Source organism: Melospiza melodia, chromosome 1 (genome assembly GCF_035770615.1).
Source record: "Melospiza melodia melodia isolate bMelMel2 chromosome 1, bMelMel2.pri, whole genome shotgun sequence".
Lineage (NCBI taxonomy): Eukaryota > Metazoa > Chordata > Aves > Passeriformes > Passerellidae > Melospiza > Melospiza melodia.
In genome coordinates this window covers 128,271,861-128,416,039 of record NC_086194.1, presented here as the reverse complement: position 1 = coordinate 128,416,039, position 144,179 = coordinate 128,271,861, and the positions used below count along the sequence as shown (strand labels likewise).

The window sequence follows — 144,179 nt, the reverse complement described above, 5'->3', positions numbered from 1 at the left end:
ACTGCTGTTAGGTAACTGCCCCACTGAACTTTTTCCTGATATTTTGAGATAGAGTGTAGAGCCAGTATGGGACAAGGTCCCCTTATATACCAATGTGCCATAATGGCACTACTGTATCTTTTTGTGTCATATAAAAATTTGGCATACAGAACTAGGTGGAGTTGCCTGCTCTTGTGGGAGGACTGGAAAACAACCAAAGCAAAGTATAATGAACTAATTTTATTAAATTCATTTGCAAATTCAGTTGTGATTTAATGTATACAGATGGGGTTTTTTGTTTGGTTGTTTTTTGGTTTCTGAATTTATGAAATAGCTCTGTCTTTCCTTTTTTCACAAAACATGAATGTCAATAGGATTATTACAAATTAAAAATATTTGGGAGATTTATTTTTTTATGAAGCAGGTAAGAAATTAATTTCTAACATATGCTTTTCTTGACAGTGTCACTTTAATTTTCTCTTAATCAGTTAGTGGAATGGCTGTTTCCATGACAGCACAGCAAATATACAGTCAGGGCACTGATAAACAGTGATGAATAACAGATCATTAGACTTCAGGGAGAATTCTTCACAAATCTGTTGCTGCTTTTTACATTTGTCAGATAGAGACAACACATTTCACCACAGTCCATGACACCAAGATAAAAGTTGTGCAACTTCCAAAGGTCCTGTGTGCTAAAAGACAACAGTTACTGCCTTTGAAGGTAGGTCAAATGCTGGCTTTAAACTATGTTAAAGTACCTCTTCTAAGGGTTAACTTGCTAACTACAATGATGTACAATACTGAATGTCTGATCTAGCCTTGTCAAACTAGTCACAAGCCCCTACCAAGCAACAGAGCTTTAAAGACAGAAGCAGCTTCTCCTGACCCACTGTCTCAGTCATGCTCTCCAACAAAAGCAAACTCTTACAGAAAGCAAATTTACCCTCTGGTTCACTGCTCTGGGGTTCACTGTGCAGCGTGTGTGAAAAGGTGTTGGGATAAGTCGTTCTGCTGAAGGCATCAAAGGGGCTGCTCTCAGGGGGAGATGAAAGCGGAGGTGAGGGCTGTCGCACACAAGGTAACCCCACCGCCACAAACGGTGTTTAACCAAGCCTCACTCTACTTCAGCCTTGAAACATACACACAGATGTCAGAGGCAAATCTGTAATTGCCTTTGTATGGAGAAATAGCAGCTGAGACATTGCTGTTTGAAGGAGGCTTGGCAGCTCTAGATGCATCCTAGCACAAAATTAAAATAAACTTATGTTTTGCAAGCATGTAGATAAGCACTGGGGGAAAAAACCACATCTCCTTCCTCTTTAAATCAATGATAATTTTGAGAAGAACTTCAGGGGAATCAGAGTTTTATCCTTGTTCTCTTACTTTTTATGATAATTCCCTGTTCTGATGAAACCAGAAAAGGCACTATTGAATTAAACATTAGAACAATAACAATTATCTGCTTGTTTAGAAAATCTGAAATGCAGAATGAAACAGGAAGGTCATCTGCATGCTCACAAATTTTGTGAAAAGTTTTTCTGAAGTTCCTCATATTCTAACTATATATGATGTATTTAAATTTGCTAAGGAATCAGCTCTCACTGTCAAGACAAATTAGTACCCAACCTGAGGCAGCTGAAGCTTTGCTGTTCTCATAACAGAACAACTGGTCTTAAATGGGTCCTCTGGTTTACCTAGATTGCTATCTATCAGATTTTAAGGGTATAATTTGCCAAACATTTATTTTGGTAACAGTCCAGCATTCACAGCTTTGCACCAGTGACCAACCCCCACTCCTCCTTCTTCTACCTATTCCCCAAAGCACAGATTCTGCTAATTCATAAGACTACACAGTTAACCAAATCAGAGATTTAAACAGAGTGACTTTTGGCCTCACTTCCATTTAAATACACATAAGTTCTCATCTCATTAATTGCTAGCATGCGCAAATTACGGATATTTTAGAAAATGTCCAGCTAATTTTTTTAATTCTTGCATCCTTCAAAGATAACCAAAGTCGGGCTAAAGGTTACAGAAAGCACTCAAATACTATTCCCTTTTTAGGCTTAGACTACTGCCCAACCCATCAGCTTTAGAGCTCATTGCCAATTCCCCCCCCCCCCCCAGAAAGAAATATTTTATTAGCAGTAATGATCCATAGGAACTTCTGTTTTGTTTCATATCACTTCAGGGCAATGTGTGACTCTCAGAGAACAAAGATTGTTTCTGTTGTTCTAAGACACTCAGCAGTTGTTATAAATCACAAGGCTTTTCCTCTGCACTTGAAACATAAGTGATAACTTTCATGCTTTGGCATTAGAACTTCTGCATTGGAACACTGTGCAGGCACCCAGAATAATACAGTGTAATAGAAATGTGTGGCATTTTTCAACCATTCCCATTATACCAGACAGAGTGAAGAACCAGCATGGTGAGCCATCTGTGCTAATGCCAATGATGTTATTAAATCATTCATTAAATTTCACCATTTCATATTGGATAATTTAAATTCTTATTTTGGCATAGTGCATAGAATTCTTTCTCTAGAAATATTAAATCAGTATGCAAATGTGTTTTCTCTGCTTTCTAATAAATTTATGTCTGCACTGAACATCCTTACAAGTGCTGTGGCTCATGTAATTATGCCTTCAGATCTTGATAGTAGAAATAGAGTCTTCCTTTATGCCAGATAAATTGATCAGTTTTTAGCACAAGTACATTTGTGTTAAATGATGCATCCATTTCTGCCAACTTCTTCTGCCTACAAAGCACATTGTCATCCAGAGGTCTACACTAGCCCAATTCCTGCCTCTCTTTGCCAGCAAGGAAAGGTGTTTTCCTCTCACATTTTATATCATTTAAGAGCAGGAACATTTCCCTAGGATCATATTACAGCAGCAAAGCAACACTGTGGTTTCACTGGTCACCACCCTGGTATGCACCTATCATACTGGTTGACCTATTTCTTCTAAGTGAGAGCTGAAGATACTGGAAAGTGGACATCCCTCTGGGCACTGTGCACACACACAGCCTGCCCTAGAGACCTCACAGCTCAGGTGAGATGGCAGCTCAACAGACAGGGCTGTTAAACAGGTAAGGAAAATCACAAACTCAGAAAATTATTTCACTGAAAATTTTCATTGACTACCTGTTTACACACCTGAGAATTGCCATGGAGACACCAGTGACCTCTGTGTAGCTGTGTTATGGTTTTCATTTGAAGAAGAACAAAAAATCCTTTTCCATGTAATTTAGTGATAGTACAGTAAATCACAATTTTAGTGATAGTACAGGATAATCACAATTTTCTTGTTTAGTTTTGAAGATGGAATAACCCTGCAGATGAGACAGAAAAGCATGCATGTTTCTGTAACTCCCTTATGAATGTATAAAATATTCAACATGAGGTTGTCATGAGCAAGCCAATGCAGAAAATTACCTCACTTCACTGTCACAGGCAATTCACCAGAAGAAATCCTAACTGGAGGTGCTTTACACAACTGCACATTTCATGAAAAAACTGTATATGACCTGCAACTGCACAAGCCCTTATTCTGTTTTGGTGTTGTGCAGTCCCCTTCAGCCTTCTGACTGAAATAAATAACAAACACAGCCATGAAGTAGGAGAGAATCATCACAGGGTAGATTTTGTACTTGCTTTCCAAAACATGCATATGTTTAAGGACAACAGCCTGTAAGACGTCTTAAGTCCTTGGTAATGTTTCACAAATGTTTGCCCATGGTCCAGGCTCAGGGAAACAATTGCCTTCCCCAGCAGAGTAGCTTTAAGTCACTTTTTGTGCATCTCTAACGGCACAAAGGAGTTTCTGCAGGGTCCAAGGTCTGTCTATGGCTCCAGCCTAAGTTTGTGAAGTATATATAGTACTGTACTAGAAGAACAGCTCACAAGCACTGTGTTTTTTGAACTTGAAAAGGCAGCAGGATGCAGTGAAATCCTAAGAGAATAATGTTTTCTTCCTCAGTAGGCTGCACTTCAAAACCCGAGTGTACAGCGTCTTCTCCCTCTGCAGAGGCTCCCTGACATGGCAGGGGCTGGTTTGTGAATGAAGCCTTTCAGAACCGGCTGAGAACATCATGCAGCACAAAAGGCACAATGGGTCATGGTTTAAAGTTGCTGCAGTTATTCCAGAAACTCAAGGTAAGCATGAAAATAAAGCAGAGGATAAAAACATAGTCTTCTTTAAGGTGAGTCTCTGGTAGGTTTCTGATGAATAATAGGTGACAGCCACATTGGAGCAAATATTCAGACATTCTTATATCCAGCCAGAGGACATTTTTTTCCAACCAGTCCATCTTTACACTTTTTATTCTTATTTTATAAATTATCACCTTACGTGTCAGAACCGCAGCCATCTCACAGAGGGTCCAGTTTCAGGCTGAGTGCTTTCTGCTGGGGAAAAGGGAAGGAAAGACAGAATGAATGCAAGAAAGGCAGAACAAGACCATCACTGAGATTTGACACAGTGAATTTGTGTGTGATTGTTCTCCAAGCCACGAACCAAACAATGCCGGCTCATGGGGTTTGCTCTCGCTCCTCAGTGAGAGCAGTAGCACAGCTCTGGCTGACTCCACTTGCTGAGATAAATTCAGCTCTTACATGGTAGCATTTTCTTTGCTAGGAAATCCTCATGAATCTTCTGGGGTCCCCTTTGATTTTAAACACATCCATTCTTAGAGGATCCTGCTGTACATGCTTGGAGATACAGAAAAGATAGAGAACCATCTGTGAGCATCAGTACAGCTAAGAAAGCAATGCTGTATGAAAAGCCTTGTTCTTTTGACCCATTTTCATCCCTATTTTACCAAGCGCAGAAAATTCTTCATTCTTACTTTGTCCACTATCATTAACAATGCTTCATGATGTTAATTAATACTGCAAGTTGCCAAACCTCAGGCTGTCTCACGTGTGGGTATTAGTTCTGTGGATTTGCAGAGCAACATCTGCCTGTGAATAGATTTTTTAAAATAATAATTAAATTAAACAAAAGAGAATCTCTAAGCTGAATTTGTGGCTAAATGATTAATATAAATCCACGTTTAAAATTTTTTTCCAGCCTATTTTGTTTAATGATTTTTAAGTATGAATATTACATGTCATTCTGCAGTTAATTATTTATGCTGGTGAAACATGGTATTCTCTGTACCCTTTTTGGATTCTAAATGGAAAGGAACATATTTTCTAGACAGTTCCTTCTGAATAGTGATGGCTCACAAAGGCTTCTTTCATCAGAGACTGAATCATCCTCAAGTCAGTTTAAGAAGGATTGGAATTCACTGGAGAAACTCTGGTGAGAATAGATTATTCACTGCTGGCCACCAGTGGTGCATGTCAGGCTGCTAGCTCTGGGTGGGCTTCAAAGAGCCTGACCTCAGAAATCCTTTCCTTCCTGGTGGAAAAACCTTTCACATGAAAGATTAATTAATCATCAAGGTCTATATTTCAGAACTTTTGGGGCTTTAGGAACAGTCTTCATCTGCTCAGATGGATTTTGAACTGAGCTTGCAATTCAACGAAGTAGAACTTTGACATTTTGAGCTTTTATTTTAAATCTTCACGAAAGCAGTCATCAAATATTGAAATGCTCCAGGAGTTGGTATTAACTTTTTCCACCGAGGTCCAATGATTGCTGTTTACAGATCACTTTGCAGCCAGATATCCCTCATTCTGTGAGTTCTTCTAGGCAAGAGTTTTGGCTGAAAAAAATCTGCAGATATTATCTCTTTTATTGTTTAATTTCAGTCACATAAAGGTATGGCTCTCCTGCACCATAAATCCCAGTTAATCACCAGATCCCTGGAGTCAGGTCTTGAGAATTAGACTTCATAGTAAAATTATGGCACTTGAAGAGCCTGCACCATAAGAAATTGAACGAGACACAGGTCCCAGAAAAAAATAAAATTGTTTTATCTGGTACGACTACAGGGTCTTGTGGCAACCAGTCCTACTCATAAACTCAATGTACCTCTGCATTCAAGGGAGCAGAGCTAAGTGTTACAAGCTGCTAACTACACATGTATTGCTATTGAGTTAAGGAGGCTTCTTCTCTGGGGACAACAAAGCACTAATACCAGGAATTAGAGAGCATATCTTTTACTGAAATAAGCAGTGGGATATAAAAACAACAGTTGGTGAGACTTCTCTAATTTAGTATGGCAGGTACATCACCTGAGATTAGTCCTTTCTGGAGATGAATTTGGAGATACTCTTGAGCAGCCACAGACACCAGGTGATGTAAAAACTGTGCTGCTGCTGCTGCTGCTGTTAGGCAAAGACAAAGACAGAAGCAGACTTGGAAGCAGGCTTGGAAGCAGACCTGGATTAGCACCTGGATCTCAAATACTCCCCAGCGCCCCAGATGCAGAGACCCTGGAAAAGGTTCAGTCATAGCAGGGCTCTATCCCAATGGTGCCCCAAGGCTCTTCCACTGATGTCCTGACAAGGACCTCACTGTCATGTCTGTCTCTCTGTCTCCTTGCTTTACTCATCTCACCCACCTCTCATCAAGAGAATCATGACATTGGGCTGATATTTTTTCTGGGAAGTATAGCCTCTCAGTGCTTATGCCCATTGCTGCAAGGTAGAGAATACTCTAGGGGAGGGTGAAGGTATTCCCAGCTCTGTTTATGTGGCAACTGGGTTTTCAGGTGCTTGTTCCCCAAACCACTAATTCAGCTCTAAATGGTGTAAGCACAGCCTGTTGGCAAGAGGATCTCAGGTTTCCACATGGGCTGGGCAGAGAACAGCAAGAGACAGGGCCTGGCACTCTACCTGTAGTTCCTTGCATGTATTCATCTTGGACTCCCTGGAAGTCAGCCCAAATTATGCCTTTAAAAGAAACTCCAAAACCTGAGCTGCATGTATGAGCTATTCATAGGGAAGTTTGCTGGTGTTTCCAATGATATCCTGAGGAGTTTTTTATTCCATACAAAAATTTTCATTATTAAATAATTGAAAAGATCGAAACAATAAAAAGTCATATAATGGTGTATCCTTTCATCCTCAGATGAAACTTTCAAAGAAAAAAGAGAGAGACATTTGAAAGAGTATTTTTGGATACTTTTTAACTCCCCATGTTTTAACAGGACTGCTTAGCCAATTTGAAAGTCAGTGCTAACACAAACTGTATCAATGCCTGTACACCAAGCTAGGCCATCCTCAGCTAACTCCAGCAGCTGCTGGTGCCATGTAAACATATTGTCAGCTGTTTTCTCAATTTCCCCGAAGTCCCTTTTGCCTTGAAACCTTCCTCGTCTCAGGATCATCTATGTTTAAACGAAAATATGTTTTCTGACTCCTAACAATGACATCTTAAATAAAATAATTTCCTGTTATTCTGATAGCAGCTACCACCCTTATTTCCATAGCTTTCATCATTCACCTTTAATCCTCTTTCTTTCTTGCTTGTCATTATTTGTCTTTGCCTTTATTCTTTCTGATCACTATTGTTATCCAATTTCCTTTCTTCTTTCATCTTTCCCTAGCTCCCACTGCATTTATGTCCTGTCATTCTATGATTTTGTTTTTACTCCCCACGTAGCTTTCTATGAGATATAGAACTTTGTAACTGACTTTACCTTCATCTTCCTACCTTTTCCCCCTTTTTAAGTCATGCTCTGAGGATTGGACAAAGACCAGCAGTGCAGGCAGTTGCAGACTTTTCTCTCACAAAATCCACAGGGCACAACTGCTCAGTTTCTTTTCCTGATGAATGGAAGAACAGCCTTTGGCTTCGTTTGTTATTCATATTAGGCTGCTATCCCTGGGAGATAACAAATCTCTCTTACACTGGAGCAGGCTCCCCAGGGAAGTGGCCACAGCACCAAGCCTGCCAGAGTTGAAGAAGCTTTTGGGTAATGCTCTTGGGCACACGGTGTGATTCTTGGGGTGTCCTGTGCAGGGCCAGGAGCTGGACTTTGGTGATCCTTGTGGATCCCTTCTAACTGAGATTACTCTATGATTCTATGATTATCTGCAGTGTGCAGTGCCTGGGATGTGGGAGCTCTGATTGTAAATGGAGTAGATGCCATTGTAGTAATAATATCCAGAATTGGGTTCTGGCCTCATTGTCAGGCTTTGGCTCACTTGAGTGATGTGGGAAGAGCTCGGAGGAGGCATCTGTCCTACATGGGCTTCTCAAGCATTTATTTATTCTTTAATTAGACTATTAAAGGCTAGGTGGAACGAGGTAAGAAAATATCCATAACTCTTAAAAATCTTTGCCATGCATTTGAATAGCAGCAAAGTAATGATCAGAAGAGAAAACTTCCACCACCAGTCTAATAAAAACAGAACAAAGGAAACCCAAAATCTCTTAAGAGATTACTCCATTCCAAGAATCATTTAGATCTCTAACATGATGTCCATCACATGACGTTATGATATGTAAGAAAGAGGTCAGAAGTGAATAAGGTTTTTTTCAGTTTCTCCCACAAAATTTCCGTATGTGGGATGTATCTGTCTTACTTCATTGAATTTGGTATTTTAGACCACTTGGCAGTATATGACATACAGCTATTTCTGAAGGGAAGGATTGCTCCCATGCCAGCAATTACACAAAACAGAATAAATCTTCTTCTGAATAAATGAGGGAATTCCCCTTTCTCCTTTTTCTTTCCCTAAGGGGAATGGCCTTCCAAATTCAGAGGTACACTCTGAAACAGATCTGAAATGAATATTTAATACACTTTATTTGGGATTCAAGCTAATGGAAAATGGGTCATCAACTTTTACTGAAATTCTAAAAATTTCTGTGATACAAAGTTACTTAGCTGAAGTTCTGGGATACAGCTGCTTTTCTCTTAGCTGTCAAACATGGCCATACTGAATGATGTCGTATGCAGTTCCAAGAAAAAGAGATTGTGTCCTTCTCTTGAGAGAAACTTGTCCTGACAGAGGTGTCAGGGACAATCTAGTTCACTCAATTCAGGATTCAGCTCTTTGTCCCTGAAGCCATTTGCTCAGTGGAGACAGACAACTCCAAGATGTTTCTCGAGAAAATTGAGCTCACAGACTGTGAGACTGGCAACAGACCTGTCCTAAAATACTCACATTTGGCATGAAATCCCACTCGCCTGTACATTAATCATTCCTTGGGCTTAAATAGCTAATGTCAGCAAGGCTCAGACCTAGAAGGTATTGCCCAAACAAAGGGGATGTGCTGGATTGCACCCACTGAGTAAGTTCACTATCCAAACACACAGGACCACAGGCTCCCCAGAACTTGCAATCCTCAGTCTCTCTTCTCTGCCATTTTTGTTCTTGTTCTTGCTGCAACTCTCCTCTGTGCCACTGTCTCAAGCAAGGAGTGTTTGATTACAGACAGGTTGGGTTTCAGGGGCTCAGGTTGCAGAATTGTTCACAGACTGAAGAAATTCCCTCTTTGTGCTAGTAAGCACCGACTCTGTAACCCTCGCTGATGTATTTTCAGGAGCTGTAGAAGAACAGAATGACTGTATGGATCTGCACGTATGGTTGTTTGGGTGTAGAAATCCACCACTCAAATACAGGAACTTATGTACCTCCTGGCTGAGCAGGCAGGCCCTGAAAACTTATGGTTTGATTCTGACCCAATAGCTGTCCTAAAACATTTGTAAGAATTTTAGGGTGCCAACTTCAAGTACATGAATTAATCAACTGAGTTAGCCAGGTGGTCTCCCTCTGCAGCCAATGAAAATGAGAAGGTATCCCCCTGAGAAACCATCCCAGACCTAAAAGCGCTGTCTGCAATAGCCCTGTTGGGGAGAGCTGTGTTTAGAAAGCACTCATGGAGATCAGCTCTGTGGGCTGGTGTTGAAGTAGCACAGTGATTAACCAACCCCTGCAGTGGGGAGAGGCAGCCAGTGCAACACACCCAAGGGCTAAGCACAAGCACACCATGGTCCCCAGAGTCTGTGGGTCAGAGCTGGTGAGCTCTTGCCCTGGAAGAGGGCAGGCTGCAGGTATGGCTAGGATGGGGAGGATGCGAAGTTAAACAGGTGCTCGCCTGTCTTTTGACCTGGAGAGCACAGTTCACTTTAGAGTGCTCATTAGGAGGAACAACAATTTCCTCCTTCAGCTTGGTAAATCTGCTTTCACTCAGACTGCACACTCAATAAAGTTATTTCTCCTGTAATGAGTACCAATTTAAACTTCTCATGCAAAATTTTGTACTGTAAAGTCGTCCTACTGCATGGGGTGTAAGCATGGAAAGCATCTCTTTGCATTTGTGTTTGTGCAGCACCAAGTGCCAGTGTTTTCAGGCTGGAAGTAGAGTTCTTGGCCCTGCAATAATGAAAACAAAATTGACATTATTTGTTTTGTGGTACTGCCTCTAGGCCTCAATCAAAAATGACACAAGACAACAGATGGAGGCAAGTACACGGGGGAAACACAAGACAAAACATTTATTCATTTAGTAAGCATCGGCCACAGTGCACCAGCTGCTTAGGTATTAAATATTTTGTAGGCATCATTGTAAAGATATAAAAATCATAATAATTGCTGTTATAACCCAGCCTATATGAGAGACAGAAAGGGCTTTTTTAGAGTATTGTATCATGGGAATGGAAAATGTGGCCATTAAAAGCAAACATTTCTGTGAGTGTACACATTCAGTCATTCTTCAGCTGTAAACATTACATTATCCTAGATTGTGTTGAAGCTGATAGTCGTGTTCTCATTTAAAAGCTGATAAATGTCATATTAGAATTTTCTGACAAGTTTGTCTGCAGTACACAACTGGTTATACTGTCAATGTTGGCCAATTTTACATCTGTTCAGATATTTAAACTGTTTTGAAAAGAAAACTTACCCCTTCCAAAAACATCCCAAAGTGTATTAAAGTGTCACTGGTATATGAAACACATAAGAAGGAAAAGTGGATAACAAATTTCATTGCAGACACTAGAACAATATTTTAAAAATGAACTTATGAAAATGTAGAGCATGTGATTTTAGATTTTATGATTTCAATCAATATTTTATTGACTGTTTTTGAAGCCTGGCTCAAACAGAAAAATATTAGGTCCCAAACCTATTGCTCATCAACCCCTTGAATGGTTTGGCTGTTTTGCTGAGTCCATGGAACCACAGGGAAATTTCCAATGAATTTTCTTTTTCACTTGGAAAAATCAAAAGTACCATTTTCCAGGGCAGTGTTCCAAGATTGATTAAATTCTGTACAGGGTTATTTTCTCATGCATTTAATTTTATTTCTGCTGCAATCACAGGAGAAGAGTTAGAGGTGTCTGATTTCCACGTTTCTTTTCATGTCAGAGGTCCATGCTCATGCTGTGGGTGGCCCATCAGGTATGACTATCGTGTACTATTCCCATTTCCAAAAGTTAAGCTGAAAGATGCTTCCCTAATATGAGAAGACAAGGATATTTGGTTTAGGCCCAATTCATTTATGTCTATAGCAAATATATTTTCCCAGGTGATTTTGCTGCCCACTTACGTTGTTTGAAGCTTAAAAGCTCCATTTACTTGCTCTCAGATTTTATAACTAACAGTTTCCATCTAAGGTAGTTTTTGTCACCTTCTTTTTCTTTTTTAAGGGACAGAAAACATTAATGGAAATTATTCCCTCTTACTTTTCACGGACAACCTAAGGCAATTTTACAGGAAGCACATGAAGCAAGTGAAAACATACGGAGTGAGGAGTTTATGTATATAGTACATGGTATGCTTCACCAACATACATAACATTTATTCATTGTTCCAGCTATTTCTTAATTTTTTTTCTTTTCTTTTTTTTTTTTTTTCCTTAAGAAGGGGAAGAATGACAGCAATACTGAATTCATTGAATTGGTTCCATGTGTGTCAAATAGTCTGGAACATATTTCCAACTAATATAACAAACCACCAACTCCAGAGAAGGCACGTCACATAAGGTAGCAGACTTTTAATCTTTGCAAACACTAGGGAAACATGACATGAAATTTAGAACTGCTTATAGTTACTTTCTCTCATCAGTAAACAGTAACAATCTTTCAAATACTAATTGTGTGTTTTGACAGCCGACAAAATCTGTAAAGTACAATTCCTAGGTATATGGATCATGTGAGATTCAGATGTACTTTTTCTGTATAAAAATCAAAACTGCAAAATTTGCTACTCCCTCCTTAATATTTTCCTTAGTTATGTTTTTCCTCTGAAAGTGATCCTCTTTTTAGGACAATTGGAAGTAGCAAGAAACTTGGCTTGTTCCCAAGTGACAGAATGTTTGCATATTGAGTATGCAAGTATAAAGCATTTACATCTACTTGAAAGTGAACATACATTACAGTAATTTTAATATTTTTTTCCAAATAGATATTTTTTTAAATTTTTATCTTTCATTGAATTTAATATGTACTTTGGAAAGGCTTAAAGTTGGAATATCTCTAACCACCCCTCTTACAGCTTGTCCTGTCTCTTATTCTGGCTGGCATCTAGACTAAATTACCCAACAGAGGGGCAATTCCCATCTTTGAATAAATTCTCATCTAAGTGCTGAATTTAGGCTTTGGAAAGACATTTATGTAGACAATGGCATTCCCCAGTAGTGCAAAATAAAAGTTGCATACATTTGCCTCTACTTACATGCTTGGATTTTGGTGGATGGAGTTAATTACCTAAATTTCAGTCTCAGGTTTACATGGTCAGTACCTGTTCTTTGGAATTGCAGCCTTGTTACACATACCAAGCAGTCCAAAATCTTCCCCCCATGGACTAAGAAAAATGTTTGAATTTTGGCCATCTTCTGGGTTCTTGACAACCTAAGAGTTTGTTGCTCTTAAGAGGCCATTGACATGGTCAGAGTCAGCTCCTAAGACTCTTCCTGCCCATGGTAAACGCTTCCATCCGTGAGGAAGCCAAAGTCTCCTTCAGCAGGATACGATAAGCAGTTTAGGTTGCCACAAGGGGTCAGTAGAAATCAGTGAGAAATATTCCCTCCTTCTCCACCCCAGAAACTATGAAACGCTCACAGGCACTATGTCATTCCCTGTTAATTTCAGGAATCCAGTGAGGGAAAACCAGACGTGATTGTTTTTTCCTTTATAACCAGACAGCCTTTCCCACTAAAATATATGAGTGGTTTTCTACCATTATATAGAAGTTTGCTTTTGATCAAAGCTAGCTGGGGTTCAAAAGCTGGGCTTCAATAATTTTTCCAGGACAATTTTTCTCTGTATTTGTTCATTACATTTGTTAAAATGAGTGCTTCAAACATAGCACAGATTCGTGATCAGGGAGCAAAATTTTTGTTTCTTCCAAACTAGGTTTTGAAGAATTATTCTTTCTTTCTGAGTTAATAAGATTGAATTTAAAATAAATTTTAAATTTAATTAAATCATATGTTCTAAGCAAGTAGTTGAGACCAGTTGCATACATTTTCTCTCCAGATGTTTATGTAACTCTTTTCTATTTTATTCATGACTGCCCCATGAAAAGTATTCATCAGACTTGCACTCTTCTCTCTGTATCACATTCCTTTCATTCCAAAGGATGCTGGGGAAAAGTGGGGGGAAAAAAGCTCACCAATTTGAAGTTTGATTCTCTGTCACTTCTGTGACAAAGCTGCATGCCTAGGGAGCATTACAGTCATAAATGACAGCAAATTAAAGACCTGCCTACGCCACAGTGGGAACCTGCATCTCATAAACTTTACCAAAGACCATCAGACCATTTTCCTTCAGGCAAGTAGCAGGTCAAGCTGATGTCAGTTAATCTTATACTGCAGTGGTACACTAGGCAGTGTTCATGGAGCCCTTGAAATTCCTCTCACCTTTTCTTGCTGTAGCCATTCATCCTGAACAAACCAGACATAATGCAGGAAAATAGATTTGGAAATATTCTGATTTTAATTTATTGCAGACATGTACAAAAAGGCTCAAAATACTGTTAAAAAATAAGTCCAGTGGTTGAAGCTGTCAGGGAATTATGGGATTGTAGAGTCATTTGCAGGAAGTATTATTATATTTCAGTTCATTTATATGATACAGACAGAAAAAGTAATAGAAAATTAAACTAGATGGGGAATTTTGCCTCCAACAAATCAGAGTTTGGCCAGTCCTGTTGATGCTTCAGAAAAAAAATTTCCATTGGTATCACTGTGCTTTGTGCAGAGCTGGTGGATAATGAATGTTCGTTCAGTGTGTTGTGCAGAAAGTGTATGCAGAGTGAAAAAGGCTGATTTTTTATGCATATTGCAAAACCAAAGCAACATTACTCTTTTAACCCAGACAGTGGCATTCCCTAAGCCTCTTGTTGCTAATATGTGCAGCAAGCAGAGGCTCTGAAACACCATTTTTCTTTTGCACCACTTGCAATTCATTATGTCTGTAAAATGCATGCTCATCAAAAACAGTTTAAAAAACCTAATTGGAAGACATAAGAAGCAGTAGATTTCGAGTTGCATTCTGTTTTGTGCATTGAATGTTGTGGGAAATCCTGCTGAAAATGTAGCAGAAACTGGTCCCAATCTATGTTGGAGGGCAAAAAGTGCAAATTCTGCCACTTGCACTGTGAGAGGCTCATTAGTCCATGGCAGATGGAAGTGGGATTGTGCCATTGGGATGCTGGTTGCACACACTGTGTTCAGCAGAAACCTGTAAGAAATTGCTTCCTTCCCTGCACCCAAGAGAACCTGGAGAGTCACCTCTATGGATGGTAGTAAGGGAAAAGTGAAAATAAAATCAGGAGGTCCAGAGCTATTGGTGGGGAAGAAGTGCTGTGTCTGCTCCTTGTCGTCAAGAGGGGTGTACAGACAAAGGAAGTTATGTCTTGGATTCAGAAATAATAAAAAGTTGTTTTGTTTTGTTTTGTGGGGGTTTTTTTGGGTTTTTTTTTTTTTTTTGTTTTTGTTTTTTTTTTTTTTTTTTTTTTGCATGATAGCCTGGAAAACTCAAAACTAGATTTTTTTGGGCACCAGAACTAACTCATTTCCTCCACTGTGCAGAATGTCATTCTTACTTGTGAAGATCTGTTCAAAGTCATAGGGTTTAAAAAACTTTTTGAGGAACAGTTGTGTCTGGAGGCCCAGAATGAGACTGGACCCTTGATGTGCTGCCTGATGTAAGTAAATATTGCAAGTGATAGCTCATCCACTGCAGACTGAGTAACCAAGGTGGAGGTAAACTACAACCATCACCATGCAGACTTGGAATGCCAAGATACAGGTAATGCATACATGACTTGCCTCAAGTCACATCAGAGCTCGAAACTGAACTTCAGCATCCTGAATCTCTTTTCTGCCTCTTAAACATCCTGTCTTTATCTACTGACTCCTGCAGTCATGATCCCGAGTGACACATGTGGCCTGACAGATGCACCTGTCTGAGGACAGACATTGTGCCGGTGTCCTCGGGAGGGAATGTGGAAGGGACCTCTGGATTGGAGCTCCAGTGTGCCAGGTGCTCAGAAAAGAGCTCAGGTTGAAAGCTTCAGAGGAGCTGTGAGGTGAGGGAAAAAAAGGAAAAGTTTGTACTCAGTAGGGGGGAAAAAGGGAACTCGCTTGATAAATACAAACTCAAGACATATTTAGAAGCTGGGTATGCAAGCTGAACTTTCCCTGGGGCTAATTGCTGTAATGGCATGTTAAATAAATCCTTTCTAAACTTGGCTCTACCACATGAACTGTTGAAGCTGTTTAAATAATGAAGTGCTTATGGACAAATTATCAAAAATATTAAGCAGAAACAGGCTTTAATTTAACTGGAATTGAAATACATGGTGGCTTTTGTCCATCTAGTTATTGTGACCATCACAAATCAGTTTGGGTTTTTGTTTGTTTTTTTTTTTTTTCTATTAAACTTGAGGCTTCCTCTCCTTTTGCTGTCCTGGTTAACCACAAATACAACACATGCTTTTCTTCTTTGCTGTTTTGTACTGTTCCATGGCAGACACAGGAATGTTCTTTCTCCTTAATGAGCAGTTGGTAACTCATGGGCCTTTCCTTTTCCATTGTGCACACTCAAGACAAGGCCAAGCTGCTGGGAAATGGAAGATATTTATGAAATGGTACCATGGCCAAGCTTCTTGAAGAAGGATACTTCAGCTGATGAGTTAGAACAGCCAATGCCCCAATTAAATCTGAATGATGGTGTTCCATTCTGAGGAAAATATAAAAGAAAAAACTAGAGTAGAGGATATTCCTGCAATCTAAAATTCTTAAATCTGGAAAGTTTCTCTCATTCTGGGTATATGGAAATAACTAGATTTCTAGATACAAATTTATATGTATAAATTTATAAATAAGCATTAACTCATAATTTTAGATATAATATATATGCAATACATAATTTTATATGATTTTATCTATCACATATGCATGCATATTTATGCATTTTATAGAAATATAGAAATAACTAGATTATCAGTCACAGATTTCCTGTCATGTTTATTGTAGTGTACAAATGACTAAAAACCAGCGCGGAGGCTCAAATGGCTGATTGCTCCTGAGGACTAACAGACTGCTAATGGAATTCTATATTAATTTTAAAGGTTTCCCTAGTCAATGAAATTATAGGAATGACCACCCTAGCTGGAGAGCCCTAAGTGTCACTTGCAAAACCACCTAGTAAAAGGAGGTGCTTTGTACTGGTTCACCCCTATTTCTTACCTGTTTGGTGGTCAGTTGTGTTGCTGTAAAACAGTGGAATCACCATTTAAAACATGCACAGAAGGGGTCCTTGCAAGTGATAAGAAGGAGAATCTCTTCTGCTATTCACCCTTATGATCAGACATCAAGTAATCACAGAATATCTCAAGTTGGAAGGGACCCATAAGGATCAAGTCCAAATCCCTACTCCTCACAGGACTACCTCACACTAAACCATGAGACTGTGTCCTGCAGACAGCCTTAGTGCTACTTCACACAGAAGAAATCTTGCAGATTCATGTTTTTAGTGTTCAGGGATGCCTTTTATTTAAGGTAAAATTAGGAATGTATACATACACAATGTGAAAATGTAAGTTATATGTTTGGTGGCTTTTTTATCTGGGAACATACACAACATTTCATTTAATTCTTTTGATAAAATATTTTTTCAAGTGTTTTCAGAAGACAGGCGAAATAAAAGTATATGATTCCTCTAAGCCTTAGAATAATGTGTTTACATATCAAGGAACCTCTTTCACAGAAATCAATATCTTTTCATTTCATCTGGGGAAAAATAATATTAGACACTTGTTGGTTCTTGGCATTCCTAACACTCATTTGCAAAGGGAAACAAAAAATTTTACAGTAGCTTCCAAGAAAGCATATTATTAGATCTTAATACTTAACAGCATTTCCTCATAAACATTGATTTACTGTTGTTATTGTTGTGACTGCATCCAGGTGGTCATATAGTTTGAAGGAAATATGCAATTAAATTGATATCACTAAATTGTACTTGGTACATTTGCGCCTGGCTAGGTCTCAGAGTGAAAAGCAAATCATTTGATTTTTCTTCAGAAATGGGAAACTCAATTCCCTCTTATGAACTTCTTGGCAGTTAACAACCATCAGGAGTGATAGAGAGGGAGACTGCTTCTAACTAATTGGCTTCTGGGAGCTACCGTGGGGCCAGCAGAGTGGTAGACATCCTCATTTAGATTCCCAGGCACATTCCAGAAAACTGTCATTATCCCAGGCATGGTTTGGGCTGGGCTGGGGGCAAGAAGGCAGTGTGAGGCAGAGGAGCTGGGGCAAGGCAGTGTACAACTCTGAATGTGCCCCTCAAAGTGCTTTCCACTTCCCACTTCCACCAGGATCCTGGGAACTCTGAACCAGAGGGCCAGGGCCCTGGACAAAATGAGCTATAGAAACAACTTTCTGTTCCTTCTCCCCAGAGGCAGCTGCAGTCAGTGGATAATTGGTTGAACATGTACTTTCACCAGAAATTCTTTCCACGCAGAAACTGTATATAAGGTATTGATGAAAGCTTTCCTTCACAAACCATTTTTTTTCTGCCTGAAAAATTGCTTCCTCTAAACATGCCCAGCCAACTCCATTGTGTATTTGATAAGATGTGAATGCATATGCATTTTTGTTTTATTATTATTAGACTTTTCTCTCTGTTGACCTTTATTCTGTGTCTGTTCTAATATCAGACTTGCAAAGACCATGTGATGTGAATATTTAAGTACCCTACCTAGAATGCATTAAAAGAGCCTGAATTTCAGAAATCTGGGGCTATGGTTTCCCAACATGAGAGAAGTTTGGCAGTCCATTTGAGCTTTCAGGCAACGAGTTGCTCCATCCATTTTTACAGAGGTTGCAACGAGGACATGAATTTTAATTTTCTCTAAAAATCCCCGTGGATTTTAATTGCAGAGTAATAGGATGTGATATTCTTTCTACTGAAAGGTTTGTTCTTGCACATCAACACCGATCACAGTCATCAGAAGTCCTGTCCAAGAAACAATCATTTAAGCCAGGCCTTAGCTCTGTGGTATCTGGATGAAAACCTGCTCAGGTGCGCGGTTATGGCACCTTGTCTTTCATCCGCTGCTGCAGGGAATCTCTGCCCACACCAAAGGGCAGTGGGAGAGGATCAGCTTTGGCAGAAGAAAGCTCATTGAAAATTCATGTATTTGTTCTTCCTGGGACCATGACCTGCCGATAGAACACGCTCTGCGGTGCCGAGGGCAGGGGTGGGTTACATGGCACAGCTGCCCTGGTGCTACCCTCAGCCATCCACCCTGGCTGCAGCTGCACTTTGCCACCTGGGCCATGCACAAACATTCCCTCCTAGGGCAGGGGCAGGTGGCATGGGATGAGGGGTCACTGGGCAGAAGGGTCAGTCCCTCCTGCCCATGGGTCTGGGCACACAGAGCCCACGTGTGCAGCGAGCTGGAGCACGTCGCGCTTCCCGGCGGGGCTGCAGCTCACAGAGTTAACTTTGCTCAAGAGAAAACTATGCCAGATGCTGGCCTTTGAAGATTTTGGTAAGCTCCTTTTTCAGGGAAAATGGGTTGCCAAGTGGGATTTTTCGTGAGTTGACTGCTTTTCAAAGATCTTTGTGAAGGGGCTTGGTTAAGGGCATTGCTGGGGGAAACCAATTATAATTTTTAAATATGTTAGACTTAAATAAACATTTAATTAAAATAAGACCAGCTTTTTCAGCCATTGCCTGTCTTCTCCTGTTTATAGAGTTGGGGATTTCTGGGGAATTCCTGATACTACACATTTTTTGAGAGTGTCAGCAAACTTCTCAAACTAACCTTCAATACTTCCCTCCTTTTCTCTTCCCTCCCTCCCAACCCTTTTCCTTAGACACTTCAAGCTACTTTTTAGTCTCTCATTTTTCTGTTTTCCCATATTTCTTGCAATAACAAATTTTCTTCTAACCTTTTCCTCCTTGACCATTTCTCCCTTGTCCCTTTTCCATGCATTTTCTCCTCCGGTTCAACCGAACCTCACCACAACTCAAATTCTCTCCATAATAGCCCCTTCCTAATGATGGAGGAAAATACCCTGGAACATCAGCTTTCAGCAGCTGGGAGCCATGAGGGGATATGTGACATGATTTTTCATTTCCACCTCAACCCATATAATACTTCTTCAAAAGTCTGCCTACATGTGGTGGCACCAAGAGCTGTAGCTGGGCTAGCAAGGGGAAGAATGAAAAAAGAAGATGATTTCATCGCTTGAGCACCTCCAAACCACTGTATTTATTTATGGCATTATCAGCATTGTTACCACAACAGAGAATGCTGCATTAAATGCTGAATGTGAGTCTTTGCACTTATTAAAACCTATAAATATCTTTCATAAAAGCAAAGAGAAAATATTTGCCACACGAGGATTTTCTTTCCAAATCATTCAACTGATATTACTTTGACCCAGGCTGAAAGTTCCCTCACCTGCCAAAATGATTTAATTCCAAATTGTCCTGCCCTTTTTTTTCCTTTTTTTCCCCCCACTCTTCTTCAGTGACTTCCAGTGCTTGTGTGCCTGCTTGGTAGGACACGATTAAGGAGCACCATACTGCATTGAAATAGACTCTAAACAGTATTTTCATCCCTGTTTTGCTGAGAGACAAACATGGTTTTGTGCAGCAGCTTTACACTGGCCGTTACTGGACTGTCCTGGTTTTGTCTAAAATAGAGTTAACTTTCCTCCTAGCAATGTGTTTTGGATTCGGTATGAGAATAACATTGACCAAACACTGATGGTTTAGTTGTTGCTGAGCAGTGCTTGCCCTAAGCCAAGGACTTTTCAGTTCCCCAAACTCTGCCAGTAAGCAGGTGTGCAAGAAGATGGGAGGAGCGTGGGCAGAACAGGTGACCTGAACTGGCTAAGGGGACATTTCACACGACAGGACATTTTGCTCAGTACCTAAACGGGAGTAGGGGGTGGCAGAGGGGCTGATTGCTGCTGGGGACAGGCTGGGCATCGGTCAGTGGGTGGGGAGCAATGTAATGTGTGTCACTTGTTTCTCTCTCCTCACTACAATTGCTGGTTTTGTTCTATTTTACTTTATTTCAGTTATTAAACTGTTCTTATCTAAGCCTGTGGGTTTTACCTTTTTCTGAATCTCCTCACCTCACCAGGGTAGGAGTGAATGATTTGCTGCATGATGTTTCACAGTAAAGGGAATTAAACCACAACAAAGACAGACATTAACACAATAAACCATTCTAATTTTTTACAAGGCTTCGAAAACACAGTTTAGCAAACATGGGAAGCAAATACATATGATTACCAACTGCAAACAAATAATCAAAGCATAGCTTTAGCCTTTCCCACAATTTATAGTTACGACATTATTTGCAAAATAAAAATTAATGTCTAAAACAGCCCAATGAAAAGCTCCAATTCTGTTGAAAAGAATGAGACTGAATTCTTATACACAACTGCCATGCACATTTCTACTCAAATTTGCCTTTCTTTGCTCCACACTAAGCATAAAACAAGATTTTTTCCCCCTATTTTGAAGTATGCAAAGCATACCAAAAAATCCTGCGTACTTTGCCTGTTGACCTTAACTTCTAGACTTTCCTAACTTTTAAATGTTTGCTCTTATAAATGTAAATTACCACCAATCTCAGCATTCTTATCCTTGTTCTGTAATTAAGGTTTTGGAGACATTTTGTTTTACATCTGTGGGTATTCTGTGAACTATCACTTTTTAACTTGTCAATTCATTTTTAAAAGCAGAAGTTCTTTTTAAATTTTCATAATGTACAAAAGTTACTCCAGGGAGATTCAGCAGACTGAGGATTCAGTGGCAGTCTAAATTAATCTGGATCAGGTGAGAAAGTGTCACACCATGAATGCCAGCCTGCTTACAAATTCTGTTTCAGCTGTGAGCAGACTGCTCAGACTAGAGGCATTTCAAAAGCGAAGAAAGCATTTAGGTCCTACTAAAGATAAACAATTTCTAGGCATCAAGAAAAAATGTAAAATCACATTCAAAGTGACAGGTTCCTCTGCCAGTTAAAATTCTTGAATAGAGCTAGCAAGATAAGCCTGGGTGGAGATCACATACAATGTTGTTTGTGAAATGGATTTGATAATGGTGCTCTGAATTTTGGAAAGCTTATAGATCCTAGATTGGAGATTTGGCTGCAGGCATTGTTTTCTTCATTTTCACACAAACAGAAAAAATCTGTAAAAAACCCAATTGGATGATAATTTTTTAGGAGACCTATATTTAGCTGTAATAAAAAGTCCAAAATATTATACTTAGCAATAATCTTCTCCACACCACAAGACAAACATTAACAGTTTCTACATAACTCCTGTCCCTCCGGTAAGTATTAAATTATATCATCTGTTAAAATACAAAATGTAGCATAATTTAAAAACTCATATAGAAAAAGACATGAAGCATAACTCCTGTTTTCCAGTTTCAAAGGTAAATTGATCTGTAATCAATGTGGGAATTTTTAGTCCCATTCAGTCTTTCAATCACTTCAATTTTCTCTGCTTTTCAGACACCATTAAAATACAGATTCATTGTTCTATAAATGGAATGAAATTATTCATTACACCTATTAATACACATATGCATTACCTTGAATTGCACACATTGGTTATTACATAGTTCAGACAAATCACTAAATACTTAGTATATATTGTATTACTTTTTTTCACCTATGGAAAATAATCCGATGCATGGCATTTACCAAACTACAGAAATTTGATACACTAAGCATGTCTGAAAGAGTCTGCCCTGTCTGATCAAATCATCAAACTAATGATGCAGCCATGTAAAATGTCTCCTTTTAGTTAAAATTTTCATCATATCTTAATAGGCATTTTATATGTCATGTCCATCATTTAGAGGAGATAATTTCCATACAGGCTATAAAAAAAAAAGAAACCCCAAACCATTTCTCTTGTACTTAGTTATACAGGTCTTCATCTCCTATCTACTTCTTGCTACTAAGAATTCATGCACGTGAATAAAGAATAGCATCCTTACACTATTTTTAAGACTCTAAACATTTTCCCCAATGTAAGGAATTAATAGCCAGTGGGATTTGATATATCTTGAAATATTAATAACGACACAGAGCTTTATCTGAGAAATTAGACCTTGTATGCCATATGTTTTTCAGATTTTTACATCTTTTCATTTTGTTATAAAAGTTTAGAGAATATTATACCCATCTCTGAGGACGTGTTTTATTTAGCTCTTAAGTGTCTGCATTCATATTTCACTTACAACACTTCCCAAAAATACTGCCTTCAGCAACCTGAGAGCCAAAGCAGAGGGGTGGCTTCAAAAATGGGAGCTATGGGAGTTTTTTTTACTACCAAATAACTGCATTTCAGCTCTCATCAGTCAGGGGATACCCCTCTACCCCACCCCCAATACTTTTGATGTGTCTTGCAAAGTTGTAAGTGACTGTTTGCGAAACCAGGCTTTTAGATGGTGAACTCGCTGTTGTGAACCACAGAACTGCCCTTATCTATTAAAAGGTCAAATGGATTGTCAAACCACTAAATTTCTGCTAAATTCTGACTGCTGGCAGAAAGGCACTTCAGACAATGCTCACATGACTCTAAGATTTTGTCCTTAAAAGAAAAGGTGATGTTGGCTAAGTTTTGTCTTAGGCATATGCAGTAGTGGCAGATGTTCTTGGCAATTTTTAAATGAGCGCCAGATGGTAGCTTAGAAGCTTGACCTTAAACATTTTCTCTCCTTCAACCATAATTTTTAAATGAAGAGATGTGTAGAGCTTGTTAAGTTTTCTCCAGGATTCAGACTGAAGATAAAATGATGAGGCTCATCAAGAAGATGGATGATGATATTATCTTGTCTTGAATGCATCGCAAGTGAAGTTTGACAGAATCATCTGTTCACCATTATCTATAAAAAGATTTTAAGGGAAAAGAAATAGCCTGGTAATTTTGTTCTTTTTACACCTCTTAGAAACAAAAGAAAATATATTTTCTGTTTGAATCTTTTATTCATTGTTTGATAAATTTTTATCTATTTATGCAGATTATTTTCTGCTAGGCTGCTCAGGGTAAACCTTAACATGATGTGTTTATCCTAACAGAGAACAAACAGCTCTGCTCTGGGATTTAAAGAACTCATGTAAAACTTCCTTTCTACTTCAAAAGATGATATACATATTTTTAGATCATTTACTACTCTTATCACAGTAATCACCAGATAGTTTGTCAGAGATTGTAAGAAAATTCATCTCCACAGGAAGCTTTATCATTTAGAAAATAACATCTTAAATCATCAAACTCTCCTGCCTGCTGGACTTATTTTCTACATGCAAGGTTAAAGGAGGATAACTCATTGTTCATTTCCTCATTAGAAAAGAAAACAGCATGTCATTGCAGTAAAACTTCTGTTTGCTACTTCTAGAATGGGTACATGTAGTGAAGTGGGTGATATCTGAATGCACAATGGATGTGTGCTGTAAAATCATCATCTGATTTAATTTTCTCCATTAATTTCTTTTTGCTCTAATGCACCCACAATTCTACCGTTTACACTGAAAATTGTACTCCAGAGTCACATTTCTTCCAGCAGAGAGCAGGCTCAACTCCATCTCAGAAGGGCAGCAGGCTCAGGGCAGGAGTTGAATCCTTTTGGGGCACAGGGACAAGATCAGAACTGTGGGGACACAACTTGGCTGGGCTCTGCATATCCCACTTCCCTCCCATGGGTATGATAGTGGTGCGAGCAGACAGGGCCATATCCATGTCTTATCCCAAAGTGAGCTTGAAAACACAGTGGAAATGCATTAATAGTGCATCTAGTAGTTTATATATAAACATAAAAGCATCAGATATAGTCTGAACTTGCAGACTATGGCTAACTTTGTCCCCTTGTAGGACAGTGTGACCCACTTAGTGGACAAGAGAAACACCGCAGATGTTGGCTAGCTACAACTTTGGTGAAGCCTTGACACTATTCTCCACAGTATTCTTCTGGAAAAAATGGTTGTTCATGGCTTGGATGAGGAATGCTTCAGTGAGTAAAAAAGGCACCTGGATGGCCAGGCCAGAGTGGTGATGAGTGGAGTTAAATCCAGTTGGTGACCAGTCACAAGAGATGCTCCTCAGTGCTGTTTAATAACCACCAGTGAGTTCACAGAAAGCACCAACTTGGGTGGGAGTGCTGGTGGGCTGGAGGGCAGGAAGGCTCTACAGAGGGATCTGAACAGGCTGGATTGATGGGCTGAGGCCAATTGTATGAGGCTGAAAGGGCAAAATGTTGGGTGCTGCGCTTGGGTCACAACAACTCCATGCAGAGCTGCAGGCTGGGGGAAGAGTGGCTGGAAAATTATCTGAAGTAAAAAGCCTCAGGGGTGCTGATCAACACCCATCTGAACATGAGCCAGTGTTGTTTTGGCCAAGAAATGCACTGGCTTGTATCAGAAATAATGTGTCCAGGACCAGGGCAGTGATTGTCCCCCTGTAATTAGCACATGTGAGGCCACATGTTGAATTTTGTTCAATCCTCCTTACAAGACATAGAGAGGCTGGAGGATATCCAGAGGAGGGTAAGGGAACTGGTCAAGGCTCTGGAGCCCCAGCCTTGCAAGGAGTGGCTGAGGGAGCTGGGTTGTGTAGCCTGGAGAAAAAGAGGATGGGGAAGATCTTACTGCTCTCTGCAACTACCAGAAAGAAGGCTGTAGTTATGTGGGGGTAGGCTCTTCTCCCAAGTAACAAGAAATAGGACAAGAGGCAATGGCCTCCAGTCACATCAAGAAAGTTTTAGATTGGATATTAGGAAAATTTTTTCAATGCAAGATTTACCAAGGACTGGAACAGATTGTTAAGGGACTGATATCTCTGAAGGTATTTATAAGTCTTATAAATAAGATGCTTAGGATAGGGTTTAATGGTGGACTTGGCAGTGCTGGGTTAACTATTTGACTTGATGATTTTAAAGGTTTTTTCCAATTTAAATTATTCCATTATTCTATATCTTACTGCTTCAACCATTTTTGGCACCACAACTTCAGGATCCAAATTAACAAACTTTAGAGGAAAGAAAGTGAGGGCTAAATAAAGCCGGCGAGTAGAATCTGAACCTTCAGTTGTAAAACACTTCTAGGCCCTTCTGAATGAATAAATCTCTGGAAATATTGACTTGGAAATATTTAAAGGCTGCCATTGATCATATATTTGATCTATAGATAATTCAAGATCTAATAACACATCCTATTAAAGCTGATTAATGTAATCAGTAGCTTTCAACCTGACTGAATATTGAATATTCCTTTATATAGCAATAACTCAAAAGAGGGGGGAGTCATTGCCCAAGGTAAGTGGAAATAAAACCATGAGGCCAAAAAGGATTCCTTAAACATAATTACAAAAGTCAGGCTGTAGTATCCATTTATGCAAATGCCCATTCCTGTATGTGCATTAGCCAGGCAGGGGTACATTTCACTGAGAGAGGGGCCCTGGGAGCAGGGAGAGAAGTCTGGGACAATCCCAGATGGCTGAAATGGGCACTTTGGTGCCCATCATCCATGCCTCATGATTCCAGGGAGTAAAGGTGGGCCCATAACACCCAAGCAGCACCTGGATGTAACATGCAGGTAGAAGATTTTCTGGTCTTTGATGAAATATATGAAAAGTACAGTTAATCACCATCCACTACAGACATAACCATCATTGGGTTCAGACAAACAAAATTAACTCTGCTCTTCTGCCTTTTCTCCCCAGAGTTGTCATGAGGTACAGGCTAAGGCCAGCTGACTGCTACAGTACAAGTGAGTATGACACAAGTTTGGCCTGTGCAGAAGGGAGAGAAAGCAGTTTGTTTCTTTTTCAAGTTGCTGGAGAAAGGAAGTTTGTATATCAATAGTCATGACGAATTCATCTTGTGTAATTTGAAACCAACCTGGCCCAAAATTGTCCAGAAGACTGTTAAAATCAATGTAACCATGGAGTGAATAATTAGAATTCAATCAACAGGGAAAGGTGCTGATTCTTAAGATAGAGAAATCAATATATAGTATGGCAGAAATCATAAATTGTAATGGCTATACTCAGAAGGCAACCTGCTCTGTACTTTAAAGATTACCAAATAAATACAACATTTGCTCCCTCTGTGGGTACACAGTACACACAAAGCTCTCTCTAGCTGTACTTAATCTTTTTTTCTTTAATACAGAAATTTGGCCCATGATAACCAATTTTAATGTTCTGGTCAATTTAGAGAAAATGTTAATTTAAAACAAAAAAGCAAATGGACACAAAGACAGCTTTCTTCATGCAAATGAAAAATTCACTCATGCAGATCACTGTAATAATTATATTAGCCATTAAGGTAAATACCAAGATTTAGTCTGAAGGCGTCATATCAGAAAAGTTGTTCTGTTGGTATTTCAGGGATTTAGGGCCCTGCCTAGATATTCTAACAGATTTATATCTAATGGGCCTAGAGGTGTGGAGATGGTTAACTAAATGGTAACTAAATGGTAGCTAAAATGGTCACCATCTCATGGTAGCAACTTGGGTGTTCTAAGTTATTAGAATTTAAGTACAAAGTGTGCAATATCTGAAACTGTTAAAATACCCTTAGATATTTCAGGAAAAAGAAGAAGCAGGAGAAGCAGATGTTGGCATCAAAGCTTCACAGTAAAGCTTTGACACAAGCTTCTATGGTATATTTTTGGGTTTTGATACAAATTCCACTTACAATAAAAGCACAGGAAAACCATGTGAAATTATAAGCAAATATATTGTGCTGTCTGTCTTAAGCTGTCTCATTAAAGATGAGCAATAGTAAATTTGGGAGGCTTTCTGAGCAAGGCCCACCAACTCCAATTGCTAAAATTAAGTTCTGGAGTGCAGCAGAAAAGCAAGCAGACAAGTTACTGGAATAAAATAAGCAGAAAAGAGATGAGAGAACAGAGTGACATGTTGACCTAAAAATTTGCTACATAATAGATTTTATTTCTGTGATCTGTAGGTGATCCTTAGCTCATCTGCACATGGTTTTGCTCATAAAAGAAAAAATCCATTTCTCAATCCTGCAAGCTAAGCTTAGCAGCTCCTCCATCTGCTGAGCTACAGTAGCAGGCGAGGCTGTGCTCAGTCTCTGGGTGTTATTTCTATCCAGGATACAGCGTAAGGTTGCAATTGCAAGCAGTGACCTCCTTTTTAGCTCTCTGCATGGGAATTTGTACCAGGAACCTCCACACAGAGGCAACATTTTGTAGGTGGGCCCTGCCATAATTCCTTTTTCCCCCTGGGGACAGGGAAAAAAAGATCAGTGGGTTGCAAGTGGGTGCTGAATTTCTGTCCTGGGCTGGTCAAGCGATGCTTTCCTTTAGTCCAGGGTGCAAAACCTTGCTTCTCTGCAACTCATCAGACTCCAATTCAGGTCAGCTGCATGACTATAGGCTGCTCTGAGCAATCATGGGAAGTTATTGCCGATCCCAGGATACCCTGGTTTGGCATTAAGAGTAACCATTTTAGTAATCTAATATAAATCTCAGTTTTGTGCTTGTCTCCAGCTCTGTCCTGCAGAGAAGCATTTAAACTCTTTATGAGTCTCTGCCATTTAATATTATACTATATATGATCAGCTTGCAAAAAGGAAAGTACATTGGCAAGAAGTTTCTTTTTTATCACTGCTAAATATCGCACTGGCAAGACAGATAATCTTCCCTGATTACTTCCTTCATGTTTTATTAGAACATGCTCCCGCATTCATTCAGATATTTAATTTCACTATTGATGGCTGCTTCCTAAAACATAAACAATTCTGTCTTTGTTTGAAAAAAGGTTTATATGATATCCAATAATTGCCTAAAGTGGCAGCAACCACTAGCTCAATGCATTCTCCAAGGTTACTGGACTCAAGAGCATTTTCAACTACTAATTGTTTTTCTTCATGCTTCTTCATTTTCCCTTTAGTCTGGTAATTAATTTCATCATTCCTTCCTCAGGTTTTCATGTTCACACACTAATTTTCTTCCTCAAGCTCCTGAAATCTTTTTGTATACCTTAACCTTTAGATAAAGACACTGTCCTCCTGAGCATGCTCCCCATTTCTTATGCGGGGCTCTGCTAAATGAGGTAATTCTAGGGCTGTCCTGTCAGACTCAGAAGGGATCCTGCAGATTTACACAGGGATGATTAAATGTGGGGTTAGTTATTCACAGTTAAAATACTTTTTCCCTTGCAGTTCCATTAAGCACTTAGCATTTGATAGTTAGGTGTAATAGTAAACTCTAAACTTTTTACACCGGCTTCCCGGCTGGCTGCTACCTCATGGGAGAGAGCCTGAGGATCTCTTCCTTCACTGCTTGAGAAAGGGATTGACAACAGCTAAAGGGAAATTCTGAATAGTCACAGCATCAGCTGGGCTTACACTCCCTCTGAGAAACAGATAAAGATCTAGGTGCTCCCAAAGAGGATGTAGCAAGGAATTGCAGTGGCTGCTGTGGAAATAGTGACTTGGTCTCTGTGAATGTGGAGGAGGATGCTGGGCTGGGTGATGGCAGTGAGACACAGCCATCTCTGGCCTCAGGACTCTTCTCCCAAAGGTTTTGGCAGCATTAACCTGACAGCTACTCATGCTCATGCAGGAGAGCGCAGACATGTCAGAACAAAATGCCTTACCTGTAACCATTAGAAGCTCTTAGCTGGCAACAGGTTCTCATTCTCCCAGCACCATAAACTGCTACTTTTGCCATGACATGTGCTCCCCATAGCTTTTGCAATAGCTGTGTGCAAACACTTAAGAATACTTGTGCTGATTTACAAGATCACTGTACACAGTAAAAAATCAGAAATGTGAAATCGTTGACATGCTCTGATCAGGGCTTAATAAAACCTCAAATGCAAAACTGTGTATTTTTGGAATACAAGATATTTCATTATCACATTTAGAGGGAAAATGTTTGTTATAAAGCATCAGTCTTTGTGTTGCTGGTGACTAGAAGTGAGCCATTTGGTCTGAATGTTGAACCTACCCATACACTGTATTCTACCATACATGAGACAGATAGAGAATACACTTTATCTGTTCATTTCAGGATACTAAATTGTGTGTACTTGATACAGCAGCTTTTGCTGTCAAATTATCCCATCTTGTGGTGGTGGTGGTGGTGACAAAGGTAATGGTGGCAGGTCTGCCTTTCTAACACTGAGCTAGGGGAAGAAAAGACAGTGAAGCAAAAAGTGTGAACATAACAATGCAGAAATGAAAAAGGATGTTCAGGGGCAAGTGTAATACCTGAAAGGTGTTGTAATTCAGCTATTGAAAATGACCAGGTTTCGTGCTCTCATCATCTTCTTAAAGGATTGAATTCAGTCTTCTTTGACGGCTTAGAAGCCTCTTTTTCTATACAATGTAATCTTTACAGGCAGCTGCTACAGAATGCACCATAATGAAGGCAGGTGCTGAATACAAGAAACACTTATGTTACAAGGTGAGTTTCCTACATTTTATTTGAAGTTGATCGAGCAATTGCAAACCATGATCTGATGTAGATAAATGAGATGCCCCATTTTGCCAGTAGGGTGGAAGAATGGAAATTGTAACTTCAGACTGCAGACCCAGAATAGTATTACAGCACTATGCATACACTTACTGGGGATGAGGAGGCCTGAGCAAACTCTGTCAACTCATTTATTCTGACTGCCTATAGAGGATAAATTACCCCTATATTAAAAATATACTCTAAAAGCATGTGTGCAGATACTTAGAAAGAAAATATTATCTGAAGAAAAAAACTATCTCATTTGCCAAATATAATTTATTTCCTCTATTAAAACCTCTCTTCTCCACTCCATCCCAATGTAGCAGTTGGAGAAAGTAAGGTTGGTAGTTCAGTGGGAGCCTGAATTTTTCCATCTTCTTAGTTCCTTTTGATGGCTTGGGAGCTGCCCACTCTATAAAACTGGTTATTTCACAGCTGGCTACCAGTAGCTGGCAAGTTAGTCCATCTGGAAGAAGGGATGTGGCAGTAATTTTGTTTAGGTTCTGGACCAGGAGAAGAGGAATCACAGGTGAAAAATATGGCTGCAGACACAACAGAAGTTTCATGTTGTGGAGCTCTGAACTTCTAGGTTAATAAATCCAAGCTTTAGTGAGAGAATGCATTTGCTTCTGTGCCATGTATGGACTTCTGACAGCAGGGAGTCTGTGGGATTTGCTAATAATGGCTTCCCTGTAAGCTACCTAACATACGGATTTTTTTTAACTGCAGATGATCCTGAAAATCCTGACTACTTCAATCTATTTGCTTTTGAAAACATAACTTGGCAGTCAGTGTTGTTACACTGACACAAGCAGCAACTGTGCACCTCACACCAATTTGAGATTAAAGAAAACAAACAAAAACTCCTGCTATTTTAATTCACTGCTGGAAGTTTCAATTGTTTTTATAAGCTAAGCTCTTTGTAGATGACTTGCAAATCTTGGCAATGGAACACACAGATGCAGAAAGACTTGGATATAAATGCATCATGTATACATACAGACTTGCACATGTGTTGACTTTAACATATACAATCAAAAAATAGTTTGATGACAACCAACTAATGTTTGGTCAAGGATGCTCCCATGTGTGTACAGGGCCCACCTTTCTTGCTCCTGTTGAATATTAAAATAAAAAGACTTCCAGCTCTACTGACCAAAACTTCACAGTTTATAAACAATAAAATAAATAGTGGTATCTGTGTTTTAGTTCTACAAGTACTGTCAAATATTTGTCATGATGACTGTAAAGTTTTCCTAAGCAACATATTTTGTACTTAAGCATTTAGGTTTAAAGGAATAATTACAAAGCAGAGCATTTATTTGTAAAGCAAACAAGAGAATAACAGGCTGCTTTGTTTATTCTTTAGCTGTTTTCCTATAGTAATTAGATAATCCCAAAAATTACAAAACAGAAACATTAATGCTTTTCCATTTCCAAAATCAGATTAAATTCCCAAGCACACATTTAAAAAAAAAATACTTACGACAAGTATAAACAACCCCTCCATTTGTGCAGCCCAGATCAGGTGTGTGCTGGGAAAGCCACCTGAGAATATGTCCCTCAGGGTCACAAGTCCTGCCAGCAAACCTGCTCCAGTGTGGGCTTCTCTCCATGTTTCCACAGGTGCTGCCAGGAGGCTGCTCCAGCACAGGCTTCCCATGGGGTCACCGTCTCCTCCAGGCATCCACCTGCTCTGGTGTGGGGTTCTGCACGGGCTGCAGGTGGATTTCTGCTCCACCATGGATCTCCATGGGAGCAGGGACACAGCTGCCTCACCATGATCTGCACCACGGGCTGCTGGGGAATCTCAGCTCTGGTGCCTGGAGCAGCTCCCCCTTCTTCTGCACTGACCTGGAAGTCTGAAGAGTTGTTCCTCTCACATATTCTCCCTTCTCTGTTTTCCAGCTACAACCTACTCCTGTGAAGTAACTTTTTTCCCCTTCTTAACTCTGTTACCCCAGAAGTGCTGTCACTGTCACTGATGGTCTCAGCCTTGGGCAGTGGTGGGTCTGTCCTGGAGCCGGCTGACACCAGCCCTGTCACACATGGGGGAAGCTTCTAGCAGCTTCTCACAGAAGCCATCCCTGTAACCTGCCTCCCCCTGCCCCCAGATATTGTCATGCAAGCCCCTCACATTCCCCTCTCCAGATGTGGAGTAGCAGTCTCTAGCAATGAAAGCACTGCATGAATGTATTTGTGGAAGTTCATGATCTGCCCCAAGTTACTTATTAAGTGCTCTTACATTTCATTCCGAAGATGGGAGGGTAGGAAATTATGATGCCATCTGGAAAAGATGACTTTAGTAAAGCTTAAAAAAAGTCCTGGAGAATGGGTAATTTAAAGCATCTTTGAGAAAGTCACCTTTTTTCAGCAAGTTACAATGAGACAGAGACAGAAAGAAGGTGGCTGGCACTGGATTAATGAGTGAGATAAATTCATTGCAGAATTCAAACATAGGATGAAGGATGATTGCTTCCTATTAAAGGAAAAATGTGCTGTGAGCAATGGTTTCCTTGGTAGGCATTTACCATGTAACATTCTCACAAAAAAGGTAGTGAACTATCCTGTGTCCTTTGGGAAAAGAGCAAGAAGAAAAGCACATGAAATAAACTATATTGGTTATGAGGAAAAGTTTCCCAAAAATAAAGAAAAACCTTCCTGTGAAACCTCATTACTGAGAGAAAGTAAGCCAAATCCTGGAGAGCATGGTTGATATACAGTTGAGTTGAGCCGAGCCAAGGGAAATTAGCAGGAATCCTGTGAGATGTGTTAGGATTTTATGATCCTGAGGCTCCATCATGGCATTCACTTGCTTTTTCTTTTTTTTTTTTTTTTTTGCAGCAGTGGGGCCTGAGGGCAGGAGAAATGTCTGTGGGTATGTGACAGGAGGGAAATGCCGCTGGCTAGAGAATTTTCTGCCATTACTCACGTTTCCAGAATTGCTCCAAGCCTAGTTCCCAGCCTGAACTGACACAGCTTTTCCAGATCTCTTTCTCTTTGAACAGTCCAACATTAGAGGCATGTTAGTTTTCCCAGGCTACTCTTCCATTTAGTGTGTGAAGTTATACCCTTTAGTGTTTGGAAAGCTTGATCATGCTGTAATGAAGATGCAGAGTTTTATTGCCCATGCATGCTGCTGATTCCCAAATCCATCTCATATCCCATTCTTAATGAAGAGTTTTAAATTCATGAGGATATTCTCAGAATGAGGAGCACAATTCTAAACAATGACATGGCTAGCAAAAGGCTTAAGAGAACGAGATGTGCAGCCTTATCTACCCTGCTAGATCTTATGTTAAAGAGCACCACTTAATGGTCAACTCCACCAAATACTGCCAGCAGATTTACCCACATTAACACAGTTTTAGTTAGACTAAAATTTTGTATCTGAAAGAAGATGACCCACCAGAGCAATCACTACTTTCTCAGTGAAAAATCTTCATCTAAAAACCCAGCTGTGAGAATATTTTTTTGTATAAAATAGGCAATAATAGGTTAAGCATTTCAGTTGTGCCCCCAAAAACTGTCTTTTGTTTTATATGTACCTCAGCTTCTAGCTAAAGGGAGGTCTCTGATAAGCAGTAAAATTTCTTGCAAATCTTAGGCTGGCCAGCATGTGTCCTATATCCAGTATAGAATATTTGACCTCATTTTCCTTGGACTGACACTGTAATAAAACCTTGTGGAGGTGCAAAAGCATGGGACACTACTTGGCCATATGTGAACAATTAAACAACAACCAAACACTTGGAACTAATGTTCACATGAGATTTTAGATAATGTTTTAATCTCTAGTTCTTTTGCTGTCTCTTAAATACTACGTTTGTGTCAGTCTGCCTAGTATTTATTCTACTTTCCACCTTCATTGGTCCCAGAATTTCTCAGGAACTTTTTTATTCCTGGCATATATGAGTACCATAATGTCATAATTTGCTCAGTGTTTGATTCCAAGCTGTCAGAATGGGTTCAGGATATGTCCATTGGTCTTAATAAGCAATGCAAACATTCAACACAATGCTGATACTGGTGAAGGAAAAAAACATCCTGTTTTATTTCATTCAGTCCTCCTTTAGCTTCAGGACAACTGCCAGACTGTCATGTCACTGTATTTCTGCTTTTTATTCCTGGTATTTTAGGGTGCAAGAGGAACCAGAGCATTGGAATTACATATTTACTGGTATGGTGTCTTGATTCAACAGATTGTGAATTACTTTGCAGGTACCCCCAGTTTCATTAATCAGTTTGTTTCTCTGTCGATTTATATAGACAGCTTGTCAACAGATGTTGAATTAGTGCAGAACTCTGTACTGTCAAGCATGGTGTTGGGAATAAGGGAATTTTGTTTGTCTCACATTCAGGGGATGTGTAGAGACCAAAGGACAACATATAGAATTTACTTCTCTGACATTTAGTAGTCATGTGAAAGATAGTAAAATTGGTCTAAAAGAGGTTTTTGTAAGGTTTTTTTTTCAGTGTTTGTAATATCTAAGAGCAGTCAGTTGTAGCTGAGAAATCCAGACACCACAGTGAGGATGGAGATGATCAGCAGTACCCCTTAGTGAAAATTGGAAGACAAGAACATCACCTTCAAGATCTTTATGGATGCTTTTAAAGCATTTAAATCACACAGTTAAGGGTTTTTTTTCAACTCATTTTGTGTGGCCACTTTGATACCAAAAACTGAAAGACCAAAGAAACTGTCTCCCAGCTTAGTGCTCTGGTACAATAGGCTATTCTCTTCCAGGAGGCACCATAATCAAGTATTATTTGGTAGAACAAAGATGAATCTTTCCTCTTCTCTAGAATGAGACAAACTAGAAATTACAATGTTACACAGCTTTTACAAACATATTGCAAAAGCCTGGAAGAACAGGCTTTTTTTTTTTTTTTCAGAGGAACTTCCTCCTTTACAAACCACATTTCAACAGAATTAAGGACCTCGTTAATGCATTTGTGCTCTGTAATTCTGTAAAAGGCATTCAAAACTTGTTTCTGTAGTGAGATGAGACCACTTTGGGCAAAGTGTGACCTCCTGATTTTAGATGGGTTATCCAGGAAGGCAGCACAGGACAACTCCCACAGGAGGTGATCACAGGAAACCTGCAGTCCCACCTGCCGCACATGAGTGGGTCAGCCGTGGGGTCAGGCCAGGATGCTCAGGGGTCTGTCCAGTCTTGTCTTGGAAAGGCTCTATGCATGGAGCCTGTAAAACTGGACATACCTCCTCTAAGATACAAATGCATCATATAACAGCGTGAATACTCACATAAACCTGTTCATCCAGAGCTAGGGCAGAGGGAGTAAGAGAAGGAGAGCTAATCTCCACCTTTCCATTCACACCTGTTAGTGGAATTCCTCACCAGTCACTCAAACACAGAATTAGTTCACCTTTTTTTTCAGAAATAAATTTTTCAGGATATCCTAAGGCATTTTGTAGCCCTGCAGCACTTCACAGACTAGTATCTGCTATTTGAAGAACATTTTGGAATTGGAGTAAGATAATGTACCAACCTTTAGAAAAAAAAACAATTGCTGCTACTGTTTACTTTTGGCTGTCTTCTGAGAACAGGAGCCCATTAGGATAAAATAGCTTCACAGTCAACTCATTGAAGTGTTTAAGTCAAGTTTTTGGAGACTGCTTAAAAACAAAACTTTGTAATAGCTGTAGAACCACAGACATTTTGAATTGCCTAATATTTTTGAACGAGCACACAGCTTGGTTAGAAAAGCTGTGATAATTACCCCGGCATACCAGTTACTGAGCAAGTGAATTTTATACCTAGTTGCTAGTAGTTTTTTTAAAGAACAAAGCAAATGCCCTATAGCAATGCTTGGTAGAGGCAAATTTTAGCCTCCTGACTGAGGAAAGGGGAATATTTTAGGTGGTGTATTTCTAGCTAATTAGCTGAAAACGAAAAAAGCTCAAGGAAATAAAATGAAACTTCTTGCTGAATAGTTTGTACCCTGGAGCAAAAGACACCTTCATAATGATAAAACGTTTTTAATCACCAAAGCCTTGTTTAATAGGCTCTATATTTATATATAACACACTGAAACTGTGCCAGTGTGGCCCGTCCTAGAAGTCAGTGCAGCAAATGATAACAGCACTTGGAATGAATTTGGCTAATCTAAAAATTCCTCTGAAGGTCTATTCCTTCCCCTTTGGAAAAAGATCAAGCCAAACAGGCCCTGCTACATGAGCCAGGGCCTTTATATTAAATTATTTTTCAAACATAAGAATCTCAAATTCTGACTCCTTGAAATGTGTGTATCTGTGTAGATGGCTGTGCTAGCTTTGCAGAAATTTTTGAAAAATGAAAAGTGGAAACCTAGGCTGGGTGGAAATTTCAGCAAGTGAGGGAGGTTTCTTAACACATTACAGCAATGATATATATGGTTTCTGCCCCATGGTTTGAGCACCCACAAATTTAGGGGCCATACACAGTGCACAGTCCATGGAGAAGCAGCTCTGAGTGTGGGTTACTGCGACCTAACTAACCTACCTACCTACCTACCATCCACACCATACTTTCCTCAATGGCTGTCCCTGAAAATCTGCACAGGAAGTGTGTAAAGAGCATAAATTGGTCTTATTGCAGAGTAAAGGTAGTTTTATTTCAGCAAATTGACATCTAATTTTTGGCAGGTTGCAGTCTTGATTCACAGCCGGTTACCTTTCTCCTCTAAGTGCACCGACCGCTCCTGTTCCTGTGAGAAGGCATCACCACCTGGCTGCTGTCTCACTGCTTTCAGAGGATGCTGCTGCTTCTTTAACTCTTGAGCTACTTGTCTACCAGAATTCATGGGAAACATGCAGAAACCTGCCAAGAACAGAGTTTCTGATGTAGGTGCTGGCTTCACATCAGCCCTGCTGCCACAGACAGACTGCCGCCACCCTTTTGTAATTTGCTTCTTTTTTGCTACATGTCAGCCTTCAGAAGGTGCTGATTACAATTACATAGTTGATGAGCTTCCTAATCCAGTGTTTAATTTCACCTGCATGTTGAATTTTTAATCTTTAATCCGGTAAAGATTCTTATATCAATAGCTGGACTATACCCTCTGCACCAGGACAATCTGTGTGGAGCAAGTATTATCAAAACTAAGTGCACTAGTCTGGAGTTCTTTGTGGTTTGGGGGTTTTCTTGTTTGGTTGTTTTTTTTTAACTAAGACTTGGCTTTATCCCAAAGCAATTAATTTATTCCATTAACTGAGGAAAAATAAAAATAAAGACATCTGATCTATTCAATGTTATATATAAGTTTATTTAGTTGATGGATACAGCCTGAGTAGATCAATCTGAAGAAATATGCTTGATGCATGTACTTACTGAGTGAAATTAAATCTACAACACCCAGAAAGTTAATCTGTATATCCTTACTAGAAGCTTCAGTGACCTTCATTACAATCTTCTGAGTGTACTACATCAGGAAACTAAAATTCAGTTGGCATGCTGTTTTTCTCTAAAATCTCACTGGCCATCAAGGACTAATAGATCCATAATTTAAATATGACGTTGCATTTTTTGTTGTTAAGGCATATGGTTAACCTGGGATCACATCCCTACCAGGTTGTCTAAAAGGAGAAATATGCTCAACTCTCCTGAAATAGCAAAAAAATGCCATATTTTACTTCACACTCTCCTTCTTCCCCTTTAACTTCTACTAGGCAGCCAGACAAGCTACGGGTGTGAGGGATGGTCATTACTCACTAGAACTTTAAAATGGATCCATGATTGGGTTTAAGGGAAAAATCTTCTCTCCCTAGGCTTTCTCTGAGCTGCTAGCTCCTATACTGAACTGTGACTAGGGAGACCCTGAAGTGAGATAAACCAGAGAAAATGTACAGCACCACGGTGAGGTTATATGTAGTCACTCAACCCAAACTAAGCAGGGGCAGGACAGTTTAGCGGCTGGATTGAAAACCCAAGGGAATACTCCTGCACACTTCAGGTCTTGGCTGCCTACGGCTGTTGCAGATCCTGGAGCACTTTTCAACGAACATCTAAGCTTTGGACAGGGTAATTACACTCTCTGCCTAGTTAACCCCCCTTGGAAATCTGAGCAGCACCCAGCTCTCCACCCTCTGCTCTGAAACACTGGATTTCGGCTGGTGGGCGTTGCTCAGCTTCCTGCCGAAGGCAGTGCTGCTCTGCTTGGGAAGAGATCCCTGCGTGTGTCTCAACAGCGCGTGAGATGATTTGAAACCTGATGGAGTAAAAGATGTTGCAAAAACATGAATGGTTACAATACTGTTACTCCAGGAGAGGCCTCGATGCCGTAAGTGAAGAATGGGGCAGTGAATTAGGAAGCATTTTAGAAGTATCTGTCTGCTGGGGTAGTTCTAGGAACACAACCCTGCCGAGAAATGCCCAAAGGAGACAAATACAGAAGTTGTTTGAGCGTGGCTTTGGAAAGTCAGAACTCCTCTGTTCTTGTCTCACCTTAGCAAGGGCTAAGAGCTATTTCTTCAAGGACTCCCCTGAAGAAATGTAAGCAAAGCGATATTCCCGTTAAAGAGAGATAATGCCATTTATCTACACGGTTGGTCTATTGTCACAATAAGCAGATAAGGTTTGCAAGGCACACGTGAAGCTCCAATAAGCACTAATTAAGCATTTTTCTCTGTCATCCTGTTTCCCATAGACGGCAATAAAGTTTCTACGCTACTTGTTTTAGTAGCCAATTAAAGCTATGAGTTGCCTCTACCTGGCAGCTTAGACATATTTATTCGCTAGCACGGGGAGAGCTACCCCTGGATATGCAGCAGCAAACAAAACCTTTGAGCAAAGCTCTTCTCTGCGGGCGGCGGGCGGGAGCGCGATGCCGCGGGCGGACACGGGGGTGGCCGGGGGGACTCACCTGCCCGCGGGGACCGGCCCGCTGCGCCCGGGGGTGTCCCTGCCCGCCGGGGCCCCTCCCCAGCCCGCCCGGCCCCGAAGTTTGGCCGGCAAAGTTTGTGTGTGTGGGGGCGCCGCGGCGGCAGCGCCTCCCGGGAGCGGCGGGAGCGGCGGGCAGGTAAGGAGAGGTGAGGAGAGGTGAGGAGAGGGGCGGCCGCCGGGCACCCACCCGGGGCGGGGGGAGGTGGGAGAGCTTGCGGCCGGGTCTCTCCCCGCGGCCCCGGCACCGCCCAGCCCCGGGCGCCGGGACGCGGAGCGGCGGGGCCGGAGGCGGCGGCGGGGCCGACCCGGAGCCTTCAGCGCGGAGCGGCCCTGCGGGATGAGGGTCAGCCCCGGCGTGTCCCTGGCGAGGGTTCCAGCGCCGGGAGCGGCCCCCAGGCGCTGCGGGGTCCCCAGAAGTTGAGGGGATCGCAGAGCCCCCGCTGCGGCGCCGCGCACCGAGCAACTTTTCTGCTGACTCCCGACAGCCGCACACACCCCGCTCCTTCGTCACACAGCGGGAATCGGGAATTCGTGGCACGTCTCCAAAATAAAAAAAATGGACTGGTGTTTTGCCTGTGCGTTTTCTAGCGGTAGAGTGAATGACTGGGGTAGGCTGCGAGTCTTGTTGGCACGCTGATAGACCCTCGGTTCGCTGCAGTCCGTAAACAAGACCATATCATTTCAACAGTTCAAAAAAGGAAAGATCTGGCTTTGACACAGTGCTTTTGCTGATGTTCCTTACCCTGACAGTGGGAAGAAATCCCACCTATAATCCTGTTAGAAGACTGAGAGCCATCAAGTTGCTGTCTTGTGAGCAGTGTTTTTGTTTAACTTCCCAAAATCCAGGTGACTTCCATGGGACTGCTTGCTGACTCCCAGGAGTGCTACAGACAGGTAAGAGCTAAGCATGCCGAACTTGCCTTTTTCTGCTGAGGTCTCTCAGTCCTGACTGGCAAATGTTACTGACAATAATAATGATTTTTCCTTTTTGAAGCAAGATGTCCAGCAGCTGTAGGATGAAACCCTTGAAACTGAATATCCTGGTGAACTGGTGAAGTTCCAGACCTGATGCTTTCCATGTCTTCTCTGCTGTCTGTAAGTAACCAAAGCTTTCCATGATGCTGATGTGTCAACCTGCATACAGATGGCTAGGTCAGCTTGGCATTTATCTGTTCTTAACACAAGCATAACTTTTGTTTGTCTAAAGCTGCAGCTTTAAATTAATCTGCAAGTGTCTGAGGCAAGTTGCTATGTGCACTAAACTTACATGCTCTGAAGTTTAGCAGGATTTATGGTGGAGCAGCAGGACCAGGTAAATGGTGTGCGTGTCCTCAGAAGCAGACTCTAACTTATGCCCCTTGTTTCATTAAAATGGATTTTTTTTTCCCTTTGGAAATATATCAAAAGGATAATGAGAAACTAGTGATGTTAATAGATTAAAATGGCAAAATCAAATGCAAACCATATTTTCTTTGCCATGTTATTAATTTTGTATAGTATATTGTATGTTATGAAGTACATTTAAAACAAAATGTAATTGCTATAACAACATTGTGGTCCGCTATATAACAAGGGAGAATGAGGTTGAAAAATGTTAAATATGTACAAGTTGACTGGGTGGGAAGTTACTTTGGTGATGTTGATGTTTGGAATTTCCTGACTGCTATTAAAATTTCCAAATTTTAAGCTCTATTTTTTAAAGGGGCTTTATTGTTTTATAATTGGCAGCGGGTGAGTAAGAATACTCACTTTGATGAAAACAGGTCTCTCCTTGGAAGAGAAATCCCTCTATATTTCATAAAAAATATTTCATTATTTGTGTCTTATGGAGCTCTTACAGAATTCTCTTAACTTGATTTGCAGTGTTGGTAGGTAGTAATCTTCTGTTATTGCCAGTAATAAAAGTTGTGCAGGCCAGATGGTGTCTTCAATTATACTTTTACACAGCCTTCTTATAAGCAACTCTTCAGATGAAGAAGTTGCTGAGATGTCAGCAGGACTGATGTAACAGTGGGCCCATATGCTGTTTCTATACCCCTATTAAATTCCTATGGACAGGAAGAACTCCCTCATGGGAATTTTGGTTTGGTTTGGGCTTTGTTGTCTGCTTTTGTTTTGTTTATCTGGGGGGTGTTTGGTGAGGGGTTGGTTGGTTCAGTGTTAAGTTAAACTCCGAGCTTAACTTGCTTGGAGATAGGAAATGGCAAATACTGTATGTTTATTTCTAGCAACCTCTGTAATAAACAAGAACAAAAAGTAGTACTGCCTGATATGAGGAACTGTGCAAGCATTGTTCAGAGCCGGAGCTCTGCCGTGCGCCAGTCATTGTGAAGCCAGAAAGTTGAGATGTGGGCAGTGGAAAGGTGATCCTGGAGGATCATCTGCGTGTGAAGTAGGACATGAGCTAACAGATGAGAAGTGAGGGAGGAGGGGGAGCGTTGAAGTGAGAAGATATCCTTGCTTCCTTCTACTGACTGAGCTGATAGTCTGGGCCAGTGTCCAGCAGAACATTCCTCACTGCAAAATTTTCTTGCCATGATAACTCCAGTGGAGGTACCTGAAAATGTAGTGCTTCTTGAGGTAAGGATGGAGGGAAGAAAATAAAAAACACCAAAAAATACCCAAAACTGTGCAGTTGCAGTAGCTTTCTGTATTCTTTTTCTCATTTTGTTTTCATTAATTCAGTTGTGTCTAAGGAGATACTGAGTGGGTGGGAATTTGTAGTATCCCACAGTAATATGAATGTTTTGACCATTATGAAGATTATCTGGGTTTTTTCATCTGAATTTTGCTGGTTAGCCCTGCATTTTGATATTCTTTATTTCCAAGTGAAGGAAAAAAATCTGAAATTAAAAGGAAAGGTTTCTAAATAGGCAGCAACCTAATGTTTTGCATTGATTTTGGAACTAGATGATGGTGAGGGTTACGTTGGCAAGAAAATCTAAAGTTAGCCAAACATACTGACCAGATGCCATTGGTTTTGTGTGGTCTAGAATAGGAAGGAGCCAGGAATGGTACCTGAATGCTGAGGTGCCTCTCCTCAGCTGCAGGTATATTTGATTGAAAGGAAGAAAAATTGGATGATGTGCTGAAAGGAGGAATCATACCAAAAGCAGGAGGTATACTCTTCCCCATTTTTGGGTGACTGTGTTATTTCAATTGTTCTTGTTGGCTCTGTACAGGAATGAACCTATTTGATCCCAAAACACAATGGGGAAAATGCAAGGCTTTTATATCAGTAGAATGAGGATTTTTGAAATTCTTAATATTTGACAAAAGTTAAACAATTTGGACTCAGAAGTGAATGATTATAGACTTGTAAAATATCTACATTTTTGCTATGCTAGTCATTTAGTCATTTAGGCACATAGTCCTATTGTCTGCCAGACTTACTGCTTCTCCATGATGGATAAGGATATGCAGTAGTCTCTTTCCAGTACTCAAAAGAACTTGCAATTTTGGGGTGCATAGCTTGAGCTCAAACAGTGGGGACATTGGGGTCCATACATCCCAAAGAAATGGGGGTAATGTTGGGCAAAAGCAAGAATCTAGTTCAGCACAGGTGGAAGGCACAGAGCAGTCTCTCAGGCTACGTTAGTTCCCTCATAGCAAAAACCATCCAGCGAGGATGGTCAAAGTATCACCCAGGGGAGCCATGTCCCCCAGAACTAGAAGCAAAAAAAAGGATTCACAGCTTAAGCAGGGATGCTGAACCTGTGTCTGGATATGGCTGATCTCTTGTGAAAATACTTGGGTTGAAAGTAACTGCTTCTTGGCTTTTCATAGCCACGAGAAAGCATTTATCTTGATTAAGGAATATTTACAAGTATTTCCTCTTGCCCAGATTGCCTGAGAGTGTAATCCATGACCATTGCTTTTTAATACAAAAGAAGAATATTTGTCAGTGTTGTGCAGCCATTTTTCAAGTTCTTCTAGAAGACTCACAGATGCAGACTTTTTTAAATGTCACTGTAATTTTTTCATATGGGGGTTACAAATCACTGTGTTAAATAAATTAAACTACTCATTCAAGCTGAAAAGCCTTTAAAATCTTATAAGGTAGCCGAATAGTTGGGTTTGATGTATTTAAGAGTCTAACATGAGCTAAAATCAGTAGTCTTAATTTAATGTTACTCTTGTTTAAAACTAATCTTAAAACTTAGTCAACATGTAAATGATGAACACAGTTTCATATAAATTAAATTAAAATAAATTAAACTAATTGCAAGCAGTGTGTAAACTCTTGATACAAAGATAATTACAGTGACTGTGATGGTGGAGTGAATGTGCCTTAGGGTGTGTTTGGTAGTTCAAAACGAGAAAAAAAGAAAAACACCTTGAACTGCTGTTTCCTTTTACAGACTTCTTTCTGCTCAAAACCAAAACTAACCTAGCAGAAAAACATCTGTTTTCTTATTAACAGATTAAATAGCTTTAAAAAAGGAGATTAAAAGTGCTCCTTATTTTACTGTGCATTTTCATCATCATGTTTCAGGGCTTGTAGGTGGTGCTGCATGCAACCACGATGGTGTTTGGGCTAGGTCAGCTCTATATCCTATGCTGTCATGGGTCATGGATGTATGTGATACCAGCTACTGCTAAAGGAAAAACCATTGGCACCGTTGCTTGGGTAAATTTTTTTGTGGGGTGTAATTTGGTTAAACCTGGTCAGAAAGTGCTCATGATGGTGGCAAGAGCTGGGCAAACAGGGAGAATGAGAGCAAGTGGCTGGAGAGAGCAGCAGTGGCAGCCTACAAGTGTCAGAAATCTTCATGGAGATGTGGTGTGAGATACTTTCCTTTCAGCATCGTCCATGTGATCTGAGAAAGCTTTCCTTGCCCACTCAAGAATGCTGTTTTTCAGAAAGAAGGGCTGAATATATGGGAGCTTTGTGTAGTCAGAGATAGAAGAAAGCAACATCACAGCAGTGGGCTTATTTGGAAGCATGCACTGTCATTGTGTGTGTCTGGATTCCTCACCTTTTTATTATGAGAGAAACTTGCAAATCCCAAACAGCAAGAAATTGATTCCTGCTTTCTAGTACCTATAATTTAAGTAATCTATTTCAAAGATATATTCAAACCTTCATATCTTTTTATTTGCTGCTTTTTTTCCCTCCTAATCCAGATGCTGTCAATGTCCTGTTACATGAACAACACAGCTTTTGTTTGTGGGAAACAGAAGAGGTTTGTATTCATCAGTTCTATAACTGATGGTTCTTGAAGCATTGCTTGTGCTGGGAAGCTTCTGTCTCATCAGCAGAGTGACTTCTAAAAACATGCAAACAGTGCATTTGCTGCAGCACTGAAGTTAGGTGCAAAGCCCTAATTAGTTTTGTAGCATAGATAAAGAGCACTGCAAGTCTGAGAGTGCTGAGAGCTCTGTAAGGAAAAAGAGGTGCAAGTGATAACAGCTAATGAAGACCTGGGTGAAAGGAGGCTCCACTACCCACAGCATTCCCCAAGCATTTTCTTGGTTTTTGCCCAATTTTCACTGCTTCCTTCCAATCCTGTGCATCATCACAATAGCTGCAAACAGGTACTTGTATATAGATGTAAGATATTCCCTCTCTGTAGAATCAAAGTAGAAAGAGTAAGATTGAGAAAAAAGCCTCTGTCACCTTCCTTTCATGTGCATGGTTTGAACCAGTTGCTTCATGACCCTTATAAAAAAACTTCAGACAGAACAATTACATTTTGTTAATGTCTAGCTATCTGTCTTCTACAGTACAATTACACATAAAACGATTAATATTTAAACTGTGGCTTACATTTTCTGCAGGCAAGTTTGTGCTTAAGGGATGTGTATAGTTTAATAGCATGGGATTGGAAAAAGCATATGAAAAGTCCTGAACGGTTTTGTTGTTCTTGAAATCTTTTGCATCTTTCTAACATAGTTCCTTTGTTCATTCAACAGTTGTTTTTAATGGGAGTTCCTGCTAAGCTTTATGTGTACTGTATTTTTAGAAACTCAGCAATTATAGATGTAACAGTGCTGAGTTATTAAAAAATACAAACTTGTGGAACATGGAGTACTTGTATGATTTAGAATAACTGTTAAGTGGCTGCATTTTCTTTTCTGTGTATTTAACAGATTTATCTTTCAAATATCTTTCAATTGGCTGTATTCCTTTAAAAGCTCGAGTTTTTCCTAGAATTCTATGTGTTAGTTCATCAGACACTTCTGTCATATGTAATGCCAACAGTGTCCATTATGTTGAATTTTAAGGCATTTTCTTTTGCTGTGCAGACCAGTTTCAACAACAGCTCTTCTGCTTCTAATAATGCACTTTCAATTGAGCACATTCTTATTCAGGTTAAGGAGCTATCCTCTAGTGATCCATGTTCTGATTTTATAAAATGAATTTTATGACCCCTTTGTGGCACATGCAGCGTATCAGGTAAATCACTTTCTCTGGGCCCACTGCTGTTCAATAAAGAAATCTTTCTGATAAGTTTTTACAGTTGAGCTCATTTCCATTAAACTTTGTGGCAAGAATTGAGTTCCTGACAAGTCCCTCTCCATATTGCAAAACAGAGCTGAATGAAAAGATGAGCCATTAATTAATTTTTTGCTCTTTTACTGATACCATCTTATGCTGACATTTCCTAATCCTGCAAAACTCAAAACTTGGGCTCATATTTGAGGGTGGATATCATTGTATGACTCCTCGATGCACAGGCTGAACCAATGCTGGGGTCTGCGAGCCAAGTGGTTGTGTTATGGGGTCACCAGTCCTTAAGGACACATGATGGATTGCACAGTCCAGAAGCAGAGATGCTGGGTTGCCCATCACAGGGGGCTGGCAGCCTCCTGGAGTGTGACCCAGCCACCTGGAAGGCTCCAGCTGCTTGCTGCAGCTTCCCAGCTGTGGTGGTTGGTGGGCAGAGTGGGGCATTGGTGTGACACCCAGTGACCTCATTTGGGTCATCACCTCCCTCTGCTATGACAGCAGGTGATGTTTGCTCTGCTGGAGGTGGAAGGGTCTTTTCAGCCACTTTGAGAAACACATCTGCTTGGAACTCATCTGGGGCTAGAAAGAACATTGAGACTATGAGCAGAATTATCAGCATTGAAAGCAATAGCTTGTAAGGGTTCCAGCTTGTTTATAGTACGCTGTTAACACGGTCTCTGGTGAAGAATAAAAGTGTAACATGAGAACAACCTCCCTCTCTTGTTATTCCAGGTTGGTGTCTCTGGGGAAGATGTCTCTGCAAGAAGATGCAGGCGTGCTGAAGACTTCAGAAAAGTGAGCAATGAGTCCTTCTGAACGCTGAAGAGAAGTCCCCTTGTAGGGTCATGAACCTAAGACAAGTCTTCGTGTCTGTACTGCTGTTTGGAGTAGCTGGTCTACTCCTCTTCATGTATCTGCAGGCTTGGATTGAAGAACACCATACAGGTACACTAGGCTTTCTCTCTTGGCTTTTTTTTAACATAGTTGCATCTGTTATTTTAAGATGACCATAAAACCTATTGAGGGCAGTTGGGGGTGGAGTTCTCATTCCCCCACTCCTACTTTGGAAGTAAAATAGCATTGAAAATAAACTTGTTTCAATTGCTACACTTCATTAAGAAATTTCTTCAGTCACATGAAAAGATGCCCCCAGCTACCTAATTGTATTGTATCAGCTTCATTTGCAAAAGCAAGTGTTGCAAAAGCATTCTGCATGTCCAATTTAGAAATTATTCTCAATGATGATTTGTTGTGGGATTTGTACATTACATTTTTTGTAGTAACGTAACTTTTGGAGAAAAACAGTTGTGTTTTGTAGACAAAAGTGGTCTTCTAAGCAGCAGTGCTCACGGAATCATTCTTTCCCTTTCTTTTTTGTTGTTGTTTGTTTGAGACTGGGCTTAGAAATCTTTTTGTGTATAGCATCAGGGTCATCTAGCAACTTCAGGTAAATCTGTGTTAGCACTGGCTCAAGATTACACTACTGAATTGTATTTCTGTTGTTTCCCATTTGTGATGTTTTGGGTTGAACCCCAGCTTAATCTAGATTATCTTATGGACTAAACTAAATCAGGTCATTTACCTCGACCCCTACTGGAAGCTCAGTAACCTTCCACAAAATGTCAGTAAGATCCTCCATGGTTTTGCTCTGCAGGTCCACTTCTTATTGAGGGCATATCTTTGCTTTTACTTTTATACTTGTATTGGAGGGGGTTACGGTTTTGTTTTCAAGGTTTGGGTTTGGTGGGGGTTTTTTTTGATTATTTGTTATATATGCTTTGGGTTTTTTTGACAGGGGTTTTTTGTTTGTTTCTAACTTGTTGAGTCTTGACTTTCAGATCCTCTCATCTCTCTCACTCGGCTTCCATTTCCTCTGTAAAATTCCTATTTTATAGTATGTTGATATCATTGTGAAGAAATATATCTGTAAAAGCACATTAGTCTCTGGCTTTATTGATTTGTACTATTATTCCATGAGCTGCTAGTCTCCAGTATGTTTTAGAGAGCAGTGTTGAGGGGGAAATACAGTGCATCATTTCTGCAGATGTTTGACAATGACCTTGAGGTTTTTTTCAACTAAGTGCAATGATCACAGCATTAATTCCGGCTTGTTAATTTTTTGGGGCTGTCCCAAAGTATTCAAGAGCTTGTATTAATAAAACTGTTGTGAGAGGTAATACAGGTTCCCTTTGGAAAGGTTCCCTTGTAATCAGTTGTTGACAGAAAGGTGTTGGCAGAAACTGAGCCTGAAGCAGAGGGGGGTCTTCCTTGAAAGTCTCTACTGTTGTCAGGAATGTTAAGGGTAGATATCCTTGCTTTCAAGGTAGTTCAGGAATGTAGATGGTGACTGTAGATTATTGATTTATTTACTTGCTGACATTCTTCACATTCCTTGCATCTTTTCTTGTGCTGTAATTAGCCTTTCTTTCCTTGCAGTGCTCCTTGCTGCGGTTTCTCACTGCAGTTTTTTTTACTCCTTTCTTTTGTATGTATCTCTCTACTATTAAAAAGAAACAGAAAAAATAAAATAAATGTTGAACTAGGACAGACTCTGTTGTTTTGGCCAACCAGTTGCTTTCTTTGGGGTTTTCTTTGATATATTGCTATAATCATCTTCAGGAGAGAGGCTTCTCCATGCACATATAAGTCATTTCAATGTGCAAACTTTTCTCTAATAAAATGGAAGCTATCAGAGAATAACAGAATGGTTAGTGAGCTTAAAGTGTGACTGCAGTTTTGAGTGCCCTTCTATCTCACTGGACTGCTGTTGTGACAGCACTTCATCAAGATCCAAAAAAAAAAGAATTCTGGCATTCTCTACAGCAGCAGTAGAGAATGTGTATGGTCATGCACATTGGCAAGAGCATGGAAAAAACTCATTCTTTGGTGTCTGCTCTTGCTTCTTCTTCCAATTTAGCATTTAGAGAGCCATTCTTTTTTATTTCAAACACCTGTATCTCTCCTAAACCTTCTGTGGCACAATTCTCTAATGCTCCTCTCCTGTATGCTGCTTTAGAGTTGACATGAAATAGAACATATTTGCATATTCACAATATACATTAGTTTAGTTATGGGCATTTTGCAAATTTTTTTCCCTCTTCCACTCTGTTTTCATATTGCCACATGTTGTTCACTGTGGCTTTTTTAGGGATGAGCTGTATCTGGAGAATCCTAAACTGACAAGCATCTTTGCAAGGATTTAATGTGTTCCTTTAATCCTCTCACTAGCTGCACAGCTGTAAGACAGCTAGTTTTAATCTGCAAGTGGCTGAGCATGTGAGGTGAAGTTCTGTTAGGAAATGGAAAGTGCGCCTCGTGCTCCTCAATTGCCATGCTCAGAGCCTGTAGAGACAAGTGTTTGTTGTAGGCAAAACTATTTTTATCTTCCACAGTGCCCTGCTCAAGACCTACAGCATTCATGTTTGCATTTGGTTGCTGAAGGGGTGGAAAGCTGGATGTGTTTGAGTTAAGGGAAGTATCTGTTTTGCACCTGTGAAATGCTGCTCCTTTACCACCCGGTTCTTCTGAATACCCGGAGCCTTTATAAATCACAATCTCTGGAAAAGACAGTGCATTTTACTCTTTTGTGGTTTGTAGTGTTCATGCTTATTACTCAGGCTCTCCTAACTGTAGTGTGAATTATTCCCAGATGTAGATTTTTTAGGAGGGAACTGGAAAATTATATGGTAGTTTTCAATTCCTTTATTAACCTTTGGCCTGCTGATTTCAAGTTGGACTCTTTTCTTTCATACTTGCCATTCTTATTGCCACTTTTTCTAACTATTCATAATTTTTCACTCTAGATCCAATGCCAGTTTTTATTCATAGTTTGCTTTCTCTCTTTTTGGGTCTCTTATTTCTACTTCCTATTCACATCACTGAGATCTCAACTGTGATTTCATTCCCATTTGTCTTATTTTGCTCTAGACTGATCTTATCCAAGCATGTTTTTCTCTGATTTATTTTTACTAACTTCCCTCATTACTCAAATGTATCCAGCCCAGGAACACCTCTAATTTTTCATCCTGTCCATCTACTCCATATGCACCTGCAGGCTCAGCAGCTGGATGCACTTCTCAGCACAGCCATGTCTTCTGCTCCCTCCCACTGTGCTTGGACTCTTCAGGATATTTCTAGTCATGTTTATCATCCCTATACCTTAAAAAAGGGAAAATCTTTCATTTAAAGATGTCTAAGAAACAGCTGCTAGCTAGGTGGTGGTCCTCTCTGATGGCTTCTCAGAGACATTAGCAGACTGAGAGAACAGGGGAGTTTCTTGGTTTGGCTCTGGCCGTGGAGTGTATAAAGACAGGATGATACATCTTTACTTCTGTTGGGTAGCTTCAGTTCAGCTCAGTGGAGTAATTGGGAACAGACTTGTCAGTATTCCAGTGTGAGCATAAATATGTACAGACTACATCTGGATGAAAATTTAATTGACAACATTGATAATCTGGTATATATGGAGCACTTCATGTTCTCCATATATAAATATATTCACTGTATATAAATTCACATACATGAATGAAGCTTAATGTGAATTCAGCTGGATCCTACTGTTTTACTTGACAGTTCTCCACACAGTCTTGCATTAAGCAGTGCAAGCATCAAAGATTGTGGCATTGATTAAGAAGCAAGCACTATTTGTTACATGCTTAGGAATTTCCAGCACTGTTGATCTTATTCAGATGAAGAAAACTGCTGGGTGTCATGGCTGATGTTGAGTTCTGTACCATGAATTACCTGAATTAGGGGGTTGTGGGGTATAAAGGACACTTACAATTTAATCCTGAAATATTAGAGACCTGAATTGGAGTTTTAAGATAGGGGTTCTAATTTTTTTACTTTAAAACTCTTCCTTTTTATGTGGATTGATGTGATTTAGTGTGACTGATTACTTCAAAATAATCTGAGAATATCTTTAAGGTTAGAACTCTGTGCTGGTTTTGTTGTTTGGGGTTTTGCCATGTCTTGTTTTTTTTCCCTTCTCTCAAAATTTGTGTAATTATTTTTTTTTTTGTGTAGTAAATCCATGATTAGGAAGGACTACTTTAGAATAGTGTGGTCTTACCACTAATTAAAAGGCTGCACGGTCCTCCCATAGATTTCTGGCTCCCAAGGGTGAAAAAGTCTGCATCTCCTCTTTCCCAGCAGTTCTGTATCTCACCTTAAGGATAACAAGATTTTTCCATGTGCTTTCCCTTCCCTTTGCAGAGTATCCATTCTGTAGCATCAGTGATTGCCCAGGCATCCTTCTGCAGGCAGTGTGCTTTCCTGCAATTTGTGCATCTACCTCCTGAAAAGCTTCACTACACAGACCTTATACCCATTCCTCAGGCCACAGGTGCTCCTTTTGTAAAGAAAAAAAAATCAGATGAAAATCACATTTTAAAAAAAGTTTGAGCTTTCATGCAATTCTTTGCATGAGCTTTCACAATTTAATCTGCTATTGTTGTAGCCATCTGGGTTGTATCCTTTATACATATTCCCTGGCATACACAGGTGGGCTTTTATTTCCCCACCCTGCCAGATTTTGTTATCCAAGGGGGTCTTTTGTGTCCTTTGGTAATCTGGTGAGATATTCTGAGTTCCTTTCTTCCTTATCTTGATACTCTAAGTAGCAATTGAATATGTGTGTACACATGATAATATTTACTCTTAGGGTTTTTGTGGGTTGATTTTTATTTAAACTTTGTCTAAGCAAAGAAACATTGATGTGGCTTAAAGAACCATTCATATGCGATGAATTGCAAAGGCACCTGTTTCATGGAGGTCAAAGTTTTTCTAGACAATCATCATAAAATACAATAAAGTAATATATTTGTGGAAAAGAGGTTTGTAGATAAAGATGAAAAGAACACTGCTCAGCAATGGTTATTATTTCTGAATAATTTAATTCTTCTAGTAGGATTGAAATATTTCTGCTGTCAAGGTCTTGAGCAGTTTACGGGAGTCTTCCCAAGTCTGATGGAACATCACTGGTATGGAAAACAAATCTTCAGGTTTACAATGCCCAGTCACTAATGAGGCTGCTCTAATGAGTCTGGGTGTACTTAGGTTTTACCCTTCTGGCTGTAATATGCTGTGTTTTGTGTGTGAAATGTTTCTGTTTCTTTGTTTTATTTTTTTAATCTGCCACGTTATTGGGCTAAAGCACAAAAGAAGGAAGATTCAATAGGATCATGCTGCTTGGTGAACTATTACACAGGTATTGAAATCCTAGAAATGCTACAAAATTTTATTAGGGAAATTTCTCTATTATAACATAGAATGGTTTTCCTTTCTTCACCCCCAGTTTTCAGTAGAGGGAAGCTGTAGGGAGAGAACAGTTGCCTTTGCAGGAAAAAAGCTACTAAGAAACAGGTCGAAATGGATACTTTCTTAAACCATAATTGCCTGAAAACACAAGTAAAATTTGAAGAGATGTTTCCTGAGCTTCTGACTGTAGAGTCATACCCTGTCTTCTGCAGTTAAAAACCCCAGAAGCTTTAAGAAAAAAAAAATAAAACTTCCTATTTTTTAACACTTAAGGCTGTATTTATCTATTTCTGAGGATATTCTTCCCAAGTCTGCTGTTCAGCAGCCATTTCACTCATTTTTTCATTCAGCCATTTTCATCTTGCATTTCATTCATTTTACTTTTAGCATTCCTATAGCTAAATCCCATTTAATTTTATAAATGCTTCTGCTTTAGAAGAAATTCCAGCTTCCACTTTCTGGTGGTGTAAAGCAAACTAAATGGAATGAGGTTTTGGGGCTCCTCATAGCTATATATCCAATTTCATGTTTGAGTGGCAACTGATGACATTTCATGTATTACTGTGCATAAGCTTTGAACAGCCCACACAACCTTGTTCATACCTAGACCACAGAGATCTAGTTCTAGAAAGGTGCAGCACATACCTTAATTATACCAAGGTCATCTGAATATACTCTTTCTTGCCTGTTTTCAAACGGAACTTTAAGAGGATTCTGTAACTTTCTTGTATCTATGGGCATGTAACCAAATTCACTTCAAAATCTGAATTGTAGTTACCCCTGGAGGGCTATTTGCCTTGATTAGTGAAACACTTATGAATTGGGGTATCCTCCTTCCTGGGAAGGCTGAGTAACAGTAATGCTGTTTTCAAAATTACTCTTTTGAATTGGATAGAAAATATGTAACAGGTGCTCTTCATGCTATTTTCCAGTTAGTCAGACCCTCAGAGTGAAATATCTGGCTGATGTTTGGAAATGTGATTTTACAGAGTCCTTAGCAGTCAATCTTTCTGTTAAGTAGCTATGCTTTTTCTTTTTTTTAGCATGATATATGAGTTTGGGTTTGTTTTCCAACATTTTTTTTAATTTTCTGACAGATGTACTGTTGTTCAGTAAAGTGGTCAGTTTTCAGTTATTGCCCACCATTGTTACTGCTTTTAGTAACATTTAGTTCAGGGCACTTCTTCAGTTCTAAAGTGTCTTTTGCTTAAAAGCTTTTCATTCGGGCAGTACAGCCCTGCAGTCTTGTCTCTTCTGGGCATGGACTGTATGATGCAGTACCATTTAAGACAAACATACAGTCTTACAGAGCAAGAAGGGCGGAGAGGTCTTTTTCACCTTGCAAATCATCATTTAGATGTAACTCTAGAAAAAAATTGAGATCACAGAATCATTAAGTTTGGGAAAGACCTATAAGATCATCAAGTTTGACCTTTGACTAATAACCACATTATCAGCTAAACCACTGCATTTAGTGCCATGTCCAGTCTTTCTTGAGCACCTCCAAGATGACTTCACCACCTCTCTGGGTGGTCAGTTCCAATTCTAAAATACCCTTTCCATGAATAAATTCTTCCTGATGTCCAGCCTGAAAGCCCCTGGTGCAGCTTGTGGCCATGTTCTCTAATTCTGTCACTGGTTGCCTGGGTGAAGAAATGTGCTACACTCTCCTTTCAGGGAGTTGTAGAGAGTGATAAGGTCTCCCCTGAGCCTCCATTTCTCCAGGATTAACAAACCCAACTCCCTCAGCTGCTCCTCATATGACTATCTAGGAACTATGATGAAAAGATGAATGTTTTTCTTTTCCTGGCTTGTTCCATTTTCCTTTCGTGCAGTGCACATTTTCAGAGGAGCAAGTGGTTGCTGCTGGAGTATATTTAAGGCTGCTTACCTCTGTGTCTGATGCTGAACTGCTTTGATATGTTACTTGATTGAAAACAGACCTGTTAAAACATGTGATGTGGTCTCTGCAAAATTCCAAGGAAAAGCTTTAGTTTCTTACTGGAATTAAATTAGAAATTCTAATGTTTGTTTAAAGGGTGAGTATATACATATAGGTATGCATGGATATATATTTATTTAAAGTATCCCCTTTATTTTCTTTTTTTTTTTTTTTTTTTTTTTTTTTTTTTTTTTTTTTTTGTGGGTATAGAGACTCCTGCTAGGAGAAATGTTTTAGATGGAAACCTATCTCCTAACCACAGCCAGCTGCTGGGGTACATGGAGATGAGTTTATATGGAAGAATTTTAGAATTTTTTTTTTATATTCACACTCTAGAGCCTTCATTTCTGTCTCTTTCATTTTACTCATTTGGTCTTACTGTTAACAGGTTATTGCCATTAATTTGGGATACTTCTGGATCATCTTGCAATGTGTAAAACAAGCATTTAAGGATCAGAAGGCTGAGAGGTTTCAAGTAAAGGGAACCATTTTATTGTACAAGGAGTTAATGTCTGACAGATGATGTGTATGATTTAGCTAGAAAAAAACATTATTTGTGTCAAGGAGCAAAAGGTTCAAGGAAGAAGAAAAGTGCCTTTAACGTCTTCTTTTTTTGTTGTTTTTAATGTGGAAGAAACTGGTTTTATTTTTGGTTCTTGTTTATTTCTAAGGGTAATCATTATTTCACATCAGCATGAATATTGGCTGGGCTTTTAAGTTTGGGTCCCTGTCTTACTTCTTGTATTTTTTTAAACTTTATTTTAATAGCATATTCAAAGAAAAAGAATGTTTCTACATTCTACAGTATTCCCGTGCAAGACATTTCCTATCTGTCAGTTTGAAACTGGGAAGATGCATGACACATCAGCATACAGTGTTTTTCTTCTCAGCTCCTTCAACCTTGAGCCTTGTGGCTATATGTGTGGGAGGGAATGTTGCTGTCTGCAGCCACAAAGAAGGGAGGGCTAGCTGGGTGCTATCAAATGTTTAAAACACAACAAAATCCAAAATAAACAAACAGGCAAGCCCTTTTCAAAACTACCACATTTGCTTATCTCTGTTGAAAGTCAGGGTCAATAATCAAATCAGCTTGAAGATTCTGCCTTTTGTAAAACAGTAAATATTCATTACTCAGGAAAACTGAAAAATATGCTGTATTTTAAGCACTGCCCTGTATGTAGATGAAACCGTTCCCAGGCAAGTGTGAGCCTCACTTGATGTAAAGTGATAGGGGATGGAATATCACGCACATCCATTGGCTTTGGATTTTGTTTGGTTTAATCTTGGTTTAGTGAAGAGGTGCAGCAGCAGCATCCTATACTGGAAAGTCTGGAAAGCCATACTTGGCAGCAAGTGCAACCTAGAAAATACTACTGCCCACAGTAGCTCTTCAGGAACTCTCACTCCCCCCCAGTTCCACTCAAATCACCAAAAAACGATTGTTTCCTTATCACTTCAGAGCCTCCCCATGGTAACAACATCCAAGACTATTGTTGACCTCTATTAAACCTGTGTGAAACCTGTGTGCTAGAAGTGGAATTTGTCCCTCAGAGCTTTGTTGTTTCAAGTGGCTTTGTTTATATTGACCACTCAGCTTTATATCACACAATCCTGCCAGGAATTCACAGCACATAGCTCTAACAAAATCAGGCTGAATAGGCACAGATTTTGGCACCATCTATAAGGGAAAATGACATGAGTTATCAAAATATTTGGGGAATATTTTGGGGATAGACTTTTTTTTTTTTCTGGACAATGGTAATAATAATTTTCATGTTTACAGTTCCATAATATTCTAATTAAAAACAAGCAAATAAGACTGGTCAATGCCAGGCTTTTCTAAATGAGCAATGATTCCTTTTTTATGGTTGAGTTTTTTGATTGGTTTGTTGGTTGGCTGGGGTATTTTTGTTGTTGTTCAGGGATGCTGAAGCACAGAAAGTCCTGGAATGGCAGGGATGGGTCAATGGTTGCAAGGACTTCATTTCCCATGGACAAAATCTCCTATGAGCCAAGCAGACAATGAAGGGGGAAGGAGGGGAGGAGCTCTTAAGAAAGTCATTGGCTTTGGAAAATTGACTTTCTTAAGTAACAGTGATAGTGAGACAAAACTTGTCTCTTAGTGAAGAGATTCATTGCCTTAGAACATAATTGATGATGGCCTAAAATCCACAAATTTTGACAGTCACATCAGGGGATGTCTTCTGCATGTCACGGACACTGGGTAATATCCAGAAAATAACTGAAGATCAGCAGCCAAAGGTTAGGAATAATCAGAGCCAATATTAAATTTCACTGTGGGTGTATGCCAGTGTTAGCAAGGTGTTAACTGATTTTATATTTAATGTGATTGGAATGGAGCAGGTCATTTCAGTACTAATTACAGTCCAACAATAGAAGAACTTGCACAGCTTTGTGTACATGTGTGAGGGCATAGATGGAGGAAGAAGCTGTTAAAGGTTTGCAATACTTTCTGTGACAGATGTGTTACAATCTAGGCCTAATACAAGCATGCACTTAGGATCAGCTCAAGGGAACTTGTGGTTGTTTAGAATTGTGTTATTGGGCCCTGGGTGTGGGCATATTGTCTCTCAGTAAATTATATGCAAGAGAAATGAGGGTTTGGAGGTGTTTGGGTTTGATTATGGTCAGCTAGGGAGATGTGGTGCGTGAGTTCTGCTAGCTGTAGCTGGAAACATTCTGTTGTGTTAAACTGGAAAATATCAGTTCCTGATGCTTTGCCATTCACCCACAAAACAGCTCTGCTAAGAAAAGAAAATATGTCCGACAGGAAATTATAATTATAGCAAATGTTGTTTGCCGAGACAGTTTTGATTATACTTTATATTCTTGCTTAATTTTTTTTAAAGAGCTGGCTCTTCCTGGGAAGAGTAGAAAACAGTTGTTTCAGAATTGTTGCCATACCCGGATAATGTTTCTGTTTTTCAGAAGTGCATGTCATGACAGGTTACTTTGACTTTGGCCTTACAGTAATGGCAGAGGAGAAGGATCTTTAGTTAGTAAAAGCTTAATAGAACTGGGTAAATAGAATTTCACTTTCTGGTCCACTCGTCTGTGCAAAATCATTTTTTTATTCCAGGAAGAACACTTAGTGGCCAAATAATGCAGTGGAATCTGTTGCAATAGTGTTATTTCATTAAAAAAAAAGAAAAGAAACCTACTCTATATTTCACACTACAGTTTTTGAATGAATTCTGGCAATACAAATTAGGAAAATACATAGATGCATTAATTTATTTTTCTTTTTCTTTGTTTCTGTCTCCTTTTTGCTCTCATTAAATAGCCATTAATGTATGTATGGCTTGTCCACTACTGAGAACTAACAGGGAACAATCTGTTAACACAGGTCATGGTATTTGAATTGTGTGCAAAATACAGCCTGTTACTTTAAACATTATGCATATAATTCATTAAATGTCATTGCTTTAAGATGATTCTGTACTTGCAGTCAAGAATTATGGAGCACTTTCCAGGAAGCACTTTTGTTCTTGATGTTGGGCCAATGAATCCAGACTTTTCATGAACTTCAGCTTGATTTATAAACTATTTGGAAATGCTCAAGCCAAGTAGCTCTATGGGACAGTTGTTAATAGAGGTGACAGATATTTGTTTTCCTTAGAAACTGAAATTTCTGTGGGAATATAAGATTCTCAAGTTCTCTAACCTTTTCTACCTACCAGCAGTCCTCAAAGAGGTCATCAAATATGTAAAATTCTGGCCCTGGTGAAGAACCAAATCTGTCATGTTCTGTGATGGGAAGGAAAGAAGAAGCTCAGGCAGGCTGGTAGAGGGATGGGAATTTATTTGGATGTGTTTTTATCTTTTTTACTCTCTTGTTGTGGGAGCTGCTGAATTATTAATGCAATAATAGAGTCCATTGGATATGAATAGAGTCCTAATCACTAAAGAAGTTACTTGTAGGATCAGAATCATTAGAGTGAGAGTTGGCTGACTGGCTTCCGATTAAATTATATCAAATGAAGCAACAAACTGTAGAAAAAAACCACTATTTTTTTCCCAGTGAGTATTTGATGAGTTTTCTTCTTCCTCTGTGCAATTTTATGTTAAGGATTTGCTATTGCAGTCTGATGGCAGGTAGAAGATAATGAAAAACATCTCAGAAAACCTCCTGGCATTGCTCCTGGATTTCAAATTACTTTCATGGGATGGAGACCAGCACAAAGTATATGTGAAATGCAACAAATAATGTGGACTTTGGGGATTTTTTAAAATTTGCTTTATCCTCTTAGAGATGGCAAAATTAATTTCACCCTGCCTCTTTTCTGTTTCAATCTTTTCCCTTCAGTGTGCCCATTTTGAAGACGAACAGGCGGGTGAGACTGGGGTTGTGTAGGCTGTGGTAGGTGCAGTGAGGTATAAATACTTGATGATTTATTTAACCTTTAAGCAGAATTTTCTTTCTGGTGGAATTAATCTGCAAATAGCTGAGGTGCGCTACCACTTGAGTTATGATTGATCATGCACTATAACAAAACTCTATTGGCATCAGGTTTAGGACTGATGTACATATAAATATAATGCAGATAAAGCTGCCAGATGCTGTGACTGACAGGTGGGTTCAAGGTATTCTTGGAAAGAAGACTCAGCCTTGTCTCTCCAGTTAATAAAATGTGCATATTGGGCAGCTTGTATTAATATTCTGTAAATAAAATACAGTTGAATGACAGTTGGGAAGCAGTTTAAGCAAAGTCTAGTCTGTGGTGATCAATGCACACACAAATTAATAAATGATTTTCTGGAAAGTTAGAAGTTAATCTTGCTATTTTAAATGATCTAATCCATGTGGACCAGTATCCACTTAAGGCAATCATATTAATTATTTGAGGGAGGTAAGATGTTTATTTGCAAAACTTTGCTGTCCTTTCAGTTTTCATTTGGGGCTGAGGACCAGGTATTTTGCCTGGGTCAGAAGGGTGCCACAATGTCTAGCTCTAGAGCTGGTAGAACAACATCTTTTTGGTTTTGTCTCTCCACAAGGGCCAAAGACCACATAAATGATCAAAACCATTTGTTCATTCTCTTCAATGTGTTTCTTGAAGCTGACACATTCACTAACAAATGTGCTTTGTTACTGTGTATCCCCTGAGGTAAGCCCTAGAAAAACAAGAGCAACTGATCAAAAATGGCAGAGTAAAGCAAATGGTTTTTGGAACCTTGATGATAGGAAAGGAGAGCATGCCATAGATGTTTAATTCTAACTTCTATTATGACTTCTGTTACAAGAAATGTGCTAAAGTTACTTTTTATTATTGCATATTTGTTGTACATGTTTATATTTTTCATTATTATGTTTTACTTTTCTCAGACTACTGCTTGGCAGTTCCTATTACTGAAATATTTTTATCCTTTAAGTATGTTGTTTCTCACATATCAATCATTAGTTAAACTCTCTATCATAAAATCATTCTCTGGTGACACCATCTAAAGAAGGCTGGTGTCACACAGTCAGCCATTCATTATGAGTAACCTGGCCACAAATGTGGTTTTGCCTTGAAAAAACTTCTGACATTCCAGGTTTTTCCAGAACTCTGGTTCTCACCAACATTTCTTTTCTTGCCCTCCAAATATCTGGAAGCAGCTAATGTGGCTGCAGTCTGTAGAAGTTTTAAATGGGTGTATTTGTAGGAATAGTATCTCCTTGTATAGTGCAATTTAAAACTATCTTCCTCATGTTAAAATAACCCTTAGCCAAAAAGATCTGTGCTTCAGAGATTAAGTAGAATTATTGAAGATTTTTTTATGTGTGTGAGGAATACTGAAGTTTGACCAATTGAAAGTATCCAAGTCTGTTCCTGTTTTTTTTTTCCTAAATACTCTTTGTCTTTTGATGTTCTCCTCTGATGTGATATTGCACTTGCACAACAGTGTTTGTGGCATAGAGGTAATGTTTCAGGGAGTTCCATTGCTACAGAGAGTCACATTTTGTTTTTCAATAAATATCCATAAAACTGAGCAAATAATTATGTTTGCATTTGATGCAATTTCAAATACTATATTATCAAATATGTTCACTTGAAACTGTACCTATCTAGGAGTATTTTCCAGTTACTAATAAAACAAAATATTTGTTGTGGGGGAGTGAGGTCTGATCTTATGTCTAAACATCCAAAGTGACAGTAAACATTTGTATGTGGAAGCCTTGTGATGGTGCGATGCTGTGAGTTGGGGAACAGGGGGTTGTGAAGAGGAGGGAAGGCAGAGCCTGAAGAGGAGCTAAAATAGTTTTGGTGGTGAGACATTCAACAAGCTGAGTCCAACAAAAAAGCCCAACCCACACCGCTTTGTTTTCTTTTCTGAATAGGAAGACAGTGTAATCAAGTGGATCATAAATACTCTTTTAAAATGAGGAATGTTTATAGGATGTAATGACTTAGCCTTAGACTGCCGTGAATACCAATGAGGGGAGGCATTCAGACTGATAGACCTGAAAGTTGTGAGTTTCCAAGAGAAATGCTGCTTGAGCCAAGCAAGTATGGTAGCAAGATGATCACCTTCTGTCACGTAGGACATATCAGGTCACCTCTACCTTCAGGTAGCTCAAGCAGAGGCTTAGGAATCCAATTTTCTGTGGCAGACAAAAAGAAGCAATAAATCAGGTCAGGTTCAAAGGTCTCTCCAGTGTCTCTGCAAACAGTGTTTGGAGTAGACTATAAACTAGAGAAGTTTATAATAGTAATTCAGAGAATTTTCTTTGCCTTTTGTGTTTTATAATTTAGAGGCCTTCTAGATTTGAGGTGTGTTAGTAGCCCTGAATTATTCCTTCTTCCATCAGTTTGTACAGTGTTGTCTTAACTGATGCCTTTCCTCTGAGATTCCTCTGATGAGAAATCCAGCTAGAATACTGGATACTACTGGAAGCATTTTTCCCATGATGCTCTTCAATTCTATGGAAATATTTTCCAGAGTGTGTTATAATTGAATCACTAAAAAAAAGTTTTCCACTTTCTGTCCCTGTGAGAATGTTATTTACTGATCATAAAATTAAAATGTGACTAATGGACGAATGGCTCAGCAGAACATCCTGGCTACTTTTATGGTTTTGGCACTTTTCTGTGCTTCTCTTTATCAAAAACTAATCAGGAATGATTGATTGTATCACTTCAGCTTTATACCTATCAAAGTGTTGATAGTAAATTGAAGAATGTTGTTTTCCAATAATTCTTTTTGTAAGAGGGAAAGAGATATATATTTAACTGTAATCATGAATGTTCTGGGATTGACTTGACACATGTGTAAATAAACTGTCTTTCAAGAAGAGAAATTTGGATTAGAGCAGATCAGAGCTCTGATAGATGTTTGAGGGGACAGAGGCTTAGGTATTAAGGACTTTCTTCAAAAGACAAATTTTAGTTGTTGTTGTTTTTTTAATGAGTAACAAGCAAACTCCTCTGGCAGTCAGGTCAGTAACGTGACTGAAATTATTACTTTTTTATTAGATGTATATTTTCTCCATACATTTGGCAAAACGTGCATCTCTTAGTGCCTAAGATTGAGAGGAAGTGAAAAATAAGTGAAGATTTCTGCTTTTTTTGTACAAAGCATCAAGTGTTCCAAATGCCACATTTACTTAATGTTACTTTTACAGTGATTAGAAATGGACCTGACAGTCTGAGCTGGGCAAAACATTTGCTGGGTAAGGATAGCAAATAGAATTGTGTGATAGCTCGGGGTTTTTCTCGCTATCTGGAATGAAATTTGAGCGTATCAATCAGCTGCAACACCTTTGGGAGCAGAATAACAATTAGGCAGTGTTTGTGAAGCCATGGCCATTGCCCTGTGGATTGCTTGGAGGAGCTAACCTGCTGCCATTCCGTCTCAGAAGAGCTGTCTGTCACCAGCAGGTGTAGGTATGCCAGTGCACTTCCGCAGCTTAGAGAAACTGAGCAGCTGACAGCAGCTGAGGCTGTTCTACCCATGAAACCACCGCCTAAACTTCAGCAGACAAAAATTCAATTTTCTTGTCTTAGTCGACAATTAATGGGGAAAGTGGCTGCACTGTCAAGTGCTCACTGTTGAATGATTTTCTCAGCTGAGACAGGTGCATGAATGGGAAAAATAACTTCACTAATTTCAGGCAATTTAGCTCTAATGACTTTTTAAAAGCCCCACAAGCTAGGTGGTCCAAAGAAAGGCTCTAGGAGAAATTACGTAAACACTAAATAGATGCAATCATCTACATTTGCTTTCTTGAAAAAAATCACTTATTTTCCTGGCAAGAGTTTATGGTTGAAAAAAAAAGAAAAATGAAATAGTGAAGACATTTTAAATAATTCTGTAAGGATGTGTTTGAGGTTTTTACCCCAGAAGAATAATGAGGAAATAGCTTAAAGTTGAGTTAATTTGAAAACCTTCAGAATGATTTTTAGTGTAAAGTATAATTTTATCAAGGTAGAAATTAAATGCAAATAAAAAAATAAGGGTATTTCTTGTTTATTTCAGAGGAAAAAGTAATAAAATAAAAAATTTTTTGTTTAATATCTGACTTTGCTTTTGAGGAAAATTTTGATTCAAAGAACTATATGATATATAGCTTAAGTATAGAGTCTTGTTAAGAATGGATAAAAGATAGAATGTCAGATTTTTCTTTAGAAGTGTAATTGAGGTTTTTACTGGCTGGAACAAAGGCCCCTTTAACTCTGCTGATATATTGGAGATGCATTATAGATTACTGAGAAAGCAAATGATAATGTATCACTTAATTTATTTGACAGATGTACTTTCTTTAATTAGCTACAGTACTTCATAGACTATTAGCAAATATTTTGCAGTCTGTCCTTTAAAGAATGATTTCTCATAAAGAGACCTTGCAACATCAATTGATTAAGTCCTGATTTGAGATGAAACGTCCTCAGAATTTTGTGAGCAAAGTCTGCCTGTGCAGTTTCTTGAAGCATGAGTTGGAGAGTTTGATGCAGAAATCAAGTTTTTTCCATCCTTTATTAAACCTGTGAGGCTTTTATTTTAATTCTAATAATTTATATTTTCTGATAGAAATTGTGCTGTCTTTTGTTGGAACTGTTAGATAGAGGTCACATTCCACTATAATTCAATTCCTGAAAGTTAGAAAAAGACAGCATTCTGTCAGAGATTAAATAATCTCCAAAGCAGTTCTAATCTAACATTTTAAAGCTTTCCAAAAGCAATATAAGCCATCTCATTCTGTTATTGCTTTCTTTTATGCATTTGTTGTTTGGAGGAACCTCATGTTTGTAGCAAAATATATCCTCCTACAATAGGAAACTTTCTAGGAGGAAGAATTCATCAAGAAGTCTATTTTTGGTCACCATCCGGTTAGGAGGTGCAATGATGCATATTTCAAGCTGCTGAATATCTCTGCCAAAAAAGTTCAGATATTTTGTTTGTTTAATAACACAAGTGTAGCTGCTGCCTGAACACATGGCAGCTGTTTTGAGGGAGATTTCTAGCCTGATGGTTTCCATCAAACAGCCTGTCCTAGTGGGCACTGTTCTGAAACAGTAAAGGCTCACTCGTGAACATAAAACATGATTTGAGAAGATACAGAGCATCATGCCTTCTCTATGTGCAATGCAAAGGGATAGGAGGAGAAAGTGACATTATGCACTTGCTTCTCAGGGGGACGGTGACGAGCCTAGACAGGACTGCAGGTTTATGCACGCTTCACACTTTTTTGCCTGACAGTAGAAATGCCAGTATGAATTTGACTCCTCTCTTGCTTAACTTGCAAAATGTCAGTCAGTAGCTGCAGTGGTTTATGGAAATGAGGGTAATGTCAACTTCCTTCAGTGTTATGCTTTTCATGCTTTAAGCAAATAAGACCACTTCCATAGCTCACTTTTAGTCTGAAAAGTTTGAGGTATTTTGGATTTGAGCAATAACTCATTGTAACATGTTCCCACATGATACTGGACATGATATAGCTGTTGCCAGCAAGATCTTTTGATGAATGCTTTTAGCCCTGGATTACAGAATTACAAAGTAAGTGACTCTGGACGATCAAATAAATAGTTCTGTAGTGGGTGGTGCTCCTCTTCCTTCTCAGGTACGTGGTGTTAGTCTTACAGGTCCTACAGAATTATTTTTTTTCTTTTTAGTGGACCTTTGCTGTATCATTTTAGCCTCAAACATTAGTAGATTATGGTTGTAGAGTCCTTTAACCCTGAATTTAATTGCAGAAGATCAAGATCTTCCATGCCCTAATAAATCATGGTGGTGATACATGAATAAGGGAGAAGATTTGTGTTGGTCTAAGAGAATTTATGTAAGGCTTTGTAAATTATGTATGGAGATTCATCAAAGAATATGTAAAAATATTTCCATTCACACTTTGCATCTTAAGCCTTGGGATGTGAATCATAAAATACAGGAGAAGAAAGAAGACAAGATGTGTAGGAGGGAGTTGAAAGAGAAATGTTGGGGTTGGTAGGCTGATCTTCCTGACCAGAGTGGTTTGTGGAGAGTGGTTATCTTCCTTTTTGTCCTGCAAGATAACATCAGTTGTCAGTCTTTACTGTGGTGTAGTGTCAGTGGGGCTGGACTCACACACTGGTTCAGATTAAGGCTGGGGAAGAGAGCTCATAATATTTGTTGTTTGGGGTCTGGGTAGACTGGGAAGAACAGGAACACTTGTCTGGATGAAGCTAAAAATAAGTGGTGAGCAGGCAGGTACAGGTGCAGGTGTGTGACTGGTTTCAACAGGGCTTTTGTTCTTTCCTTTTTTTTTTTTCATGTTTATAATTACAAATCCCCTTTAAATATCCATTTCTGACCATCTTCTATGGAGTCACAGTCTTTCTACAGGCTTAAGAGAAAGTCTAGAAAGAGGCTGGTTTCCACTGCCTAAAATTAGCCTTGAGAACACCCCTTAGAGGTACTACAGTTTGTGTTCTCTCTCTATAAACTTTTGTAAGAGGGTGTGTGAAGGAAATCTAGCCAAGAATAGAAAGAGGTTTCATATTGCTAGGCTATATAAAACTGCAAAGGTTTGCCAGGTTCTTCTGTAGTTCTGGGGCTTAGTTAACCCTCTAAGTATGTCGTGTAGTTCTGTCCTGGTATAACCCCAGGCAGAAACCAAACACCACGCAGCCTACTCCACCCCAGAGCAGGATGAGGGAGATAATCAGAGAAGCAGAGGTGGGAAAACTCAAAGGTTGAGATAAAGACAGCTTAATGGGCCAGAAAAGGAAGAAAATAATAATATTGATGAAAGAAACAGAATATGCAGAAGAAGTGATGCACAATGTGATTGCTCACCCTCTGCTGACCGATGCCCAGACAGGTCCCACACAGTGGTCCCCAGCCACCTTTCCCCATGGTTTGTGTACTGAGCAGGACACCATGTGGTATGGAATGTCCCTTTGGCCCAGTGTCCTGTCTGGCTCTTCTATGAACTTCTGCCCCTGCAGCCCTCTTGCTGTCACAGCACGAGAAGCTGAAAAGTCCTTGCCTTAGTATAAACACTCCTTAGCAACAACTGAAAACTAAAAACAGTGTTTTTACAACATCATTCTCATACTGAATCCAAAACACAGCACTGTACCAGTCTCCAGGAAGAAAGTTAACTCAATCCCACCAAAAACCAAGGCAAGTTCTAGTTAACATTTTAAGATCCTTTTGAAAGACCAGTTCAGGTGCTGATCAAAAAAGTGCAGATAGTTTTCTGTGAACATAAAAGAAAAATAATGGAAAAACTACCTGCTGCATAAAATGCTGCAAGTAGAAGTGTTATATGGTGTGTTGCACCCTCTTGCAGCCATAAGACATTGAGGAAGTTTCTTTCTGTTTCATGGAGGTAAATGGCTTTTCCTTTACATGTAATATGCTTACCTGGTAAACAGGAAAATCAGAGGTTCATGGCATCAAACTCTTTTGCCTCCCTTTCCTGGGGGAGAAGGAGCAATCTCTTATTCAAGGTCCTAGATATGATGGAAGATAACATGTTCTGTCTGAGTTTGACAATGATTTCTTAAGAAAATAATAAAGAAAACTTATGCCCTAGTTCCCTGTCGTCAAAGCAGAGGTGGTGCTAGGTCGTACTTTGAAGGCTTCTTCTGGTATTAGAATCCTGTGCTGACAGAGACACAGCACTTCAGGTTCAATGAAACCTTGTGCCATGTTTGTTGTGCTTTGAGACCCTTCCTTACAAAGGCAAGAGAACATTCCTTACAGAAGGATGAAGTTCTCTTTATTCCACTCCTTCTTAGTAACTCTAAAAATCCTTGTAATTAAGAATTTAGTCCTTAGATAGAACTTTGTCTCTCCTCAAGATTTATGCTCTTGTTTCATTGCTTACAAAATTCTTTTAACCAATTCATTTGTATTATCAAAAGGCATTGTCAAGTCAGATAAAATGATTTCTTGTAAATGACAGTGGTCACTGCATTCAGGTTCAGAAGCTCTGGTTGCAAAGCAGACAGGTGTTGTATAAAATCAAAACTATAAGAATACTTCCAGATTTATCTTTGTTTAAGGTTTATAACTTATCAGTCTGTCAGTATGAGTATTTAGTTTACTGCATTTAGAAGCCAAGTCCGTTCACTGCCTCAAATTTTCTGGGTCTCTATGTTCTTTTATATTTGGCTTAATAAAACAAAATTAAAAATAAATTTAAAAAACACCCTCAATAAATATTGATTTAAAATGTTAAGTAATATTGAATATGTAATTAAAATAATAAATTAAACATTGAACTAAAAATCTTACATCTAATAAATTCACAATTTCTAAATTTGCAATAAGTATTATGTCAATATCTGCAAGGCAGTTGTATATAGCTTGAGCATTTACATATTTAAGAGCCAAATGAAGTGGGAAAATACAATTTATAGTTCACTAACCACTTAAGCTAGGAATGTATGCAAAGGTTACAGTCTTGTATTTCAGCATCCATTCCCACAAAGATGTGGTTGGAGATGTTTCAGTGTTGTTTATATTAAAGGTACTAATGCTGATCACAGTGGTCTAACCAGAAGCTGTGTTATAACCTTGGTATCTTCTTCTTTACATATCACAGATCTGTATTTTATGTTTACTTCTCAGGTTTAATGTTAATATTTAAACATTTTGCATCTGGTATATTAAAAGTCCTCATAGAGTCTGAATCTTTCTGCATATAAGTTTTTGCCGTGTTCTATTTCCCTTTTTGTTGCCTTTTATTATCAAAATCAAAGTAGATGCATTTTTGATGGGAGTTTTTTGAGTCTCATGTAAAGATTTATGGATTTGTTCATGTTTTCTACGTACTTGAGCTATAAAGTGCTCAATTGTAAGAAAGATTGTTCTAAAGACTGGAGTAAAGACAGTGGAAAAGGCAGTGAGAGAGATGATAATTTGTGTTAACACATCAATTTGACATGACTACAGATACTTCTTATTATCAAGGAAATACCATCAAAAAAAAATTGTTACATTTTCTGTGAAACATCCAACTACCACCCATAATTCTTTGAGTATTCTTTTTATCTGAGCTTGACAGATTCATTGTTTCTTTTTGTTCTCACATTTCTCTTGCAATCCCTCAGGCAGAATGCTCTTTTCTTATAATTTGAATTCCAGAAGCTATATATAATAAGGAGAAGGAAAATATTGAGAACCAATAGGCATGAATAAATAAAGGAGAGCAAGTTAGCTTAAATGCATTAACTTCCTTTGCTTTTCTTATCTGCACCCAAGAGCCTCAAACTACCTCCTTTTTGGAGGTAATGTTGTTTTGATTTATTGCTAAGATGTTCTTTTGTACCAAAAAAGACTTAAAAAACAAACGTTTACAATATAAGCTACAGTAAAAAAGGAGTCCATTTATACCAATAATCAGAGTGGGAATAAAAGTTATGCTCTTATTAGTGGTCAAAGATACAAAGCATGGCTCTTGTATGTATCCTTGTATGTATCCTCTTGTATGTAAAGTCACCATAAAGCCCTGGTTTGTTGCACAGGACAATTAATTCTGATAGTAAATCTAAGATAATACACACAAATGCACATATACACACTATACACACTATGCACACTGTTGTCTTTAACACTCTTTCTTGTCCCTTTGACGTGGATATCCAGTAGGATCTCGGGGTGCTGTGAAGAGAGTTTCTTTTTGGTTGTAGGTGAGAGATGGAAAACTTTTTGGATTTCTTTTCCAGATCATCTTGGGTTTAGCACAAATTGTTCATGGTTTATTTTCTCTACTCTGGTGCATCCATAACTTAAAACTGCTCAGTGATTTGGGGTTTTTTACTATTTTTGTGTACAAGTCATTATAGTTCATTATCTTGTCATGCTTACTGCAGGAAAGTGTTTATTCCTTATGAAGCATTAGATAGCTTCAGCCACATTTTTAACTTTTTATATACAAAAAAAAATAGCATTAGTGATGTATAATAGCATTGCAAGTGATGCAAGAGTTAGAGGCTGGCAGACAGAAGTATGCTTTGTTCCTTTTGGCTAATAATTGTAGGTTTGTTCTCCCACATCCTTGCTTTATGTATGGAGCCTGCAGAACTGTAAGATATTAAAAGGTTTAACTTCTGGTAGTTTAATGGTTGGTTGGCTGACATAAAAAAACAGAGTACACTTTGCTCATAGGTGCTATAGAAATAATGAAGTGTAAAGTATTTTTGTGACTCCTTATAAAACCAAAGAGCAGAAAACTGAGATGGAGTTATCTGCAGATGCTTTGTTATATTGTACTGCCTTCTCCATGTGTTACTGAGCTTCTCTGCAGCTTCATTGGAGCATAAATGTGAGGGTATATAGAAACAAATCAATTGCTCTTTATTCTTGCTCTTTTTGTGTCTCCAAACATAAATAATTTCTCCATTCATTACTATGGCATCTTAAAAATACATAATTTGGGTAAAACTTCTTCGTAGTGAGTCAGGCTTTCCAAGAGACTTGAGATCTAAATCATCTAAAAAATCACACCCATGTTTAAAAGAGACCTGAGAAGCAAAAGACAACAAAGTTCATGCTTGTCTATATATGGACATAAAGTTTTTTAGGTTGCTAAATTCCTAACTGGATGTTGAAACCTCAGAACACAAGTCTTCTCCTTTCTTTCCTTCATAAGATGGCAGCACAGCCCTTCCCCTCTTTGGAGAACAGTTAAGCTGTGGTATAAAAAGTGGATTTCTTAATGTTCTCTTAGCTGTTTTTCTTATTTTATTGTTCTTTTCCTACATGCTTGTTAGAATGTCTTCAACAGTCTATAGGGGATTAACTGTGTTGGAAAGTTTGCTTCTAACTTATATATACTGCTTTTAGAGCTGTATTTTTGCAGTACCTTATTTTTCAGAGTTGTTTTTTTCTAAATGTCTGTGGGTTTTGCTGTAGCAGCAGTGGAAACTCAGCTTGGAAAATTCTGTAGAACACCATAGAAGTTTGTTGAGAACACTGATTTACATATTTGATTTTCAGCAGAGTTTCAAACATTACCTGAAGGCAGGTATCAGCAACATAGATGTTGGTTCTTAAAATTTGCTTTAAAAAGTACTTTTATTCAGACTGAGTTCTACTTTCACTTGTTTGGTACACAGATTCATGGATGCTATTATGGAAAATTCCTAGAAAAGTTGAAAATCTTTGTTCTTTATGCATTTTTATTGTTATTAATGAATATAGAAATAATACAGAGGAATACTGGGAAAAATGGGAAACATGGCTGTGAATCTCAAAATGTGTGGAGAGAAGGAAATATACAGGAGAAAAATAGCTGCAGCTATGACTAATTAAGTTAGTAATCAATGTTACTTTAATAAACATTTTCAAAATATATATAGTCCATGACATGACCTTCATATTTTGCAGTAAACAATGATTTAAACTAAAGTGTGTTTCAAAGCATGTCTTAAAACTTGTATATTTCTAGAGTCCTGCAGAGATAAAAATCTTTTTTTCAATTATTTTACCATGTGGAAGAGTTCTGTTACAGCCCTCTACCTGTTAATAACAAATGTTTATGGGTTGGAATATAATCATCAGCTCAGACTGCAATTATTCTGCTATGAACAGTTGTACATGGCCATCAGAGCTCAAATGCTGTATCTCAAGGCCAGATCTCTTGAGCCAGTGGAACGGAGGTTTTTTGGATGGGAAATACACAGGGATGCTGTCAGGTGGAACCAGAGTGGAATTCAAGTGGAAGGGGTTTTCCACTTGAGAAAACATGTTTCGTGAGGGATGAAGATAACAAAGGTTAAGAAGGACAAACTGTATTTTAGATAACTCATTTTCAATTAGAAGTAGAAGAAAAGAAACACTTCTCAAACTTGGAGCATGCCAAGATATCTGGGTGTTGCTGTAAGATGGGCATGGACTGTAGCTCTGGAAAATACACTGGTAGTATTAACTAAAAATCTTACTTCTGTTATAGAAAACTGGGACTTTTTGAGGTGCTGAGCTGCATGCACAAAGCTAGCAAGACAGGAGGTGTTGAGGCTCCTGTATATCCAAGGAAAGAACAAAAGGAATAGATCTGAAATGTACTACAGGAGAAAGGAGAATGCGTTAAACAAAGCCTACCCACAAGGAAAGGGCTTGTGTGTGAAGACTGAATGCATTGCCACAGGAAGCAGAATTATGTTTGATTGGTTAAAGGAGGAGTAAAAAGAGCATCAAAGGTGGAAAGATGTCTCTATGATGCCTGTGAAACAAAAGCTGTTCTTAGCACTTAGGAAAAAGGAAGATGTAATTTTTAGCTGAACAGCAAAAAGTTGAATGTCAATTGTAAGGTGAAAAGGGTGTCATGAAAATAAGGCATCCTTACTTGTGTGGAGAACCTCAATGCAGTAGGTGTTAGCACAGACCTGAGTCCTTGCAGGTAGGATGTTAAATTGTAGAAATGATCACTAAAACTGCATGCTCAGCATAGTGTTGTAAGCAGCTGAGTGTGGGAGTTAAAAGGTCTGGTTGTTAAAAATATGAGCAGTAGGAAGATTACTCATTAATCCCTTAATAATTCATCTCATTAGGTGAAACAGCAGGTGTGGTGTGTTCAGGTTCTCAAAGAACTACCTGCTCATTAGGAAATTAATTTCAGTTAGCTTTAAATCACTCTCACATGCACTTGATTGAGGGATACTTTTTGGAGAAGCCCCTGGCCATAAATTGAGCAGTTCTGGAGGGATACAGAAGTTACCACAATGTGTTCATGGACTACAGAAGACTCCATGTGACACTGCCTACACAGCACTTCACTGGCATGGTCCCCATGGAGGGCATTGAAGGGTGGGAAGTTACCTTCTGGTGGGGAGGAAACTCTCCACTGCTTTCTCCCTGTTGTATTTGGGGATGCTGAGCTGCAGCAAAGGTACCCTCAACTACATCTGCCCTGCATGCTTTAATTAGGGTGCCTAACATCAGGATGCTACCCTGTTGACATTGCTGCTTCTTGACTAACTGATGGTTCTTGGTTTCACAGCACCTGCTCGTTGAAGTGCTCGTGTCATCTCAGTCTCTGCCACCCTAACATCTTACTGATGAAACAGCTCCCACAGCTGTAAGATGGCATGGTAGCAAAAACCCCTAAATTTAGGGAACAAGATAAAAAAATCTGCATACAAAATCCTAGGGTTCCATTCTCCAAACTACTAAATCCTTTCCAATAAATGCTATGTTTAGCTTTTCCCACACAGGAAGCAGAGTTGTGATATTTTCTTGGTCCCCCGTGGCCGAGAATGAATCTGACTCCATGTCCTTAGAAGGCTAATTTATTATTTTATGATATTATATTAAAGAATACTATGCTAAAACTATGCTAAAGAGGAGAGAAAGGATACAGACAGAAGGCTACAAAGAATGATAATGAATCTCGTGACTCTCTCTCCAGAGTCTAACATAGCCTGACCATGATTGGTCATTAAGTTAAAACAATTGACATGAAACCAATCAAAGAACCACCTGTTGGATAAACAATCTCCAAACCACATTCCAAAGCAGGAAAACACAGGAGAAGCAAATGAGATAATATTGTTTTTCTCTGAGGCCTCTCAGCTTCCCAGGAGAAGAATCCTGGGCAAAGAGGATTTTTCAGAAAATATGATGGTGGCACAGGGTGCTACTGAAGTGGGGGCGGAGCAGCCTCTAACTTAACATTGTAAAACTTTGAAAAGTTTTACCCTGGATCCAGGCTGGTTGCCCTCTATACCAGCAAGAATTATTCATTGGCTTTGAAACACCAGCTGACCTGTCCTGTATATCTGGTGGGAAAAACAAAGGTGTCAATTCAGAAAAAGAAGGCCAAGCCAAAAAATAAGGATAACATATCAAGTAGTTTTCTCAAAGTGTGAGTGGAAACTCAGGAAAAGAGTATGAAATTAAATGTTAGGTCTGTTATCTATGCTGTAAGGGTCTCCCTCAGCAGTACAGAAGTGCAGAATTTGTTCCTATTACATGAGTTGAGGAATCAGGACATGTGGACAAGTATGTTTCACACCATAAGTGTGGCAGTAGTGGTTATCAGAACACCAGGCACAGCACAATTTTAAAATTGTTTATTTCTTTATTTTTTTTCCTTCTGGTGAGATGTAATTGCCATATTACGTTTGTTGCCAACTTCAAAACACATTCACAGCTATCCTTTTTAACTCCTTCAAGTGGGATATTTTGTTACACTTGTTCTTTATAAAGTAGTAAGCTAAAAATGATGCTTTTTTGTAACTGTAGCCCATTTCAAGAAAGGATGTTTTGGTTTGGTTTTGTTTTGGTTTTTTTTAATTCCCGTACCCAGCTAAAATCTGAATTAAAAGGGAAAAAATAACTTGGGTAGCAATCTGGAGTTAGTACTGCTACAAAGCATTATTAAAGCAAAACTACCAAACCAAAACACATAGTTTTGTAAAATTAGAGTGGTACCACATTTGTCATGGGTGTTTTTCTCTCTCTGAAGAAGAGCTTGGTCTTTTAAATGAAGCTGAACCTTATCTTCCTAGAATAAATTTTTTAAAATTGCCACAGTGTCAGAACAATTTATTTGTAAGATTTTAAGCAAAATAGATTTTCATTGCAGAAATCGCTGTTTGGTGCAACACTTACCATAAAAAAACAGTGACAGAGGTACAGGTCCTGGATCTTATGATGATAGCAGCAGCACTAGCTTTTTCCTCAGCATTGCCTGTTTGGCTTCATCTCAGCCTTCTAACAGGAAAACATGACTGCATTTAGGAATCTTAGACCAGAATTGGTGTTGGAAATGTACCTGCTGGCCTTTAGGTTTGTTTTGGGCAGCGTTTTATTGTCTTTGTCCATAAAGAATAAATTGAATATTGATTAAAACAAATTTTTTTAAACTAACCAGTACATACTTCAAACCCCAATGCCACAGATGCCACTTTGAAAAAAAATCTCTTCCTATGGACTTTAAAATCCCATGCTTAGTACTTCTGAAAATGCTGAATGCAAACTTTTCTATGCCTATAATGTTAGTGCAGAAATGAAAGTTAATTGGAAATAATGTCTCTAATAAAGGAAACTAAAAAATCACTTACTCTTCTACAGAGCAGAAGACATTTTTGTAGTCTTTTTTGCTGACATATCAATGCCCTGCAATAATGCCTTCCAGAGGTATTTTGCATCTATTTTTCACATGAAAAATCAGGAAGAGCATTATTTGCAGTTGTTACTTGGAAAGCACCAATGTAGCAGGAGTTAGAAAAGGAATCCAGCGAATTTCACTGCTGGTCTGTGAAAGTAATTTTTTGTTTTCCTAACTCTGTAAAGGGTGAAGACAACTTTCATTATTGCACCCATGTGTGTTTCTGGTGATAACCAGAATCCAAGCCAGGAATCTGTATTGAATACTCTGTAGCACTGCTTACTGTCATTTTGTCAAAGTGCTATGTTGGCTTGCAGGTCCAACTTCAGAAAAAGGCTTACTTTCCCCAGAAACAGAGAGGATTTGCCAGTCTATTATGGTATTCAGAATTTTTGCATTTCAACACAATGGATGGATTAAGAAGTTATGGGGCCACCATCCTGAGTAGGTGCTGCTGCTTATATGTTTTTAAGGGCTACAACCCAAATTTCCAAATGAGTGTGTGCACCAGATATTGATACTCTCAAAGTGGATGCTTTCTGTCTTCAGTAATGGAAAGGGATCCTACAGAGAATTAAAATGAGTATCAGTATTCCAAAATACTTGGAAAGTCATTCAAGAACGTCCAGGTTTTTTTTTTAGACAAGCTGGAGCAGAGTGAAAGGGAAACAATTTGGACTGTTTTGCTTTAGTTCCCTAACATGATTAAAGCTGTAACATAGGCAAGGGCTTTTGCAGATTTTTAAATGAGACAGCTGGTTGTATAGGGACATTGAGAGAGTCAGAGAAGGTCATCCTGCCGTCTTGGAGTAAAATTTTACATGGCCTTGTCTTTGCGAGGATTTTCCTTCATGTTTTCCAATTCCACTGAGCGACTGCTGTTCACTGGGTTAAAAGAGCCATTTAAGTCACATCTCACTCTTAGGCTGCTCTGTCTCTTGTTGCACAGAACTTTGTAACATGTAACTTAAGCCCCGGTCAAGTGCTTGGTAACTCTTCCTAGATGTGGCAGATATGAATGGATATGAATCTTTATGCAGAAATGTGAATCTTCACATAAGCTAGAACAAAAATCCTTATAAATAATATGCTAATTTATATGGGCATATATAGTATTTTTCTTTACTTTGTGTGTAATTCATACATTTCTGTTTATTTCATTGAGTATTAGATAATGCTCTCATTGCAAAATTATTTCTATTTAACACATTGTATGTCTTTAAAGCTCTTCCAACAGCTATGCGGCTGAACACTAAACCAGTTTTAATTCTTATTGTGCATCAGTTATCTAAAAGGTTCATGTGCATCAGTTATCTCAAAGTTTCATGTTAAAATGAAGCTCTCCTATGCAAACTGTAGACTATACTGGGGTTTTTAAAATTATTTTTCTTATTAATGCGTATTCTGTTATGAGAGCCTTGGTTTTATTTTATTTTTTTAGGCAGCCTCTGCAAGGTAGTTTTCTTGTCTCACATCTGTGTGTTCCTCATGGCACTTTATAACAAAGAGAAACATTAAGCTTAAATGAACATCTCCAGGTAGCCTAGCAACAGGATATGATTAATAATACCTTTCACCTAACTGTATGCAGATAAATGTCTGAAAGTGAAAGCAAATTCAGAATTGGCTGGCCAGAGCCTGGCAGTGCAGTGAGAGAGAAAAGGCAATATGATAATATCTTGTGATCTCTGTTGAAAAAAGGAGAGAAAGTAAAAGATATATTTAGTGGGTTATATCTGCCTTATGTAGTAAAATACAGAGCATAATGGATTTTGTTAATAATAATTGAATGGTGTACAAAGAAAAAGTATAAATGCCCTTGCTTCTCATTATTGGTTATCAGCACTAATTCACCAGCCATGCTTTTTTATATGTGAGAGATCAGAAACAATCAGGAGTAATTACTGGGCCATCACAGCTAAAATGAAATGTAGTATAAATGAAATGTAGTATAATTTAATATAGAGTTAATGGCTTTATCGAACCATACCAAGATTTTTGGGCCTGAAATGCACTTCTGTATTGAGTGCTGTATTTAAAAATATCCAAAACACTGGATATGGCATTAAGCTTGTAATTACAGTTTTCTAGCAGAGAAAAGAAGGAGAAGCTGCAACAGATGCTTTGTCTTAAATGGCACTGCATTTTTAGCTTTTCCTTAAAATTTCATGTATGCATATAGACAAAAATAAGAACTGAATTTTCTCTATGCATATTTGAATGTTATGTATTTATAAAATGTTGGAGACATTTACTTTTCAAGCACTCAAAAGGTGTTAGAGTATGACTTGGCCACACAAGCTTAATTCTTTCACATTTTGTATTCATTCAGTATAAAGAAGAGGCACTGTGGGAGTAGAGCGAATATGAGATTCATTGTATGCTCATTTTATAATAGTGGGAAATTGCTGTTTGTATAGGAATAAAATGGAGTAATGTATTTGTGTGCTGAATGTAGAAGAACTAGTTATCTTGAGACAATCCCATGGACTGGCATAATGTCATAAACATTTTCCTTTGGAGATGAAACAGCCTATTACAATGCAGAAGCACAGATTTCTGTCCTGTGCTTTAAAACCTGCCGAACCTGCCTTTTCTCAGTTTTCAAATTACCTAATTATACCGGTCATGCCCTGTCTCCTATGTGAAATCCATAGAGATCTTTATTCCCAGTCATCAGAAGGTAAGTATTTATATTTGCTGCTCAGTGACAATGTGAACCTTTCAGAGTGTTGCAGAAGTTGTAGGGGAGGGGCTGTGAAAGGTTAGCTGCTGATTGTGCTCCTTGTAGCTGTCCTGATGCATTTTCATGGGCTAACATCCATCAGCAAACATTTTGGTTTTCACTTATTTTTTCCTTTACACAGCCTAATGCTTTAGTGTCTGGTAGTATTCCAGGTTTTGTTGCCAAAACAGAGAGGGCAGATTTTTGCATTTAATAGGCAATTCCCCGGTTTGTTCACAGTTGGTAGCCTACTGTTAAAGTGTGGTGGGTGTTTTGATTTAGCAAGGATGTCTGTTTAAGTCCAGACTCCTTTCAAAAGAAAATTTGCTTTTGTTTTGCTAAACACTGCTTTTTTCTCTAACCACTGCCACCTGAACTTACCACACAAAGATCTTAGTGTAGGTGTGTTATGGCATTTTATGGTGTTGCAGGGGTTCTCTGACTCATCCTTCTGAGGCTTGTCCCTCATTACCTGCTGCAACATATCCCTCCTGCAACATATCAGGCCTCAGTATTTGGCTTTGGCTAGAGCTGAGATTATTCTCCGTTGGAAAACTGCTTCTGTAAGAGTCCCCCTGCCTCCTTTCTCCTCAGTCATCACCTGGATTGGTCCCACCTGCTACATCTCCTCTTAACCCTTGTGAATAGATCACTTAGTGGGATGACACAAGCATAAAAACATGCCTTTAGTTTTCTTTTTTTTGTTTAGATAAGCACCAAACCCATCATTTTTGAGAGATGCCTCTAACATGTCTCTCTAGTATTAGTTGAAAGAGTTTCTGTTTAGGAAACAAATGCCATCCTTACTCTTGAGATCCAAGATTCCTCATTTTGAAATCACCATAAGTTGTGCCACTGATTTACCTGAGATTTACCCGTGGGTGCTCTTTAATTCTAGTTTTGCTGAATGAAAACTCTGAACTGTCTGCTTGCAACCTATCCTAACTAACTGGTTATGCAAACAGCTTTTGGTGCCTTTACTTCTTTAAAAGTGCATTCAGCAAAGAAGGTTCACAGAACTAGTTTGACTGGTATCTGGGATAATTATTTATTTTCTGAGAATTACAATTTCTAATCAGTATAAGATATTCATGCAGCTGTTTCTCAGCTTTACTGACCCTCTAGCTTGAGTCAGCTGTGCTTGCTTTAGGTCTTTTGCCCTTAAATACATTTTTTAGGTTTTTGGTTGAAAATGACCCAGTATGAAAAGAGTGAAAATAAAATGCCCCTTTCATCCTGCGCTGCAGTTTTAGCCTATCATTTATTTATGTGATATCACATTTTTAGCTCAAATAAGAGGGACTTTCATAGGAGTTCTGTAAACTTAAATGAGTTCAGAAGTGATTGTTTTCAGGCAAACTTCATTTTCCAACCAGTCAATTTTAAAATGGAGTATAAGTAACAAAACAGCTGTGCACTGCAATTTTGCAAATGCATAAGATTTTTTTTGTATAATGCAGCTCTGAAACATAGTACATCTAAGCAAGCAAAAGAGTTCTGCAATTAAAAATTACTATTGTTTAAAAAAAGATATATAGCTGCACACTGACTAAAGCCAGATTTGAAATTTTTTATGCATGGTTCTTCTCCAGAAGCAGTTGTATTTGTAAAGCTGGGTACAATAACAATAAATGAGAGTGTAATTAAATTCTATGCCCTCTGAATAATTAGTAATTAAATAGTGCTCACATGTTCATTACACATTACCTAGTTGAAATCTTCAGAAGTCATGTATGACCTGGAATGTCTGCGTATCTTTTGTAACTCACCTGAGAAAGTGCTGTAAACCTTACTTGCATTTTGAGGCACAGTGATGTGTGTGAAGCTGCATCCTTTACCTCTTTTTGTATGAATCATTTGTATGAGTCTTTTTCTCTTACAGAACTGAGAAGAGTAAGGAGACCTATTTGGCTGAGAAGTGCTGAGGGAATTATGAGTGGGATTTCTTGCATTATCAGTGCGTGTATGTGTGTTTGGCCCTCTCTGCCCTCTGCCTCAGCTGCCAAAACACATTACAGTGTGTATCTCTGACTAAGCACTGAAGTGCTCTGTACTTCCATGAGTGAAAGAGGTATCTCTGCGTTTCAATTAGCAGCTGCTGTGTTGCAAAATGCCCTCAAGATCCCCAGGCTGGGGAAGGAATTGCACCAGCACTTCCTAAATTGCTTGTTACCTGTTAGCATGACTCCACAGGCCATGTGTCTTAAATAGCAGGAAACAGAATTAGAGCTGCTTCTCTCTTTAAAATCTGTTCAAGGGTCTCCTGATCTATTTGGTGCTGTAACACTCATGATGCAATCATTAATCTCACTATTTTCATTCTTATGGAGGTCAATGACATTCACAGAAGTCTGAGCAAATCCATTTTGTTCACTGAACCCTATTCTACATATCCACAGTGTTCCTGGATGGCCTCACAGAATCTTGTTTCACAGATGTCTGAAAGGTTGAATGTTTTTTTCTTTTCCCTTGGAATAGGCAGAAGTGGCTTATTTAATAAAACAAAAGGGAAGGGAAAAAAGGAGAGTAAACACAGTGATTCAAATTGCTTCTGCATCCAATTGAGGCTGAACATTCCTGTTCCTCTTTTGTCACTGCTGGTCCATCAGCATTTGCTTTAATATTCCTGATTTCAACTGTGCCCACACTGTATTCCCTTTTATTTGGGTGCATTTTCTTCTGGAGTAGTCTCTATCACTATTATTTTTAACATGAATTTTTTAATGTCTTATTATTAAGAATCACATCTCTTTAGACTTTTCCTGTTCACTTTTCCTTCTCCTTTTACCGTCCCTACTGTGTTCATGCTTTTCTTTTGCTGAACACTTTCAGATATTTCCTGTTGTTTCTGAAAATCCAGCTTTAGGTCAGGGACTCTAACTGACCTATGACAGTATCTATCACCTTCCCACTACTTAGAGGAGAAGCTACTTTTCCATGTGAAACTGAATTGGCAGATGTTGTTACCCTTTCAGCTGCTAACTATTTATTTATTTTATTTATTTTTCCTTTCCCTCTTGTGAAGTAGCATCATGGCATTATAGTGCAGTAATGGTGGGTTGGTTTTGTCTTGGACTATTGGAATGGGTTTGGGAATTTGAGCAAGGTTAGTTTTGTGGGTGTTTTTTCTGAGGTAGCTTGTGTTTTGCTGGCTTGAGGAAAATATACCTAAGGAAAAATGTTGTAGGGACACTCGGTAAGTCTCAGTGTGTAATGGGACTTGAAAAAGGAACATATAAAAAAATACATATTAAACAAAAGCATATAAAAATGCAGTTCCTAGTTATCACACCCAAAGTTTTTGTGGACAAAATTGACTTGACTATTTAAAACAGAGTTTGCAGTTCCTTTACTTTTGATTTTTTGGTAAGTAAAGAACCTCTACTTGATCTGCAGTGTACTGACTAACATCTCAAACCATTTTTACAATTTGCTGGCGCAGAGGACAAGTCTGTGCATGTCAGCTTAGTAGTAGCAAGGGGAGAGTATAGCCTCTTACAAAAGATCCTCCAGGGAATGGGAAAAAACGAAGCTCGGGAACCAAATAGCAAATAATAAAGAGAATGAAGAATACAAATGAATGCTTATCAAGCAGCATAACAAAAAAAAAGCACAAACCTTGTGCAAAGCCAGGTTTGGAACTCAGACCCCCTCAGTGGCACCAATATCTTATATTCTTGCTTCCTCCACCTGCAGGATGTAGGCCCTCAGAGCTGAAAAATGAGGCTTGTGATTTACTGTGGCTGATTGTTTTTTCCTTCTGTGAAACTTTTGCTTAGCTTGTGAACCTTGAGTAGACCCTGAAGTCAAGAGGGACTTTTCATGTGGTTAAAGCTAAGGGAGTGCTGAAGTGCTCTGGCTGGCTGATTTGTAGTGCTGGCTGCAGAACTGAATTTTAGCACACACACTTCATTGTGGTCAGAAGAGGCAGATTTAGGATCAAAATTTGCTATACCTTGTGTTCTATTTCTGTTCCTAATTCATTTGTGTTTCTACTTCTTTCCACAAACCTTATCCTTACTGTGCACATGTTTCTTTTTCCGTGTCAGGGTCCATTTTTGAGAGTGTTTTGTGATTATAACTGGAAGAGCCAGTGAAATTAGAACCATAAAAAGTGGGCAAATGATAAGTGCATTGCAGGGTTGAGTAAAGAAGATTATTTTCCTCAGCTTTAATAATGGAACCATAAGCAATAAGACAAATAGGCTTAGAGAGGATAAATCTAGCCAGATTGCTTTTTTTACCTTTCTGATAAGATTACAAAATAAGCAGATGAAAGGCAAGTGGTATAATACATGCATTTTAGTAAACCTTTTGATACCATCTTGCCAAAGCATACACAAATAACTAATACATGTTGGCGTGGATAGAAACATGATCATACAGACTGTAGATGAGTTGAAGGACTATAAATAATGAGCAGTGATGACTGGTGATGAATTGAGGCAGGGTGAATTGTATTAATGAGGCTCTGCAGAGGTCAGGACTTATGCTCAAGTTTTTATTCTTTAACATCTTTATTAGAGCATCTTTTCAGCCTGCTGTTGATTTCCCCCTTGCCAAAAATGAGTGAGGCAGATAAGTAAAATATTGATACCTAGTAGGATGACCTCAGACAGAAGACAAAAAATTAATATTTATTAGAAATGCTTAGACCTTAAAAGTAGTGAAGCTAAAGAGCCCTTTCTTTCAAAATTATTATTTCAAGAGAAAAGACTTAATTTGCCCTAGTGCTGACAACCACAGAAAGGTTAAATGAAACTGGGTGACTGAGGAGTAGCAGCAGTGTTCAGCTGGATTTCAGGAATCCTTAACTTAAAGGGAGTTTATTTTTCTGTCAAAGATGTATTTCAAGCTGTGGAATGATTTCCTAAAGAGAGCTCCTTAAAGCTCTGCTGCTTGAAGCATCACGTTGTGTACTGGGGGAAAGAAGCAACATAATGTGCCATTTAAAGAAAGATAGTGTGAGAAATTTCTGTCCCTGTAGTCTTTTTCTACAGGTTTGAACCCCAGATAGCTGCCCAACAGAGTCTTATATGTAGCAAATGGTACCCCCACCCCAAGTGGTCCTGCCCTTCCAATGGACTCTGAGGCCTCTGGGTGTGACACCCTATAGCAGAGCCAGGCATTTGGGGGTCATTCCCTGGTGTTTACACCTTCTTTCTTGTAGACATGGGATGAAACAGAAAATGGCAGCACGCAGTCAGTATTTCATACATGCTGTCTGCAGCAAGGCAGAAGTGCTCAGCTTTGATGACCAGGGAGTAGTGCAGCCTGAGTAACCAGGTTTGGAGTGTTGTTGCTCAAAGATGTTGACAACAAAAATGCAGCAGGATGTCTAAGAAGTGAGCCTGTACTAAAGGCCATCAAAGCAGCCAGAAATGGATTAGGCCTGCTACAAATTCTTTTGTCAAGTTATTTTCAGTGAAATATGCATTTCTTGTAGAAGCCAGAATTGCTGGAAAAACTTTTGGGGTTCTTTTGACAGATTGCCACCAAGTGTTGAAATAACGGTTTCAGCTTTTCTGAACTTGTTTGTATCTCCAAACTATTGCAATGCATGACTTAAGATGAACACAAAATGGTGTGTTACAAGTTGTCTACATAAAAGTCTGTGTGAATCATTCAATGGTACAATAATCACTGTTAGCATTTTTCACCTAAATCTATGCAATGAAAGGTCATCACTTGTATCTAAATAACTGTATGAAACTGCAGCTGATGTGTCATGAAATAACAGAAATTAAAATTTACAATAAAAATGTTCATAAAGTTGTTGCATGGGATGCTGTGGAAATACACTTTTTAAAATTTCTTCTTATTTTCTGTGCCCAGAAACCAATGTGTTTTAAGTTGCCTCTGTGGATGAAATAGTGCATTTCAACTAGTTCTGAAATTACTGTTTTACTTACATGGGCCTATAGACTATCTTCTCTATGGATTGGGAATTAAATAAAGATATCAAAGGACATAACAATAGCAATATTTTATCCTGAATTTACAAGAAGAAAAAAAAGGCAAGCCAGTTGCTGCAGAAATCAGAACTCATAAAGGCAGGCTTTCAATTCCCTAAGCTTCTTGTGGAAGTGCTATGTTTATTATTACGAAATTCATCAAACTAATTCAGTTATCCATTTCTTGTGGCAGTTGTGATATGTATATCAGCCTGAATAACAAATGCGAATTCTGTGTGCTGGCAGTAAGCAATTAATAGCACTTCTGTACTAAAAGTTTGGGAAACATGGTTGATAACTTTTCTCTAATGATGAAATGTTGCAGGTTCTTTCTGCCACTTCTCGTAATTAAGCCTGTGTGAGATGTAATTAAGCCCCATTATATGTGTCTCGTGCTGCTGCTGCTGCTTGTCTTCTTAAATCTAAATCCAAGCTAAAAGAAAAACAAAACTGTTTTCCTCCACATTTTTTAGGTTCAGTTGGAGCAGACTTAGCATAAATGATAATGAAATTAATCAGATGTGAAAATATATATCTTTAGTCTTGTGTGTAGCTTGAATTTAGAAAAAGGGAAAAATACCATTAGTAAATGATGGGAATTGCATACAGATTGTGCATCACGGTGATGCCACAAGGAAACTAAATTATTAGTTTGAAAGACTGGCAGGCGGTGGCAACTGGGTTGTATTTGAAGTGTATCTGGTAGTACCATGCACTTCTACAATTTTGGCTGTGAAATAAATGATTTGTTTTGTGATAATTTACATTGGCATCATCAGAAGCAGTTGTTCCTTGACTTTGTAATGCAAACGACTTGATGCCTAATCCAGTAAATTAGCATGAACATTTTACTTTATTTTTGATGGATATTAAACCCATTGTCATCCACTGTCATACCAATGGCAGACAGTAACTGATGCAGTCCTGTTGTAGATTTTACCCTTGCATCCTTTGGAATTAAGGAGAAAATTACTACCATCACTACCATCACCATTACTACTATCAGAAACAAACAAGTTTGTTTCTCATGATGCTGTTCAGCAAAGGTAGTCCTGTATTTATAGCTTCTGAATAAACTGAAGTATACAATAATGCACAGACTGGTTCTTTACCTCTTTTAGGCTAGAGGGGCTTGTGAATGAGGTGCCATTTGGGAGCAGCTGGAGTTGTGGAGTTGTACAATGGCTAGTGGGCAGTGTGCCTGTTTCCTTGAGCAAACTTTGGAAAAAGTCTTCCCAGTTTGGTGTTACATAAAAGGAACTGCCTGTGTTCATTTTGGTCTTGGCTACAAAAGCAGGAAAATCATATTTCTTAAACTTCTTTCTCATATTTCTATGAGAACAAATGGAATATCTTTTTATGTTAGTGGAGAGCCAAGTCTAGCTTTGGGCCATAGCCCTAAGGAATGTCACAGTTCCAGTATGCACCTTTCATCAGGAAGGTGCCTTATTTCCTGGAAATCTTTGAAGTATCCTTCTTTGCAGAACACACTGCAGAGCCCTGGCCAGATGGGGCATGTCTCATTCAGCACCACAAGCTGTGCTTTCCCAGCTAAATCTGAATGTCTCATGACCTGGATCGTGCGGTGGTCATCAGCCCATTCGCCTGTACTACATCATCTTCCCTAATATTGAACCAGGTTTGGAAGTGACAAGTTTATGAGGCAAGAAGTAGGCTTTGCTAAAGCAAAAAAGAGTCTATTCAGAAAAGAGGAAACATGTTATCTATAAACAAGCTATGTGAATGCTTAGTTGAGTAGGTCACCTGTCTTCTGCAGCAGGAGAATTAACAAATGCATAGTAAATAATACATGTCCTTGTTGAAGACCACTGTGGGCATGACATAGAACCTGGCTTTTCAGTATCCCCAACCCACTCTGATCACTTGTTCCTGTGATCAGGAACTCACCTCCTGGTCACTTAGGCTATAATACAATCACTAACAAGCCCATGTGGTATGTATAACACTTCTTCTAAAATTAAAATAGTAATATTCAAATGCTCAGTGATTCCACAGCATCTGTCACGTAGTGCCCCTAGCCACACTGTCTGGTAAGTGCTTAAAAATAGTGTTGGAAATGTGTTTTATCAGGAAGACACTAGATGTACAGATTTACCATGATTCATTCCTAGCTATGAGATGAGGCTATAGGATAAACAATGCAGTAAAATGGGAATAATCAGGTCAGTTTAGATCACTGACAGATAGAAGCATGCAGCTCAAAAATATTCTACAGAAAGATTATTTGAGGATTATACTAAATACTGTTTTATTCATTCATGTGTTGTGAATATCTACTTTAGCAATAGGAACTGAGTTAAAATTGCACAGAATAATATTTGAGATGATAATTGAACTTCCACTGCAGTCAGTTTAGTTGTCTGTTTGGTGCTTTTTCTTTTTGAATACTCATTTGTTCCAGAAATTAGGGAACAGAAAGGAACAGGTAAGATGCTGTATTTTTCTTCCATTCTCCTAAGTAGTTTATACTTTCCTCATGTTGGTGTTTTTCTCTTGAATCCTGCAGCAGCAGCCATCCTCAGCTCAATAACTGCATCTCTGCCTGCACCTCTCCCATCCTTTTCTTGTGTGGCTCTAGCCCACTTTCTCACATCCTTGCCTCACAAATTTCCAGTTTTCCCAGAAATCTGAGCCAAGTTAGCACAGCTGTGCTGTACCAGCCCTTGGCTTGAGATCACATGCAGCTGGAGCCCAAGGAGGAAGGGTACGGTACTTACTGCAGAAAAACATCTTTTCAGGCCTTGATTGTCCTGTTACTAAAATCCAAGTAAGCACGGAGCCCTAGAGCAAGTCAGGGATCTTTGTGACAAAACATTGTCTTCAGAAGGAAGTGCTGATCCAGTGCAACTGCAGAACAGTGTGTGGGAAAGAAAATTTCAAATGAATTTTCTATTTAAATTCATTTCTTTGGAGAGCTCTGCTGACATTATTGTTTTGACATCTTCTGAATAAAAGAATCCTTTCTTAGTTATTCTGAATTTGTCAGAGTTTGCAGCCTAAGTAAAAGGACAACATGTTTTGAAATTATTTTGAAGATTCAGCTAGTCAAAAGAGTAAAAAGTACTCTTTGGTTATAAAGTCATCCTAATCTTACACGCTTATTCCTGATTTCAAGTAGAGAAGTTTTTGAAAAACCTCAAATATTTTCCAAAGGTAGGAGAAGTGTTTCATAGCTCTCAAAGTAACTGATAATTAGCAACATTCTTGATAATAATGCTATTTTTCAAAAATAAACAAAGACATTGAATCTGTATTTTTGTCTAGCAGATGACAAGGGGATTAGAGATAAAAATGTCTGCTACTTTAAAGAGAAAGGAAGAGGATAAGGCGCATATATGCAAACCAGGAGCTCAGAAAAAGAATCTTTCTTAGGATGATCCTGAATAGACGAAAGGCCATTTTCATACTATAGCTTCATCCCAGAGCATTTCTCTCCAGCATCCTGTTTTTCTTTATGGTCTTGAGTATTTTTTCTCTTTTTGCAAATTAAGTTATCCTTTCAGACTTCATTACATAAGGAAGAAGACAACTAACACAGGGAAAACTGGGTTACCTGTGCCTGTTTGTGATACAGACTGAAAACCGGGAAGATGGAAATGGCCAGAAGAAAGATGAGCAGATTTTTGTCCTGTCATGCCTGGTGTTCCTGCCAAAGGGTAGTAGGGGCTTGTCTAGGCTGGACTAACCCAGCTATAACTTAACACAAAATATAAAGCTGCCATCCTTTGTCCAAAGCAAAGCAAACCTTTTGTGGTCACATGAATATTATGTGATCTGTGTTAGATTATGAAGAAAGTCTATATAGAATGTATATGAGATCCTAGACAGGGCTGTGGTGTATATCGTGCCTGCCTAGAGAACTTTGTGTTTACACATGCTTGTTTCTTGAAAATATATCCTGTTTCTCGTACCTTTTCCAAATCAACAAAAATGGCTTATTTTTCCAGATGTCTTCAACATCACTAAAATATATTTTTAGTCACTAAAAGCTGCAAAGGCATACACCTTCAGTGGAAAAATATATTCTTTTTATGACTTTTAGGAGAGTTACCAATCCAGCTGCATTCTAGGGAAGTTTAGAGGCTGGTTGTTAAAGCCATCATCCTATTTTTGCAGTCTATGTACATTGAAAGCTACCTATCAAAAAATCTGCCTCTTAAGATGGAGATGTGTTTATGCTAATGCAATTTACTTGTATTTAAAAGAAACCCAAAGGAATTTTTATTGTGATTTGATAAGAGTATTTCCTTGGGAAGGTGTGCCTTAAAGGTCAAGTGCAAGAGCATGTTTTGAAAGAAACTAGAATCATTTGCATTAGCATCAAGAAAATTTCTTACCATAGCCTCTGTGCCCTCTGTACCCTTTTTGAACTTGGTTACCTGAAAAGCACTTATTCCTGATATTATCTCATGTTCTTTCTACTTCTGGTCCAAAAACTCTGTCCCAAGGAGTGATATCCTCAGGATTGTGTCAGAGAGCACAGGTTAGGCTGCTCACACTGATGCAGGGGGCCATACATGGTGAAAGGCACTTCATGCTCTGATTTCCTTCTCCTCTGTGTCACAAAATTCCTGAGGTTGGACTCCTGCTTAAAGTTTCTGTGCTGGCTTTCTGCCAGGTAAAGGGATTAGATGTAATTGTTTTGGGTTGGTGCTGATGAAGGGAAGGGTACAAAAGGAGGGCAAAATCAACATTTGAGTGCTGGGGCAGGAGGTTTGAGGCTCTCCTTCACAGCTGGTGCTCTGTTAGCAAAGTTCAGGGGAGCACAGGCTGACCTGATGGGTTGGGCAGACCTTCAGAATCCACTGTCCACACATCCTTCATCTGTGTCTGCGTTTGAAAGGCTCTGTGTAGGTCACGTAGCCTCACCCATGTCAGTAGCAGTGCGTCCAGGACAGATGTCACCCTGCATCCCGTATCTTGTCCCTTGGAAGAAAAGAAGAAATTGTCCAAACCAGGTCTGGATTTGTCCCCATCCGCATCCACTTACAAACTCAAAATTAGGAAATCTGCTGAGCCCATTGTCCAGAAATGTCATTAAATTATTAGGAAATTAATGAGACCATCCTGGATTTTTAAATTTAATATTTCCATTCCTTCTTGTCAGAAAAAGGAAAGCTTTTATATTATTTTTGTTTTGACATGTGTACTCTGGGATTGTAACATATAGGTCTCTATCTGCCTCCAATGGCTGAAATTGCAGTTAATAAATGTGCTTTAAGGTAACAGAGGTGGATTTCTTTTGTTGAAAATCTGTCTCTGGAACACCATTTTTTCTATTACATGTTCCTTTGATGATGACTTGTCCCCATGGCATCACATTGGAGAAGCAACATCCTAAAATTCTTATACTGGGTGAAGGATTTCTCTCTCAGACTAGTAAAAATGACAGCATTTTTTCCCCTTCATCAAATTGACCTCTTTCTCCTGTATCCAAATATAACTCCTCTTGCCTTTTTGAGTTAAATTATGCACAATTACAGCAAAACACTATTCTGAATTTTGTCATGCATAGTAATTTCATGATTAGTACTTAGGTTGCCTTCACACTTGGGCATTTACAAGTTGATTAAATACCTTGGTTACCTACTTGGGTAGCAGTTGTTAAAAACTTGCAGCTTTTTGAAGGGAAAGGGATTATTGTTTCTTTCTAAAAAACTCACAGTGCTGTAGAAAAGGTATGAATGCAGGAACCTTGGCTGTAGCAAAGAACCTGGGGCGGGCAGCAGATTTTCTTCTCACTTTTGCATCTTTTTTACACATTTCCCTGTGTGAGACGTGGTATTCTGTTCTGTGGTTGGGCTGTAGTTGTGTTGGGCAGTGCCACTGTTCAGAGGTACCTTTGGTGGGACAGGATTGAAAAGGAAGAGTGGGAATGATGCAGGAAGAGGCACTGTCAGTGCTCCCTCTTTTTCTCACTCTGTGGTGGGATGTCCAGCTCTGCCTTTAGTACCACCATGGGCAAGTCTGTGTCAGTGCTGCAGGCACAAGCATTTAAAAGGTCAGCCTGCCAGCAGTTATAAAATGTACTCCTCTATGAAAGTGCTGGCTCAGTTATCTGTCCCTAAGAAATCCAGGTATAAAAGCCTGCTTTGAGGAATTCCACATTCTACCTTCCTTATCAAGGGCTGCAACCAAGGCTTGAGAATGCTTCATCTCTCCTACCTACCACCCCAGCAGTGCCATCTGTTTATTTTCTTAGGATGCCTGAAAGTGTCTCTCCTTCCCATAGAAATAAATATGTAGTCATTACTGTTTCAAAGGAGAAAACACAGAAAACAACTTACGTATATGTATATGTAAGTGTATATATATATATATATATATATATATAAATACATGAAATGGAAATAACAGCCTCAGATTTGAGAGGGCTTTATTTTACCTTGCTGCCTTGGGTTGTTTGGTGAGTGGCATACGGGGTTGATCTGAGAATCCTTTATGTGTGCTTCCACCTTCTAGCACTGCAAGCATCTCTGTGGGGTTTGGGTTGCTTTTTTTTAATTTATCAGCCTTTCAGTAGAATTAATATCCCTTCCACTGTCTATACAGCCTGGCATCAATATTCTATACCTTACTGCATTTATGTGAAGTTGGCTGTCACTGGAGACAGAAGTTCTCAAAGTGTTACTACTCCCCTTGCTGGTGTGTTGTAGCCATGGCACTCAGACACTTTGCTTTCTAGTGGCAAGCTGCTTCTTCCTATTTGAATTCATGAGGATGATTTTATGAAGAGACAGAGACAAATTTAAGAGTATAGGCTTTTTTCTCCTTTCTTATACCGTGTGACTAATAAATTAATAGAATGGTTTTCACATGTCTCAGATTTTTGCAGACATGGACCTCAGACATGTAGACTCATCAGCATAGTTTTATTTGTGGTGGAAGCTATTTAGACAGCGCCATGATAACTATTTTAGCTGGTTTGTTTTTCAGAACAGTTTGTTCTCTTGATTGAAAAATTCTTAAAAAGGCTTACAGACATCTGAGTAAAGATTTACTGATATTGCTGCATTAAGGAATAATAATAATAATAATAATAATAATAATAAATTTTCCAAAAGTTCAAAGCAGGATCTGTTCAGCATGGTAAAAGTGTGTTCTTTTCTGGCCCCATATAACTGATGAGGTCAAGTGTTACCACTTTCAGGTAAAATCAATTTTTCAATATGCAAATACAAAAGTCTGTATGGCCCTTTTGTCTCACTGTACAACTCATTAAAACATTAATTTGCAGAAAAGAGATAATAAATAAGGTAGACCAGGCTTATAGGAAAAATTGGATCTTCAGAAGGAACTTGCTGGGGTTTTCCTTTTTTTTTGATATGTTGAAAAAAAGTTACAGAAGCAGCACAGATCTGTATTTCAGCAATTCACCAGCTGCAACACAGAATGATGATTTCCTCCTGCATCTGGTATTGCACTGAAACAGCTTTCATATGAAAAGCCATTTTTATGTTTTCTGTTTTTATATAAGGAGGTTTCTTTTCGGCCCAATTTTAATGGGCCATGCGGTGCCAGACCAAAGTTCTGCTGACTACAGTTATCTATCTGGTCTGCAGCAGGTAACCAAAAGCAGATTGCAAGTGAAGAATGCAAGAAAAAAGCAGTAATTCATGGTCCCTTCCCCCAGGGCTCCGCCAGTTCCACTTAGGTAATGCTCTAATCATGTTACAGAGTAAATTTTCAGGGAAAAAATTATCCTTCTCCCAAAGTGGAGAAAAGCTGGTGATGTTTGTTGGAATGGCCCTAAAATGTAACAAGGCTTTAAGGAAAGGTTCAGGCAGCTGATTTTCTTTTATTTTTAAATTGAGAGGGTGGGTCTTTGTCTGAGGATAGCAGCATGGAGACCTAGTGAACCATTAAAACAGAACTAGAGTAGGAAAATGCACTTTTTGCTCATCTCTGTGAACAAGAAAAAGCCAAATGCTGAGTAACAGTGGATTGGGCTCAGAGCTTCACATCACACCTCTGGTTTATGAACATTGAATCTGAGATGCAGAATCCAATTCTTAGTCATTCATTTTCATTGTAGGAAGCTAATACATTTCATTCAAGGTGCTTTTCCTCCTTTTGTATAGGCAGTCCAGATGAGGTGTCCTAACCACGTAGGTGCTTGGCAGGGAGCTTTTATGGTTAAAACAGGGAAAAATAGGGGGATACTGTCACCCCCATCCTATCATCTGTCACCTCAGTACTATATCCTGCAGGATACACCGCTCTTACTCTGCTTTTTGCAGCCCATCTGTGCCTTTTGCTGGTTTAAGAGCATTCATATTTAAGGAATGACATTTTCATTTTCTCATTAAAATATAGGTTGGCACTTTTCATTGTTTTCCTGTCTGGCTTTGTATGGCATACTGGAAAAAATATTGAAGAGATCTGTGTTTGTAAAGATTTCTGTTTGAGTGGGCTGCATTACTTCTTTATATATATTTTTTTTAATAAGCAGCCACAAAACCACTCAAACATTTTAAAGTTAACCACCCTAAGCCTTAATGTGGCTAGTTGAAGGCACTGTGGGATTGTAATCCTGAAACACAGAACTAATTTTCTTCTTTTACTTTTAAATTAGAGGATTTTTTTTTTCGTTAACTAGAATTGAAATGTTTCAATTATGAATAATGCCAGGAAGAAGCAGCACACTTGAGTGGGTTTAATGAATTGCATGTGTTTTTGCTGCTCTGTGAACGTGTATGTGGTTGTGGAGTTTCTGAGACCTGTCACTTAATATATACAGAAATGCATGTTTTATTTATAATGTATTAATTTTAACTATCCTAGCTTTTTTGTTTTATGAGCAGAGTTTCTGCAGAGCCCTAAGATCATTTTAATATGTTCAGAAGAAATTTCCACAGACACTGAACTGCAGAGCTTTATGTCTCATGAAAGTGTAAGAGTAACATGTTTCTTGTCTACATTTATTAGCCGTAAGAAGGCACTGGAAGTTTCTGTCATGACTGAGAAAATACTTAAGGGTAGTTTATTCCTTCCATTGGGTAGATAGGTCATTTGCATTTACAATCCTTGATACTTTATGTCGATTCTAACCAATATTAGGCAGTGTTGAATATGGACAAAGAGGCAGAAATGTAACTACTGTGATAAAACTTGAGAACAGGTGCTAACAATAAAACTGTACCCTTTTTGAGAGTAATTTGAAAGGTCAAATTGCAGCTCAGAGCATCTTAGCATTGGTGTTCGCTGTTTTTAAGGAAGCAACATTTCCTTAGGAGATTTGAATTTACTTCAGTGCGTTTTATGCTGTGTACATTAGAAAAATTTGTCTCTTTTGCCACATCCTTTTTTTGGTTTATGAGCTGTTTTTTATCTTCTCTAAGGAACTGCTTACTGAAAGGCTGTATTTTAAGCCTTCAATTTAATGTTCCAGAGGAAAACAGGAGTACTTCTGTCTAAATCTCCAGTTTTACAGTAACTTGAGAGCAAACTGGCAAACTGCTTTTCTAGCTAACATCATTGATTATCTTACTGCAAAGACAGTGAGTACAGCAAAGAAAATTAATGTGGTAAGGTTATGACTTCATTAGAAAAAACAGAAAATATAATTCATGCTCATTAAGTGTAAAGACAAAAAAAGCATGTTTTCATTGAAGTGTTTTCATTTTAAAAAAATTGCATAGCAGAGAACAGTATTACTTACATTATTCATTGTTGGTCTTTTAAAAAATGACCAAGAGCAGTTTTACAGACTGAAGTGTAATCGTCAGTGTGAGATTCTCCATATCAGAAAGCAAAAATTAATTTATTTTTTTTTAATAGGAGAAATGCTTTTTGCAGAAGAGTAGTGAATAATTTTGAAGTGGTATCCAAAAATCTGATACATCTGTGTGTGTGTGTGCATGTGTGTGTGCACATGCTACATTATTGATAGTATGTAATGTATTAATTTATATATTATAACATAGTATAGAAAAGATATATTTTTATTTTATATATATATTATAACAATAGTAATACAGTTTTCTTTGTTAAGAAGAGATAGATTGTAAATCTTCAGCTTTCACCTAAAGGAGTGGCAGTACATAGTAAAGACATTTATATCTTTTCTATGATTTCTCTAATTTAACAAATTTTAAAAGATTGAGGGATTAAAAAAATAGGATTTTTAAATTTTGGTTGGTTTCTTTGCTTTCTAAGAGCTCATTTATAAGCCAGGCTTCCCTACTTACATGTTTGGAGAAGATAGCAGAGCAGGTGAAGCTCCATGCCTGCCTTTTAGACACGTTTGCTCCAGCATGTGGGTGGGCTGTTCTGGGGAAGGAATGACTGATGTGGGGTGGGTTTCAGGGTGGGGTGAGGGATTTGTAACAAAGAGTAAGGGTTGTAGGGCTGGCCCAGAGTTAATTCTCTCTTCTACTTTGCAGCATCCCCACTCAGTGGCAGACAGCTCTCAGAAGCAACAGCAGTTCAAGGACTGTTGAGTAATTTAAACAACCTGCCATAAAGCTAACTATGTGTCTCCCTTGAGTTATAGAAATTATAGCATTGACTTTATGCAGGAAAATACTCATCATGTTTCAGTAAATAAAGTGTATTTTAGACTAACACAGTGATTTGAGGTGGTTTTTATCATTATTATTGTTGTTGTTTTTGTTGTTACTGTTTTATTATTATTACTATCATTACTGATAGATTTTGCCTGTCATTTTTTGCTTTATTTTCTTTAAATAAAATAAAAAAATTAAAAAAAAAAAAAACAAAAAAAACCAAAAAAAAAAAAAAACTCCAGGATGTTTCAAATACTGAGACCCAAAACTGTGTAACTCATGAAAATGACTATGAAAGTTATTTGGAGTAGGGCTTTGTCACTAGAGGGCACTTAGTCACATAAAATTAGCCATCTTTGGGTTGCATTGGTTTTGGGTTTGGGTTTTTTTTTGTAACAGCTTCTCTCTCTAAAATATTTTCTAAAATATTTGTTGATTTTTCTGGATTTTATTATTGATTTAGGAGTATGCAAGTGTAGCCATAAATATCTGTAAACCCAAGAGTATCAGGGCAGTGATCTGCAGTGAAACATTTCCTCTGGGACAGGGAATAAACAGAAGCATAATATTTCCTCTGGGACAGGGAAGCTAAAGGGAAGCTTTTTGTACAGGATTTAGCGCAAAAAACAGGCTAAAATTATACCAAAAGGTCGCTCAATTAGTATTAATTTAATTAATAAAACCTGAAGTGGAACAAATTATCATACTTAGCAGCAGGGGTGCGTAATCACAAACACAGACACAGTTCTCAAGTATCAAAATCTCTGCTGTAAATTGACAAAGGAAAAATCTCCTGTTACTGAAAACAAACAAAGCCAGAGCCCTCATTTACACGCACCGCTCATGAAGTACTTTAGGTAGTAGAGTGCACTTTTATAAGTGGGTTTAGCATACTTGGCACTTCACTGTAGGCCATCTAGCTTATTATGGTGGTTTACTTTCCTGGACACCGAACCTCAGCCATTTCTGATGGGGTGATTAAGGCTCACTGGCAGCCTGGCTACACCAGGACATACTGGCAGCTCATGGCACACCTTGAAAGCTGCCTTTGTGCTGGGAAGTTGTGCCCTTTACCTTCTGGCTCCATGGCTGTGGTAGTTTGCCATGGGACCTTTTTTCTCTGATGGATAAGCAATTCCAGTGGGCTGGAGAGCTGATGCCCCAGGGGGTGTCCCAAGAGGGTGGGGTTTACTTTATTTTTTTGCTGACTGTTACTGCCAATCACAGAGAGAAAGAAGGTACTCAGGGACTGCATCTACCAGGCCAGCTTAGTGCTGAGGTATGCAGAATGCCCAGTATTAATTTACACATGCTTTCAGCAAGCATGGCATGCAGTCATGGCATGTCTGTTTGTCAGCTCTGTCCTCGGCTTCTGACCAAAGCCTCCCATAGAAGGCCTTGGTCCAGTGTTACTTGGGGTTTTTTAGCTGTCTGGGCAGTCTGACAGGTTAATTATCAAAATTATCAGCTGTTGTGAGTGGGTGGAACCAGGGGTAAGTATTCCAGGTGTGAATGAGTCTGTGAATGGGAAGTGATGGTAACTGCCGGACCATTGTTGATAGAGCTTGTGAGAAGCAGAAGCAGTGACAAGGACCAAATACACGGGAAGCACATGGTTTGTTTTATTTCTAAGCCAAACTGCATCAGATTAAGCCTTTGCTGGAAATTTAAGCTTGGAAATTTAAAGAGTTTTGAAAACACATGTTCAAGTAGCTACATATATAAATTGCCTTTTATGTTTTCCTATATCCCTTGCTCTAGATGGAGGGAATGCTACTGTGGTGCATTTTGGAAGACATGCAGGTGGAATAATAGAATTGTAACAGCTTGCCAGGATTTCCTGTGTCCCTTCTGTTCAGAATTCTAGCTCATGATTAATGGACATTTATACCCAGGGCTGCAGCACTGGCTTTTCACTTATGGACTTGGGGCCAGGTCTGACTCTCTGAATGCCATTTGCATGGCTTCTGTCCCTCCACAAATGGACATGGAAATATTTTCTAGTCTCCAAGTCAGAGAAAAAGTTTAAAAGTCCAGAGGTTAGTGTGCCCTCTAGCAAAACCCAAGGGAACAGATTTCCTGTTGATTTTCTATATCTAAGGAATTTCAAGCAATGCTCTTTGGGCAGAACTGAGAATTTAAAGTTCAAGTCAGAGTCAATAACTGTGGATTATCGCTTAAGCTGAATACAAGGTCAAAACCATTGAGACAGACTTTTTCTGGGTCCCCATTCATGGTGCTGGCTGTCTGCTATGGCTTATAGGAACTTTGTCCTTGATGGTGCAGTCTTGTCTGTGTAGGCACCAAGGTCTGCCCCTCTGTAGTGTGTGCCAGGTGCTCAGATGGCCTGTATAAGTGTTTCACTACATGGATCATGTTGCAGGGCAAGGATTTACAACCTGGACTTCTTTTTTCTCTGTCTGTCATGATGAACTTCACTGCAGTACACCTCCCACCACATTTCCTGGAAAGATATGGTGAACCTCTGAATTCATGATCCCACTGAATGCTAAGAGAAATTTAAAATTGTGTTTCATGAAAACAGGATAAAATTATGCATGAAGTATATATCTACACATTTTGTAATGGCAATCCCTATCTAGACTGTAAGGGAGAATAACACTTCCTACTCTTGTAATCAAAAGAAACCAGTTCCCATCAGAGTGGTAAGAGCAAGTACTTAAAAAATTGGAAAGGGAAGTTTTCTCTAGTTTTGCTGCCTAAGCTTTTTACGTGGAGCAGGCAGAGGGCAGTAGGTGCTAACATTCAGGATCTCTTCTCCGTAGCCCAACGCTATGGAGGCAGACCACGAGGCTGCTCCTCATCCCAGATTGTAGGTAACCTGATTTTCCATTAAATAGACTGGGAGCACTCACACAATCTGTTAATATAACTCAGCAACTGCAGGCGTAGCAGCTTAGAATGCTAAAAGTGAGCCTCTTGGTAGGACTTAAAAAACAGCAATGAAAAGAGAGCAGGCATTGACTGGGCTTCTCCATGCAGGTGAACTTTGAAGCAGACAGCTGATTTGGTCTAACGCAGCCTAGACAATTCATGTCTTGCGCAGATTTTCTTTTCTCTTTTTTAAATAAATGAAGTGATAAGCATTATTTGCGATGAAAATGAATCTCTAGAAAAAGAGATTAATTTTTCCTCTAGACAGAGAAAAAACATAGAAGGATGATGGTATGAACAAAGCTTAATTAAAATATAATTGTATTTAATCAATGCAGTATAATTAGAAATAGTGCTTAAGAGTTCATTTTAATGGCTGTTGGGCTATTTGTATTCTTTAAATTAATATCTGGCTTATGAACAAAACTCAGCTCACCTCTCAAAAAGGCTCATTTGTTTTTCTCTAGTGATTTTTGTGTAGTTCCAAGGAAGCAGAACCAGTAAACCAGAAAATTGATAGGTGGTAAAAATGTCCTGTAATGCCTTCTAAACCCTTTGTGTTTCCAGCCTGTGGCACAACAGAATGGTCTGGTGTTAGCATCTACCTTAGGATACTGCAGGTCAGTCTCTTGCTCACAGTAAACTTTCCAGGTGACATTGGAAGTCACTGAAATCATTGTGTTTTTTTCTTTTTCATTGCACACAGAGTCTAGTGCTTTTAATATTCAGGAAATCTGTTCCTCCTATTTCTTGGAAATTTATTTAAGTGCTGGTCAGTCTCCTGTGGTTGAAGACTCAATGGGAATGGTCAACAGTACGTGCAGGTGGTGCATGTTGTTATTGAGGGTGTCCAGACTCTGAAGTATTTTAAATCAGTGCTTTTCTTTTTTAACTTTCTTGTGTTGTTAGACATGCACACAGCAGCAACACTGCCTGAGACCAAAGCTCTGTCTTGCTCAATCCTAGCAGCAAAGTGAAACCTTCTCACGTTACTTTCTCAAACTCCAGCAGTTTGTGTTTCAGAAACTTCCTGTGCCAGAGGTGGTTTTTGTTTGCTTATCAGCCCCAGAAGGATTTCCCGTCTCTCAGCTTGTTCAGTTGTCCCCTGAATCCATGTAAAATTTTAGCATCTGTAACATCCCCTGGCAAAGAGTTCCTGAGTTTCCTTTCTCAGTTGCATGGAGAGCTGCTTCCTCATGTTTGTTTTCCACCTGCCATCTGCCTGCTTCATCTGATGCCCCCAGCCTTGTGTTACAATGGGCAGCAAACAGTCAGCTGTGATTCACCCCTTCCATGTCACTCCTGATTTTACAGATCCCTATCATATCTCCTGGATCGTTGCTTTTCCAGGTTTCATAGTTGTTGCTCCTTGTAAGCCAGTTTATACTTTCAGTCCACCCTCTTTACTTCTTCTTCAGCTCTGTTACATGAGTGGAACGATCAGAACTGCAGATAATATTTAAGATGCAAGTGTGTGAATATGCAGAAACACAATAGTTGCCTTTTAGGTTTTCTCTGGTGTTCAATTTGCTTTCTCTACTGGTGAGCGGGAAGGTGACATTTACAAAGAAGTGTAAATGTCAAGTTTTACCACCCCAACATCTCATTCCTGGGTAGCAGTGTGCTTGTAACTCAGTTCAGAGTCCACTACTTTTGAGTCTAAATTAAGATTTCCCCTAAAAGATTTCTAGCATCATTTTGTATAAATTTCACTTCAAATGTCATTTTATTATGAACCTACTCTCACTCTTCTTTAGCCTGCATCATTTCTACCCCAAATAACTTATAGTAATCCACAAACATTGTGTCTTTCCTGTTTGTTTCCTTTCTCAGGTGACTTCAGAATGGGCTGATCAATATCATCATGAGGATATCCTACATCGATATCCTGAACATGAGGCAGCAGGACTCCACTGGAGATTTTCTTCCACAGTGAAACTGACTGTCCTCTGTCATATTCCTATGCCCTGTTTCCTTTCTTTTCAACAGTTGTTTTTCCAAAACTGTGCAAAGGTGTTCACTCTAGTTCTGTGCCTGCTAGGTTTCCTTAAGAAATCTTGTCAGAGATATTCTCAAATACCTTTTGGGAAGCCAAATAGATGATGTATCTGAATATTAAAAAAATGAAAAAAAATTTAAAAAAAGAAAAGAGTGCCATACAATGCATGCCCTAAAAGAAAATAGCTGGTTGTCAAGTGAGTTGTTATTATTGTGCATCTGAACTATTCAGTCATTTGTGACAAACCTGGGTGTTCTGATGCTGAGGGATCTGAAGCTGCTGGGCAGATAAGGACTCTGAGGATATGGAACTATAGGTTTATGCTGATCTACACATGAGCTTCCCAGATGGGGCCTTCTCATTGCCCCCACAGTTGTTTCCAGCCGGGTGTCTTGATCTGCACAGGTGATGTGGCTGCTCTGAGCTCATATGGTTGAGGCAATATGAGAATTTTTAGCTGAGTCAGGACTGTGATCTGTCTTGGCCCTGCAGTGCAGTTGCACTGGTGACCAGCACATGGGAGGAGGAAAGCCCATCCCTTCAGCTGCAGCAAGGGCTGGGCATTGGGAAGCTCAAACCAATCATAAAAGCAAACCCTAAGAAACATTGCTTGTCTGTAACTTCTATAAAGCAGAATTTTTAGCTAAGATTATTTGGGTCTTGAGTGTGTGTAGGTGGCTGCATGATGGCATAAGTTTTCCAGCAAAAAAATAGTGGTCCACACTGGATTTGTAGAATTGGTCTAGTCTCTTCTCAGAAGTGAGAATTAAATATGAAGGGATTTCTTTATAACTTTTTTTTTCTGTCTTGCTTTCTGCTATGATTGATGAGCCTAGCTTCCATTGCTACAATAATTTGTTACTATGTTTACCCTAAGCTTGGTTCTATACAGTTGCAACCAGTGGTGTTTCTGTTTTAATGTGATTCTGAGAGCTAGTTATCTGTAATCCATGGGACAAAAAGTACTGAAAGTAGGAACATACTGATATGCTTGTATGAAGAGAAGAAATATAAAGCTCCCAGCCATTTGCATCTCTGTTCTTCCAGAGTCTCTGACTGTACATCTAATTAACCAGCAATTTAAAAATATTAAGCATTTCTTTCACCCCCCGCTAGCAACATCAATACGTAAAAGTAATTTTGCTGAAGATTTGCATCTAACATGCTTGCAACATTTGGACCTAGCCTTTAAATTATAAACAAACCACAGTATACAAATTACTTTAATTATAGCAATAGGTCAAAAGTTATGTGGATGCTCAATTATCACATTTTCTTTTTAGATCCCTTGGAAGGCAGGAAATTCAGTGCTCTCAAACTGTGTTTTACCCTTCACTAAGTATTTAAGCAATCACAATTGGTGTGGCTTTAGTCCAAAATAACTTCAAATTTGAAGATAATTTTTCCACATTTCATTTGTGTTTCTTTTCACATTCTTTAATTAGATTTCATATAAAGTATTATGTCTATTAGAATTAAATATTAATAATAAGCTAAACAGAAATATGCCCTTTTCCCTTAGTCTATGGGCATATGTGAAGACCTTGTCCCTGAAGTTAGCAAGAAGACATTGCCAAATTGGTAATCACATACAAAATTGACTGTGTTTTCCTGTCAGAAGGAAAGAGAAATGTTTCATCCTGAGTGCTCACTTCATTAGAAATCAGTAATGTACGTGTGAATAAAGTTACCATACTATGGGACTGTGTCTCAGTACTTGCTGAAGCTTACTTAGTCAGTAATTCTCATGCTGATTCATGTCAGGCTTGCAGAATTAATTTTAATGCCTGGAAAAGAAGGCAGTTCACTAGGGAAGAATAAACAAGGTGGGTTCTTTCAGTCATAGAAAACCATGTTGAATCACTTGATGCAAAGGACTCTCTCAGAAATTTTTCCACCTTTGTAGCTGACACATTAATCTTGCCCTCAGTCTGGGGTATCATCAGAGCTACCAGTATTAGCACACACCCATGGTTTGCAACCAGGACTGGGTAGGCTTGTCTCTTAAATCAGTCTGCCAGTCATGAACACAGCTGCAATTTCAGCTGTGAATTCTGCCTCTCCTTGCTGTACCTGGCATGGCACATCCTGTGGAAAGATTGTTGTTTGAAGGCTGCTGTGTAAGTAGCAGTTGTTGGCTGTGTGGTCACGTTCTTCTCATAGGTCTCTGCAGAACTGCACCTGTGTGTTTATGGATGCAAATTGTACCTCAGCAGCAGCTTTTGGTATGTACCTGTGGTCCTTTGCAAGCAGCAGCAGCATGTTTTGTGGGCAGAAATTGCTGGCATGTACAAAACCTGCAGGTGAGGTTTTAAAGCCTTTTTTACCCTCTGTGCATGAAAAGGATGCGCTGCACCTGAGAGCATCTACTTAGACCCTGCTCGAGTGATCAAACTGATGCAGTGCAGCATTCATGCTTTTGGTATTGGGGCACTTTGCACTTTTTGGGTACAGAAAACCTTACCATACACCGCCTTACTGCTGTTATTTTTTCAGTCTCTGCTTCATTAAAAAGAATAACTTAACTATGTTTTCAGTGACATATGTTGAGTTCAGTTTTCACAAAGACTTCTCCGCTGAACTTGCTTCATCACCCCTGCTGCTTTCCACTTCTGAGCACTGCCAGTATCCTCACTGGTGTAGCAAGGATGGCACACAAAGGGAGGCACAACAGGCATTCCTAAAGTGAGCAAAAGGCTCCTCCCAAGCAGAGCATGGTGCTGTTTGTGAGGCTTGGGGCATCAGGGTGTTTCACCTGCGGGCAAGGAGGCAGCTGCAATTATCCATAGTGGGTGCAATATATACCCAGTGCTACACAGCTGCCCAAAGCTAGTGGCAGGGGAGATTGCAAGCCTGAGCTACAGGTTTGGCTTTAAAGACAACAAGCATAAAAGAGTATTTTTTTGGCGTACTTTTAAACGTACTCTCATATAGTGGTGGTGAATCCTTTACAGACTGGCCTTCTGAATTGATTTTAGGTTCCTGGGGAAGTGTTGTCATGAGATCTTGGTTAAATAATTGCTGACAGTTCTCTCCAACAGGAATTTTCTTTTACTTCTATGCATAAAGTATTGTATAATTTTTCTTTTCCCTTATCAACTACCCTGAATCATAGTTTGAATTTTCTGATGTTCAGAGAACAACCTTACATGTTTTTATATATCACAGCACTTTTCTTGTTGAGGATTGCTTGTGCACCATTATCACCTATTCTTATAAGGAGCTCCTTAAAATATCATACTTTTTGTGAAAAAAGCAAGCAAAAAAGTAAAAAAAAAAAAAAAAAAACCACAAAAAAATAAACAAAAAACCCAGAAAAACAGTACTAAGGTTGTATGAATAAAGTCAGATAAATATGTTATTTAGGGCTACAAATTATCTTTGCCTAAGAACCTTATTTCTTTATAACAATAAGAATTGAGGGTCCATAGTCTTTTCTTGTAGTGGAGAATCTGTGGGAAGAAGAGGTTTTACCACACTCTAGACAACAAAAATTGATTCAAGTTACATTACTAAATAAGTAGCCTTGTTTGATAATATAATCTCCTTTGGTAATATTTAAGTAATGTAGTCATAAATTGCAAGCATAAAAACTTTGTATCCTCTTGCAATTTGCATTCACATATTGGAAATTGATTATTTAGGTTAATTGCTATTACCAAACTATAAATCCACTCGAGAACTGAATCTGTAGCAGTGGATGAGCTTCCTGCCCTCTCTCTCCTTCCCCAAGTTCTTTTGAGTAGCACAAACCTGAATCCTCGTGCATCTTGGATTCATATTATGTTCTCAGTCATGGATGACCTTTTACAAATGACTTCCAATAGCTGCAGCTGAAGTCAACCACAAGATTTGGTCATAAAAGGTCATATTCCAGTTATACAAAATGTAGATAAATTTGCACTCCCTGCAGCAACCGATTGCTGTAGGTTTTTGGTTTGTATCTGACCAATTTTAATTCAAAGCCATGCATTAGAAAAGGTTATGTTCTAGCTTTTGTTTCTCTTTGCCTTTCTTCACCTAATTTTCTTTCACTATAAAATTATTTGGTTCACAGATTTTTTTTTTACTTTTCCAGTTGTTTAAGTTCTGTTTCGTAAGGTTTCTATTTCTCCTTTCCCTTTTTCCTCTCTCTTCTTTACTAGTGGATTAATTACAGATTATTCCCATAAATGTGAGCAGTGTCTTTCTGTTACTCTCAGGTTCTCACTGGGCAATATTCTACTTCTAACTGGAATGATTTCAGAGTTGTTTGAGGCCATTCTGCTAAGAGCATGCCTTAGAGTGTCACATTTAGACCTTAAACAAAGAAACAGGGAAGATTTAAACAACTACAGTTTGTTTATGTAGGCATAATTCAGAATGAGTAGTAAATAAAAAGAATATTTGCTCTCATCACCACTGGTCACTTCCTGGCCTTATGTTGTGCAGACAATTCATCTTCTTTTTATTTCTGAAATGCAGAAACTGTAGACTAAGGCTTCCCATGGTGACTTTGCTGTGGGACTCTACTTTGTAATTAGTGCCAAGAAGCTGGATTTCTCCATCCCTGTTTGGGCTTGCTGTGTACTTAACTTGCTTACACTATTGATTCACACTAGAGAATCTTTGTGGCTCAGCTGTTTGTGATGCAGTTATGCTGGCAGGTGAGTCAAAATAAGTTTTTCTGGGTTTGTGTGCTGCTTCCCATTGGTACTGGTACCTTCATATGCCAATCCCAGAGTGTTCTAATTAAGATTATATCAGAATAGAGGTGGAGATCAACTTTTCTTGGCTACCAGTGAAAAACCAACAGCTGACCATAATGACAAGCAGGATGATGATGACTCCATGAGGCTTTGCCTTGAGGTGGTTAATTGGACTGCAAATTTCAACTGTACTCATATTCCTCATCTGGACAGGGCCAACCCTATGTCCTTAATATGAACAGAACCCAAGCAGGAGCCAAAACCAAAGCCAGACTACTGCAATATTTCAGTCCACTGTGAGCCCAGTCCAAAGGTTCAGCTGCCTAAGAGCATAGCAGGGTGCATTAGAGAGAGTTGTATGCCCTCAGCTTTATTTCTGTGTGGGGTCTGAGCATGTGGATTCAAGCTCCAGTTGCTCTCCATGCTCTTTTCTATCATGACAGTTCTTACTGTGATGTTCTTAGAGTAAAAAACCCAGACAGTTTTCCTTCGTTGGAAAAAAATCAGTCAACTATCCAAGGCCATGTTGGCTGGAGCTCTGAGCAACCTGGTCAAGTGAAAGGTGTCCCTGCCCATGGCAGCAGGGTTAGAACTAGAATATCTTTAGGATCTTTAAGGTCACTTCCAACCCAAGCCATTGTTTGATTTTATGATCCTTCACAGAATGATGTACTAAGAACCTTGATACAGGAAACTGCAACAGATGTGCAGAAACAACTTCCTTTCTGTCAAAGCCTGAAAACCTTTTCTTTTTTTCGGAACTGCATAAGCAATTTAGCTTTACATGGGAGCACAGTCAAAAAGGTATTTTAACAGATTATGTCACCTACCCTCCAGATTATCATAACAGAGCAGTGTAAAACTTCATACATAACTAGCAACATGAAAGGGGAGACTTGTGGTTTGTAGGAGTTCAGATGAAAAAGCAATGGCCCTTGAAGTGTGGGAACTAAGAATTTTTACCATTGGATTGGGATCACGTTGTGATAGGATTTCAAAAAATGCACCTACTAAGACATAATTAACTGGTCTTTGCTTGCCTATTACAGATGAATAGGAATGTGTGATTCGCTCCATTCCGTTCCTTTAAGAGTGCAGGAATGTGAAAAAAGTAGTGAAGCAGTTGGATAAAAAGAAAAAAACTTTTCAAAGCAATTGCATAGTGAGCTGTAAAGCAAATTTGAAACAAACTACTCTTGTTGTTAGACACAGGAAGAATGCCAAATAGGCATTGAAAATATGCACCATGTTCAGCTGGAAACCATCCAAATCGTGATATCAATATTGTGTGGATATTACAACCAAATACACTTTCTGGCACGTTTCCACTATCTCAAATTTTCCATCCTTAAAGGAAAAATAGGACAAATTTTTGCTTTCCCTTTTCCCAGTTACAGAAAGCACAGCCTTCTAGAAGAAAACTGGCAAACAAGGCTGCTTACTAATTCCATTAGTCGGCATCTTGGCAATTCTGTCTCATTTGAAAATTTTTATCACTGCTGATGAGGCAGAGAGCAGGTAAAACTTCAAATTTTTAATTAATTTATGTTGTAACATCTCGTCACCCTAAGTACAGTTACACAATGTTAGTCAATGCAGGATTTGGTCCAGGAATGGATTTGAGATTTACTCCCACCTCCTTTTTACACTCAACAGAATTAATGAATGAGAGTCCTCAGTCTTATTAAGACTAATGTTCCTTTGTCAGTCCAATTTTTTTTTCCTTTGGGGTTCCTTCTTGTTATGACTTCGTTAGGTGGAAACTGAATGGTCTATGTTAATCAGCACAAGACATTTGGCTACTCAAGCTTTGATAAATGTTTAGTTTCCCAGGGTCCTTTGAACCTCCCAGGGAACGGTTCTGCATCCTTATTAGAGAGTGACAATTAAAGGTCTGTTTTCATATCAAAAGTAATCACGAAAAATTAGCCAGGGAGACCTTGGAATGCTGTGAGAATTTCAGTATTTTGAGATGGCCAACTTTCCTTCATTTGCTTCAATCAGTATCAACTTGGGTTTCTTTTTATGTTTCCTTCTGCCAGGGCAACTTATGAGTTGGCATTGTGACAACTGAGAAGGATTATGCAATACCATGAAGATGTGATTAATATATTTTAGGCTACTGTAATCATATTCAGTTGCATAATTATCGTAGAGGTGCAACAGTAAGCTAAACTAGGTTTTGAAGGCAATGGTATAAATGAGCACTTTTGGTTTATTAAATTCCTTGTTAGAAGAAGGAGGAAATGATGTGCAGGTCTGCAAGAGCTGTGTTGCAGACTCCAGGGATTCTGCTGATAAAACATAGGAAATGTATGGTTCTGCCCTAAATATTTTAATCTTTGTGTGCCTAGTTACAGGCTTTCACAGAAGATAATCTGTTAGTGTCACACCTTGTCTGTTATAAGCCTGAAAAACAAATCTGAGTGTTTCTTCCCCAGGCTCTGGTGCCATGGGAATTTGCTGCAAAAGTTTATCAAAAATGAGTGCTTTGATTTATTTACACGTCTCAGAATCTGTGCTGGTAGGTCAGGACTGCAGTAATCAAGGTGTGGGGGTGACAATTTAATAGATTGCATATGTGTTTAAGTCTAAAAACATAAATTAAAATATGAAGTTGGTAGGGTTTATTTCACAAACTGGAAAAATAAAACTAAATTGGTATTAGAGCATCAAATTCCCTCTTCACAAATGATTATTTAGAAGTACCATTCCCACTTGAACTTAAGTGAATATGGCTGTTCCAGACTACGCATATGGCAGTTTCAGAGCAAGGATGAGGGTCCCCTCTGCCCCCTGAGATCTCCACACTATTCTCAGTCTTTCTGAAAACCCTCAGATACCTGGGAACAGAGAAACAGACTCAGCATTTCTGTTCAACCCCTTCCTTTCTGCCATGCCACAAATATTAGTAGAATTATCTGAAGGCTTAAGGAAGCAAACTTTTTATTCCAAAGCTTTTATTTTGACATTGATTATGGTTGCTCTGAGTATATATAAATTTGGATTTGATTTTTGAAAGGAAAAAAAAAAATCCTTTGTTGCTGGATCTTATAGCAGTCATGTCACATAAATTGGCAGATCTATATACTTAAGGGATTTTTCTCTCTAATTAAATGCAGTAGTAATGTCTTGCCTTTTGAAATGAAACCTTTGGTTTTTTTCATCTGCATACTTACAGAACAAATATGTTGTCAAAATCCTTAACTTATCCAACTATTTGAACGTAAAGAACAGCATCAAGCTGTTTTTTGTTCTGTTGAAGTGTACTCATATTTCTAATCTGAATCTTTTGTACCTGGTGATCTTAATTATATTTGAGCTGGAAGTAGTTTAACATTAAAGGGAATTACAGCAGATTAATCTGCAAACCTGCACAAATATGCCATTCCTTTGTATGGAGGTAAGCAGGGCATAGAGTGCATAATTACGTGTTGTTCTCTGTGTAGGCTGTGTGCATGAGGCTGAGGGGTTGGTGCTGCCATTCCTCGTGACAGCAGCAGGTATGGCACACTCTCATGTCTTGCAGCTGTCAGTTAAATTAGAAAACATACATTATTCCTCCCAGTAAGGTAATCTTTTAATCATGGAAAACCAACCAAAACAACAAAAAAAAAAATGAAAAAACCCACTTGCCCTGGAAACAGAAATTAGTATACTAATTAGTGTATGAACATACAGAGAATTCTTTTAAACAATGTTGTTGTAATTTTTTTTTCTAAAGTGATATAGCTTGAGGTCAACCCAAGAAGGGCATTTATCTCAACCAGTCACCTGCCATTACACTTTTTGCAACTAGAGAGAAAAGAAAATCTGTAAATATTAATTGGGAGTGGTATGTTTCTCCAGTCCTGATGCAAAAAACCATCACTGGGGTCCAGTTGCAGCATTTTGGCCTCAGTTAGCACGGTAGGAAAGCACAGTGTCAGCAAACAAGAATCATGGTTCATACTGGTAAATACAACTTTCGAATCACAAAGTATCAGTTGTTTGCCTATGATTAAAACCTTTGGATTTGCCTGTGATTTTTAGCTCAGGTGGCACCGTTGAGCCCATTAAGGAACAGTTTGCAAGATGACAGGTAGAAAATTGAAGTTCCACAAAAATATAGGAGAAGAGCAAGCTGCTCACAAGCAGTCTGAGTTGCAGAAGGAATGCTCTGGGACTGCGCTGGCTTCCTACGGGGCAGCTTCCGTGGGAGTTTTCAGATGGCAGAAAATTTCCCAGTTAGTTTGACATTGTTGCATAAGCTGCTGCCTCATTGCAGTGGCTTGGGAAAACCTGTCAAAAATTTTAAATTTAGCATGTGTATGTCTACCAGAAATGAAACTTCTTGTAAGTGTCAAGTATTGCCTGCATTTCATGAGACTGATGCAGTTGCTGCCTGTAGGACTGGTGTTCTGACAGTTCTGGCTTTGTCAGTGCCCCATTGCTTCATGTCCTTTGAGTAAGGAGCACCCTCTCCAGTGGTGTTTTATGAGTCCTGCTGGTGAATGTTGATGGGTTGATGGTCACCACAAATGACCTTCCTCAAAAGTGACAGTGCCAAAAGTAAAACAAGGGTTTGCAACTTGTCATTATAAGATAATTCTGGGAATTTGAGGGGAAAAAAAATAAAAGGCAAACAAAAAACCCCTGAAACAGGACAAAGAAAATTCTGCCCACTTTCGATGGCTTTGTCCTGCCCTACAATCAGCCTCTGGCTGCTGGAAACCAAACCCCCTTTCAACGCAGTAGGTGTCATGTTTTTTCACTGCTTTTTGTGATGTTTCTTCCAAAGCAATAGTACAATGCACACCAGGACTTTGCAGGTTTCCCCATGTAATGGTGCCAATATATTTCCACCCTGATTTGTAGTCTGTCTTTTATTACAGACCTTGGTCCCTTCTGAGCACAAGTGCTGACTCTGCCAAATGCACATAGTTGTTCTGTGATGAGGACAAGGATCATCTAGCGAATAAATGGAGAACTCAGTATTCAATTTAGTGGTGACCTTGAATTTGATCTCTCTTCTATCCTTAACAGCCCAACAGTCAATCTCTGTCCCGTTTAACCCATGTCATCATTGCTGTTCTATCATACAGCAACTGCCTTTTCTTTGGTACTGTACATTTAAATCACCAAGAGAAAGAAGAGAGAACAAGGAAAGAATTATCATAAATTCTTCTTAACCTTTTTCTTAGTAGTGTCAAGAATGGCTGCACAGGTCTTTCCCAGCCTTTCTGTTCTTTTTTTCTATATTTGTCTGAGGTAGAAACCACAAGTTTGATTGATAATGCAATTTGCATCCTGAGGCATCACTGGAAATACAATGGCATGAAAGGCTACTCTGGCAGAGCACACTTTTCCCTCAGGGCTGACTTTAGAAACTCATTGATGTCACTTCCTTCCTCAGTCAGCAAGTGAATTTTCACTAATTCTCAAGACCAGCTGTCCATGCTGTCAACAGAAAGTTATTAAAATTCCTTTAAAGTGAATCAAAATAGCCTAAAAACAAATGTACTGGGAAACAGGAAAGCATCAGTATTCAAAGTCCACAAACCTTTGAGCAAAATAGTGTTGATCTAACCAGAGATTTCAAACACTGCTTTCCTAGCAACTTGTATATCATTAGAGAATGCTAAAAACACACACCCCTTTAATCTTCTATTACCAACAATCTATTTGCCTAAAATATTTGTTACAAGAATAAATCTTATTTCTCCTAAAGATGAACTCAGTGAGCAAGGGAATACATTTTAAGAAGTCTCCCCTAAATGATAGTTCTGTGAAGTTTTTTAAAAGCATAGTTTTTATATTTAGCAAATAAAAACACAACACAAGCATGCAGGAAGTAATTATCATAAGAGACAATCTTATAATATAGCCTAAAGTAATCATCTTCATCTGAATAATCTATAATGCTTTCATTGAAAAGAGGAGTAGTCTCAGGGATGGGAAGGATCTTTTTCCTTTAAGTAGAGTCTTTATACTGTATTTTAACACTTTAAATATTTTCACCTCATTTTAAAAATTCTGTTTGTGCCACACTTATCAATATGGAAAAGTTTTGTTGAAATGGAGTATCCTTTCCAGGGCTGGAGGTGGCAGCCACCCGAGCTGGGCAGGCTCCCCTGACAGTTAATAGTGATACTGACAGCTTGGAAGTCCTGTCCTATCATTATTATTTTTAAAAACCCTCAGGGAGCACGTAGCCTAGCTGGATAGGCAAGTGTGAAATTCCTGACTTTCCCCAATATGTGTGGACAGTCTCCAGTAGCAAACTGATACCAGCTGCCCTTTTGACAACTAGTGCATGGGAGCAGTAAATGGAACAAATTACTGCCCCTTTTGGTCAAAAAGCAAAGAACAGATTTGAGGTGTCCTTGCTGCTAGAGTCCCAGACACTGTAGAAAAGCAGTGTTCTGTCTAGGGTTTGATTTTATCTCCAGGAGCACACTGAAGGACACTGAAGGAGAAGGCCAGAATAAGGAAACAAGACTATAATTTAACTTGCCACTTTGTGGATAATATCAGGATAGAATTTCTCTCTGGGCCAGCTGGTGCTGAGCCTCAGTCTTGACACAGGCATTCAATTTTATTTTAAGGTAATGGCAGAAGTTGCTTTTCTCCTCCAGTGGTCACATCATGAGCTGGATGCTACCAGTCTCTTGGTCACGTAGTACATCTTGCAACATTAAGAGCTTTCATACTACATGTTAGAAATTTTTTTCTTCCTTTTGAATATTTAAGTATTTTGTGGGGTTCCAGGTTAGCAAGATTGGCTACCTATCTCAATCTTCTTTCTATCACATCTCTTTTATAAGATTTATCTCTTTTATATTGTTTATTTTAGGTGCATTTCCATTTCAAACTGTCAAGTAATTTCTACATGTTAAATTCTGTTTCTTAGTTATAGGTTTTGATTATTTTTTTACTAATTCACTGTTTGTTGCTCTGCCTGTCCCCTATCATATTGATTAGAATATATGCAAACTATTTTTTTTCTTTCCCTTTCAGAGTCTGGAAAAAAACTGCAACAAGAGACAAATAATCAGGTATTTGGACTTTTTGTTAACTTAATTTTTCAGACAGTAGAGTTGTGGCAAGTAGAAAGGAGAATTTCATGAGATACACTAAAATTAGTAATACAGGTGTGCTAAGGAGCATGTGTCAGACAACTTGCTGTCTCTGCAGATGTGTTGAATTCACAAGAGTTGCCATCATTTTCATCTAAGATTTACCATTTAAGCAATTCAGCTCATCCTCTTCCTGTGTTGGTGCTGAGGACAAAGCCCAGAGGTAATTTGTTCATTGGTATCAAATTTTGCAGCACAACATTATACCTTTTTTTCCTTTCTGTTTGCTAGTATTCCTTTTAAAAGGCAGAAAGCTACTGATATAAATACCTGAACTACACATGTAAGCAGTGTGTCTTAGTGTTTCTTAGATTATTTCTGCCATGAATTTTCATTGAGGCTGCACTAAACTGTGGCATTGCTTGCAGAGGCATTTTCCGTCCTGGCCTTATTATTGTATCAAGAGTTATTTATGAAAAAAAACTTTATATATTGTAATTTGTCATTTCAACATCAGGAAAAACATATAGGAACTAAACTGAAAAAAAAAATCTAACCAGAAAGAGAGGAGGAAACCCAGAGTTTGCTTTCCTCAGTGACATGCCCTTGTGGATTGAGAACTCCACAGAAGCAGTGTGCTTGCTTGCCATTCTCTGGCCTCTTGTCCTCTTGCTGAATGCTGTTGTCCAGATGGCATATTAATGGGCATCTGGATTGTTTGTGAGATTTATTTTGAAATGCCACTTAAAAGGCAGTCATTAAAATATTTGCAGTCCAGCAATTATCCTCCCTTAAGCCATCTTCCTTCTAAGCTATACATGGAGGCATTGCAGTAATTACATCACAGTTATCTGTGAACTGATCACCAAGGTGAAGAACTAACCTGACAGGGGCCTGACCACCTAAAGCAGCCTGGTTTGGGTCTTACAGCAAGTCCCCTGCCATGGCTGAGCACGGCACAGATGCCAGTGTGTCACATTCAGTGGCCTTAGCTGGCACCACTCAGCTCCAAGTAAACCCTTGCATGGCTGGACACTTATGGGAAGCCTGGTCCTGTGGCACAATGCAATATTCAGAGTTTTTACAACATTCTTATTATTGAGAAACTGATGGATAGATATCTAGTCCAGAACATGGCATTGCATAAGCAAAGGAAATCTTTCACTTTTTAAAATAACTGTAGAAATGTTTTGGAATTTAATGGGAGTTATGTGCTTTGACTGAGATTTTATATCCTAGAACAAGCCTAATTAGTTTTTATAACCGAAACTGCATTTTAAAATTAGCCTGAAATCTCTTGCAAAGCCACTTTTGGGAGTCTCTGTTGGCCAGAAGGGGGGGCACTTGTATTTTTAAACCACAACTTGAGGCAACATTGGCAGATGTGTGAACGGTTGATTGGAGACCTAATTCTGCACATTTTCTGTGTGACAAAATCTGCTCGGTGCATGCCATTGCCCTTTTCTGAGGAAGAATGTATTGTGATTAAAAAAAAAAAAAACAAAAAAAAACAAAAAAAAAAAAAACTTGCCACGTTTTCAAAGGGTGGATAATGTGCTGTACTTTGTGTGGCCAGTCTTGGTATTTTCCTGCATGCCACTGTCTTGCCTTCATTGAATGGTTCACCTGCTCTGTCTCTCTGCATTTAACCTAAGAGTATCTAATTTTGGAAGAATATTATGTTGTCTTGGTATGCTGAATGTATCTAAATAAAGCTGTAAAAAGTTGATTTGTGGACATGCCCATTTAAATGGCTACTACTTCAGCTGGTGATGTCCCATTCCAGCTGAAAATCCTTTGGATTTCCAAGAAGAGTATTTCAGAACAGAAATCAATTTAATTTTCAAGTTTGTCATTTAGGGCACAATTACATAAGAACTTAATATTTGGTTGGTACTTGTATTGCTTCCACAAAAATATTTAAAGTGTTGATCATGATGGAATATTTGTAATTGGAGGATTCTTTTTATTTTCAATACTGAAGTTAAAATTTTATATGCAGGGTAAGATCCTTAAGTCCCCTTTAAGTTCAGTTCAGCAACAGTGAGTTAAACTGGCTGCCAGTAATTTAAGTGAGGGAGAAGCTCTCTGCAGAAGATGGATGATGTTACGACTTGACAGGAGCAGGAGTGCAAAGGGGCAAATAGCAGGAAATATCTTGTTGAGAGGTGAGTGAAACAGAGAGGGGATGGAGAAATTATAAAGCTGCTGTCCCAGTGATCTGCTGGGTAAACCCTGACTGTCTGTGTTCATCTGGGACCTCTCTAATCTTGAAGACCACTGTGGTTTCTGTGTGGTTCTTAGCTCTTCTAAAGCCTAAGCAAAGTTTAGTGAAACATGACATAGACAAAACACTAAGGGAGTATCTGCTTCCAGAAACCTTTCACTACAGTTGGCATCTTCACTAGCTTTTGTTCCCTTTAATCATAAGTCATTTGCTGGTTTTCCTCAAACACCATTTTTGTCATATTTATGTATATAAATATGTATATTCATTTGACACCTATGGTCATCTACCACCACCAGTCAGCCACATGTAGCACACACACTGCCTTTCAATACCTGTTTTTAACTACCTTTGCAACTGCAAGAGTAAGTCCTGGCACCAATGTACAACTGTTTACTGTAGCATGTTAATGACAGCTGAGGAAAATGAAAGGAAGCAAGAAAAAAAAATTGTGTTTCTATGTAACAGTATTGGCAAAACAACACATTACATACCACCAATCAAAATGTGTCTGGGGAAATCCTTTATGTTTCATCCTTAACGCTCATATTTGCATGTGTTTTCTTCTTAATATACACTCCTACATACAGTTGTGTCCAGTGCCTCAGTCTCTGAAGGAGTGACAAGAATATGTGTTATTGCATTTAGAAGTTGAAGTTGCATACAGAGTCAGACTTTTGGGTTAAAATCCCAGCTGTGTTTTTGCTCAGCCTTGAGCCTGTCCCTTCTGCAGTGATGCTGCATGTCAAGTAGGGAGACCCCACAATATCTGTCCTCCTGTTTTGTCACTGAGAAGTTTTTTGTCAAGGCAGACTCTCTTGAAGTGGCACATCCCTCCCTCAGTCAGTGCTCTGTCAGGGAGTATTCCCCTTTCTACACGTGGGGCTGTGAAGCAGGAACACAGAAAGGATAATGATGAGGCAATGTACTTGCTAGAGCTGGGGTTGGACCATGGATTACTGCAGCTCCGACATGCTGTCAGTATATGCACACCTTGTACCAAAGAAAAGAAGTCAAAGATAACTCAAACCTCTGTTAAATGACAATATAAGTTTGTTGCACAGATCATGATGAGGAATATGAATATGACCTGAAGGTTGCTTCAGGCACATGGTGTAATAAATCTATATTAACATGATTGAAAACTTCACAGTTCAGACCAAACTCCTTAGCTGCCCTTGTGCACTGCTGTAGTTTACTCCAGTTTTCTCCTCTATCCCCTTCATCGTCTCAAATGACCCATCTAAAAAAAACTTCAGTCCATTTATGCCAACTTCCAAGTCCTGCCACTTTGAGGTTATCTGATAGGTATGATCCTTCCTTCTGTTTTCCCAGTTTGGGATCATATTCTTCAGTGTTACATACTTTATTCTCCCAAAATTAAGAGTTTGAAAATCTATGAGAGAGCTAATGCATTTAGACCACTAAACAAACTGAACTATTGTTTCACCCTCATAGGCTTTATAGAATCACCTAATGGTTGAGGTTGGAAGACATCTCTGGAGATCATCTTCTCTAACTCCCTTACTCATAGAGCAGTTGCCCAGGATCACATCTGGCTGGATTCTGAGTACCTTCGAGAATAGTGGTTCCTCTGCTCCTGGATATTCCTGGATGCCTGTGCTTGATATTCACACAGTAGAAATGTATTTTGTTGTATTTGTATGGAATTCCTTGTATCTCACTCAGTGCCCACTTCCTCCTGTCCTGTCCCTGGACACCTCTGAGAGGAGTCTGGCACCATCATTTTTACTCCCCCCCTTCTTCCCTCCCAGGTTAGATACATTGATAAGACCTCTCCAAGCCTCCTCTCCTGCAAGCTAAAGAGCACCAGCTCTCTCGGCCACTGCTTGTTTGCCACATGCCCCTAACCTATAAATACCTTGTTGCCCCTTCACTGAACTCACTCCAGCATGTCTACATCCATGTCCATTTATACACTGGACGCATTCTAGTATGGCCACATCTCCTGCACTGGGAAGCCCAGAAGTGGACACAGCACTCCCAGTGTGTCTGTGTCTCACCAGGGCTGAGCAAATGTGAAGGATCACCTCTCCTTATCTGCTGGAATTGCTCTGCCTAATGCAGCCCAGGAGGCTGTTGGCCATTTTTGCTTTGAGAGCACATTGCTGGCCCACAGGCAGCTTGTTCTCCAGCACCCTCAGGTCCATTCCTGCAAAGCTGCTTTCCCACTCTGCAGCCCCCAGCCTGTACTGGTTCCTGGGGTTGCTCTTCCCCAGCTGCGGGACTTCGCATTCCATTTTGTCAGATCTCATGAAATTCCTGTTTAGCCATTTCTCAAGTCTGTTGAGGTCCTTGTGATTGCCAGCACAGCCCTCTGGTGTATCAGCCACTCCTCCCAATTTTGTACTGCCTGCAGACTTGCTTAGGGTATGTTCTGTCTCCTCATCCAGGTCAGTAATAAAGATGTGGGACACTTTGGGACCCACCATCCACCTTAGGGCAATAGTGAATGGCCTCCAGCTGCATTTTGTGCACAACTGTTTGAGCTTAATTTTTCAGTCCAATTCACTGAGCACCTACCTGACCTGTACTTCATGAAGGTGTTATGGGAATGCCAAAAGCCTTAGTAAATTTGAGATGAACAAGATCCAGTACTCCCCTCACCACTGATTCAGTCATCTCCTTGTACAGGACAATTAGATTGGTCAGGCTCAATTTCCCCTTCATAAATCCATACAACATGAGATTTAGCTGGAGGACTGTCACCAGTGGAGCACCCCAGAGGTCAAAGCTGAATAAATACCATTTAACTTCTTCATTATGTACTAGGATGATGGGATGGAGTGTACCCTCAGGAAGTTGTCACAGGATGTAAAACTGTGCTGAGGAATTGCTGATACAACAGAGGGTTGTACTGCTGTTCAGAGGGGCTTCAACAGGGTGGAGAAATGGACCAACAGTAATGTCATGAAGGTGAAATGCACCAGGGAAGGAATAGTCCCTTGCTCTGTCATGCTCCTGGGTAATGAGGCAAAGCTGATCAGCCTGTCATTTCCTTGCTATCCAACCTTAAAGATAGGAATGATGTTTGCTTTCTTCCAGTTCAGGAAACCTTCCCCAGTCACCATGATCTTCCAAGGATAATAAAGAATAGGCTCACAGTGACATCCTCCAGCTCCTTCAACACTCATGAGCGCATTCCATAAGCTCCTTGTTCCTGTTCCATAAGGACTTGTTTCTGTCTAGTTTGTTTAAATATTCCCTAAACTGATCCTTCTCCACCAAGGGAAACCTTCCTTGCTCCAGGCTTGAAGTGTGGCCTTATCAGTGCTGACTACAAAGGGACAAACCCTTTCCTAGTCCTGTTTGGCCATATTTTTGATACAAACCAAGATTCCTTGATTTTTATCAAAAATACAAATGATTTTGATACAAACCAAGCCCTTGGCCACCTGGGCACACACAGTGGCTCGGATCCAGCTGCTGTTAACCAGCACCCCCAGGCCCTTTTCCACTGGACAAATTTCTAACCACTCCTCTTTTCCCTGATCCACTAGGTGGGTCACCTGATAATCTCCTTTAGGTTCTCACTTGTTCACTTGTTTGAGGTAGACAGCTCTGAGCCCTGTCTGGTTGAATATGAGATCCTTCCTGCTCCCACTGCACATTTTGTATCAGTAAACAGATGTGGCATTTTTTAATTAATTTTTAATTTTTTTTATCTGATATATTATCAGATAAAATCTGTTGGGGAAAAATGTTCCATTTTTCCCTACACAAAACATTTTCTTTCTTCCAAGCTGATAAAGGTTGCTTCTGATATCATTCTCTGCCCCCTTTGAGTTCAGATAATGTAACAGTCCTTCACTGATTAGTTCATAATATATAGTCACCAAGATGATGACTCTCAGAAAAAAATGCAGGAGGAAAAATTATTTAAATAAGCACAGAAGACACTTTTATGTGAGAATCTTCTCAGTCCCTTGTGAAGGAAACTGTTTCTCAGGCTGTACGGACAGGAACATAAGTGCACTGTCTGAAGATAAAAATATCTTAAATTTTATGACAAATTATTCTTTTTGTGAAAAAAACCAACCAAACAAACATAATAATATGCAACAGATTGAATGCTCAACAAAAGTATTAAAGGATATGGTGAGAGTTTTCAGCTATGAAGGGCAGCATGGACTAGGAAGTTGTGTGGCAATCCCAGTTATCAGATTTCTGTCTCTTCTTGCTCTGTAAAATGGCAAGGTTTTTCTACCAGTGTTAATCAGAAATTAGGAATCACAATATTCACATGGGCTAGGCAATTATTATCTTTCCATGGTTTACAGACATGGAAAAACGAAGTGTGAAGGTCAAGGGACTTGCATAAAACCAGACACTGTGGCTCTGATGGGTGCAGCTACCCTCAAACACAGTGCTGCTCTTATGATTCCTGCGCTTCAGGGAGGGATGGTGCTTGAACTAGTTAGTGTTTGGGTGGCACAGTGATCAGCCATGGCACTGCTTGCACATTAATACATATTGGGGGGATAGCCACACAAAAATCTGCTACAGAATAAGCCAGTGTATTTTCTTTTACCCGTGATAGACATGACAGCCCCATTCAGTGAAACAGGATCAGTCAGTGTGAGGATGGAGTGTACAGTGAATAATGCCCTTTGTCAATTCACAGTCTGTTTTTTCCCACTGTAATTTATGAATGCAATCATTTCTCAAGTATTATTTTTTTCTGTCTAGAAATTAACACAAAAATTTGTTAAAAGTGTACAAATGTAGGCAAACATTTGAGATATTTGCCTACCTAGAGCACATTTACATTTCTATTTCTTTTTTATTTACCAATAAAGTCATCTAATTTGAATTAAATGCTAATTTTGATTGAAGGGAAAATGCTCTGAGACCTCTAGAGATCTCAGCATCTCTTCCAAAGCAATTCGGGAGAAATTGAATTCTTCATGCCTGAATATACATTAATATTCTTCATTGAACTTAGTTTCATTTTAAACTTTTCTTATTATTTCTAAAACAGCAAGATGTCTTGTTCATGCTGGAAGATAAGTGTGTTTACCTGCAAACAAGAAAGAGATGGATTCTGTTTACCAGAAACAAAGAAAACCTGTGAATCTTGGCACAGCCGCTAATGTGAGGAACTCTTCTTTGTGTGCAGAAGCACAGCATTAGATTTCAGGCCTCTATTCTCAAAGTACTTGCTGGGAAATGGGAGCCAGGGTTTCAATCCAAATGTGCAGGATTAACCTCCAGGATTAACACCCAGCAGTTTGGTCAGCTTCCTGCAAAATGTGTTTACTTATGCAGACAAGGAAATGGGCACAGGGTCTCTCCTGTGCAGGCTGGGTGTTGATCAGCAAGGGCTGGGACATGGCCCCTCCTTGGACAAAAAAATGTTGGTGTCCCTTTTCTTAAGAGGGGGAAATAGATGTTGTCTGAAATATGAAATGTGCTCAACAATTCCTACCAGGCTTGAGTTGTGAACATGCAAGAGACACTATTTGTTTTCAAAGATGTGTTTCAAATACACTTGAAAATAGCAATTTTGGGAATTGTATTTGTCAACAGCAGGAATTGTTTAGGTCATTTGATTTGCTTCTGTGCTTAAAGTGATGAAAAAGTAGGCACATTAGCATTACTTAATGAGTTAAATAAGAGAACAATATGTAATATACAGAGATTGCCTGAAAGTGTCACCTTCAGACTTAAGCTCTTTCTATGCATAAGGTAAACCTACTTGTTAAGAAGCACTATGCTTCATAAAATGAATACTGCATGCTTAGTTTAGTGAATTTTGAATTTCAGGTTGTTTAAAGTGTTTTGCTGCTCTGTACAGAAATGTGAATGAGTGTTGGTGAAGATTTCTGGCCACTGGCCACAATGTTTGACTTAGGTTTTACTGATACAGAGGAGAACTGAGCTCAGAATTAAACAATTTGAACACACCGGTTTACCTGTACCCAAAACAAGTGTTGCTAGGTAGGGCTAAATATGGTCAAGTGTTAAGAGGTCCATGACCTGAAAATTGCTTTTTATTAGCAGTGCATCTTAGCTGAACATCTAGGCTAACATGCATTCCATGCAAATTGACTGCAGACTCTGCCCAGACACTAGCTGTCTGGGCTGCAGTGGCTCTGTGCTTATTTTTAAGTCTGTAAGTTATAGTGCAAAGAACCAGCACCATAAAACTGTTATCAGAAGGCAAGACAAGCAGCATCAGCATTGCACTATCCTGAAACCAATTTATTATTGCTATCAACTGACCTTCCCTATTATGTATTTATTAGCAATAAGGGAGTGGAGTGCTTTTTTTATTTGCTATACTTGGTTGCAGTTGTATTGGTGAATCTTTAATCTGTCACACAAAACTCAGTTTCTGATAATAATAGCATCTTTATTGCTACTCTTTCTATTATTTATGCCTTGATCTTTCTTATTCCTCCCATTCAAAGCATGTCTTGGAGAATCCAAATGCTTTGACTGTGAAGGTGGAAACAGGAGGGAGCTAATTCCAGATTTGATCACGAATTGGCAAGTAAATTAGAGCTTAATTTCCTTCATTCAAGTTGCTGACCATGTGAATCAGCTTGTGGAAGTGGCTCGTGCAGACTGTCTTGCCTCATTAGCATGACTTTGTGCTTTCTGTAGATCAGGACAGGGCAGGGAGAGGAGGGGAGGCTGGTGTAAAGCCAGGAGTTGGGTATCTATGGGGTCTCAGCCAAAGACAAATGGATTTCTCCTGTCTCCTTATTCAGTACGCTACCATACTTGTGATGATGTTACTATTTATCTTATCCCATTGGGCCTCTCCACTTTCCCCACTGCCTGTGGGCCTGGGTTGTTCTCCTCCAAAACCATCTCTGGGCTGGGGCTCTCCCTTCAAATTTTTCCACACCAATCACTGACACTTGGCCACACCATATAAAAAGAAAAAAAACTCTCTTTCCCTCTGCCCTTTCCTTCTTCACTATCTTGGTCTGTACCCTTGCCATAGCTCCAAGTCACCGTGCAATGAGATGCTGGACTTTCTGCTAACAGATTCTAGGGGCAATGGTTAGATTTACAAAGCTGTGTTTTGAAAAGCAGTATTTAAAATTACTGGCATCTGTTAATTAAAATTTACCTGCAGTATTTTTTTCTTACTATGATCAGTTATTCTATTTTGTGTCTGGCTCAGAGTTCACAAGGATCTCCTTTGAACCTAATTGTAATTCAGCTACAAACTATGAGGTTTGCCTCTTAGTCTCTGAAGGAAGTTCTGAGTATCTTGTATTCTCTTTTTTCTTATTTTTTTCCCCCCTCAACCTGTTTAGTAATCTTAGAGATGCTTGGTACAAGTACATGTGTTTTAGGGATACATATCTCATAGGAAAATGTGGTGTCTGTGTCAGTAAGGTCTTGCCTCTGGCTTTTGAGGAATGTACCATCAGTGATATGCCCTGAATAAATTAGATAAGCCAAAAATTCACGACTCCTCTGGGAGGTGAGGGGTTAGTGCTGCCTATTATCTTTGGAGTAGCTGATACAAGCACAAGTGATGAATCAAGAGGTTTATCTCCACTGCACAGAAGGTGAAGCACCTCATCAGCAAATATTTTCTGTCACTTGTGGGCAGCATAAATAGCTTCTCCATTGGGAGATCCTGTGGATCTCTGTTTAGCTCACCAACATTACACTAAACAATTGCTATGATATGGGAGAGTTCTGAGCATATTTACATGTTAGCTCAGGTAGCATAGTAGTAGTAGAGGAATCTGATCACTCTGTATTACGTTTTCCAAATAGTCTTCTAGCACAAAAGAAGTTAGGATAATCTCTCCTTTTGGCAGGCTTAAGAAAATTCACACATGCAAGTACAGCTCTTCATGCTTGTACAGCTGAAGTGAGGTAGTAACAGATCCAGGATTCACTGGCTTGCTGAAAATAGGAATCATGCAAACTTTTCCTCATATTTAAACTGCACACACATAGACTGAGCTATCTGCCACAATCCTGGTCCTCTGATTAAGAGATTCTTCTAAGTGTGCCCAAAAATTATCACAGAATCACAGAACAGTTTGAGTTGGAAGGGACCTTTCAAAGATCACTTAGTCCAATCCTCCTGCAATGAGCAGGGACAACTTGAACTAAATCAGTTCGCTCAGAGCCCCCTCCAACCATTATGTGAAATACTTGAGGTTTTAGGCTGAAACTACTGGTTCCAAAGTTTTCAAAGACTCATAGATACCTATCATCCAAGTCAGAGGATGTTTGTTTTATAGTCCTCCAGTATTCCACTAAAAACCTAAATTAAGAGACTCATCTCTGTGTGCTCTTTGATCATTTTAGAGTCTGAGTGTGAACTGGAAAATGAACCTTGTCTTAAATTACTCTTTGTTGATTTTCTGTAGAGAGATCCTAGGTAAACAGGTAAGTTGGCATCAGAGAAAAGCACAAGAAAACAGAATATTTCTTTCCTTTGCTATTCTTCATGCTATGTTATCTGTTGGGCTTATTTAATTTTATTATTCTTGTTAGTAAAGCTGAATATCCAGCACTAAGGCATTTAGGAAACAGCACTGTTTGCACTGCAGGCCATTAAATCTTTGTAAATCAGCCCTGGAATATCAGCCTTTCCAATGCTTCATTATCTTTTTGCATGGTGAGTTGCTCTAATTGCAAACTGCCTAGATGAGATCCCACCTGTGCATTGTAAAATCACCACAAAGCATAATTGGATGAGTCTTAACCATTCTTGGCAGTAGTCAATCTCTTCTACCTCAGTGGCTTGTGAAGGTATTAAAGGAAAAGACAGCTTCAATGTGTGTAAAAGAAAGTATTGGCTACTTCTTTTTACAGTAAGGAGAAATCCTTTTATGAATGGGGAGGAGCAGGGAATCTACAGCAATAAAAATGTGACAAAAAAAAATCCATGAACTCATTAATGACTCTAAAATGCCTTTTGTTTCAACAGCTTTACTGAGTTGCCTGCCAGTAGCCACACATCACAGAAATATTCTATTAATTCCACTTTTTCCCCAAATTTAAACTCATTTTTAAATCTGTCTTCCGTTCCAGCCTAGCTAAAGTGAGACAATGCCTTCTACTCTTATAAATGGCCACTTCTAGAGGCTCATGGCCACTTCTTAACTTTCTTTCAAATGTGTTTATGTGAACAGAGGACAGTTTGCACAATTACTGGCAAAGGTTCAACACTTCCCTGGTTTTAATTCTCAGACTAAACGTATGCAGCCTGCTGCACAGGTTGTCAGCATGTCTCAAGGACAGCCTTGCATCTTTCCAAGGTAACCACAGAGTTCACCTCCCATGCCAGGCAGCTGGTTCCCAACTTTAACAGCTCTTTGGAAAGCCACAAATGGACATTCCTGTCCTGGACACTTGGCTCAAAGAGTTTGGTAGGGGCTGTCTGCATGGGAAGATCTGGGTCCAGAGTCAGGGTCTGACACTGCCTGCATGCTGCCTGTTGTTGGTGTATGTTCAGGTGGTTTTCAGAACAACAATGCTCAGCAGCTTGTGGGTTGGACTTTTAGGAATGCAGATATATGGACATGGATGTTTTTCAAAAGGGTTTATTGGTTTTGCAAATTTTTGTTTACCTGTTATTGCTGTGGAAAAGAAAAAGATATAACATAGAGCTGTTCAGATCTTTGAAGTGTCATAAAATGCACAACAAAGCATCACTGACACCAAGAGCAAGCCAAAGAAGGCAGCTCTCTTTATGTAAGACTGGTGTCATAAAATATTTAAATCCTTTCAGAGTGTGTGGCTTTCAGCTCTTTCATGCAGATAAGTGTCAGATTGTCAGGCAGCTTTGCTTAAGGAACATGGCACTATCTATTAAACAATTTCTCTTAGTTTCCCAAGAAAACTGTCTAGTTAAATATTTCTCATGAAAAATAAAGCTTGATTCATCTTTTCATTCATCTCACCTTTATTATGTACTTATCTAGTTACTCAGGCAAGTGTACAGAAAGATTTTATCTCTTTTTTTCTTCTTTTTTTAATTTTTTTTTTTTTGAGTTAGAAAACTTCCATGGCAATGTACCAACCATTTATGCCTTTGGAAAATATCACTATCCATTTCTATTCTTAGAGCAAATTGCAGCCAGCAAGGATACTGTCCCTCATGGAGACCATAAAAACATATTTTAGCCAACGTAATGGGATAAGTAAAGTCTCAGAGAGAAGAGGAAGAGGAAAGCAAATAATAATATTTTACAAATTCAGATAAGTTCTTTGTCCTCAGATCTTCTTGCATCATTGCTTTGGCCCTAGAGTTTTGGGGTTTTGTGTGAGGGGTTTTTTTATGGCTTAGAGAGGGAGGGACAGGCCTGTGGGGGTCTTGGTTGGGTTTTGGTTTTCTTTTGGGGATTATTTTTTTATTTTGCTTTCTGTTTTAGCATTTTTTGCTAAGTGATTCTTTCTCCTTTTGCCTCATCTCACTAGGAATGAGCCCCTTCCAATTGCCTCCAACTATGCATTTGTTCCTTTACATTGGTACTGAGATTTCTCTGAATAGTTTTGTCCATCCTTCTCTGAAGCTTTTTATCCCATAAAAATGTTTTAGTAATGATTCCTACAGCTGCATTCACAGTTTCTACAACTAAAATACAATCCCCTCCTCTGGTACCATCTTGGGTTACCATCAAGGCTTGTCCTGGATCCCAGGCAGACTCTTTGAAATGGAACAAAATCAGGACCACACATCCCTTTCAGTCTGTCCTTTTCCCTCCTGTTCTAGTGGAACTAGGACATCTTCCACTAGTTCAGGGTGACAGGATGGCTTGAGAAGGCTGAACTTTCCTCTGAAGTACAGGATGCATTTTAGTGGCTTTGATTTGAACTTCGGATGGTTTAAGTTTCTTTGCACAGAAATGAGCTGCTAAACTCAGGTGACATACCATAGGAAGTCATGAGGTACTCCCTCTTTTTCTCTGCATTGGGGAACACCAGTACAGCCATGTATCATTGGAGACTGTCTTCTAAATTTTCAAACTCACCAGAGTTCCACTGATGAACTTACAAGCTTTAGTTACTTCAGCACTGACACACTTTTATTCCTACTTCTGTTGAGCCTTGTATTGTGCAGTTGGTTTCTGAGTGTCCCGTATTTTTCATCTCACCTTTTTAAGTTCCAGGTTTCCCTTTTAAGGTAAAAACATTTAAATTATTTGTAAGTCTGTGGTTCTGCAGTTGCAAGAATGGCACTTTGCCATTCACTGTGATGCTGAAACTCCCATTGGGCTCAGTCATACCCTGATTTACTACTAGCACTGCTTTCTGTTGTTACACACTGACTTAGCTCCTGAATTATTTCTGTCCTAGGGCAGAAGGGATAAATCTCTAGACATATACATTTATTTGTTTTAAAGAATAAAGTATTAGACAGAATACATTTTAAAAAATATATATTAGAAAAGTGGACCACATCAAATCCAATGAATTAAGTATCCTTTTGCATCTCTAAAAACACCAGCATGCCTTCCCTCTCACAGACATACAAGTCCTGCACAAGTCACTTCTTTTGTTTTCACCAATACAAAAATCAGTGGCATAAAGACCTGCTTGTCAGTGGCTTGCAACAGTACAGAAAAGCCTGATCCCCTGGGTTTGTTTTTGTTATGGGAAATTATTACACTGCAACATATGCTAACTTTTCTTGGAACTGCTTGTCTTTTCATAGGCTTTTTTTCAAACTAGAATTCAAATTGTGTTCCCTTCATTACAATTTCTTACATTATTCCTCTGAATTTTTAACAGCTTTATTTGAATTGGCCTATGAACTTTATCATCCCCCCAAATCCACATGTGTGATCTGCCAGTCCACAAATCAACTTTCCAGTAAATGTTTAATCAGTTTATTCCAGAAAAGCCTTTTTATGTAGTTTTCCAAAAATGTTAGGCTCATGGAAGCAGTCAGGTAGTCTCTGTTTGTCTGTCCATCTAACCATTTTTCTGTTACTTGCAACAAGATGTTTAAAAACCTGTTGACCAGCATCCTCCCTCTCCAGATGTGTAATGAAAATAAGCAGCTGTAGAGGTGTCCCAATGCAGCAGGCTTGCCTACTAACAGGAGGAAAAAAATCTACAAGGCTTAGCAGACACATGAGAATCCACTCAGGAAAAAGCAAACAGAAATACCCATATTGCAAGAAATTCTTCAGTCAACTTGCATGATACAAGATCCTGAAGAATCTGACATCAAAACACAGATGCAAGCTTTGCTGTTCCTGCAGTCTGTGGATTGCACAGTGGCTGGGGACATACAGAGAGATGTTTAGGAGGAAAGTCTCATCTTTAACATTCTTTGCAGGGTCACTAGTTAATGTTTAGTTAGTTGGTGTCATTAATGTTGATGTTTAAATAAGTCAGATGGAATAGGCTCCAAAGGCATCTATTTTTCCTTATCAGCTGTGAAAGCAGCTCAGGTGCAGGCACCTGTGTCACAGACACCTGTATGTACATTCAATCCAGTGAATTAATTTCCATCATGTCTCTGTGTGCAGGTAGGAGTAGGACCATTTTGGAGGGATGATTTTTTCTGTCACTACACCCTGCTCAAACCAACTGGTGTCAACTGTTTAGGGGCCCTGGTTTTGTCCCCTGCCACCACTGGGGGACAAGGGCTGCTCCAAGTGTCAGTGGTGGGAGTAGATCCATCACCTGTTACTGTGATTGCGCCAGTGCACTCCAGAGAATGACCGTGCAACTCCACCAGTGCCAGTGCTGGCACAGGGGAAAATGTGCTCAGTAGAGAAAAGTGCCTGGCCACCCCTAGCAGGACTATCAGCCCCCCTGTGTGAGCCACTTTTGATTTCTTAAGAGGTGTGACTTGAGCTATTTATTTTTGTAGGAAGACCTACTGTGTGCTAACAGGTAATCTTCAGAAGCATGTATTTCAGTAATTAGCCCAGCTTGTTCCTAAATTAGGTGTATTGATCAAGCAATTCAAAAGGGACTTTTTAGTACCAGATGTGGCTTGGTTACAAGCACACCCCACCATCCTTGCTGCTGCTGCAACATGAGCGGGCTGGGCTGGGCCGTCACTGTGCTCTAAGCTCTGATCCTTTCCACGTTTGCAGGACTTCACGCTCCAGCCTCTGGGGATGCCAAGGAAAGCAGTGTGGAGGAGAAGTGCTCCTGTGGGCCTCAGTAACCATGGGATGGCTGTCTCAAGCAGCAGGCCCTGGCGGGGCAGGGCTGACCCTTTCGCTGTGGTGGCTGCCTCCTCGAGGAGCCGGCTCCCTGAGCAGCAGAAGACAAGTGAGTCCCCTCTGAGCTGGTTCAGAGGGGTGTATTTACCTCCTGCTCTGCACCCATTAAACAAGACGTTTGTCAAGGGTGGTGAGTGGCAGGACACAGACAGCACCCAGGAAAAGCGCAGGGCCTTCCTGCAGGACTTTTGTAGGAAATACAACAGCAGAAAGAAGCTGCAAACCCACCTGGTGCACCTGGTGTCAAGGATTTATGTAGAGGACAGGCACAAGGTTCTGTACTGTGAAGTGCCAAAAGCAGGCTGCTCCAACTGGAAAAGGGTCCTCATGGTGCTCAGCGGACTCACTGCTTCAGCAAACAACATCTCCCATGATGATGTGCACTACGGAAAGCACCTGAGGAAATTGGACAGTTATGACCTAAAAGGGATCTACACACGCTTGAACATGTACACCAAGTTCATATTTGTACGTGATCCTATGGAAAGACTGGTATCTGCCTTCAGGGATAAGTTTGAGCATCCAAACAGCTATTACCATCCGGTATTTGGGAAGGCAATAATTAAAAAGTATAGACAGAATGCAGATGAAGAAGCACTGAAAACAGGATCAGGAGTTAAGTTCAAGGAGTTTATCCAATATTTGTTGGACTCCCACCGACCAATAGGAATGGACATTCACTGGGAGCAAGTCAGCAAGCTCTGCTATCCCTGCCTCATCAACTATGACTTTATAGGAAAGTTTGAAACCCTGGAAGAAGATGCCAATTACTTTCTGCAGCTGGTAGGTGCTCCAGCCAATCTGAAGTTCCCTAAATTCAAAGACAGACATTCCTCTGATGAGAGAACAAGTACAGAAGTAGTGAGGCAATATTTAAAGGAGTTGTCTAAGGAGGAGAGACAGCTGACCTATGACTTCTATTACTTGGATTACTTAATGTTCAATTATACATCACTACTTGTATAGCACTAGAATAGCTTCAGGCTTCTACTAGATACTTATCATGTTGGGATTCAAAACAACTACTTTGATATTAGTCCTGAAAGGAAATGAAGTTACTGCTAAGTAGAGTTGTCTTGAATTAGTGGAGATTTTATAAGCTAGAGTGATATCATTTGATACTAAATTATGGAGAATTCAAAGGAAAAAAGACCTGTAAACAGCATAAATTGCACTAAAATGCCTGAAAAAGCTGTTTTTACCGTTATGGATTATTCTATGGAAGCAGTAGCTCAGACAGCTGTTGCATTAGCTTACCTAATGTTCTTTTAATGGTTTAAGAAAAAAAATTCAGAGTGGCATGATTCTTTTTTTGGTATGTTTGCTTTAGAAATGGGTTTTGAAAAAACTTTTGATTGTATTTTTACTTTCTGTCACTTATTAATAAAGAATCATTGGCTAATTTTCTAAAATGTTTACAGTGTTCTCAGTTTCAAGTCTTGTTTTTATTTTTTTTTTTATTACTATTAGACTGTAGCCAATTTTAGACCTTTTTTATTGAAGGCCGCTCTTGAATACAAATGCATCAAACTAAAAATAGCACAGCAGTTCAGTTGATGAGCAGGGTAGATATGGGTAAATCTGTGAAGGACCAGTCCACTGCCTCATTTTGGTTGATGCACTGTAGTTGACAAATATGACCCTCCTTTCAGAGAGCTGCTGCATTCAACAAAATTAAGGTTTTAACGCACCATGGATTCATCATTACATGTGACACTGGCATACTGTGATCCCAATATTCGTGGTGGTCTTCAGTTTTGGTGAAATGGACTAAGTTTCAGCCTGGCAGCTCTGGGATATTCTGAGATCTGTACAGAGAAGCAACTTCAATGCAACTACTGTGACCATTCTCAGTCTGCTGGGGTCTGGTCATCAGCCCAGCTCCCAGAAATCTCTTACAGAGAAGGTGTTGTGTGTCCATTGCGTCCCAAATCTATAAACTGGCTCTGCCCCCAGAGCTCCCTGGAGTCACCAGTGTTTTGCTGTCCTGCCTGCCTTGCAAGTGGTCACCAAGCCCAAGGAATGGGGTGCACAGTGCAGTTTTATGTGGTGTAATGTGTATTGGTGATTTGTCCTAGAGGAAGATGTGTCCAGAATCCCACAGTCCTGGTTTGAATAGACACCTTCTACCCTTCTCTTCCCTCTCCTCCCACAAGTGCTGCCTGACAAGTTGTTCCTGCAACCTCTCTTGCACAGTGGATGGGCCAGGGTGTCACAGGAGGAGGAGAAACCTCTGGAAAATCATAGGATCATGGAACCATTGAAAAAGGCCTCTAGGATCATCGAGTCCAACAATTAACCTAACACTACCAAGTAGACCAAATCTCTAAAATGGATAGGGAAAAATTTCTATGCCCTTCCAAAATAAAGTTGTCCCCTATGCCTTTCTTTCTGAAATGGTTTGGTGCATCTTGCTCCAGTGCCTTGATATAGCAAGTTGTAGGGTGAGGAAACAGCCTGATGGGAAAGTACTAAAAATAAAATATCCTTTTTCTCTGTTCCCAACCACTGGTCACAGCTACTGCTGTTATTGTTGTCTTTTCCTTCATCTCAGGCAAAGTATGATGTACAGATTCAGTCCTTCCACAGGAGTAATTGTGGGTCCTAACTGAAAGGCCAGATCATTTCCTAGGTACCCTCACTGCTTGATTCTCCCTCAGTTTTCTCCTCAGAAGAGGGAAAAAAGCCTCCTCTAGTCTCCATGGTGCCAGAGTGTAATCAAACAGGCTCTGCACATCTCTCCTTGTGGCAGGACAGGCCATTCTAAGGGGAAAAGGTAAAAGCACACTGGGCAGCCCAAGCCAGGGCTTGTGATGTCTGTGGCTAGCAGCACCCATAGCTTAAACCATCTTGTTCCAAGGGAACATGAAGCTAAGAGGAGAAGCAAAAAGCCAGCCATCCAACATGAGGTGTGGGGAGATGCATTTGCTGGGCACCAGGGAGAAGTTACAAGGATGCCTTGGACAGGTGAACACACACATTGTTGCTTGTGTGAGCTGTGCATGGGTGGACCCACAGGCGTTAAAACCCAGAAGTGTTTGGGAGAGGATATCTGGCAACTGAACTTCCCCCTCACATGCTTCTCCTCAGGTGAACAAAAATCTCCCCCTTTTAATACAGGATGGTGCTCAACTCCCACCTTCCCTGTCAGAAATCCTTCCTGGTTTCCTCTGAGCTCCACCCCATCCAAGACAATTAAAGAAGACCTCCTGAAAGTTTTGATTTTGTTTAACCTTCTAAGTCATGTGAAAACTGCCTTGGATTTGAACTTGGTTTGACCTCTAGATTCTCTGCTGTTGTAAGTATTGGATTCAACCTCAAATCCTGAGTGAATCTCTCTTGCCTTACAGGAAGACCAATGAATATAGTAAATTTAAATAAAAAATTAATGTCCACCAACCTTTGGATGTCTATATATTTGCTTTGTCTTCTCTGTTGTGGATATGTGTTAATTAACTGATAATTTACACACAAAAAAAATGTCACACTAATGGTACTAGTATTTTCAAAAAAGCACACGAGGAAAAAAGTGCAACATGCTAATAAAAATGGAGACCAATTTATAGATGAGTTTGGTATGAATACTTTAATTCAGAGAAATAAATTAATGTTAGTAAATGACAAAGTCTCTGAAGAACTTGAGCTTCACACTGAGTTCATTTTAGTGGCAAACTTTCTGCCTATCAGATCAGAGAATGACAGAGATTTAGGGGGGCAGCTTAATTGCATTGAAAAGCTACACATTCTCATAAGATTTCTTCTACTAGTGGGTCTTAGATAAAGCTATTGTTTGAGTCAAGGAGGGGGTTGAAAGAAATTATCAGCAAATATTTGGTTTCTGCAAATGATAGGGAAAATGACATTGATTTGCATATATCCATGGACGTGGACATCAGGTCCCCAAACTATAATCTTGAAAATCTGATATGATTTGCATTTGTGATTTAACAGGGGAGGACACCAGTTAAGGTCTTTAAAGCATGTATGTGCACAGAAGTGTAATTGTTTTAGCTGCGCTGTTGTTCTATGGCTCTAGTGAAAGTAATTTAACTTCTTTGTATGCTCAACTTCAAATTTCATAGCCCCTAACTGCACTTAAAAATTCATTTTTTGAAAATCTAACCGAGACTTTTGTAAAGAAGAGCCTCTCCACAGTCATGTTCAGCGACCTAAGGGATTCAGATGATCTCAGTAGCAGAATCTAGATTGTACTTTGCTTCATTAACCACATTTTGAAAATCACCAGCCTGCTTTGCCAGGAATTAAGTTACATGATTTAAAATTAACATAAGAGTTTAGCATAATTGAAGTGGGACTGTGATATCTGACTTATGGGATTATAAGAGATAAAGGCATAATTTGCAGCATAAAAGATAACCTCTATTTTTAAAAGTAAAATTTAAAAGGTCAAAGTGGGAGGCTGCATTGTAACTTTGTTTATATTTTGAATGAATCCTGGGCAAAAACCAAAACTGAAGGTCATTCACCATAACTAGCATAAATCTCATCTCCACAACTGCGCACAGATGTTTGTTTTACTCAGAAAATTATATATAATGTATGCAGAAGAGGAATGAAAATACACTCCACAACATTCAGTGAGATTATATCTACACTAGAGATCAGCTGTGGCATGCAGAGCCTCTTTGAAGGGGCTTCATTACAGTAAAAGCTTTTTAGTTATGAACATTTCCTCATTTGAAGATCTCTAGGCACTTCTCTAATGCAGGTCAGTTGTCAGAGCAAGTCAAATGTGCTGTAAAGGCATTACAGGGAGCCTGTGGGAGAGCTGGCGTGGCAGGAGAGTGCTCCCTTGGCTCATGTGTCTCTTCCAAACACCAGACAGTCATGCATCCCTCCTGAAATTAAAATTTGGGTTTTGGAACCTCATGTTCTACATCTGCTTTGCTTCTAAAATGAATCAGTATTAATAAAATCAAATTTTTAATAGCAAAATTTTTAAAGAATAAACAAATTTTAAAGAATTAAACTTCACAGGTGTGCATTCCCAAATTCTGATATACGCATCAACATAAGGCAGCTTCTTTTTTCCAGGTAGGATTTGGCTTGGACAGCTCAGACATAGCCATTGTGCCCATCTCTTCCAAAACTGCTGCTAGACTGTTGCTTGCTGAAGTCAGAGGTGTGCAGCCACAGTGCAATCAAACGCAGCACATGCTCCTGGAAATTTCCTCTGGTGGAACTCCCCCAAAAGGCCAAATTTATTGGAGCTACTCCTGCCTCAGGCTGTGCTATCTTGGTGATATGTCATTGGAGATCACTGCTTTAATTTTAAATGGAGTTTAAATTTAACTGAAAATTGCAATGTGACACTTTGCAAAAGTCTGAGAGGAAAATATTTTTCTAGAGCTTTGTATTGTATATGTGGGTTACATATAAACATCTTTGTTGTATGTGCCTTAAGGCTAACAATACATCAGAAAAGTCTTTTCAACTGTAATGCTAATACCAGTTTATCAACTTTATAACTCCTGTGATGCCTTCAAAACTATATTAATTTGGTCTTGGAACATAAAGTCTGAAATCTGACCATAAATCATGATATTTCATTAAAAATATGGATGCACCTGTCCTGTATCAACCAATTAATGTACAGTTCACAGGGCAGGGCAAGCATATACACTACTGGGAGGTGAAACTCTCTGATTTAGCAAAAAACATCTGTTTATATCCCCAGATACCTAGGATTGCTTTTCCTTCAGAAATATGCACAAGTGGGAGAATTCAGGAAACAGTCATAATATTTAGCTTAAGGAGAATGTCTTAGATTGATTGGTTATCATAGAAATTTCATGTTTTATGGGAGAACAGTTGTGCTTTTGGCAATGCAGCTAATTGAAGTGAACTCCACATGTCTCTTCAATGTTAGATGTAGCTCTGCCTGGGACTTGGACTTAAGAGATCTGGATCTTCATCCGGGTTCTGTAATTTCATGCACTTGTTGGACAAACATGAAATGTTATCTGTGTTGATGTCCCCACTTGTAAAGTGGTCCTGTAAATGGAAGGAAATTATACCATGTGTCTTCTCCTAAAATCATTAAAGTGTGTGGCTAAAGAGCAGTGGTTAGAAATTAGGTATTAGTAAGGAATTTAACTCTAGGATGTTCATTGCCTTTGCTTATGCTTTACTTCCAAGGGCTTGGAGGAAGCTGGGGACTTCCCAGCTTTGCTCCAGCCGAGAAACACATCATTCAGCTCTGTTCTGGGCAGTTGGCAGCCTTAAGAATGCAAGCTCTGTCTCCAAACACTGTGCATCTGTCAAGCCTACCCAGGCACTGCCTCAGCATAAAACCAGTGCCAGGATGTCTGACCAGGGGGAAGTGTCCCTCTGGCTCCTTTGGGAGAGCAGACAGAGTGAGAATCTTGCTGTCTCAATTTATTCAGAGCCAGGATGAAAGAGAAGCTATTTTATTTTGGTGTAAATAAGTACTGCCATATTTCTTTTACTGCAGTAGCTGTACATGAAGTGATGCTCAACGAGAGGGTTCTGCAGAAGCAGTGGATCCCATCTAGGTATGCAAACTCCTGCCTTGTCCTATACACCAGAGCTGCATGACCCAATACCCAGGGCCATGTTCCCCCAGCCCTTTCTGAGGTCCTGCCACCCCTTGTGGCAGGCTCCAGTTCACCTGGCATGCTAGAACATCTCAGGATTTACCTCATACTAACACAGGCACTGTTTCTGTGGAGGCTACAAATAACATGGGGATGCCATTGAGACAGACTATGTTGCTTTCTTCCTCTTGTCTTCAAAAAATTATATGATTAACAACTGTGAGAGAGGGGAAAAGACTCCTTACAAAAGGAAAGGGAAAATCTCAAGGCCATGACCATAACTTTTTTTTTTAAAATATGTGTAATTGTTGCTTCCTTTCTTCTGTCTCCTCACAGAGAATTTCCCTCCCTCTCAAATTATGTCAGCACAAATGAGTGAGACCAATTGCCAGGTTGCTCTCAGCTGACAAGTGTAAGCCACCTCCAGTCCAGCCCATCTATGTTATCATGGCACTGAGGCTGCACTAATGAGCCTGCCTGAGAGTGTGGTACTGTCAGCACCATCTGTGCACACGTGTCTGTCTTGACTTTGTCATGCAGAAATTCCTTCTGTCTCAGGGCTTGGGCTTTTTCCTCTCAAATTTCTTGCAGAAAACACATTTTCCACAAAAGCTCACAGTACCGCTCATCTCCCAAGATTTGTAAATTTTGAGTGGCCCATGTAATTTGCATTCAAGAAACAGCATTCTGAGATATAAGGTGTGGGAGCAAAGCAGGTTTATCAGGGCATTTCAGCATACAGAGAGGTAAATCAATACTCAGTGGATTGTAAATATATGTCAGTAGGATATTAAACGCTAAAGGCCTAATTTTCTCAGGGTAGTTACTTGCATGTAAAAACTGGATGTCTGCAGAGTAGGACCTGCATATTAAATTATCTCATTTTTGACAAAAGCAGACACACACAGAGACAGATTTTCAAGTTCTAGGAATGATAAGTCACTGTTCATCTGAGAAAAAAAGCGTGCTTCTCAGTGTGTTCAGAAAGCTGAGTTCACTGGCATAGTTCCCTCCCTACAAGCTTGCATAAATGCAACATAAATGCATGCACACGTTTTATAAATGCATGTACTCACAGTATTTGTATGTCAGTCTCATAACCCCTAGACAAAGGTTGTGCAACAATGGTAGTGGGAGCTACATAGTTAAAGTCCTGCATTTGACTTTAAACACCTTAAAAGTGCATGAAAACACACGCACATAAACATTCTGTTAGCATGCTGCAGAACCACAACGTTATTCTAAGCAAACCTAAACTACTTGCAGGGACTGCAAGTTTGCCTCTTGCACAGCCTTTCTTTTTGCTTCTTTAGCTTGCTTGGGGCATGATGCTGCCAGGTCTGTGGGGCTGCAGTTTGCCAGCTGAGCCTGTTTCTTGTCGTGGGTACAGATGTGGGTTTTGGGAGGAGGTTTCCTGGTGGGACACCAGGAAGGTTTTGGGAAGGAGGCAGGGGTTTACAGAAAGGTCTGCTTTCAAGGAAGTTGAGGTGTTATCCCCATAGTGCACTCCAAGCCATAGACACAAGCTGTCACCTTTGCTATGACTACTGCTATTCTCTTAGAAAAGAGAAAAAAAAAAAAAAAAGTGAAACAGAAAAGGGACAGAGGAAAAACCTCTAATGAGAAGGGGAAATGTTAATTGTGGCTGGAGGTGACAATGAACAATAATAAATTGCAGCTTTGCTATTGTATCTCTGATCAAAGTACTCTCAGGCTGCAGCAGAGCAAAAGCTCAGCTCCAAGGGAGGATGATGTTTCTCAAAATCCTCGTGATCCCTGCAGGTCCTCCTGAAGAGCAGAGAAAACACAAACACTGAACCAAAGTTAGATAAATTTTTTTTCTGTCTCAGACTTGCTGCCAACAAGGCTCCTGTTTCTCCCTGTATCTTTTTGTCTGTCTCCAGCCTAGTGGCTACAGTGGGGGCCGAGACAATGCACTGCCCCTGAGTACAGAAACTCCCCTAGTGGAAGCACTCTTACCCAGCAGAATCTGGCCCACAATTCATCTGCTGCCTTGCTTTATTTAAAAGAGATGCTAAGATTGAAATTTTCAGCTTAAGCTGATATATGTTAGGCTACTCAACCTGCAAGTTAGCAGGCAAAACTTTAAGGTGGGCAGAGCCATTGCTGCTGCCAGGCACATCTCTGGGAGTGGCAAAGGCCACCTCTGAAAAGCAGAATAAGGGATACTCCTAAGTGGATACTCCTAAGTGTTGCTGAAGAACACAGTTCTTAGGAAGCCATGCTTAACAGACTTTTAGTATCAAAATATACCCTTAAACATACTTATAATTGGAAGCAGCAGAAGCTACTTTCCCATACCCATACCTTTCTGAGCAAGACATGGAGAAAAAGAGGGAGTATTCTTTCTAGAATTTTCAGTTTTACTTTCTGTGCCTCCCTTGGCCCTCAAGCACCAAAGCATTTCTTAAATTTAGCAAAGGAAAACAAGCTCTACCCACTGACACATTTGTAGCTAAAATCTGCTCTCTGTGCTGCCTTGGTTGCAGAAACAGGCACAGGCTGAATGAGAGAAGCTGAGAACTTGTTATGCAAAATCTACAGCAAGTGAGCTTTTCTAGTGCTATTATGCCTTGACCCCTTATTTTGGCACAGTAACAAAACCACTGAGACTGGACAGTTATAGGGTTTCACAGGCTTTTTTTTTTTTCTCTTCCCTTTTTGGCCTCATAACAAAACCCAAGTGAATCAATGGTGTGCCCAAACTTCTGAAATAGTCTAGGACTTTCAGTATCTTCTACACAAAGAAACAGTGGGGAAAGATTTGTCTTTTATTTATTCATTATCTAATCAGGGCAGACTACTGTCTAAAAATATCTTGCTCAAGATCATGATAGAAATCTCTCACACATTTTTCCAACTGCTTGGGCTACACTATGATCTCTACTGTTTTACATTGACATTGTTTTCTGTTTGTGGCTTAAAAATCTCCATTTTTGCCGATAAATGACACTTGCCTGTAACTCAGGTGATCATTTTCCCCCCCAAGACTTGATTTTTGTTCTGCTTTGGCGTCATCACTTGAGTAAAACTAAAAGTAATTAAAAAAACTAAATAACTAAATTAATCAAACTGGACTAAAAGGGGAGGGGAAGGGAAGGGAAGGGAAGGGAAGGGAAGGGAAGGGAAGGGAAGGGAAGGGAAGGGAAGGGAAGGGAAGGGAAGGGAAGGGAAGGGAAGGGAAGGGAAGGGAAGGGAAGGGAAGGGAAGGGAAGGGAAGGGAAGGGAAGGGAAGGGAAGGGAAGGGAAGGGAAGGGAAGGGAAGGGAAGGGAAGGGAAGGGAAGGGAAGGGATCGCACAGCAAAAATTGCATTGTGACACTGTGTGGAATTCCCCCCCCATGCCTTTTGTACTAAACAGGTTTAGTTTGGAAGTCAAAACTAATTTTTGAAGAGACCATTCTGCAAATTCCACTCTGCCACACTGAGGCCAGGCTGGGTGGTTTTCCATGCCCTCCCACAGCCCAAGAAGCAGCCAGGCCGCAGTGGGAGCAGGGGGATCACGGTGCCAGCGAGGCGTGTAGCTGAAAAGAATCCCTTTCACTGCTGTGTTGGTTCTGCCGTGCTGCGGCTGACACAAATGTGCTCGTGGCAGTCAAGTGTGCAGGGGAACACTGAAAATCACACACGAATTGGACATGTTAAGCTTTTACAAAATGGGCTACATTAAACCATAACCTCCTCATAAATCCCCCTTTCTCTGCGTGCATTCTTAGAAAGTTACATCTATTTTTAACAGGGTTCAGACTATTTGGACCTGGAGAGGTGTCCTAGAATCACAGAATGGTTTGGGTTGGAAAAGGGCCTTGAAGATCTTCTAGTTCCAAGCCCCTGCTTTGGAGTCCCCACCAGTCTTGTGTCCTTCATAGACAGTACTCCAGTACAATACCTGTCTACACAAAAAATAGTTTTCTCCATAAAACACATGAAATCCACTTTAAACACTAACTTTCAGCAAGGCTATCTATCTAAAACATGAATGCAAGAAAAGAGATGACTGATGAGTTTAAAGAGGTAAGTCATGAAGAATGGCATCAGACTAGTTATTTTATATTAAATCTGCTACTAAGTAAAAAAGTACTTTTATCCACAAAGTCTTCTGCAATTTTTTTTTTTTTTTTGTTAATTTTAATTAAGGGATTGAGTAGCTCCAATTGTCATTTCTGAGTTTGAAACCTTTCTCCTAGTCCAGTAAAAATGTAGCACCTATATCACTAGCTTGATGTGCTGGGGTTTTTCCAAGATGTAAACACAAAAATCTGTCAGAAATAAAGTTACTGTTCTATAAAGGATTTTGAGAAAAACATGCTATCAGGTTTTCTTTAGAAGCTTATGGACAAAAGGACTTGTAAATATTCATAGTCAGACCTTCCTTTTTTGGTTAGTTCAATGAAAGATGCACCACTGCATGGGAAAAGGATCAACATCTTCGCATCTGTGCCCTGAGGTTTTAGCTTTTAGGAGGTATTAGTGTTGAGAGGGAAGATAATCCTTGTAAAATACATAGTATTAAGACAACAGTTACTGTAGTAATCTACAAAGATAACCTGAATGATCTGAAGCAAAATTGTCTTTCTTGGAATATGCTGCATAAGCCCATTCATGGCATAGATTTCCATGGCATGGACTTCTATTCATATATAAATCCTATGAATATGAAGCTATGTATGTATTATACATATTTTCATTCTATTGTATACCAAAAAAAAAAAAAAAAAAAGAAAAAAAACCTTGGACAAAGAACAAATTCCTAGCACTTGGACACATGTCAAATGTACACCACTGAGGCTCAGCCTTGCCCAAGAAAAAGAAAAAAACGAACAACCACACAATTTAATCTTTAAATCTCATAATGGTTGACAGAGGCAGCTGAACAGAGCAGTGTGTTTCAGTGTTTCTAGAGCCTTTGCTGCTGTACTGAGTTATATTTGCTTCAAGCATTGCCCCTGTTCATTAGCCACAGAACAGCAAAGGGGTTCAGAGCTGGCTGAGAGATCTCTGAAAGTACTTAATGTACTGATCATGCTGGGGGATCACTGTGAGCCCTCGTGTGCTTTAGGGTTTTCCTCAGCAGGTAAGTCTGTAGGTAAATATAGAATCACTATCAGTATAAAATTATTTAAATCAGTAGATTGAGTAAAGGATGGTCAAACACAGCAGACTGGGCTGTGCTCTAGTGTGATGCCTGTCAGACAGAATATCTGCAAAATTGCACGTCTCAGAGTGAAACAAGGCTTATCTACAGAATGAGGGCTATATCCCCAGAAGGTCTCAGGAGTTACTGTGGAAGAGCAAGAAAGAAGGCTTCCTCAATGCAATACTGTGGCAAGAATGACTAATTCCCAGGTGTGCTAAAAGAAATGCCTTCGCTTCAGAATGTGCCTTCTGGGAGACCAATATTAAATATGCATTTTAAAAAGCATGTTGGAAAAGTGGCAAAGGCACAAACAAGACCTGAAAAAAACTAAAGTTACTGATTTTTTTAGAGGGAGAGACTGAGATCTCAGTCTGCTAAGCTTATCAAAAGGATGATGAAGAGTTGAATTGCTCACATTACATAAGTATCCTCATGGGGAGACAGTAGATGTATAAGAGGCTTTTTAATCTGGCAGATAACAGCATAATAAGAAGCAGCATATGGCAGATGAATTCATACAAATTCAGTTTAGAGACAAAGACCATTTTTGGTGATGAAAATTATTAATCTTGGGAATAAACTACCAAGGGAAGGGGTGGATTTTCTTTCCCATGAGTTTTCAAATCTAAGCAAGGATGCTTTTTCAAAGCATATAAGTTACTGAACTCATGAAATGTGTCTTGAGGTAAAGTGAAATGGTCTACAATATACAAAGTTAAACAGAGCATGTTATGTTACTATCTAGTCTTGAACTCCACAATTCTTTGGCTGAGCTTCATTTCTGTAGGAACCTGAAGTGGTGGTGTGGGAAGAAGCTGAGCATTTCCAGCTGAGGAGCTTAGAAAGAGCAGAAGGACTGTAAGGGACAGCAACACAGACTGGTCAGGAAAGCATGGCTGGATGTTACAGAGTGTATAACAGTGGTGTTTACAGAGTACTGCATTTTCTGTGGCTGATAAAATCTGGGACTGCTTAACTGAATTTTAGTGTCTCACCCAGCAAAGTTAGATAAATCTCTTTGGTCCCACTGGCTAAGGCTACACAGCCCCAGCACACAGACCAGCAGGATGATGGTTTTCCCTCCTGGCACATTCAGAGCTGACTGCATCTTGCTCTGTGCTGCTGCTACATGTCACTGTCCCCTCCACAAGAGACCTTACTCCTCTATTTCCGTTGACCTGGGGCTGTTCCCCTAACTTTCCTGTGCCCCCATGAGTGCCCAGGGCAGCTTCCCTGCACCTTCTCTCCAGTTCATCAAATCCTGACAGGCTGTGCCACTGATGCAGCTTTTCACAACTGACATTGCAGCAACTTGTGGCAAGAGGAGAGAAAAAGATGGTTTTTTTGGTTGTTTTTTTTTTCTCTTGTTTGGGTTGGTTTTTTTTCCTCCAAGCAAAGGGCCTGTCCATACCATGTTCAAATTAAACTATTTCTAAAGGTGAAAAACCTCCAGGTGGCTCCTGTGCTACCTAGTTCTTAATTTTGCTTTTCCAACAGTAATTGAAGCCTATTGAGGTGGGGGAGAGGGCAAAGAAAAAGCATTCAATCCAAATAGTCTTGTGAGGGAGGTAATAGTGCAGGGCTAAGGAAGCTCAGCAGTCATTTAAGTGCACAGCTTCTTGTAAATCCTTTCTGAAAAGCCTGAATGAATCCCCCAAATGAATGGCCATTTTGTCCCTTTAGTTCTCCTTCTCTAGCACAGAACTCAATGTGCAGCTTGTGGACAGACAGATTCCACAATAAATAGAGAAGGAGAGTAAAACTAAACCTACTGGAGCCTGGCCAGCAGCAATGTCAAATCTCTTGACTGATTTCCCAGGGAATTCTTGCTCTAAATGTCAGGAGAACATAGCCCTGCAGCCAAACCTGGACCAGACTGATACCAAGGCGTGACAAAATGAATGACCTAAGTAACAAGATTACACTGCAGGAAAATTAAAACTTCAGAAATGTGCAAAGATCACATTTCAGTAAGTGGTGTTTTATGTACGATCCTTTTAGTAGACAAAGCTTAACCCAAACTTATAAAACATAAATTGGTGAGGGGAAGGGGATTTATTAGTGGCAACAGAATGAAACTTTTCATCACTCAGGAAAAAAAAAAAGCCTGAGAGTTTCTGCAAATGGTTTCTGAAAAGGCTCACAGCCCGCTCTTAAACGCTCTTGTCAGCAGGAGCCAAGGAAGGCCAAAGGAATTTGGTCTCCTAGGAATCTGCACCACTTTGAAAACAGCAACTAAGTCCTCCATCACCAGGGCACTTCTACAAATCCTCTTGGAGTCTGTCCTGCCAGGGACAGCAAGTGTCCCTTCTGCCGTGGTTGCCTGCAGCCACTCATGCCCAGGGAACTGGCAGGAGCCTAAAGAGCTTTGGGATTTCTGATCCTCCATCAGCTGTAGTTGAAATGGCTGGTGGGCTCAAGATCTGCTGAAAAGGGCAGGAACACCCAGAACAAAGAGAGGGCAAGAGAGAGAGAGAGAAAGCACAGGCATGTAAACCTCCTTGCTTTTGGAAACTAAAAGCCTGAAGTGATGCTGAGAGAAGTCAAGCAAGCTGAAGAGCTTAACAACAGCAACATAAGGAAGGACAGAGTCCAGATCCACTAGGTACAGGTGGAAAAGGACTAAGACACCAAGAAAACATACAGTGCTTCTAAATTGTGTTCTTTTGTTTGGTTTTCGTCTTTCTTTAAATCTGTTTCAGTCTTGACTGACAAACCCCACAGTCTGACAGCTGCCCAGGATGGGTATCTATGAGATTTGCCATAGCAGTGAAGGGACTCTTCCCACATTGTAATTCAGTGAGATGACAGAGCCTAGTGCTGGGAGTTTTTCTGCCCCTCTCCCTCATATTGTTTTAGCTGGAATTAGTTGTTTGCACATTCCTCTCTGACTTTGGCAGTGTGCCCTCTCCTCCATAACCAACCAAACTGAAATCCCAGATCCAGCACGCTTCAACTGTCTGGGAAGTTCTTGTTCAGAATGGGGATATCTTATGTGTTGTAGCATCTTCTCACCATGGCTCAAGTTCCTGCAGAGATCTTTAATTCATGATGTCCTAGAAATTACTGTAGAAACTCAGACTTAATGTTCAGTGAAGGAGAAGCAGAAGCACAGCAAGATTCCTCTGCACATTTCCCCCACCCTGACATGGATTAAGTTTTAACACCATCTTTAAATTTTTCATAGTACTCTTTTGTAAGTTATTGCTTTAACTATGTTGAGCACAGTAGCAGGAGTATTTCACTGTTGGATAGAAGTCCAAAACAAGTTAACCCAGATTTTATAAAGATGACAATATATAAGAAAAAAAAAAAAAAAAAAAAAGAAGAAAACTATGAACAAACAAACAAAAAAAAAAAAAGAACATGTGTGATCCCAACTCCCAACACTGACAAATTTATCCCTGGATAAACTGGGGCAGCTTTCCTCTGATTTTCAGTGCCATCTCAAGGGATGTCTTCCTTGCCTTCTGTGGTTTCAACAGAACATAGTCTGTTTGTTTGATCAGAGTTGGCACAGTGTACTTCGCTCCAGGTTTGTGCCCCAAGCATTGCCTTTCTCTGTTTTATGTGGCCACAACCTTTGTCTAATCCTCCAGAAGATCTTTCACAATAAGAATGGTAGCAGTGACAGAAGCTATTAATGTTCTGGCTTCTCCATGTGGCAGTGATCTGCTCTGCAGATCAAAAAGAGCAGATATACACTATCTGCCAGAAAAGGAAAAGCAATTACTGGTTTTGCTAAGTGAATTTTGTTTGTGAACAAACAAACATGCCAGAGGAGCAGAGTCCACAAGGTGCCAAAGAACAAGTGAGGTTTTTTCTGAAATCACTGTAGCAGATTGTGAAGGGCTTAGATTGAAAACCCAAAGACAGCAAATGAAAGAGCAGAGGTGTGTAAAGACGACTGCACACAACCACCCCCCACCCATTCCCTCACTAAGCTCAAGATATACACAAATGATGTGAAGTTTGGAAACCAAAAAAGCAAGCATCGAGCCTGCAGCTTCTCTTTTGCCATTAAATAGTGAGTGTATCTGGGCATCCTTTATGACATGGTTTTAGAGAAAGAGCAGGCAAATGGAGAGAAACACCTACATTTGTACATTATGATAGCCTGTGTTTGCCATAAACCCTGATTTGTAAGCATTTAACATATGGATATGACTTTTTTTATTGCTGTATTTACAAATTTGTCTAGGGCATCCTTAATTGATAGTGTTATACATTATATAAAAGCGAGTAGAAACTCGCTTTTCACTGTTATAAATTTTTGTCTATAATCTCCTAGCAGAAGCTCAGGGAGGACTTCCTGTCTATGGTTTCCTGAAGCAGTTCTTCAGATCTGGCAGTGTTTATTCATGGTTAGAAGGATTATCTGATACAATGTGTTTTGTACAGGCTGACCGGTCATGCTAAATTTTGGTTTTTCACTGTTGATGCATGGATGCACAGCTTTACCTGTAGTTGAAACTCATTGTACAGTTGAACATGTTCTTTAGAATGTATTCATTATAACTTAGTGAAGTGGTCTCCATTTGGCATTTCATACTAGTCAAAACTTTATTCAATTTAGCAACTTCAACAAACAAAACACAATGTAAGAACTATATAAAGCTATTAGAAAGCAACCAAAGGAGGGCTACGAGGAGGGTGTAGGACCTAGAGGGAAAGCCATATGCAGAGTGGCTGGGGTCACTTGGCTTGTTCAGCCACAGGAAAAGGAGACTGAGGGGAGACCCATCACAGTCTAGAGGCAGTGAAAGGCAGGTATTGATCACTTCCCTATGGTGACCAATGATAGGACCGGAGGGAACAGCATGAAGTTGTGTCAGGACGTGTTTAGGTTGCACACTACAAAAAGATTCTTCACCAAGAGGGTGGTTTGGCAGTGGAACAGGCTCACCAGGGAAGTGGTCACAGCACCAGAGCTCAAGTGGTGTTCGGCCAATGCTCTCGGGCACATGGTGTGATTCTTGGGGCGGTCTTTTGCAGAGCCAGGAGCTGGACTCGATCCTAGTGGGTCCCTTTCCAACTCAGGATATTCTATGATTCTATGATTTTGTAACCAGTAGAGTTCCAGTAAGGTACTAACAGGCATTTTAGATGGATAAAACTCACTGTCTGCTGAGCTACTAGGGCTGCTTTCCCTTCAGTACACCGAGCGGCAGAGAAGAAACCGAGCAGATTTTGAGTCCTCCCCATTGCCGGGCGGCCCCGCGCCGCAGGAGCTCGGCGCTCCCGTTTCTCTCTGCCCGGCAGCCCGACCCCCCTGCCCTGCTCTCGGCGGCACATGACCGAGGCCGGCCCGCAGCCGCTGCCCCGCCGCGCGTTCCTCGAGTGCCGCACCAGGTAGGGAGGGAGGGAGGGCAGCGCCGCACGCTCGGAGCGTCCCGCCCCCGCCCCGGCCCGCTCCCAGCCCCGGCCCCGCTCCCAGCCCCGGCCCCGCTCCCAGCCCCGGCCCGGTCCCAGCCCCCGGCCCGGCCCCGCCGCTCACCCGCGCCCGCCGGGGAGGCATGAGCGACGGAGCGGCCGCTCCGCGCCGCGGGTGAGTGCGCGGCCCTGCGCGGGGAGGGAGGGCAGGCGGGCGGGGGACAGGCGGGGGACAGGCAGGCGGGAGGGGACAGCCCCCCCAAACCAAAGATGAGTTTATGGAAAGCTTCGGCGGGAGGGGTGCGCGGTTTCGGGATGGGACTGTCCGGTGCCAGGTGCGGCGCTCCGCGCTGCTGCCTTTCTGCCTCCGCGCTGCTGCCTTTCTCCTCCTGCGCTTGGCACCGAGGGATGGCAGCCAGGCAGCAGCTCCCCCTTCCCGAAGGCACTATCGGAGCCTGGCGGTCGCTCTGGAGTTTTAACATCAGAGGTGCGAAGAGTGCAGAGAGAAGCAAACTCACAGTCTCTTTCCACATGTTAAAATTCCATTGTCTACTTGCAATAGAGAGACGTGTGTGGAGAAACCAGGAACCGCACAGAGAAAAAGTTGCGGTACTGGGCTCCCAAGACTCCCCACCTGCTGTGGATACCCATGCCAGTCGCTCATTTAACAGATTTTTGGAAAATGGGGCAGAATGATTACAAGCAAGCCCTGCGGCCGTGCATTGGTTTTGCAAGGGTGGCGTGTCGCCCTCGTCCCTCAAAGCCGGCCGGCAGGTGCCCGATGTCCATTCGAGCTCCAGCCGGCCGTGCGAGCCCAGGTCGGGCAGCGTGCGAGTTTGCTGCGGAGATGCCACTGTAAATAACCACGCACAGAAATCATGTGTGACGCCAGTGTCCTGTGGAGTGGCTGGCCACAAGCCTCCTTTCAGGATGTGTGCTCTGCTCCTTGAAATTATATTAGTTACAAAACGAAGAATTTTTAAAATACTGTTTGACTTTTGTACCGAAACCTTTGTTATGATTTATACTGTTATGGTTTTGAAGCCATAATCATGCCTGAAGCCTTGCTGGCAACGTGATCTGCAAAACCCACTTTGTGTCCTATCAGACACAATTTACTGTGTAATCTTGTAGCCCAGACCAGAGAATTTCCAGTGTGCCCACCTGTGAAACTAATGTGTGACCATCACATTAAAGCGGTTTTCTGTTGTATTTTGAATTTATCTAAGGAAAACGTGAACTACTCAAAAAAACCCCTGTTTTGCAACTTTGATGGCAAATCTCAGCTGCTGAGAGGTCCCATTTCAGTTTCAGACCTGTCACAGCCATCACTCTGACTCATCTCCAGCCTTTAATTGTAACTGCATGCAGAACAAATAGTGGATGTTCGAGATGGTTTTGATATCTAAGTTGCTGGCTCCATTTGAATTTAAGTGAAAACCTGGGCTCAGGGCTCAAACACAGTATTAAGCTTTTACTAACATTTATAGAGGGTTTAGCTGTAGGGAGGAAAGGTGAAGGTTTTTAAAAGAAAAATTTGGCTCTGACAACTGAGCATTTTGCTTAGTGTTGAAATCATGGAAGAACAAACTGCTTCAAAAAAGGATTTTTATGGATTAAAAATAGATATTTATATCATTAACTGTAAATATGGCTGACAGAGTTCTATGTAGCATGATGCTCTGGAAAAACAAAAACTTACATTGATGAGCCAGCTTTTGTGTTTGAAGCATTTGGCTTGCCTGCGGCATTTCTGCATTTTCAGGACTGCAGATAATATTGACTGAATTGACTGCACGTGCTTTCAGCTGGAGAAGCAATATGAGATCTGTCTTTCCTAAGGGGTAGTCTCCTTCTAGTCAGGCCCACCAGGAGTCCAGTAGAAGGTGTGATCTTCCACGTGCACACACACACTCACTGTTAAGGTGATTTTCCAAGATGTTCCACAACTAGTGAGAAGCCAACTGCATGATCTTAATGACAAATACAAACACCTTTTTCTGTCCACTTTCTGGAAGGTGTGTAATTAATCTGCTGATCTTGCTGTTCTCTGATTACAGAAAGAGACAGTCAGGCACATTTGAACAAAGACATCAGAAGTCCCCATGCTCCATAAACCTACATTTCCCCCTTAGTGCTCTTGCTGGCTGGAAATTTTTCAAAATTCTTGAATATGACACCGAGGCTTGCACCCGGGGAATCCAGGGTACATCCCAGCTGAGCTGAGGGATAAAAGAGTAGCTGAATGCTGCTTCCCTTGTCTGTGCACCCAGGTCCCAGGTTTCTCTTCCATGGGCTTCACTGTATGTGTCATCCCTATGTTCACCTGGAACATGCCCAGGGAACTGGGAAAATGAGCTTTTCTCAGTATGGATATAGCACCTATCTCTTACTCAGGTCACTAAGATAAATTATTAGTGAGGAAGCATTAAGGGAATCAGAGGTAAGCCTTTAAGTTTCAGTGTGAATCTGAGCATAGAGTTCAAAGGTAAGAACACCAAATACCTGTGAGCTTCAGCTTTGAGGGAGGCAATGATTTTGGGTTCATTTTGTACAAAAAGTCTAGTCTAGATGGTTGGCCATTAACTGACTGTTAATATGAGATCTTACAAAAACATCTTTCCATTTATCTTGAGTTTGACCTAAAATCAGAAGATTTGGGGTATTACTTTATTCTCTTTTGAGGTTTTGGTTTCACTTCTCTAGAGGAACTTGTCTCATTCAAGTGTCTCAGATCCCTTCATAAGCACTTAACAAAGGCCATTTTTAGGAGAGAATTTAATTGTTCTCATCTGAGAGTGTAGAGAACTGAGGCAGAGCTCAAAAGGCCTATCCAAAAT

At 39.6% G+C, this 144,179-nt stretch overlaps 2 protein-coding genes and 1 long non-coding RNA gene across 13 annotated transcripts in view; 2 read left to right on the top strand and 1 right to left on the bottom strand.

The window, feature by feature from the left end:
* Nucleotides 1–38,088: 38,088 nt before the first annotated feature.
* CHST9 (carbohydrate sulfotransferase 9) lies at nt 38,089–125,626 on the top strand. 9 transcript variants are annotated; one of them, XM_063167816.1, is made up of 7 exons: nt 39,517–39,657; nt 39,758–39,858; nt 40,992–41,343; nt 43,891–43,949; nt 45,950–46,162; nt 108,750–108,787; nt 124,100–125,626. In XM_063167816.1, the coding sequence occupies exons 5-7, from the start codon at nt 46,063–46,065 to the stop codon at nt 125,195–125,197; spliced, it is 1,236 nt and encodes a 411-aa protein (XP_063023886.1). In that variant the 5' UTR covers nt 39,517–39,657; nt 39,758–39,858; nt 40,992–41,343; nt 43,891–43,949; nt 45,950–46,062; the 3' UTR covers nt 125,198–125,626. The 9 variants fall into 9 exon arrangements, with proteins under 9 accessions (XP_063023913.1, XP_063023905.1, XP_063023897.1 ...); XM_063167868.1 differs by having other exon boundaries at nt 39,523–39,657; nt 39,762–39,858; XM_063167843.1 differs by lacking the exons at nt 40,992–41,343; nt 43,891–43,949 and adding an exon at nt 38,089–38,161 and having other exon boundaries at nt 39,610–39,657.
* LOC134424266 (uncharacterized) lies at nt 39,651–124,558 on the bottom strand. 2 transcript variants are annotated; one of them, XR_010029384.1, is made up of 3 exons: nt 124,460–124,558; nt 86,436–86,586; nt 39,651–39,897 (listed from the first exon to the last, which is right to left on the bottom strand). It is a non-coding gene; the product is annotated as an uncharacterized LOC134424266 (long non-coding RNA). The 2 variants fall into 2 exon arrangements; XR_010029385.1 differs by lacking the exon at nt 39,651–39,897 and adding an exon at nt 72,530–72,560.
* A 15,468-nt stretch (nt 125,627–141,094) lies between the features above and the next one.
* The window catches only part of AQP4 (aquaporin 4), a 12,094-nt gene continuing 9,009 nt past the window's right edge, over nt 141,095–144,179 (top strand). The window contains exon 1 of one of the 2 annotated variants that reach the window (XM_063167880.1): nt 141,095–141,318. In XM_063167880.1, coding sequence (XP_063023950.1) covers nt 141,260–141,318 — 59 coding nt within the window. In that variant the 5' untranslated portion in view covers nt 141,095–141,259. Of the gene's footprint in view, nt 141,319–141,439; nt 141,515–144,179 lie in introns of those variants that run through there. The other variant, XM_063167888.1, reaches the window with a different exon arrangement.

Coding starts and splice junctions, on each gene's coding strand:
- CHST9 (XM_063167843.1), top strand. CDS start 46,063: ATGAACCTAAGACAAGTCTTCGTGTCTGTACTGCTGTTTGGAGTAGCT. Junction 46,163..108,749: donor GATTGAAGAACACCATACAG/GTACACTAGGCT, acceptor TTTCCCTTTCAG/AGTCTGGAAAAAAACTGCAA. Junction 108,788..124,099: donor AACAAGAGACAAATAATCAG/GTATTTGGACTT, acceptor CCACGTTTGCAG/GACTTCACGCTCCAGCCTCT.